The following is a 144,179-nucleotide window of genomic DNA, read 5'->3' as shown; positions in this document are numbered from 1 at the left end:
CAACTACAATACAAGTTTACACAAAATACACAAAGTTAGCCCAACTACAATAACTTGGGTTCTAAAGACTAGCTTGTTGAGGTTCTAATACTCAACATCTCCTATCAATGCTTGACATCATCATGCATTCGATATAAATAGAAGCTTGGTCCATACTGATCACTTCCAAGAAGTCTAAACTTGGTCTACACTAGTGACTCTATGAATACTGGAAACTTGACATATAAATTGAATTACTTGATTCACATTGCATAGCCCAGTTCATGCTATCACAATGAGCTCGGTATAAATTGAATCACTTGGTTCAAACTGAGTGGATCGGTCAACATTGGATTCACATCACTATAACTATGAACTTAATAAGCACTACACAACTTAGTTTACACTGAAGAACTTGACATACATTGAGATGCTCGATTTACACTGCTGATCACCATCTTGATACAAATTTCTTGACACAAACTGAATATTGTTCCTTGAACTTAGTAAAGCATTAAATGCTTGGTTAACATTGTCTACTATGCAATACACTTGGTATATACTATTTATCTAAATAAATGTGTGTCACTAATAACAAACATGACTATAATGTCAACAATCTCCCCCTTTGGCATTAGTGACAAAAACACTTATCAGTTAGAACTAAATTCAAAAAGTGCAAGAACACCTTTTATTCATCATCTTGTGTCTCCAACTCAGTAGGGTACTTTTTTTTTGAGATTTTTCAAAATTTCTTTTACAAGAGATGTATCTCTAAGTATTTGTACATATATGATATGATAATTCTCCCCCATTATGATAATACTCTACATCTTTTCACATTTGATATATACATTTTCTCCCCCTTTATGTATACTACATCTTATATTATATCTTCTCCCCCTTTTTGACTTTAATGCCAAAGATTTATGTTGTATACTATATAATAACACCGAAATGTGACAAGAAATTTGAATGTACATTTAGAATCAGTGCCATTATCTTGTCCCAATTTTCTTGCAACACCTTGCATGTGTGCAATGCAACTTGAACTTCTACTAAAAGTTATATCATGTGATATGCCATTGAGAAGTTGTTATCATGGATGAGGGTTTTAGCATGTGCAATATGTTTTTGCAATCCATCTATGTTTGGGAGAATCATGCCCTATATGTTTTCCAATATAGCTCTTATTCTGACTTCTTCTCTAAGAAATTCTACCTGCATATTAGTTAAAAATCTAATCTTTCTATAGTGGGCAGAGCTATAACTCCGGTCAAGTTGCAACTATTGTGCACTTTCCTTTAGATCTTCAACAATATTTGAAAGTTTATCTTTGATTTCCTTGGTGAAAATTGAAGTATCATAGAGTTTACCAAATAATGAAGTCATATTGTTGCAAGAGGTCTCCAATGATCTTAGAATAGTAGATAGATCTACTCGATGAATTACAATCTTTTGTGCAATTAGCTCCAAAACTTTATTTTCAAATTTCTTCTCTACTCTCTACAACAATTTCTCTTGTTCATTTAAATCTTCATTGAATTTCTAGACTACCTCTTCTAACTGAACCAAAATTGGTTGAGAAGTGTCAACCTCAATGCTGAGTGCCTCTTTTAGAATATTCTTTGCATCTTCAAGAACTTAAAAATCTTTATCACTTTCTTCTCTTAGCCTCAGCTACTTAGCTTTCTTTTGAAGTAGCTCTCCAAATATATGCATTTGATTAGGACTAAGATTGGAGATGTCCCAATTTAGAATAACAATCTCCTCATCAAGATCAATTTCTTCATCTTTCTCTTTACCTTTACTGATTTTTTTTGTACTCGGTTGACGCTTTGTCTCAACTATCTTTGTACTTATTATTTGCATGTTAGGAATGGAAACAATGGTAGAAATAATAGGACTAGTTTAAAAAGTAGATATTGCACTTATTAACAAAATACCTTGTGTAACCAAAATTGATGGAGGAGGAAGTGTTTTTTGCTTTATAGATGAAGTAGTTGTCACTTCTGTTAATGAAGTACTGATTAAAGTAGCTGCAAAAATTGATTGATTGCTTGTACTTTCAATTTTTGACACAATCAATCTTGTAGCTTTCTCTGAGATTTTTTTTTTCAATGCTTCACTCAGAGAATGAGGATGTGAGGCTATAACCACTACTAAAAATTTTTCAGGGTCAGTTTCCTCTATGTTCTAAACTTTAGGTAAATCTTCCTCAGTAGCTTCCTGCCCTTGATCCTATTCCTCATCATCTATGTTATCATTATGTGTTATGTCTTCATCATCATCTTCCTTGTCATTGACATTAACAATCAAATCACTTTTTTTGTGAAGATTGTAAATTTTCTTTCGTGTGTTGGTGGCATTCCTTACCACATGTTCAATGTCATTGATCAAAATTAGACAAGTGTTAAACTTCAAGGTAAGGTTTTCTTCATTCTTCTTTAAGGATTCTTTTACTTCCTTATCACTTAAGCTTGACATGAGTTACCTTAGGGTCTGCTCCTACATCTTGGCTTCACTTTCTCCATTAATTCACTTGGAATCTGCTAAACAAGATCATCTAGAGAATATTTCCATTTGCCCATCTTAGACATAACCATGTCTTCAATTTTCTTCTGCTCCTCTGTAGTTTTGGTTTCATACCTTAATGCTTTGAAGTTTTTTATGTTGACTCCTAAATCTATTTCTTTCAATATTTCATGAAAGGTGGGTGGAGACTTCTTGAAAATTATATCCTTTGCTTCTTCACCCATCTTTTGTTTCTTCCTAGATGTCCTTGTGAACACAAGAGTACATGGTTTGGAAAGTTTGGTTATAATAACCTTACCTCTCTTCTTTATAGGTTCTTCTTCTTCTAAATTTTCTTCATCTTCTACTTCATCATCATCAATGCCACCTCCTTTTCCTTCAGTCAACAAAGGAGTGAACTTGGTTTTCAATTCTACAATTCTCTTCTTTCCTTTGTTGATTGCTTGAGGGAGTTTTATTTCAAGTTCTATTCTTGCCTTTGCTTCATCATAGGTCCCAAAGTATGAGAATTTTGGGTCAATAGGCTCATTTAATAGTGCTTCAATAATGTCCTTGGTTTCATCAATGTTAACCTCATAACCTAGAGGCTCAACCCATACATTTTTCAATCTAATTGCTTGAATATATACTTTATCACAGTCAACCATAAAATAAATATCATCTTTATAATCATCAAAAAAAAAATTGGTATCCTAAATCTATTATTCATCTTGTCCTTAAATGTATCAAAGTACTTATCCATAATACTAGTATATTTTTCTCTCATTTCAGCTATATATTCATTGATTTGATAAAGAGCAAGTACATCCTTCCTCCATACAATGGTACCTTTAGATGGGAAAAAATTTTGCACATAGAAAAATAGACAAATTAAGAGTGAACCAAACTTAAAAGCATTGTTCTTTGAAGTTCTTATACTCCATATTTTTGTTGAATTGATTCAACATCAATTTGGCAAGGTCAAGTGACAAATTTTATTAGACCAATTTGTATGCTAGATACACTACTTCACATGATACATTGTTGAGTCTACTTGAGCTTTGTATTTTGTGTACAATGACATGTATCCTAAACTTTAGTTTCATATCTGTAACACAACTGATCTTCATTCCCCTTGCATCTCACTCGGTAAGGGTTTTGTTTTCTAGCTTGACCCAACTTAGGCTTTTGGTCGTTTTAGCTTTTGCCAACATTAGAAGACCAATGATCCTATGGATCATCTTTTTGGTCATCACAATAGGTTTCTCTAAGTGCAATTGAACATAATGCACATGACTGAGGATAAATCTGTATCCATTTGATCTGAAAATCTCATGGCATATGTAGAAAGTAAGTCAAACCCTTCACTTCAAGGTGTTGATGCTCTAGTTTTAACACACCATTCACACACAATTCTCTCAAGGATTCATTCATTTCTAGAGTTGCAATATCTTGAATATCACACCAAAAATGTGAACGAATATCATTTAGCAACAATACCTTTGATGGAATTAGAGATTGTGCTTCGCTCAAATCTAGGGTTTCTATAATAGCCAGACTTAGCTTGATGTTTGGTGCCTTCCATTCCATGCCTCAAACTAACATTTCTAACCCTTTCTTAGTTTTTCTTCTAGTGGATGTCATTTTTCTCAGTAGGGTTTTCAAAGTTACAAAAATCTTCAATATTAATATGCACAAATCACTCAGATGCTTAGAAATTTCTTTGCACAAATAGCTCTAAGAAATTCATAGTGACAAATGACTTCAATTTTTCCCTTTTTATCAAATTTTGCCTTTCAATTTTCATAAATGCTTGGTATGATTGTTCACTCAAATGACAAACTATATTCCACTTCGCTTGCATTAAGTGCTCAATAGAGTCATCCATGACTCGGTGACCACATAACAATTTTAGTAGCTCCTGCCCTTACTTGGTAGGCTCTACAACTCGGCTTCACTTGGTAATGAATGGCATCTCCTTGAATACTCACTAATCCATTTTCATCTTGAATGCTAATATGGATCTTTCATTCTACTAACTAGAACAAATGTGATATGTCTTCTTTAGAATCCTAATTCTAGTTTTGCTTGTGAGAGATCAAGTAGAAATGCTTGAGTCACCCAATTCTTGAGTGACATGTTCATCATTTCTCGGACTTGCATTCTTAGAAGATTTTGGAATCCAATTCTGTCTCATCTGCTTTCTAATGTTATCAGCCTTGGCTTTCTTTTCATCTTCAATTCTTCCAGTATTCATATACGTCTTGGCAAGATGTCCAAGTCTTGTACAAATGAAACATCTTCTCGTAGTGTCTCTTGTCCTCGTGTGATATTTTACACAATTCATTCCAATGTGTCCAAATTCTCCACAATAATGACATCTACACCAAGTTTTATAGTCCTAACCAAATATAGCTTTTATAATTTGTTTTAATCGATTCAATATCTTAGTTTTGCATTCTAAAGATTTGTGCCCATGCTTCTTACATTTGTGACATTTGCCTTCAAATTTAGGTTTCTCTTTGCATTCATTAGCTCTATGACCATCTTGATTACAATTGTAACATTTTCCATTGAATTTAGCTTTCCTATTGCTCCAACATTTATTTGATGTATGGCCTCTCTTACCACAATGAATGCAAGTAGGTCTTTGATTCTTTTGAGCTCCTTGCTTGGATGATTCACCTTCTTCTATATATCCAATTCTTGCTTTTCCTATTTTTCTATACAGGGTTTTCTCATTCAATTGATCCATGTTTGCTTGAGATTTCATTATCCTCTCATTGGTTTACTTTTTAGTGTTTAGGTCATTCAAAAATCTTTCATTATTTCATCTTAGATTCATGATTTCTTCATTTGCATTGCTAAGATGATTAATGAAATATTCCTACTAAAGGGATAGGTGCTAAATTTCATTGTTCTTTCCTTCTATCTCTTCTTTTTTCTTTTTTTTCTCTTCCATGACTTCACACAATCTTACTAACTAAATTTCTTGCTCTCTTCTTACTTTTCTTACTTCTTGAAGATTTTTATTTTCCTCTAATAGTTCTTTGATTGCTTCATTGGTTTCATTTGAATCACTTGAATGGATGTCTTCAATTCTTTCTTCAATGTAGAGTTTGTCATTCATCTGGATTGCAAGATTTTTTCTCCTTTTCAAGGATTGAGAGAGTTGTTTCTTTGCTTTCTTGAGTTGTCCAATAGCTAATTCCAAATCTAGCTTCTCATTGTCAACAGCCTTATCAAGTCTGAATACCTCCATAGCCTTTGATCTTTGATCTTTGCTCAAGTTGTTAAACTTCTTTCTTGAGAACCACAATGCTCTGATACCAATTGTTGGAAATATATGTGATAGGCTAAGTTACTGAGAGGGGTAGGGATTAATCAGTAACCTATAAAACTTAATCCTTTATTAGAAATTAATCCTTCTTGTATATTCTGATCTAATTGCATGCATTAAAAATTGAAAGCATCAAAACATTCATAACACTTTTGACACACAATATGGCGACCCAGAAACCTTACAAATAGAAAGTAAAACTGGGGTAGGGATGATACCCACAAGCTTTAGTAATGTAGTATAAAGTTGGCCTATTAAGGCTTAGAATGATCACTTTTGATGATCTACCCCATTAGGAGCAATAAGGATTGCTAGGTCCACCTTGTAAAAGGATTTACAAACATACAATGAAGTATGCACTTAGTAAAGAGATTTATAAAATATTGTCAAGTCTACCTTGTGAGATTTATAAAAGACTGTCACGTCTACCTTGTGAAAGGATTTTACTGATCCACTTGTTAGGATAAAATAGTGGCTGATCTCTTATCTACAACTTGGTTTGCTGAGTGAGATTATTTTGAGTGTAATGATCACCTTGCTATGATAGATGAGTCTTTGCTGCTCCTTATACTATTGTAACCTTTTTACTTCATATTTTTGTTCTTCTTTGCTTGTTACATTACTTCCATAGTATATAGTGGATGTGATACAATACATTACATATATACCAATCCAAATTACAATTCAACAAAGTCGGCTACAATACAAGTTTACAAAAAATACAAAAAGTTGACCCAATTGCGAGAACTCAAGTTCTAAAGACTATCTTGTTGTGGTTCTGATACTCAACATCTACTATCAATGCTCGAAATCATCGTTCATTTGGTAGTCATAGAAGCTTGGTCCATACTGATCACTTCCAAGTAGTCTGAACTTGGTCTGCACTGGTGACTCGGTGAATACTGTGAAACTCGGCATATAAACTAAATCACTTGATTCACACCACATAGCTTGGTCAATGCTATCACAACAAGCTCGATATAAACTAGATCACTTGGTTCACACTAAGTGGCTTGGTCAACACTGGATTCACATCACTGTAACTATGAACTTGGTAAGCACAACACAACTTCAACTTCAGGGTCAGTGTTGATATTATGTACTACGAAAAGTTGTATGGAAGTTTCAATTCTTGGAATCAAATCAAAGTGGGTCCCAGTGCAGTATTTCCTAGACACGTGAAGTTATGAGTAAAAGGATTTAAGGTAGTAATTGTTTGGCTATGGAAAAATTTGATTGAGGGATAAAAGTGTCATGTCATGATCACCTAGTATAGTAGTACACATGCAGATTTGATGTAGTATTTAATACAAAGCATGCGTGGCATCTCTTCAAATCCATGCCACATGAGTGGGTAGTTATTTCACTTACTTGCCAAATATGTCCCTACAATTTTCCACACAAATCATTCCTTAAATGTATTTATTTTAGCCCTTTTTCCCACTCTTTCCATTTTCTCCATAGAAATTTCAGCGTTAACTGGTAGGAAGGGCGAACTGGAGGCTTTGCCTCTATCAAACTGTAAGTGCATTTTTCATTCCCTTTTGTATTTCAAGTTGTGTTTGCTTTGTTTTGGGATATCTCAAGCCTTATTATTTTTGATAATAATGATGCTTTTCTACACAAAATTGCCCAAATTAGAAAAACCACCTTTGCTCAGTTCACTTCCTGAAATTCGCGACACTTTCATGGTAAATAGAAATCTATCTAAAGTAATAGAATGAGCTAAGAACAACCCATCAAGTCCTATTTACCAAAGATTAGTGGATAGTGGGTTAATAGAAACTGTTGCTTTTCCTGATGCCATCACATACCCTGAGTGTGTCCTTGAGTGTGCAAATCATTTTGACCCTATTTCTAGGTGTATTAAGAAAACCTCTGGGGAAGTAATTGTCAGAATCAACAGTACCAGTGTCAATTCCACCCTGAAGATCCCTCATAAAGAACCCTATGAGCCATAGATGTTTGAAGAAGTTGAATGCCTGTACGTTGCAAAAAAAAGTAGCTACGACACCAAGATTGCTCAATCCTAGCTTTTGAAGCCTGCAGATGGCGGTTCTAGGCTGCCTAAACCCCTGACTATTGAGCACTTTATCAAAGAAATTGTAGACATTGTCCTCCCACTGAATAGAGTTAAGGTAAATGAACATGCTTTCCACTGGAAGTCTTGGATGTACTTTTTCATGCACAAGATAGTTGAGGGAGCCAAATTCATCGATTGGTCAGACCTCATAGTATAAAACTTACATAAGGGTTTGATAAATGTTAACAACTGTGGTTCATTTTTCTTGTCTTCTTATCTGACTTACATCCTAGCAGCATCTAAAGATTGAGACTATCTTCCTCATACACCTTGGATTCATGATATGCCTATCTATCAATACTACAGAGATCTCCAAGAAGACATAGTATGCAAATAGTTTAAGAAAGTCAATGATGTCTTTTTAGGGAAATTGGTATTTGAACTACAAGGTCAAGAGAATGATAGGATGTCTGAAGAAGCTATGTAAGTTGTGAAAATTTATGGTTGCTATTATATTCAATTTCCTAGATTTACATATATCAGAGTGGGCAATTTTCTTGGCGAACCTTTGAAATTTCCGTGCTATTGTTCAAACTCTATAGTGTTATCTGAGATGTGTAGGCAATTTGTCTCTCTTGTTGAGTCCTTTCAAATTTCCAAGAAATCTTCTTCAGTATTCTTCTCGATTGAAATCGAACATTATAGATGCCCTAGTCTAAAAGAAGCCATATTGTTAGTCAAATCATTAACTCGCTTATGTTTTAAGCCTTTCTCCTCTCGATTAGATTTTGACTACACTGGCTTTATTAGAAATAATGTCAAAAATGCAGTCTCTCTGTTTCATTCCCCACAATCAGAGGATTTTTGGGAAAATTGCCATTATGAATTTGAAGTGAGAAAGAGGTTGTGGTCATGTTTGACCATTAAACAGATCATTACATTTAATGTGGAGTTAGATACTTATGGGCTAAAAGATGATGGTTCTGAGGAGGTACTTGATCAATTTTACATGGATCAGATCGAATACATGCCTATCCCTGAGATTGACTAGGAGAAAAGGGAAGAAAATGATGTATATGCTCATACCAAGGATGTAATAGCTAGAACTACCAAATGGATAAAATCAAAGGTAGCAACTACTCCAAGCTTTTCTGAGAAGTCTTCAAGAAACAAAGATAGAAGGACTGTCCAAAAGAAAACTAATCGAAGTGTCCCTGATTTTGTTGTAGGTCCACTTGAAGTTGAACTTGAAGTAGTTCTAGAAAAACTTCAACTTTAGGTTCAAGAGGAGACTCCGAAAAGAAAAAGGATAACCCACTCAAGCACAAAAAAGGCATTGATCACTAGAAGCAAGAACACCATAACTGTTGACCTGGAGGTAGTGGAAGATCCACCTATGGCAAACAATTTACCAAAATCTTAGAACTTGTCAGCAACTGCCAAGAATCAGCAAAGTAATCTCATTCTAGTCAAACGTTCCTCCACTACAGAAAAAGATCAGGCAACCCCTAAGTGGCTAGAGACATCGATGGAGAAGAAAAGGAGCATAGTTCCAATATCCATGCCAATTGATGATCTGGTTAGCAAGTGTCTTGGTAAAATGCCTAAAGTAAAGAAAGCGAGAATAGAGGCGAGGATCAATTTTGATAAATCTTCAGGACAATGGGTAGTGGTGATAGCTACACCACCAAACAGAAGCTCTCACGATTCTGTAGCTACTTAAGACTATCAGATAACCAAGGTTGACCTAGGAAAATGGAATCATGAAATAGACTTGGAGTTATTTGAGGTGTCCAATCAAAATATCGTGCAAAGAGTATGGAAAGACAGGCAAGATAAGCAGGAAATGAAAGAAATGATTAAAAATATGACTCAGTATATTAACACTATCCTTCACCCTAAAGCTAAGCTAATTAGTGAAATTTCAACAATTTTTGATGTGTCCTCTATGACCTATCAGTGATCGCTGAAAATTTTGCACAAGTGTAAAGAGATGGAAAAAATAACAAGCGAATGGGTTCTGGATGTTCTACACAACACTGTAAAACACATAGCTCACTTAGACCAAGCTTCAAAATAAATATCGAACATTTCCAAAAAAGTGAAAACAAGAAATGAGGGATATGAAAAGGAAAGGAACAACTGGGCCAAGGTAGCTATGTGGTTGGAAGACGTACAGGAGCTCAGCTCGCAAAATTTTTAGGTTGAATGCCCCATGGCCGATCTTGATGAAAAGGTCATGTATGTCATCAAAGATTGTATTGAATGGAGAAATGAAGTATTGACATAGGGAATATCCAAAATAAAAGAGGCTCTACAGGAACTCAAATTCATTCATCAGATCATTCAGAATGATCTCAAATGGTTTGCCAAGAAGTTCATGGAAAAGGATGATGACTCTGTTGCCCAATTGGATGAAATAATCAAAGAAGTCCAAAGAAATTTCAAGAATGGCAAGAGAAAAAGTCACCAACAAGGTAGGACTTCTCCAATGTAGCACATATGGAAGCTATACTAATCATCAACTTAAAGCACCTGAAGATGCATGAAGAAAAGGTCGTTGAGCTGAAGAAGATAAAGGATATCTGGAAGCAAAGATTTTCCTATATTGGCTTGTTGCACCAGTCGGTTATCTCAACCTTTTCAACTACCTATGAGATGTGGAAAATGATGAAAGGTGTGGCTAGTGGAGATAGCGCTACATGACCAACACAAGTGGTTATGCTTGAAAGTGTTTAGTTATATTTTCTTGACCATTTTCTTTCAGTTACTTTTTTAAGAATAGCAATTTCTTTGCAAAAGGACAATTAACTCCTGGCAGGGTAATTTTGGCTAAGGTCCAGCCCATGCCTATATAAATTTAATAATTAGTATTGTTATGGGGTTAGAATTTCTCTAGCAGACCAATAGACAAAACTACTTTTTTATGGTTTTCTATTTCCAATTTAGAAGTAGCAATTCAAAATTTCTGCAAACATATTGAAACTCTACAGTTTGAATTTTGGTTGAAGGCTTTGTAAGTAGATACTATTATCTGGCTATTTAAGTTAGTATTTCTATAAATACTATTTAAGCTTTTGACTGCATCTGTCATTGATTTTGAGGTTACAAATTCTGTGTTTGGAAATACTATGAGAAACTAGTTTTTATATTGCCTGCTCGATGATTCAACAATGTGGATCATTTTGATAGTTAAAATCGAGTGGTTCTTGTGCATTAAAGTTTGTTTCACATTGATGAGATGAAATAAGTTGTTTCAACACTTTCAACAGATTATTTTTCTTGTTAAGATCTTTCTGTTGAGTTCTTTAGACCGAAAACTTTCATTGCAATAAAGATAGTTGTGCCTGTTTTCATTCAAGAAATTTTAAGCAGAGAATCCCTAAGCCTCTTGGATAGGAATTCATTTGTTAGTTTACATGCTTTTTCTCTATTTTTACATATGAATATATGTGGGAAAAACTATTCACTAACAAAACCTAAATGCTTGGTTAACATAGTTTATTGTGCAATATGCTTGGTAGATACTATCTATCTAAATAAGTGTATGTTAATAATAACAAACATAATGTAATATCAATAGATGATTCAAAGCTTAGTAACTTTGTGATCTCTATTCTTCTCTTGGTTATTCAATCTAAACATGAATCCCCTTATCTATCTCAAATAAATTTCCATGTTTTGTAATCTAATTCTTAAATTTTCACTTTCAACAATCTTTTTAATCTTAGATCACAACATATGTAAGCTTTACTTTTAGTAAAATAAATAATAAATATACCTTCATCACTTCTAGGATCAAACTTTCCCATTTCACCATCTCTTTTGATATAGCATTTGCTTCCAAAGATTCCAAATTACTTTATTTATAGATACATGACCAAACCAAAGTTCATAAGATTTTTTACCCACTCCTTGCCTTATTTTAACTATGTTCAAGGTCTATAATAACATAATTAATGATTATATCCAATGTGCATGTGCTACATTACCTTCAAGGAATATCACTGTTTTTGTGTCACAAATAGTTATGATTATTCTCTCTACTACCCTATTTTATTATAGTGTCTTAGGAGCTAAAGTTTTTCTATGAATACCACACCTCACAATATGAATTGGATTTATTAGATGTAAACTCTCCTCCTCTATTATAGTTTAAACATTCTATCTTAATTCCAAATTTATTTTCAACTTTATCTTTAGAGATCTTGAACTCATCAAATGCCTCAAATTTATCTCTTAAAAAAAAAATGCACATCATTCTAGTGCAATCATCAGAAAAAGGAATTGAATACTTCTCACCATAGAATGTTCTTGTCTTAGTAGGACAACATATATCTGTGTGCGCCAATTCCAACTTCCTTGTAGTAGTAAATTATTTTCTCTGAAATGCATTCCTCAATTATTTTTCCATTAGACATTCCTTAAACATCATGTTAGTTGGATTCATAACCTTAGGTAGATCTCTGAATGCATTACAATTACTGGTCTTCAATATATTATCAAATTTTATATGATAAAACCTTCTATGTCATAACCAATTATCAACTTTTAGAAAAAAACAACTTACTTCAAAAATATTTAACTAAATTACATTACCTTTGGTCTTAGCACCAGTTGCAATCTCATTCCTTGATTTATCTTCGACTAAACATTTTCTATTTTTCAATTGTAAATGGTAACCCTTCTCTACACACTATCTAAAACTTAGCAATTTTTGTTTGAAGCCATCAAAAAATAAGATATCATTTGTGCTAGTCTTACCATCAAGTGTGATAGAAAATTTTCCTTTTATCAAGTAAGGTGTATTGTTACAAAATTTGACACCTTTGCCATACATTTTTAGCTCAATAAACCTCTCTTTTTCACCTATCATATGGTGTGAACATCCATAGTCTATAATCCAATTTGATTTCTTCTCTATGTGTGAAACTAATGCTTTTTCTTCCTTAACATGATTCTCATCTCTAACTGCAACAAATCCTATTTCATATTCATTATCAATTTCCTCAAAGTTGATTCCCTTAATTTCAATATTATCATCACTAACATTAAGACATTCCTTAGGAAATTATGACTTGTAGGGACTATGTTTAACCTTATTTTCTCTAGTAAGACATCTTGATGCAAAATGACCAAGGGTAAAAGTACAAATGCATGTCACGGTGAAGGACATCTAAAGTTGTTTTGGTCAAATTCATTTCTCCATAAAAAAATCAACTTTCATCAAAAATAAAATAAAATACCCTTTTATAGATCTTGAAGTTAAGATCATCATCATATAAATTTCATAGTTTTTTGATTAGTTATGTTATAATTTCAAAGTATTGCAAGTAGAAATTTTTGCATTTGGGAAGATGCTACTTAAAATATAGAAAAAAGTAAGTTATGTCAAAAGAATTAAAATCTATATTTAGCACACGAGGAGAGAGTCATCTTCATGAATGTGTTATTTTCACATAAAAGGTGTAGATTTGATAGACAAATTTTGATGGGGAAAAGAACTACTGATTTATGATAAGTTCGACTTTGAGTATTTATAGTGGAAAAGTACACATAAAAATTTATTATTTTTCAATATCTATACAAGTCATCTATAAAATATTTTAAATTAGTGTAAAAAATAATATTTTCATATACTTGTTTGATAGGAACTACATCCCATATTTTCAACAATTAAAGAAAGAACTTCAAAAATTAAAAAAAATGCAAAATTTATTGCTCATTATTTTTCAAAATTTATAGGCATAAAATTCATTCAATTCTATGTATTTCATCAGTCTACATCATCTTAAAAATTTAAATTAAAATACTAATTTTATGTCATTTAAGTTAAACAATTTGCATGTTGTCATCCTTTTCTTTTATAAAAGTGTGACACGAGTTTGTACTTTTACCCCCAATTTTATTGCTTGAATTTTAGATTAAAATGAATATTCCTTTAATTATCCTCTTACCTCTTTGCTACTATCTTTAAATGAAGTTTCATCTTTAGGTAAAGAATATTTAAATTGAGTAATTTCAAAATCTTGTGACTTACCAATTAGCATCTCCATTTTGAATCCATTGGTTTGAGAAACTACTTAATAACAATGACTGTATTCTCATTAGATGGTGTCAAATTTCTAAGAGTTTTCTACACTACCTCATCCTTAAGTATTATTCATCAAGTGCTCTTTACCCCTATTACAATCTTTGTGATCATTTGTACATAATATTTGACGATGTCATCTTCTTGCATGTTGTATTAAAATTCCTTCTTTTCCTTATATGTGAATGAAGATAGCTCACTCTCATATTTGATATCAATCTCATACATAATGAGTGTTCAAAAATGAACTCCATGTGAATCAAATGTGTTACCATCTTATTCTTCTAGTTGTCATAATCATCTCCATCAAATTTAAGACTCATTCTTGTAAGTCATTGCAAATCTCCTCAAGATTCTAAGCTTCTATGATTAATTACAAACTTATGAAACTAATCGCCAAGAATTTAAAAAATTGTATAACACTAAGAGACCATACTCCATAACACATTGATTTTTGTTCTCAAAGAAAAACCTTGATCAAAGGGAAAGCCCTGATGAGGATGATGCCCATGAAATAGTTTACTAACATGTAAGTTCCTTGTAAAAAGATGTGACCTAGTTAGGAGTCAAATATGGTACATTTAGTACAACATATCTTATTAAAGTAAATATCCCTTTTAGGAGACTTTGAGCCCTTTTTAAAAGGTTCTAACTATATTAGGAGTTGATGACAATAAAAGGCACACTGTTTGATCTCACAGCTAAAAGGATGAAGGGTTAAACCACCTTTACAAAAGGATAAAAAATCCAACAATGTGAACTGATTGATATGCAACTTACTTACCAAAATATCTCCTTTGAAGTCCACTAGGATGATAGATCCCACTCATAAATATTCTCAAATCACCCAACAACTTATCATCTCTTCTTTGACAATCCAACATCAAGGCTCACATCTATACTTATCATTCCATACATCTCATTCCTCATAATAACTTTTATATATATACCAATCATAATTAATTAATTAAGTCAGCCTATTAGGGCTTCCCTGATGTACAAATAACTACATATAACCATTATAAGGTATACATGCATTATCAAGAAATTATACAATCATTACATGAATTATTCTACATGATACAATAAGAATTTAACATTTTCCAATACCATTTCACATGCTACAATGATCTAGTCAATTGCCAGTAAAATACATTGCATATTACACATATGTATTCTTTCCAGAGTACAATATATGCACACAAAAAAATCTTTAATCACCTTCCATGCTCTTCAACATTGGTTCCTACTCACCATCAAGATATAACAAAAATATTGCATCCGCATCTGGCATATTGTACTTCTCACTAGTTTGCTACTAGTTTACACAATACAGATTGTAACTCATCTATAATATTAAATAAAATACAATGAACATTGACATGATGTATATAATCCTTCTACAGAAATGTAAGTTCATGTGTCCAAATCTATTGACTATTGCTTACACTAAACTTATGTTGGTATCAACGATAAAACCAATTATTAATACAAAACTTCTACAAAAATCAAAGTGCCAATAATCTCTACTATTTCAAAAAAATTAATCATTTTACCTTGAAATCACAAGTCCTAGAACTAGATCTTCATCAAAGGACATGATGAAAGAACGTAATTAAAGAATTTTCTATTGGAAATATGAGGTAGGCAAGGTTACTAAGAAGGGAAGGGTGAATCAAGAACCAATAAAAAGTTATCTTACTTAACTAATTAATCTTTCATATAATATTCTAATCTAATTGTATGCATGAAACAATGAAATGAAATAAAAATTTATAACACTTTGACATAAGAAATGTTGACCCAGAAACCTTTCAATTAGAAAGTAAAACTGGGGTGGGGATGATACCCATAAGCTTTAGTACTGTAGTGTAAAGTTAACTTGTTAAGGCTTACAATTGACCATTTCTAGTGATATGCCCTATTAGGAGCAATAAGGACTATGAGGTCCACCTTGTCAAAAGATTTACAAACATACAATGATGTATGCACTCGACTAGGAGGAGATTTAGTAAAGACTGTTAAGTCTACCCTATTAAAGGATTTGGTTGATGCACTTATTAGGATGAAATAGTGGCTGATCTTTGATTTGCAACTCAAATTTGTTGGTTGAGATTCCTTGTATTATAATAATCACTTGGATGTGATAGATAAATCTTTATTATCCCTTATACTACTTGTAGCCTTCTTCAATTTGCACTTTTTCTCATCATACACTCTTTAGTTCTCTTCTTTGGATATGATAAAAGAATGTATTACATATATACCAATCTAATTTATAACTTATTGGAGTCAGCTACAATACCAATTTCATCATAATTCACTGGGTCAGCCCAACTACTATAGTTTGGTTTTTGAAGACAAACTTAGTGATGTTCGGATACATGGAAAACACTGTCAACACTCGATAATCTTTGGCACTCAGTTGAACTTTGAAGCTCAATTCATACTAATCACTTCCAAGTAGCTTTAACTCAATCAATTCTATGTGACTCAATGAACTCTAAGAAACATGATAGCAACTAGATCACTTGGTTGACACTACATGACTCGGTCAACACTAAATCTACTTTGTTAACCCTGTGAGCTTGGTAGAAAATCTTGGACTTGGTTAGCACTATAGAGCTCAGTTTACACTATGATCTTCTTCACTTCCACTAACTGGCCTGGTAGCCTCTGTTATTCTTGGTTTGCACTGAACCTTGTCTCTAAAGCTTGGTAAACACTATGTAGCTCGACAAACACTACAAACTGACTTAGGTGCTTGGTAGATACTGTATTCTAACTACTTAGCTCAGGAGCAACTAAATCACTTGGTTAATACTACAAACTAAATGATAAGCTTGGTAGCAACTATAGAGCTTAGTAGCAATATAATCAATTGTCTAAGTGTTGAGACACTAATAGACAAATTAACCTTTATGTCAACAATCTCCCCCTTTGGCATTAGTGACAAAAACACTAATAGACAAATTAACCTAGGGTTTTAGTTGTCTTTTCATTGTTAAGCATTAGGAGTCTGGTGATTTTATGAATCATTTTCCTGGTTATTTGAATATGTTGCTCCAACCATAACTGCCCATTATGTACATGGTTAAAAATATATCTCATCTATTTGACCTAGAAGCCTCTTGGCATATGAGAGATATGAGTCAAGCCCTTGGTTTCCAAATGTTGATGTTTGGGTTTCAATGCATCATCCACACATAATTCACTGAATGCTTCATTCATTTACAGGGATTCAAGTTTTTGGATTGACAATGATAAAAAGAATAGATGTATGCACAAGTAATACCTTAGGCAAAATTTGTCATTGTACACCAACTGGGTCAAGCACCTCTCTAATCATTGGACTCAACTTGAAGTTTGGTTTTTTGCAATCAACTCCATGAACCAACATTTCAAACCCTTTCTTCTCTTTTCTTCTTGAAGATGCCATGCTCGGTATGGTTTTTGAAAACTTCAAAAATCTTTTAACAAATTTCCACCTTTCAATCACCATTAATGTTTTGTACTTCATACTCACTTCGTGACAGACTATTCTCCATTCGATTTAGTGTTTAATACTCAGGAGATATCTATAACTTGGTAGAGTCACCATCACTTGGTATGGACTATCAACTAGAGTCTACAACAATATGTAACCCGACCTTTCTTGGTAAGGTCTTATGACCCAACCTTTCTTAGTAAGGTCTTCTACTTTTCATCATGCTTGACGATCCCTATACATCTCAAATGTTGATTGGATCAGCCTTTCTACTAGCTAGAACTGATGTTAGATTACTTCCTTTGAATCATAGTACCCATTGCTTCCTCATTTTCTTTCTTATATCATTAGCTTTGGCTTTCATTTCATCTTCAATTCTACCTGTGTTCATATAGTTCTTGGAAAGATGTCCAAGTTCTGTATAGATAAAACATCTCTTGGTAGTGTCACTTTTTCTCATATGATGTTTGACAAAATTTGCTCCAATGTGCCCAAATTCACCATAGTAGTGACATCTGCACCATGTATTGTAATCTCATCCAAATATTGCTTTCACAATTTGTTTAATTGGGTTCCACTACTTGGTTTTACATTCTAAAGATTTGTGTCCTTGTTTCTTTCAATTATGACATTTACCTTCAAACTTAGGTTTTTCTTTACATTCACTTGCTCTATGACTGTGCTTATTACCTATAACACTTTCCATTAAATTTTGCTTTACCATTATTCCAACATTTATTTGATGTATGACCTATCTTACCACAATGATTGGAAGTAGGTATTTGATTCTTTTGAGCTCCTTTCTTAGATGATTCACCTTCTTCTATGTATCCTATTCCAACTTTTTCTTTGTGTCTATATTGACTTTATTCATTCAATTGATTCATGCTTTCTTGAGATTTCATTATTCTTTCATAGGTTTTGTTTTTAGTGTTGAGATCATTCTATAATCTTTCATTTTTTGACCTTAGATTCATAAGTTCTTCATTTGCATTAGTGAGTTGATCAATGAAGTCTTCTTGCTGAAGGGATAGATGTTGAATTTCATTGTTCTTTCCCTCTATCTCTTCTTTAGTTTTGTCATTTTCTTTCATGTCTTCACATAATCTCACTAATTTGATTTCTTGTACTCTTTCCATCTTTCTAACTTCTTCTTGAAGATTGGAATTCTTTTCTAATAGATCTTTGATTGCTTCATTAGCTTCATCTAAATTTATTTCTGGATATATATCTTCAATTATTTCTTCAACATAGACATTTTCATTCTTTTGTACTACAAGATCTTTCCTTCTTTCCAATCATTCAGAGAGTTGCTCCTTTTTTTTCTTTAGTTTCCTAATGGCCAATTCAAGATCCAAATTTTTATTGTCAATAGCCTTATCTAGCCTGTATACCTCCATTGCCTCTAATCTTTTCTCAATTTGTTAAACTTTTTATGCGAGAACTTGACTAGCTTTGATACCAATTGTTAAAAATATAAATTATGTAAGGTTACTAAGAGGGGAGGGGTGAATCAAGAACCAATAAAAATTTATCTCACTTCACCAAATAATCCTTCATATAATATTTTCATCTAATTGTATGCATGAAAGAATGAAAGTAAATAAACATTCATAACACTTTGACACAAGATATCGTGACCCAGAAACTTTTCAATCAAAAAGTAAAACAGGGGTGAGGATGATACCCACAAGCTTTAGTTTTGTAGTATAAAGTTAACCTATTAAGGCTTACAATTGACCTCTTCTAGTGATCTACCCTATTAGGAGCCATAAGGACTATGAGATCCACCTTGTCAAAGTATTTACAAACATACAATGAAGTATGGACTCGGTTAGGAGATTTAGCAAAGACTGTTAAGTCTACCCTATTAAAGGATTTGGTTGATGCACCTATTAGGATGAACCAGTGGTTGATCTCTAAAATGTAACTCTAATTTGTTGGTTGAGATTCCTTGTATTATAATAATCACCTGACTATGATAGATAAAAAAAATTTGTCCCTTATACTTCTTGTAGCCTTCTTCAATTCGCACTTTTGCTCATCGTACACTCTTCACTTCTCTTCTTTAGATATGATACAATGTATCACATATATACCAGTCCAATTTATAACTTACTAGAGACAACTACAATACTAATTTCATCATAATTCACAAGGTTAGCCCAAGTATTAAAACTCGAGTTCTAAAGACAAACTCGGTGTTGTTTTGATACACGACAAACATTGTTAATGGTCGACAATCATTGGCATTCAGTTGAACTTTAAATCTTGGTCCATACTAATCACTTCTAGGTAGCTTGAACTCAGTCAACCCTATGTAACTTGATAAACTCTAAAAAACTCAGTAGCAACTAGATCACTTGGTTGACACTACATGACTCAGTCAACACTAGATCTACTTTGTTAACGATATGATCTCAGTGGACACTATTGTACTTGGTTAACACTATAGAGCTTAGTTAATGCTATGATCTTCTTCACTTCCATTGACTGGCTTAGTAGTCTCTACTACACTCAATTTTCCCTAAACTTTGTCTCTGAAGCTCAATAAACACTATGTAGCTTGACAAACATTGCAAACTAACTCACGTGCTTAGTAAACACTGTATTCCAACTACATAGCAAGAATATTCCTTTCTAATTTATTTTTTTGGTAGCAAGAATATGTATGTTAGATGAAAATGTGACATATTTCTCCTCTAGGCCTTACCTTCTTTTACTATCCTTATTTCTAAAAAAGGGTAATCAAGGTCAAGAGATAAGGACCAAGATCTTTTCAATAGAACTTTATTTTTGAGTTTGTTAGTCCAACAAAATTTTATGGAGTTCTAAGAAATTTTGTAAACATTCAATGGAGAAAACAAAAGTATTTAGTGTTATTATGTTGAAAGTTTTGATTGAGTCTGATTATGTCTCTCATTATATATCAAGAGTAACATTAAACATAATGAGATTACATATTTCTGGCTTATTTATCTCAAGGGTGTGAATCTTATGCATTTTTCTCTAATTTGATCAAGCATCTTATTAAATCAATACATAATTATGATATATTTGTTTGTATTCATGATTTAATTCAAGGAACTAATTATAGTGATAAGATACTAATGATAGATTGATTGGGTTTACTCAAGGACTTTGATAAGTAGTCTTAGTCATATATATACTTGTAAGGTAGTGTTATCTTAGACCCAAAAGATAGTCTAGAAACTTCTTATTATAAGGTGTAGATATATTTAAATTTATAATGAACCAAATAAATAGGCACTTTCATATTATTTCGCACAAAAAATTGAAGAAATAATGAGGTTCATTTTTTAATTTGTATATTGAATAAGTTTGTAATACCTTATGTCATGCTTCATTTTAAGTAGTACAGATCAATGAATAACTAGCCATTGTTTAGTATCTCCTTAATTATGTTCATTCTAGTACTAGATTTATCTAATTACTTGATTTCATCTATAAGTTTGGGGTAGAGATTATACAAGATTATCAAATGAATACATGACTAGGTGTTGTGGAGCCTAAAGTGTAGAAGGGGTTGAGTCTTCCTTGTTAGTTGGTCCAAGTCTAATTATCTAGTGATAATAATAATTGGTGTCTCTTTAAGTAGATGAATGGGTCACTTAATTTCATTTATGATTAAATCCTATTCTAGGAACCAACAATTAAAAGATTGACATTTGTAGAATTAATATTCAAAGCAAATGTAGCCCTGAGAGGTGGTATATAGGTGGAAACACTAGATAATGAAGTAGGAATCATATAAGTCTCAAAACTACTAGTAGATTGGGTTAAACCAAGATAATGAGGATAATCCTTAATGTGTGTACCATTTTGATCAGTGATATGTGAAATAGTATGCAAGAAATCAACACAATGGTCATCATTCTAAAGTATCTTCCTCATCATTTCTACTAAAGTGATGACATTTGAATTATAATGTTCTTAACCTTCTTTGGAAATATTTTTCTCTTGGGTATGAGACACTCTTAAGGTTTCATCATCATCGCGAGAAGAGTGGGGAGATGGATTCTCAATAATAGTGGTAATGTCATTAGAATTCATGTGTGGTCCATTAAGATTCCTAAGAAATAAAGAGGGCTCAAGATCAATGGGGCCATAATTATATAAATTATCCTAACCAAAATGATATAGGTATGATTCAATTGTATAAAAATAATGTAGAAGGAAATATGGAAATGGTATATCTATTAAATGGAAGAATGAAATTTTAAGGGTAGACAAACACTCAACACTAATTAGATTTATCCACCATAAATGGATTCAAAATACATAATTACACATGAGATTGAAGATAATGAATAGAACATATAACCATGAAGTGATAAATGAATTGAAATGAAATATATCAAAATAAGTAGGATTGACCAAAATACATAGTTAAAAAGTGACACACGTGAAGTAGAAGCCGTATTGTCTACCCCTTTCCTAATGTATAATCAAAAAAGAAAATGACCCATTAGGCTAAAGTGGGACTTAAGCACTTAGCGAGTGTAGTAATATTTTATGATTATGATTAAGATGAGTTGGATTTGAGAGAATATGGCTGAGTAATGTACTTGATAAAAGAATAATTAAGGACAATATGAAATATTCAACAAAAACAAACAAATATAAGTTAGCTAGTAACTTGTGGTGCCTTGAATCACCAATTAGAATGTAGATTGAATGTGTGCTTTTAGTTTCAAGTAGATTAGAAGCATATAGAATTCCTTTTCCATTGTATGCTTAGGTACAAAATATACCTACCCACTGTATATCTTGCACTTTTGTTTATATTTGTTAGGTGAAATCCATTGGATCACATACTTTTCATATTTTTAACAACTTCATTGCATGTTCCTATCCACATAAAAATAGGGATGGTTTAGTTGTAAAGGATTTGCCTTGCTCAAGCACATATTTAGGAATCAACCTTGAAATTAAAATGAAATTGCATAAAGGAAAGCATGTAAATATAAAGGTTTTATGGTTCCTAATATTAGTTGTTGAATCATGGAATGGAATCCAAGATGAATTTCCACAAATGGATGGATCTATGAACACCATTCCAATATCTTTAATGTTGTTATGCTTCATGCATTCTTTCCTTAAAGAATGAATGAATACATGCATGTAGGTGACAAAAAAGATCTTCTTTCTTGATTGAGAACTCTTGTTGGGCATCATGAGAGATAATCTTTCTATATTAGAGAAGACTTTTGATAAAATACCTTAGGATTCTTATAGAATGATTGAGACATGAATGCTTGAAAACTCTAGAAAATTTTCCTATAGATAGAAACAAGAAGCGAGGTTCAAACTAGGCATATTATAAAAATAATTTAAAATGCAAGATCATTATAGGGGATCCTACCATATTCAACATAATTGTATCATTTAGGATAATTACCGTGCCATTTGAGAGCTTTAAAACTTTGAGTAACTAACCTTGTTGAATATTCATATAAAATATCAACCTCAATGATAAAAGATATATATTTTACTTTAACAAAAATATTTTAGATTATGTTTAGAAGTAGTAGGAAGGTGAAAGATTTTTGGGGAATTCATAGGTTCATTTGAGTTAGATGGAGTGAGAGGAGAATGTGAAATAATTGAAAGATGATGATTAGAATTTTATTTGGCATGATTTTGAGGATTATATCTTTCAAGGATTTAGATTTGTCACTTGTTGTGCAAAATGAACCATTATAGTCTCTAAAACAAGGGCATCTTATTCCTATTTTCTCTTTACTAAATATGTTTACTATTTTGGAGATGCTACTTGTCCTAGTATTGTTTTGAGTGAGCAGCTCCTCTTGATTTTGGGTGCAAATAATATAGTGAATAAATATTTGTCTTCCTATACCTTCTAAGAACTTTTCATCTCAACTTTACCAATGTTAGAGTCGTTGCTAGGGCCTAGTGTTGAATAGTGCAAGGAATCATCAAAAGTCCAAACCACACATTGTAGTCCTTATATTATTGTTGTAGAGTGTAGTTATTAGGTGTAAAAGGTACTTGATTTCCTTGTGAAAAAAGTTTCATCCAATCTTAAAAACTAGTAGGGAAATTGTGTAGAGTCTAGACTCAATATTGATGTTTTTAGAGCTTGGTCTAAGAGAAAATATACATAGATTCATTGAGACCTTGGTACTTGTGAATGATTTATTTCTCTATGTTATCCCTCCAAGAATATTATATATGTACTCTCTTATTTGGTATTGGTTTTTTCATAGATTTATCAAGACCTTAGTAGTTGTGACTAATTATTTCGCTATGTTATCCCTCTAAGAATATTATATATGTATTCTCTTATTTAGTATTGGTTTTTTTTGTAATCCTAGCATTTTCCTTAAGAAGTATCATACAATCTTGGATTTAGAGAAATAATAGAGTCCTACACAAGTTAAGATTTCCTAGTTTATAGATCAAAATGTGGGGCAAAAAGATTTGGATATGAATTTCTTGTATTGTTGGCCAAATTGTTAATGATACATAATGTAGATAATAATGATTTTTTATGATTCTATATTGATGTGTATATGAAGCAGGTGCTTGTTTATATAATTACGTTATCATCTAAGTTGGGGAATATGATGCAATAGATCAAACATATGAGCTCTTTAGGTTTTGAAATAAATGTGTCATGGCTTGTTATGTTTCTGATAGGTGTAGGACATGAAATCAAGTTTATTCGAACAAAAAAGATTTGGCAATTCTTTTAAAGGTTGGATTCACATCCTTCTATGGGAGGGAGAGTTCTCTCTTCTAAACAAGACGTTTTGAGCACATCATTCTTGGTTTTGATGACCCTATGAAAAAATATTTAGAGGAGTTGGATAAAGGACCATTTTGTGAAAGGGTATTCCTCAACAAGGCCAACCCAATGTAGAAATGTCAAGACAATGGAGAGCTAAACCTCTACTACATAGTTTCTTAGTTGGTTTTCATCATCAGACTCCTATTATAGTCAAGTCCACAAGGAATAGAAAATGGTTAGATTAAGTTATTCCTAAGAAACCAAAATGTTTGAAGAAGTTACATCAAGAAAATAGAGGGGTGAACCTCTAGTGGCATTATTGCTTACCTGGTCCTCGTCATCAAATTCCTATTTAAAGTCCACAAAGGTTAACAAAGAGACAGACAAAGTTAGTCTAAATTGTAAAAAAACATGTTAGTTGTAATATTAGCATAACTTATTTCAAAATTCTTGCTTATCTAATAAAAAAAATTAACATAGTTCAATATCAATCTGACATACCTCTGATAAACACATTTGAAAACCTTTCTTTTTTGGAACCCAACATAAATATGGTAAATCCAATCAAATTCTTCCATCCCTTTTGGGACTATTGGAATACTTTCAGTCTTATTAGTGACATCAGATGATGCTCCACCGAGCCCAAAGTAGATGTTACAATGACTGATGGCCAAGGCAGGTCTTGCAAGATTTGATGGAGAATGGTCATTTGAACTTGATATTGGCATTGTGTTTTCTATGCAATAAATGAGAAGCAATTATTACAAAACAAATAAAATACACTGTTCAATGCAAAAATTTCTTGCTTGTTAAAGAGACCTTTAGTTGTTGTTACCTCTGGTTTTACTGCCAAGGATTTAAATTTGAAAGCGTGGCTTGTGTAATGGTTAGTCTTGAATTAGTATTTTAATGTTATGACCTGCAAGTTTCTGGCCGTCAGATCTAAGCGGTACCGATGGTTGGCACCATCGCACTATAAAGGAAATGCACGATATTTATTATAGCGCAATGATGCCCTAACGACACGTTGCAGGTTTCAAAACCTAGGAGAGGAAGGACTAGAACTTCATTATCACTAGTTAGGGGTAGAATAACAGTTGATATACATATAAGATCTGTCTCTACTCCCCCTACTATTCGAACTCAACCTAGATTGCCATCAACACTCATCAATAGAACACTTGTTTATATGGCACAACCAAGAGTTCATGCTTTTGCCACCTTTAATGGTGGAAGTCCTCTACTGTTAGCCCAAAGACATGATATCCTAGTATCTACACTAAAAAGTATACCTGATTTTACTGGTGAAACTTCTATTTCCCCTTTAGAGCATATCCAAGAGGTAGCAAATGACTGCAATATTCATGGTATTACAGAAGATGATGTTGCTGTCACACTTCTAGCCTCATCTTTAAAAGGAAAAGCATTACAGTGGCATAAAGGCTTAGCTCATGGTTCCATAACTGATTGGGATGGACTAGGAGCAGGATTATGCAAACATTTTGAGGATAAGAGTGACCATTTGTCACTACTAGAGTAGCTGACAACAATAAAAAGAGCCCCCCCATGAATGTATGACTGATTTTAATTACAGATTCCAAAATACATGGGATAGAATACCTACTATAGGGAAACCTACCCCTGGTAATGCCTTCTTGCATTACCTTAGAGCTTTCAACAGTGACATCGCCAGTACAATCTAAACTATGGGGGGAGATACATTACCGAATGCTTATGAGACAGCTATAAAAGCTGAGAACATCCTAATACAAGGAGGAAAGTTGGCTCCAAGGCCTCCTATGCCTTTCTTTCCTGATGTTCCCAACCACCAACCAGCAATGGCCCCCCTTCCTACAATTTCTACATCACAAGCCCTTACTCCAGTTCCCCAAGCTTCCACATCTTCAAACAGAATAGATGAACTCAAGGAAATGCTCCAAAGTCTAGTGCTGAATACGGATAAAAGAGAAAGGACTCTGGATAAAAAATTGCAAGAGCAGGGGAAGGAGTTGAAGGACCAAGGGAAGAGATTAGAGGATAGTTTTTCTTTAATACAAAAAATGAGTAACAAGGTGGTGGCCTTAGAAAGGCAGCAAGCCCAAAGTGGCAAGCCTCCCTAATTACAAAATCAAGCTCCAAGTGGTGGTAGGCCTCCTAATCATTGGAATAGCTCTTTTGATCAGAATAGGAAAAATAGTCATGCTGCTGCTTCAAGCTCAAATTAGAGTAGAGCTTTACTTCCTCAAAATAACTTAGCCCAAGATCAAAACTTTTGTCCTTCATGTAACTATTCTTATGCCTACTGCCTATGTAAGAAGGTAGAATCTTATTTGGCCCTAACTACCTCGGAGTCCACAATAAAGCAATCATACAAGGAAGATCATCCCAAGGAGGCCTCATATATTCAGAGGGAGGGTGATTTCTCTTTCATGAATCACCAGATAGAGGAGCATTGTAATGTAAACCAGGATTTTGTTGCTCATAACACAAGAAGCAAGAAGAGAGCTATGGAACATACTGCCCCCCTTTCTCCTAAGCAGGCCTCAACTTCGAGTGTTATACCTCATACACAAATAACAAATGAGTAGACAAACACTTCACAATAGCAAAGGCAAGGTCCAAGAAAGGAGGATGCAAGTGATCCCTATGTTGCTCCATCTCAGCCTCTCATGGGTATAGCTCCCAAAGTTTTTGCCAAAATTCCTAATGCACCCTTGAGTGTGGTAGAGCAAATGAAGAAAACCAATGTAAGAATTTCCATGTGGGATGCAGTTGCCACCATACCAATTCAGAAAAGGATGCTGCAGCAAGAATTGGAAAAGATTGAACCTAAAGATCGGTCATCTACCATGGAGAGTGACACTAGTTTAGTACAACTAGCAGGTGATGTGGAGACAAATAAAAAGGTTAGACCTCCTCCATTCTATGTTTCTCTGATTATAGGGGGCAAATTAGTCCATAATTGCATGATAGATTCGGGGGCTAGTAGCTCAGTAATGCCTAGGTGTGTTGCTGATGCTTTAGGAATGAAATATGAGCCCATTATTAGGGATGTGTTACAACTAGATGGGAGTACTATCAAAATTGTAGGCATCCTTAAGAATGTGGAAATGGCCCTACATGCATGCCCTGGTTGTACTGTGATTCAAGACATATCTATCGCTGAAGTCAAGCCCTATTTTGCCATCTATCTTTCAAGAGACTTCACTACCCAAATAGGTGGATTCATATATGCTGATTGGTCTTATATGTCATTTAAGACCAGATATGGAGCCAATGCTTCAATTAGAGCAGAACCTCAAGCCCTTCATCACACTGAACCCTACACCCCCAACTTCATTAATATGAATTGCCCTATTCTAGAGATGGATGAAAATGACATAGTAAATGAGCCTGCCACCTCCATAGCAGAGATTCCTGATTTCTTCTTAGATGAGTGGGAAAATACATGTCAGTTTGAGCCTATGTCGAAAAATCTTGAGACAGGCCTTAGTACATATTGCATAATAGAGAAGGAAGCTCAAGTTCCTGATCTTGTTGGAGCTAATGATGGAGTATGTACTTTGATGGCTCAAGGAATTGAAATGGATCAGGGGCTGGTGTTATGTTGATCTCTCCTGCACAAATAAAATACTACTTCTCTTTTAGGCTCCAATTTAGTTGTACCAATAATGTGGCCGAGTATGAATCTTTGATCCAAGGTCTCCTACTTGCCCAAAAGAGGGGAATTCAAGCCTTGAAAGTATATGGAGATAGTGAGTTGGTAGTGAACCAAGTGAGAAATCAGAATATCACCAAAAATGGCCTGCTCAAGTCCTACAAACAAAAAGTCTGGGATTTTCTTGAGGGTTTCCAAGCATTTAATATCCAGAGCATTCCTAGGAAAGAAAAAAAATATGCTGATAGACTTGCAGCAGTGGGTGCATCTTATGATATGCCAGGGAATCTTGAGGAAGGGAAGAAGCAACAAATAAAGGTGGTAGTAAGGCATGTTGTTCCTGATAATAATACTCATTGGCAAGTATTTGAGTCTGATGAGAAGATTGTGAGTTTCTTGCAGAATGAAGCATAATTCTCAGAAAGAAATCAGTCAAGACTACAAGATCAGTATGGTGATCAGATCATTCACCTCAGTTCCAACAAGTTGCCCAAGGGTCTCATTACCTTGGAGAGTGTCTTTAATCCTGATGATCAGTCAAGAGGCAAAGGAATGAATCTAGCTATAGAAAAAGATGATCATGCCCCAGTTACAATTCTTGATGGAAAATCTCTTAACATGGGGAAGGTATGTTCTGAGGCTGAGCAAGAAAATTTCATTCATCTATGTCAAGAATTTAATGATGTGTTTGCTTGGACATATGATGACTTAAAGGGGTTTGACCCTAGTTTTTTTCAGCATACCATAGATTTAGTTGATAGGGTCAAACCAGTAAGGCAAAAATAGCGGCCAGTGAATCCCAAGATTGAACCCTTAATGAGGAAGGAACTATCCAAGTTGATTAAAGCTAACATATTTTTTCCTATCAAACACTCATCATGGGTGGCTAACCTTGTCCCTGTAAGGAAGAAAAATGGAGAAATCAGATTGTGTGTGGACTTTAGGGATCTTAATCAGGCTTCCCTTAAGGATCACCATCCTCTCCCTTCTATGGAGAAAATTCTGTCTAGGGTCAGTGGGTCAAGGAGGTTCTCTTTCCTTGATGGATTTTCTGGTTATAGCCAAGTGTTGGCTAAAGAATCTGATAGATATAAGACAGCGTTTACTACCAAATGGGGCACCTACACTTATTGCAAGATGCCATTTGGATTAACAAATGCAGGTGCCACATTCCAAAAGGCAATGGAGGTGGCTTTCAAAAGATTAATTGACAAGTTTGTCTTAGTATACCTTGATGATATAACTGTATATTCCAAGAATGTAGAAGATCATCTTGACCACTTGAGACAAGTATTTCTAAGATGTAGAGAGTTTGGCGTTTCCCTCAACCCAGCCAAGTGTGTCTTTGCTACAAGCTAAGGAAAATTACTAGGACACATTGTATCTAAGGATGGATTGACCATTGATCCAGAAAGAACAAAACCAATACTTGCCCTTCCTCTTCCTAAACACAAGAAGGGGCTGCAAAGTTTCCTAGGTAGGATAAATTTTGTAAGAAGGTTTATTCCTAATCTTGCCATCACGGTGAAACCCCTCACACCCATGCTTAAAAAAGATATGGTCTTCTCATGGACCAAGGAGGGTAAGGAAAGTTTTGAAGAAATCAAGGAAGCCATAGCCTCAGCCCCCACTCTCATGAACCCAAATTTTGAGAAAGATTTCATCCTCTACACTTTGGGTGGTGAGTCAAGTGTTTCTGCTCTCTTGACTCAGACAAATGACAAGAATGAGGAGCAGCCCATAGCCTTCTTTAGTGAAGGACTCAAGGAATATGAAGATAAGTATAGCTTTGTTGAGAAGCAAGCCCTTGTAGTCATTAGATCCTTGAAGAAATTTAGACACCTCTTATCCCACAATAGGATCCATTTGTTGATGCCCCATGCGAGTGTAAAAGACTTCTTGTTAAGCAAGGACATCAGTGAAAAGAGAGTTGGATGGATCACTAGTGTAATGGAATATGATGTTGATATTCAGATTACCAAATTGGTAAGAGGGAGAGGATTATGCAAAGAAATGTTATCAGGTCAGGATTCAGATGAAGGGACTGCTATGGTAATGGCAGAGCAGCAGGAGGAAAGAAATGTTAATGCCCCAAGGAGCTAGATGGATGACATGATGAAATTTTTATCAGGGAATGGATACCCTCAGGGATTGGACAGAGCTAAAAGAAGATAATATGGACTGCAGTCCATTCCCTATGTTGTGATTGATGATATCCTATTCAGGAGGGATTTTAATGGGACCCTGTTGAGATGTATTGAAGAGGATCAGGTTGAGAGGATGATTAAAAAACTTCATGATGGCCCTGATGGTGGCCACTTCTTTGCAAGAACAACTGCCATGAAGATCATGAAGGCTGGATATTATTGGCCATCTTTGTTCCATGACTTTTATTGGTATGTGAGAAAATGTGAGAAATGTGTTTTTTTCTCAGGCAAACAGAGACTTGCAGCTCTTCCTCTTCATCCTATTCAGGTGGATCAGCCCTTCACCCAGTGGGGGTTGGATTTTATAGGCCCCATTAATCCTCCATCTAGTGCAGGTCATAAATGGATCTTGCTTGCTACCGATTATTTCACTAGGTGGATAGAGGCAGTTGCCTTAAAGGATGCTACAGAGCCATTAGTTGTTGAATTCCTTGATGGAATTGTATCTAGGTTTGGAGCCCCTTCTACTATCATCTCAGATAATGCCAAATCTTTTGTTGGAACCCAAATTTGTGCATGGGAAATGAGTCACAATATCTATCTAAGCACATCATCAAATTACTACCCCCAGGGTAATGGTTTAGCTGAATCTTCCAAAAAAAATCTGATCAGAATCATAAGGAGAATGATAGAAGACAATCAGAGGGTCTGGCATAAAAAATTAAGGACTGCTCTATGGGCTGATAGGATAACACCCAAGAGATCTATTGGGAATTCACCTTTTGTGCTGGTATATGGTAGGGAGGCCAGACTTCCAATCTTGTTGGAATCCCCATCCTTGGAGTTGGCTCATCAGCTAGAATTGGTTGAAAATAGTTCCATGTCAGTGAGAATGGCAGAATTGATTGAACTAGAAGAAAAGAGAAACAAAGCTATGAAAACCTTGGAAATACACTAGCAGCAGATGAAGAAGAGTTTTGATAAGAAGGCAAGGGCCAGAATCTTTAGACAGGGAGATTTAGTTCTCAAGTGGGACTCAGACAGAGCAAAACCAGGAAGGCACTCCAAATTTGATCCACTATGGAGTGGCCCTTATCTGATTTCCAGCTACAACCAAGCCAATGCGTTCTAGCTAAGCAGGCCAAATGGTGAAATTCTGCCCATTCCAGTCAATAGTATCCATCTGAAGCCCTATTTCTGAAAAAGTTTTGAATCCATCTACATAGTTAGTTTAGTTGCTTCTTGTTTGTTCCTATTTTGCAATAAGTGCGCATGCATATGGCTCACTTCTTGAGTCGCCAGTTCCTGAAGTTTTGACAAGTCTTAGGTTGCTGAGGAGGTCTTATTTTTGTTTCTAAGTCGCAGAGACAGAGCCAGAGTTCAAGGGTTTTTAATGTTTTGATTTCCTCATTAAGGGTTAGGGTTTCTTGCAACTCTCAGTTTCATACTTTCTAGGCCCTCTTTTCTGACTCCATGGCCCAATGGATCATTCTCAGGCACTGGTCATGCATTGAGCAAGCTCATGCCCCCTGTGAGTCACCAGAAGTGTTACCTCTAGTTTTACTGCCAAGCATTTAAATTTTAAAGCATGGCTCATGCAACGGTTAGTCTCGAATTAGTATTTTAATGTTACGACCTGCAAGTTTCTGGCCGTCAGATCTAAGCGGTACCGACAGTTGGCGCCATTGCGCTATAAAGGAAATGCACGATATTTATTATGGCGTGATGATGCCCTAATGACACGTTGCAGGGGTGGGTCCAGCATTTCGCATGTCGGAGAAGGTTCTTGACGCCCTTGGCGCTATGTCGCTATCGCATATCGATTGGAAAATCTCCATGGTGACATAGCGCCCAACAAAAATATTCATGGTAGCGAGTTTCAACGACCAGTAGAATCAAGTGTTGCGGTGACAAATCAGATGGAACCATGTGTGCCAGGTCAGAGTTCCTGTCAGCACGGCTAACACAGTTGGGGCTTACGATTACCACCGTCAGATCAACTCAGATCAACGGTAAGCGCCATCGTGCTATGGAGGAGTTGCGCGAGGGTTATGACAGTGACATTGCACCCTCGTGATGCATGTCAGGTGGGGTTGTGTCTCAAGGCGATGCCAAGTGTATCGACATGGAGGGCAGAAGCACGAGGTACAACGAGTCCTCACGATTGTTGGATTGGGTCGCATCGACGAATGGCACCATCTCGCTATGGCGAAGATGCACAAATTTTATCATGGTGACATAGCGACCATCCGCTATGTGGATCAAAAGGACCAAGTCTCACCAAGGATTGCTAGGTGTCATCCAGAGTGTAGTGTAGTTACAGACATGGCACCAAGTGCGATGGGTTTGGTCGCAGATCGTAGAGTACGGCAGGTTAGAAGTTTCATGGTGGTGAGCAAACAAGTTTCACGGCCCGGAGGTTTCAAAAAATGGCGAGGCACCATGGTGCCAATGGAAAACCCATGTGTTTCCCGATGGTGACATAGCGCCCAAATGAAAAGTTCACCGTGACAAGGAAAGATCAGACGGATAGGTCCCAGCGGGTACCGTGCAAGCGTAGTCGACATGGAAAATTAGATGGGGACACATGTAAATCTCAGGGCACACTGTCAGTGGGTGTTATGGCACTATGGGAATTTGGTCTCAATTTTCGCATAGCGACATGGCACCTAGCTGACACATGGTTACTCTGCGGATCAAGTCTTGGGTTGCCAGCTAGTGTTTCATCGAACCAAATGGGGAGGGTCTATGTGTATGAGTCAGTGCATAGCGTACAGTAGGCCCATTAGTCTCAGCATGAATGGTGAGTCTTCACAATCATCGGATCCACGGGGATCTACAATTGGCATTGTCTCGCTATCGAGAACTGCCCAGGAGTTAATGTCGGCGACATAGCACCCGTGCGCCACGTGTCCTGGCGGGGCCACATTTCATGCCGCTGGTGCAGTCAGATTTAAGTGACCAATAGACCAACAAGGAGACGCCACGTATCAATGGGCTCAGTGAATCAATAGAGAAGGAGGGTCGCGGGAAGTCAAGTTTTGTGACCGTTAGATCTACGAAGATCAGCAGTGGGTGCTATCTCGCCATGGAGAAGTCATGCGAGTTTTATGATAGCAGGTTAGCGCCCGTGTGTCACGTGACCTTGTGGGCTCGAATTTGGAAGCACAATAAGTAAAACGGCTGGCAATTGGCAGTTGGTGGTCATTGCAATCATCGCAGTCAACGTGGTAGTTAACGTAAGGTTACAGCAAGATGATGAAGGGTGGCACAGTCAGGTTGAAACCCTTAGGCGCTATGGCACTATCGAGATCTTCGAAAACATTTTTGATAGCGACATAATGCCCAGTCACACAGAAAGGGTGGTAAGCACCCGGTCAAACGTAAGAGACTACCAGGGTGGCGAGATCAAAGGTGTGATTGGCCTGCATGGCCCAGTTGGCTCGTCGAGCCTGTTTGACTGATCAATTCTGATGGGCGCACAAATCATGAATGATGAGAAATCTGGGTTTTGCCACAATCTGATAGTGGGATTAATTGCTACCAACTCGAAATGAATGCCAAGCGCAAGAAGACACTCCATCTATTTGATCGATCCATCTACCATGTCAGGGAATGTTGTGGCATCGTTCCTGTCTTCTCCAGGATCTTTCTTAGAGGGATATCAGATTTCTCAGTATGCAGGCCATGTTCAATCAGATCTTTGATTGGATTCTTAGGATGGGAAGTTAATGCCAGTAGGTGAGAAGTGAATGTAATGCAAAAATCTTCTGTTATGCCTAATCTATAAAGGCAATTTGGTGATTTGTTCTTAGAGTCAACTCTTCCTGATTTTCTCTGCTACTACTTGCAGACTTGCAGTGTAAAAATCCCTTTGTCTCTAAGCTAGGTAAGCATCTTGTATCATCTCTTTCAGCCATCAACATGTATGTGCATCACTTTGCCTCTCATTGATGTATCGTTGAGATCAGTGGCCTACATACTGTATCTATCTTTGGCCTATTGAGTAATATACAAGCAAAATCTTCTTTTCTTGGTGTTATTCAGTTGGTTTCTTGATCTGTATGTGGTTGTTGATCGATATAAGTCTGAATGAATGTATGACTTTGGATGTTACCCTAGTTCTTTAGTGCATACATGGGTAGAAATGAGTCTGAACACTTTGTTTTGGTGCATCACCGCCTTAGATTAGACTAGGTAGATTTGCTTTCGTGCTCTCCTTCTCCCTTTTTTCTTCTGAGAATAGATAGGTGCGCCCTGACAGTAAGAGGAAGCCGGCCTTCTATGGAGACTCAACCTCGTAGTTCAAGTCCCACAGCTTGGAGGTTGTTTCCATGTTTCACTAGGTTGTCCTCATGCATAGGCCTTAGACAAGGGTGCAAACCTAAGTGACAACAGTTGTAACATGGAGGTTCTTTTTAGATTTCATTGACAATTGTATCAATCACATTAAGTATTACTGCCAACATGTTATCAGTGTATTTGTTATGACTACTACGATTTTGCTATCTTGTTTGCTTCATCAATCAACGATATTCTTCTCTTTCATGTCATTTTGTTAGTATTTGATGTTGAAGCAATACAATTATCTACAAGGTCTTGAAAGATTGGAGAACAATAGAGTCCACCTTAATAATGTGTCAAGGTATATTTCGGCTATTATATTAATGTACCTAATTTTGAATTTTATTGGAATTGATTTTTTTTGTAGATTGTAGGATTTTGATTGGACTATTAAATAGTTTATAATAGAGTTTTGAATTATGGTAAAAATAGGTTTTGAGGGTATCCAAAAATCCATACAAAAAACCAAAAAAAGAGATCAAAAAAAGAGTCCACTAGGTTTTAGAAGGACGGGGAACCTGCAGTTCTGGCAATTTATAATAGAGTTACAATTGAACAATCACAATATATATTTCAAAACTCTCTCATAAAATTAGATTCAAAAATTGATAGATGCTCATGAATCTTGAGGGAGATGTACCTTTGATTGTCGAAGCCAAATGCTCTAAAGATCCTAGTGAAGTTTGACAATCATCATTTGATTTAGTTGAGCTGAAGATTGTTCAGCGCAATGCTCTAGAATCTTATGAGCCAGCTCTCTGGATTTTTGTGGTACAAGGAGTTCATATGCCAATGAAACACCTCGCTTCTCTGTTTCCATTGGTTTCTTAATAACTGCAATAAAAAAAAAGAAAAAAGATTGAGATTCTTTTATAATCAATAATACCGAGAAATCTGTATATAGATCTATAGATGACTTATAGTAATATCTACTACCCGTAAAATTTCAATTTATGACCTCTCTTTTAAAACTAGAGCTATAGGTTCAAACCTAAGTTTATTAAATATAAATAATTAAGCATTTATTTGATTGAATTGTTAAGAAGCTAATTGAAATGGACTAAAATTACCCAATGGGGAATCAAAGCTTGTCCTTTGTCTGGTCATCCTCAATGGAATATAAGAGCAATTACTCCTTTTTAACAACTGCAGTGCAAATCATATCATGTCAAAAACCAACAATTTATCTCAAAAACCAAAATCTTAGGAGAAAAATGTTGTCAAACAGAGTTTCTCACTTGCCGTCCACCTGTAATTAGAAACTGTATGGGTGACCACTGTGATTTTGGAGAGCTTACTAATGTTCCATCATCCATGTCCTGCAAGCACAATTAAAATATTCATGCAATAATAGAACATAACTAATTCAACTTTCATCAATTTTGAAACTAAACTAGATACTCCTAAGTAGGATTTCTTACATATTTTTAAATCTATGTATCATACATTTAGTGTTCATTCTATTATAAAGATGAACAATGCATTTAGTACGTATTGCATTTAGAAAATGTGAACAAAAAAGAACATCAGATCTTTGCAAGAGATCATTCAATTCAATTTCAACTCAAATACATTTAACCCAAAAATCATCTCTAAAGTTAAACCCTAGCTTACTACCTCATATGAAAGTATTCTGAGTAAGATATATACTACAGTAGTTCACCATTAGATAACGAGCTTGCTTAGGAGAATTTGTGACATATGGGGTATATTCTAGGAATTGAACTCTATTTTGAGCAGAAGCCACTAACCTCTACAGATTGAGATCTGCCATAATCATGTATATCCTCTATTCTTGCCCTTTTCCTCTGTTCTTGCTCTGCATTTTGCATGTTGTTTTCTTCCACTGCCTCAGGGTCCTCCTCAAATTCTTTAAAAGTGTGCTTCTTGCTGATGTAGATGAACCATTTCAATGCACATTCTTTTATAAAACATTTTGCTGGATCCAAAACTCTTTTCATTAAGCCCTTTGTAGTTTGCATTACCTTGTTTGAAAGTTGTTTCCTGATCTTTTCCGTTTTACAATGTGATGCTTTAGCAAAGGTTTGTTCTTTGTTTGAAATCCATGTTTTCTGTAGAATGTATCTCTTATAGTAATTCTATGTTTCCAAGTTTCCCTTTCTCTTTCACAAAGATAGCACATTTTTCACAGCGGGTGGGAAATGTTCTATTGCAAGTTGATTTTTCACAGAAGTGTTGTCAGGAAAAATTAATCAAACACCAGATATTTGCTATTAAATTTCGTGGTTTCTATTTTGAACTATCTTTTCTAATCCGGGTGATATGGCCTTTAGGTATAGATTTTTGTAGCGCCTATCCAGCCAAATCTAAGCATTTCATTCTGTGGCATTTTAAGTTTAATTTTGGACTCCAAATCTATTCATCGATCCTGGATGTAGAAATAATTATTGACAAATAATTGCATTATGATTTGTTTGTGGTTTTCATGCCTATTCAGCAACGAAAGTTTAAAAATCTGTTTGATTTTTCCACTGAAAAATAATCCTTCTTCAGCGATTGGAAGAATTGGGATTCAAAAAGTCCTTAAAATAAAATGCCAACCGAATATTAGTCTTGAAATAATGTAACTCAAAAACAAGTGTTATTAGTTCTAACTAGATTGTAATTTTATTATATATTTATTATATGAATGAAATATATTAATGTTTAGTTTTAGAATATTTTTAAATTATATTCAAATTATATTCTATGTATTTTTCAGGTGAGAAAGTAGTATTCTAGGTCATTGCAACATTTTTAAAATATTTTTTGAAACATGTTTAAGAAGTGTCTATTTGTATAACCCACACATTAACTCATAGAATCACACGTTATAATACATATAATATAAGTGGAATCATTTTTCTTTTATTTTCACAATATCACTAATTAAATAGCACTTAAGTAAGAATTTTAATAAATAACTAGACCAAACATTGTGTGTGTGTGTATGTGTGTATTTCAATGTATTTACTTACAATTAATTAAAACATTTCTAATAGTTCTAGAAAAGTATGAAAGATCAAATTATTCATTGTATTATTATAATGTATAATTTTCTATTCTAAAATCTATGTACAATAATTAAAGTCTTAAAATATAAATTTAAAGCACTTTGAATAAATAGATAACATATGTGCTAAAACATATAGAAACAAATTCAAATATTTTATTAAAAATCATACCATTAACTCACAATTAGATTTCTATTATTTTTGAATACAAAAAGCTTCATTTAAAATCTAAGTTTTCCTTTAGGTTTCAATGTTTATTATTATTATTATTATATTATTTGCAACTAATACCATTGCAATCACTTCTACTTCATCGAAGAGCTTAGAACATTTGTGAGTACCCCATACTAGAGTGTCTCCTAGGTGCCCTAAGCATGTTTGGGTTGTGATCTTTTGACACTTGTATCTCATAATTTTCATATGCTAAAGAACCATGATATCAATGTCCACAATAACCTCTCTTAATTCTGGGACATTCAATTTTTTTTGAAATTGACACATCGATCTTGGTCGATGTCAAACCTCACACTATTCCTTAGTGAATTGGTACACTAGTGCACAAATTTTGAACCATTCATCATGACATCATTTTCTCAACACTGTTAACTTTGGATGGGGAAGTGAACCCCAGTTACACTACTATTTTGACCATGACGAGCCTAGAATGTTCACAAGCACCCCAAGCAAGAGCGTTTCCAAGGTGCCGTAAGCACTTTTAGGATGCAATCTTCTGATACTTGTATCTCATAACTTGTGAGGCTTATTGAAGAATTGTCAGATCCTATAGGACCATGATATCAATATCCACTATAACCTCTCTCATTTTTGCAAGATTCAATTTCGTTGCAATTGGCACAATGATATTGGTCGATGCCAAATCTCATAGTATTTCTCAGTGAATTGGTGCAATGGTACACAACTTTTGACCATTCATTGTGACATCGATTCATCATTAAAAAGTTCACAAACACCACACATTGAACTTCCCACAAGGTGCATTAAGTACATTTGAGCAACAATATTTGAGAGTCATAACACAATGCCCTTATTGTTTTGTTTTTTCATTATGTCTGTGATTAGTTGGATGTTGAAAAATATCAAGGGTTTGTCTTCACTTCTAGCTACTTTTTCTTAAGGAGGGATTTTGGTTTTGTGGTTGCTTAAATCTTTGGAGGAGTTCAATTATTTTCTAGTAGTGTGATATTGATTTCATAAACCACAAACAAGATTTTAATGAAGAAGACTACAATGAATAAGTTTCATAAACCATATACAAGATTCCAATGAATGGGAATTCAATTAACAAGATTCTAATAAACATTATTAAAATAAACAAGATTCCATACACTAAAAATACACCTATGCAACAATTCACAATAATACAATATATCAAAATATATAATCATATATAAATTCGACGCAAATGTATGTCAAAATGTACATTTGTATATAAAATATGACACATGTCATCAAAATATGTCTATGAAATCAAAGTTTATACATAAAATATGGCATATGTCATATGAAAATGTGCCCTAAGGCTTCCCTAAAAAAATACTATATCCTAGACTGTAGGAAGATCATCAAAATGAAGCCTCTTCGATGCACTCTTTAAACTCGCTAGGTCTTGTATGGACAAGGGTGAGTGCACCAAGATGGTGTACAAAAAGGGGGGTATAAGTGGGCAACTTTTTTTGTAAATCAAGTAAACCTAAACTTGGACAAGTCATTTGAGGACTATCCACTAAAAATGACAAGATGCATAAAACATATAAATTGTAGTACTTTGAATCTACTTTCTAAAATACTAGTGTTTTTATGAAATAGACAAGATTAGGTGGATCAAAACTTGTGCACATGAAAAATAGTTCCTAGTTTTTTTAGAAAACATAACATAGTTATTTTTGTGTGCAACACAAAAGACATAATTATATTTAGTATTTTGCATATCCCTTTGGTAGGATGAGCTAATAATCATATCTATAAGTTGTGTTTTTTTTTGTACTTTTATGATGAATGTTTCTTTTGTTATGAATTATTGAATAGACTACATCTTGAAATTTTGGTACATGTTTGTGTGTTGAGCATAACTTGCATCAAAATAAGTTTTGGAAATGGAAACTTTTTTTTAAAAATGTATATAATCAAGTATAAAACAATAACATGTAATTTATTTTAAATTTGGTTACGTATATCAAAATTTATTCAAAAAGGGTAGATCTATGTCTGTGAGGAATGTCAAGGCATTCGTAAAAGTAATTAAAGTTTATAATGTTAATGCTGTCCAAAAAAAGATGGTTAGAAAGTTAAGAAGACATGTAAGATTATGGTGGTGATTTTAGAGATACCCACTTCACCATTAGTGTACCTAATGAAGAAAAAGATGATAATTCCTCTTAGAAGATGAGAAAATGTCTAAAGGAAAAAAATTGGAGGGAAAACAATCTCCCAAGGCTTTGGGTGATTTTCCTAGGTGATGCAGGAGCATCCAGAGGTATAAGGGCAATCCTGTGTAACCCAAAAAAATGTACTTAGACTTAGTTTTTGTTTCATGTGTTTTCATTTGTTGATACCCATTTGGGTCAAATAAAGGTTCCAACTCTCACAGTTCCACTATCAGTGTTCTAGGTTAGAGTATTTGAACACCTTGGGATACATGTATATGCCAAAAAAATAGGAGTATTTATTTGAGCCATCATTTTGGTGAACTAGAAGGTGTAAATTGGTTTGATAATTATAATTTAGAGCATTCCAAAAAAAGAATCAAGTCAAAAGTCTCCACCGTTTGAAAGCTATTACAGTTTTTTGATTTTTGGAGACCTCCTAAGAGTGCTTCAAAGTCAGGTTCAGGGCATTAAATGACATTGTATAGGGCCAAAAATGGGGGATGAGCTAAGTTTTCCATAGGGCTATAGACCGCTTTCAAAGCTTTCCATAAATGTAAAGAGTTCATCAATCGGAGCTACGGTTCAAAAGTTATGCCTTCTGGAAGTTCGGTTACCATTTTTGGATTCTTCTAGTTTTGTGCCAACTTCTAACATGGCTTTTGGAGCCTTCTATTTGGTCGGTGGATGCCAACTAGAACTTTCTAGAATGTATTCCTAATCCTTAACCCTTTGGGGTCTATTTAAGGACATTTCTTGCATTGTAAAAGACAATTCAAAGTGGAGTTTGAGAGAAGGAACTGGGAGAAGAAATTATCTCCTGATTCATACTATTGTAAGCCCATAGGGCATGTTTTGAAGTCCATTTTCTCTGTACTGCATGTAATAGCATATTTACATAGTAAATAAATTTTCCCTTTCCTGTTGTGTCTGTTTCTGTGCTTGGGTCGTGTCGCCATCACTAGGTTATCACTAAGCCATAAACAATCAAGTTTTTTGGATTCAAATAATCCAATTAGGTTATGAAAATAAAAAATGCATTTAGAACCCAATCGAGCTCTACAAAAATCGATTGGGTTTTGTATTACTACTACACAAGGTTAGATTGAGGGAGGGTGGGAGATGGAGAGAGAGAGAGAGATTGGGTTATGTATTATGCTAAAAAAGTCTCTATCATATCCCCCAATTCTTGTTTCCATCCCATCCTCTCTCTCTCTCTCCATCACTCTCTCCCTCTCTTTCTCTCTCATTTTCACTCTTTATCATATCCTCATCTCTCTTTCTCCTATCCCCTTCTCTCTCTCACTCTTTATATCATATCCCCTAACCTCTCTCTTCTATCGCCCTCCCTCTTTCTCCTATCTCCTTCTCTCTGTCACTCTTTCTATCCTTTCCCCAAATATCTCTCCCCCCCCCCCTCTATATTTCTCCTATCCCTTTCTCTCTCTCTCACTATTTCTATCATATCCTATGTCTCTCTCTCTCTCCCCCCTCATACTCTTCTCTCTCTCACCCCCATTTCCTCTCCCTCTTTGTATCCCATTCTCTCTCTTTACCCTATCCTCACCCCCCCCGCCCCCCCCCCCCTCTCTCTCTCTCTCTCTCTCTCTCTCTCTCTCTCTCTCTCCATCACTCCCCCCCTTCTTCAATATACCTTTTTGGAGTATTAATATAGAACCCAATCAGGTTATTTATCTATATGGATAGAAGCCAATAACCTGACTAGGTTATACAAAATCTGATTAGGTTATTAAAAATTGTAAATAAAATAGCATGTCAATGATTATTATGTTGTTTTAGTGTGATCCACCAAATTATACTATTTTTCCACTTGTATTCTTTACCAAGTATGAAAGTGTAAGGTTTTTTGTGCTTGGAAAAGGTAAATTCTATATTTTTCATGCACCAATATCTTTTTTTTGTTAGTATCTTGTAATTGAGCATAAAATAATCATGCAAATTTGTTTAGTTATGTATTTTATTGTTTATTTTATTCATGTTATTGTTTTTAGGGTAATTGGCATCTACAATCATGGGAAAGAACAAGAGAGGAACTATTAGAAAATGAGAGGCAACAAAGGAAAAAAATAAGGAAACATATGAGGAGATTACATGAAGGTACACCATCAAATGCCTTCAATGTAAGTGATGAAAATCTACCTATTGATATTGATGTTGCAAACACACCTAATTTAAAAAACAAAAATGTTCATGAAAAATACACTTACATCACTTGATGCCCCTAATGCAACATTTCAAGTTGAAACGATGAATGCGCATGATGTATGTAATGACAATGTAGAGCATGTGTGTACATCAACATCTCCTATGATAATTTGTAGAAAACCAAAGTTTTCTAATTGACATTGATGAAAATATTTTGAAGTCAATGCATGATAAAATGTCACAAAGAAATTGTAGGATAACTAAAAGATTTGGAATAATTGTTTTGAAAATTTAAATCAAAGTGGAAGATGCCAACTTCTTGTTGAAATGGTTAAAAATCTGAAATTCAAAGAGACAATGAGAATTTTAGGTTTAAGAACATCTGAAAATAGTAGTGAAAGAAGCATTGTTAGAAATATCTTTGATGCATACTAATCTATTGGTTCAAAAGCATGTACTAAAGATGCTAATACAAGTCAATGGGTCCTCACATCAAAAATAATGGGAAAGGAAATGGAAAAAACTCGTATGGTAAGAAAAATAAGTAAATCATTGAGGATAAGTAGAACAATGTTACTCAAAGCCTTAGTGAGGCGAAAGAAAGTTGAGAATTCTAATGAGACCTCTTTTTGGTCATTCCAAGGTAGACTCCCACATAAGGATAAAGTTATTGTTGATGCAATAAGAACATTAATAGAAAAAATTTGGCATGATAATACAAGGGATTCACCAAACCAAAAAGACGTTGTCAAAAGATGAATTAAAAAAATAAACCATGAGCCACATCCAAAACATTCGTTAGATATGACTCAAACACAAATTTATGAAATGTTTCTTCAAAGATTTCCTCAAATTAAAACTAGTTAAAGGATTTTTTAGATAAAAAAACCATTCTATGTTAAGATAAATCATACATGCACTACATGTTGTTGTAGGGTTCATGTTGAGTTTTCTATGCATTTTAATGTTTATCATTATATATGTTGTACTTTGCATACTAACACAATATTGTAGGAATGTGGTCTACAACCTCCTAAGTCACTAAGAAATTTTTTTGCAAGTGTACTAAGTAAACAAAATGATTGGTGCATTTATTATAAGACCATGTGTTTGAAAGGGTTTTTTTCCTCAATGTAGTGATTTGCAAAAGTTGCATAGATGCCTACATCTAGATAGCACTCATGAAATTGGTAAGACACTAGTTTTTCTTGGAAAGTACAAGTTAGTTATATATGGTGTTAAAGATGGAAAAGAATTGAAGAGGTGCAAATTAGTGAAAAGTGATGTATGTGTAACTAATTTTATGAAATTGTTTCAAGATAAAATAGTTTATGACTACATAGGTCATACACATAGAGCTAGATTGTTAGATGAGAAATTCAAGTTGTGTAAGAAATTTTTTCTCTTGGGTATGATTGTTTCAGTTGTTGACTTCACTGAGAACTATACACCAAAACCTCAAAATAAAGTGCAACCAATGTATTACAACTCTATGCAAGTGTCAATTTTTGTACACATAACATTTATTCATGCACATGATAGCACAGAGGAGGAAAAAAAAGTATTAAGAGAGTATCACTTCTATATTACTGATGATCAAATTCATTCATCAAATTTTGTGCAAGGATGTTTTAGATTTTTCTATGACAATTTGAGGGAATGAGATGATAGATGCAATCAACACATTATATGGTCAGACATTTGCACTACACAATTCAAGAATGCAAGGATGTTCTATTGGTTGATTAGGATGCATGTGACAAGAGGAGTGCAACATTTTTGGAATTTCATTGACATGGGACATGGAAAGGGAGAGCATGATGGTGTTGGAGCATGTGTGAAAATAGCCCTTAGTAGAGAGGAATTAAAGTACAAAGGTGGAACAATACTAGAAATGCTGAAGTAATTGTCCAATGGTGCAATTCTAAGATGGGACCAGGTAATACAGGTAAGTCTATGGTTTCTAGATATTTTTGGTTGATACGTGAACCTAACATTAAATTTTTTGCAAGATTTTTTGTACACCTACAGGATCAAGTGAGATGCATTCATTTTGAAGTTCAAAAGCAGCATCCCTAACTATTGATACTAGAAAGATTGCATGCTTTTTCTCTTTGTGTATGCATCACTTATGGGATGAATATGAATTAAAAGAGTGGGTTGGAAAATTATGGCCTTGCAGACCTTTTCATCCAATTGATTCATATCAACTTCCTACAACACTACAACTCAACTAGGTTGAATCATCAACATATTTTGTGTTAGAATTATTTAGAATAACTGAGGGGGGGGGGGGGGGGGGGGGGGGGGGTGAATCAATTAACCATGGTCCAATGATGTCCAATAAAACTAATTCTACATATCCTTAATGGTACATAACTGAAATTATCATGCATGCAATTAAACATTAAACAACCATAAAAAGTAAACATGCATCACACCATAACAGTAAGGATTTGATAACCCAGAAACCCTCCAAGAATAAGAAGGTAAAACTGGAGTGGGGATGATACCCACAAAATAACTGATTTCAACCACTTCTGATGGTCTGCCCTGTTAAAGGCTACAACACATTGTTAAATGTGACCTTGTTAAAGGATTTAAGAACATTCAACTGTTAGGCTCGCCCAAGTCCATGGGATTTTCAGTCACCTACTCAAAAGAATCTTTCATCCCTTTCTAAGGATCTCCTATCCTCATCCTAAGGATCTCTTATCCTTCTCTTAAGGATCTCTTTATCCTTCTCCTGAGGATCTCTTTATCCTTCTCCTGGGGATCTCTTTGTCCTTTTCCTGAGGCTTATCCACCTAGCTGTTAAGCTAACCTAGCAATGTAGGATTTCAATATCTAATTCAATGGTAAGAAAGTATTAGAAAGGTTTTAACTTGAAATAGATTTGAAACCTTAAATGTGCATATTTTAGATCACTCTTCAATTCCTTTCTTTGATAGACTTTTCTTTCTTGCAGTGCTAACAGCTTGTTCACCCTTCAAGATCTGTCTCCTTGAGTTCTTCCACTCGTTATGCCAATGCAATCTCTTGGTCACTTGATCAACTCAGAGTCTTAATGCTCTATTCTTACTCCTCTTTGTCTTTTTTCCATGATCACACTTATGACCAGTTCCCTCTCTTGCACACACTATTGATCTCTGACCTGTAACTCCTTATAAAGAAGTTGTGTCCTTCATTTCCTACTCAAATCTCTCTTTTCAATTTTAGGGTTTCAATGGATTAGGTAAGTTACAATGTATCTATTCCATATCTTGCTCCTATCTAAAAAATTCATGATAAATCCACTATCATTTGCCAAAAATTTTTTACATAGATTTTTGTACCACCAGCTCATCATTTTTATCTTTTATCTAGTTCACAAAATTCTAGATAACTACCATGTCAGCTTAGATCTAGCGAATCTTCAACTTTTCAAAATAATGTAGCAACTCGGCATCATTGATTTACTGATGCTTAGCACCTGAATCAATTCTGTGAAACTTGGCTCTCAAAATTCACTTGGCACTTCAATATCACTTGGCACTTATATCTTGCTTGGCAATTGAAGATTTACTCGGCACTTATTATCTTTTCTGCCACTCAGCACCTGAAGACTACTTGACACTTGATATTCACTCGGCACCTGAAGATCACTCGACATACACTAAGGAGTGAATTAATTTCTATGTTGTTGTATTGAGAAAAAAAAAGAAACTGATAAATACAATCATTGATGGTGAGGATATTGAGCACCCAATAGGATCTATTATTGTGATAGGCACATGGCTTAGAAGGTAGTTTTTTTCCCCCTGCCATGAAGATCTCTTTAAGTTAATTTGTCATGTATAATGTATAAATTTTAACTTTAAGTTGTCTTTACAATTAAATGTAGGTACCATATCAATAATCTCACAAGTAACTTTCTAAGGCAAACTGCTTCTTGAGAAGCCATTGCAACTGGAATGTATTCAGCTTCTGTGGAACTCTATGCTACTGATGCTTACTTTCTACATATCCATAATATCATTGCTGAGCCTAAACTGAAATAGCATCTTGATGTACTTTTCCTATCAGTAACACTTCTAACCCAATTTGAGTTTGTGAACCAATGTAATTCCATGTCAACATTCTCATACTTGGGCCCAAGGTTAAGAGTGCCTTGTAAGTATCTCATAATGTGTTTGATTCAAACTAGGTGAATCTCCTTTGGCTCACACATAAAATGACTTAAGGCATTAACAACATCGCAAATATCAGGTCTTATATTTACCAAGTACATAAGAGACCCAATCATTTCTTTGAAAAAAGTAGAATCTATGGAGGGTGAATCTGCTGCTCCTTCCTTAAGTTTGTGTAGATTAGATACCATTGGAGAAGACACAGGTGTGGAGTTCCACATTCGAAATATCTTCAAGATGTCTAATGTATACTTTTCTTGCTTAATTATGATGTTGTCAAAGTTCTTCCACACTTCCAATCCTAAGTATTAATGAAGGAGTCCTAAATCTTTCATATCAAATTCTTTGATTAGATCTTTCTTGCATTGATCTATAAGATGATCATCACCTGTTATTAGTAAATCATCAACATATAGTATGAAAATTATAATATCATCTTTATCCCTTTTACAATAGATATTTGGATCATCTTCATTCTTAGAGAACCTTAAACTTGTGAGATATGTCTTAATTCTTTCATACCATGCCTTGGCAGCCTGTTTAAGTCCATAGAGAGCTCTCTTGAGTTTGCAAACAAAGATTTTAGGATTATGAGTTTCAAATCCTTTAGGTTGTTCCAAATATACCTCTTCTGTAATCTTTCCATTCAAAAATGTCATTTTCACATCCATTTGATGTACTTTCCATGCCTTCGATGTTGCAATAGCTAGGACTGCTCTTAGTGTATCTGGCAACTGGAGCAAACATTTCTTCATAATCAATTCCATCCTTCTGAGAGAATCCTCTCGCTACAAATTTTTAAGAATATTAACCAGATAACCTACAGGTCTAATAGTACAAACCGTACCTCCTCTTCTTACTATATATATAAACTAGCATTATATTTGATATAACTCTTCCTATAGGAGCTGGCGACTTCTCATGAAGCAACATTATAATGCTAAATTAAATTAACACATAGTTAGTTAAGTGTTATTATATTTGTTTTCCTAGATTGCCAATTTAAGGGGAGTTTAGTTAGTGCTAGTTTAGGAAGGAATATGTCCCTTTAAGGGACATGCCCTTTAGTAAGGATATATAGGAGGGTTATTGGTGCAGTTAGAGAACACACAGAAACAATTAAGTTTGCTCTTCTAAACACCAATACCCTGCAATCAAAGTTTAGAAGATACTCTCAGTCACAAGGTTAATTATTATATTAGCATAAAAGAAGTTCGGTGTTTCCCCATATATTACACCATTAAGGTTATTTTCTTAGCAATATATTAGACTAATCTATTTGCAGATATATAATTCTCATATCAAAATTATAAGTGTAAACTTCATCATATTCAGAATGTAGAAGATCGTTGTTAGCAATCAAAAAAGGAAATAGAAGTCAAATTCAAAGAATTTTCATAATATTTACATGGTATCAGACCTCTCGTAGTCAAACCTAGGCTCTACAAAATTCAATTACCAGACTCTATATATAACTAACAACTATCTTATATCTTCAATGGCATACACAATCAGACCCGAGAATAGGTTTGATGGGAAAGAGCACTTTGAAGCCTGAAAATTCAAAATCATGATGATTCTTCAAGAGAATGATGTAAAACAATTCATTGATAGAGCATCCAAACATCCCTTAGTTGAACCTCACAAATCTATTTGGAGCAGAAGAAATAGAAAAACTATTCAAATCATCTAGGATGGAGTAAAAAATGATTTTGTTCCTATGCTTTCAAAATATCAAAATGCCTTTGATATGATGAATGCATTACGAATTGCATATGAAGTAAATAATGCAACTAGGGTTCTTGCACTAAAAAGGCATCTGAATCACATTCAAATAAAGAAAGGAGAATCAATAAATTCTTACTTCCTAAGAGTTGTTGGCATTAGAGATGAACTATTAAGTATAGGAACCGCCATTAGTGACACATAATTAACACTTATGGCTATAGATGGATTGCTAGATTCGTGGGAGACATTTGCACAAGGAATAAGTGCCAGAGATAATATTTTGGACTTTAATTGTCCTGAAAATTCCAAACAACAAGCAAACTATACAAATGTTATTAGAGAAGAAGATACTTATGATCCTAAAAATCGTGTTTTCTATTCCTCTCTATCAATTGAAATTTCAAATAAAGCATGGGTAATTGATAGTAGATCTTCTAGACATATAATGGGATACAAAGAAAGTCTAGACTCTTTATTAAATAATATTAGCGATGAAGTTACAATTTGTGATAATTCAACACACTCTGTTCAAGGAATTAGAAATTGTACTTTGAAACTAAAATCATGAAATACTCTTCTTCTTAAAGGTGTACTCTTTGAAACTAAAATCATGAAATACTCTTCTTCTTAAAGGTGTACTCTATGTACCAAGAATTAAAAGAAATCTAATCTCAATTACAACACTTGAAGATGATGGGCACAATGTTGCATTTGTGGATGACAAAGTATTAACTTGGGTTAAGAACTCCTCCATCAAGAAAGCAAAGTTAATTGGTCAAAGAAAAGGATATTTGTATGAATTGAATATAGAATTTGGTCAATCTATTCAAGCCCTAATTCATGATGCTACAAATATAAATGAAATATGACACAAAAGACTAGGGCATCTAAACTTCAAAACTTTATCAACTATGGAGAAGATGGTTACTAGATTACGTAAACTAAATAAAGACCACCCAAGTATTTCCAAAGGGTGTGCTTTGGGTAAGAACACCAGAAGTCTGTTTCATGATAGTACTAGGAAAACAAAAAAATGTACTAGAATTAATTCATTCAGATTTATGTGGACCTATGTATGTTCCTTCTCTTGGAGTATTCTAGTATTATATCTTATTCATAGATGACTTCTCTAGGAAAATATGGATTCACTTTTTAAAATGCAAGGAATCAAAAGAAATCCTACAAAGATTTAAAGAATTCAAAGTATTAAGTAAAACTTTTTCAGGACATAAAATTAAAACCCTTAGAACTAATAATGGAGGAGAATATACCTTAGACTTATTTAAATTTTTTTTTTAAAGAATCAAGAATTAAGAAGGAGTACATTCTTCCTTATAATCCAGAACAAAATGGGGTAGAAGAAAAAAAGAACGGGACAATTATAGGGGCTGCTAGAGCTATGATCTGTGACCAAAATCTAGAATATTATATTTGGGTAGAAGCCTCTTTTACTGCTTTATATATTGAAAATAGAAACACTCACTCCTATCTTAAAGATAAAACCCCTGAAGAAGTATTTACTAAAGTAAAACCCAATATAGGTCATCTTAGAATTTTTGGAAGTCCTGTATATATCCATGTTCCAAAAGAAAAGAGAACCAAGTTAGAACTTTCTAGGAGGAAAGGTATTTTTGTAGGGTATAGTGAATCATCTAAGGCATATAGGATTTTCATACCTGGACAGAAAAGCATTGAACTTAGTATGGATGTAATTTTTGAAGAAGATCTTGCATTCAAAAGAGCCATAAGTTCTAGCGAACCTTCTCCTTTGTCTAGTTCTGAAAGAAATAGTGAGTCTAGGTCCCAGAGGGAGAACTTAGAAGAAATTGAAGATGAAATTGAAAATATGAATCTTGAAGAAAATTCAAAGAGAAGACCACTTTGGGCGATTAAAATCGTTGAAGCAGCTCAAGACTTTGCTGCACCTTCTGGAACAATCAAAGAAAGTGAAAGACCTAAAAGATTATCTAGTTATACAAAAAACATGAGTGATTCATCCAAAACAGAACCAACCAATCTTTCTAATGCTATTAAACATACATATTGGAAAGAAGCTATGATAGAAGAATACAAATCTATCATGAAAAATGATGTTTGGGAAATTGTTCCAAGACCTAAACGAAATTTTTTTGTTTCTTTCGAATGGATATTTAAAATAAAGCATGCTACTGATGGTAGTGTTGAGAAGTATAAAGCTAGATTTGTAGCAAGAAGATTTTCTCAAAAAGAAGGGATTGATTATGAAGAAACCTTTGCTCCTGTTGCCAGATATACCTCCATAATAGCAGTCTTAGCAATTGCCGCATCAAAGGGATGGAATATACATCAGATGGATGTAAAAACAACATTCCTAAATGGAAAGATTTTAGAAGTATGTTTGGAGCAACCTAAAGGATTTGAAACTCAAGATCCTAACACTTTTGTTTGCAGGCTCAAGAAAGCTCTCTATGGGCTTAAACAGGCTCCCAGGGCTTGGTGTGAAAGAATTAATAATTATCTAACCATTTAATTCCATTGTCCAAGAAAAAGGTCACTCACAGAGAATATACTTTTGAAATATTTTCCCATCAAAAAAAGCCCCATAGTTTAATATTATTCAAAAGAAAATCCACGAGAAAATAAAAACATATTGTAATTTTAGCATGTTACACTTTTAAAGAAAGTAAATCAAAGAAAATAATATAAAATAAATTTGTGATGAATGTTTGTGTGGAAGGGTGAGACCCCACATGGGCCCCACCTCTCCCACTTCCCAACATTCCTTTTCTTATCTTTCCCTCACACCACCTTTTACAACTTATAGTAAAGTTATATATATATATATATATATATATATATATATATATATGTCATTGGTGTACCCTTGCTTGGGTGGGCCCCCTCCTTATTGTTGTTCCCCCTTTGCTAAATGTAGTCTCCCTCTTAAAGAGCCACCCACTTGGAGAGTACACATGCCAAGGTTGTAGGTGCACCCATTGTTGGTTATAGGCGCAGCAGCTGAGAGAAAATAGATGAAGTCATAAATGTAGGGTTCCCAAGGGCCAAGCAGAATTGCCTACTTGGCCATTCTATTCTGATTGGCCAAACCCGTTAAATGCACCTTGAGTAGCTACCCAAAGGGTGGGGGGAAAAAGGTAGATGGGGGATGGCGAGAGGGGAATATAGTAGGGTAGGTTAGTCGGTTCATAGGGTATATAGGATAGGTAGGGGGAGGGAAAATAAATAAGTAGGGGTTTAGGAATTTTTGTTATTGATAGTTATATATTTTATTTTATATATATATATATATATATGATTTATTATATATGTTGGGTGGATATTTTGAAACCAATAATTTTGTGAAAAATCCAGTTGCAAAATATGATGACCAGCCACTGCATGTGAGACAGACTCTCCTACCTTAAAGGGAAGGCCCCTCCTTCTCACCGTTCCTTGGATCAACTCAAAGTAAGCAAGAAGTTAAGAGATTTGTCAAGGATGTTACTAATACTCTTTCCTCTTAACTTTCAAGAAAGAATCCACTTACTCACAAAATGAGTAATGGGCAAGATAAGATATCTAACTACACTTTTATCTAGTAGTTGGAAATGGTGATACCAATAAACTAACACTAACTTAAAGGCTAGTTGAAAGCATACAGGTTTGGCTCTAAGTCTCATTTTCATCCATTCCATAAGAAAAGCCTCTACCATTGGGGCAAAAAGACTTCCAGAAGTGTATGATCTCTATTCTATAAGAAAAACCTCTACCATTGGGGCACAAAGACTTCCAGAAGTAGGAAAATGATAACTATTTTTCATGAATTTGAGATGGTAATACAAGCTACAACCAAAGCTTCTAATTTATGTATCACCATAATCACTCCCATTCAAAGCTTCAGCTCCTATTGCTTCTTAACTCGCTATGCTCTTATTATTCAACACACGATAATAACATGAGTCAAAGATGATAGGCACAAATTAGAGTCAAAGATTCTAATTTGCTCTATCACAATTGCTTCTAGTCAAAGCTTCGAATCCAATTGCTTCTTTTTATTCACTTTACTCCCAAATTCGTACTACACAATCGAAATTATGTTTGCACAAGTGTAGCAGAGCTTTTTTTTTTTTATACAACAAAAGTTGATTCCTCACAATGACGGGGCACTCTTTTATATAGGCAAAGGAGTTGACAAAAAGTAGGAAAAAGTGAGAGCAACTCAACCAACTTTATCCCGGTCTAATTAACAAGAGAAATTATTGGGTTACATGTCATTACACATGCAAATTGTATTAAATGTAATTACGCAATTTCCTGCAATACATCCTCTCCAACTACAAACATGAACAAAGAAGAAAGAAGATAGAAAAGAAGGAAACAATCCTAGGGATTTTTTTGAAGCACTTGTACTTGGTGATGTTATCCCAGATGATCATAGAATTGGAAGTTCTTATATTTTGTGTCATTGCATTCACCTTGATAACCATGTTGTTGCTTCTTTTGATAGTCTTTGACTCTCTTTGATAAATTATCCATTGTCATTTGAAAACTCGATGTGATCAAGATTTTTCTCATTCGAGTTGTCATCAATTCTCCTTTATCGATTGGCACATTATGGAGTCTCTAACACTTCAAAGACCTTCTGATGATGTCCCGATGTAAACTTGGAACAACTTTCCACCAACACTTTTAACTCCTTCTAAGCAAAGTGCTTAGTGCATTCCTACATGAACTCAGGTTCTCAGACAACCATTGGAAAAATGAAGACCAATGAATTACCACTTCTTTGATTTGAAACACGCCTTCTTTACTAGATGTCTTTAAATTTTTAGAAATTTTGACATATATTGACTTGTTGCAACATGAAAGTTTCAATGGGATTGACTCCATCATTGGAAGATATGGATTCTAACTCCATGATAATATTGGCAAAATGGATCTATGAGGAACAATATATTTTAAGTCAAAGGCATTTACATGCTTTTAGTTCAAAAACTCATTCTCTAAGAGCATTTGCATATTTACATGCAAATGGGTTTGAAGGAAATGTTTGCACAACTTAAGTGATCAATTAAGCACATGTTTATTTATTTTTTGAAGAAATGTCACTTAGTTAAGTCATAAATAATATTTACACTATATATTTTAATATATAATGTGCAAATATTATTCAAAAAGTAATATTTATTAAGATCTTTTGAATTAAAACTCAAAAATTAAATAAAATTATATAATTAATATAGTCACTTAAGTGAAAAACTAAAAAGCAACTCAACTTAAAAATATAACATAAAGTGCACTATAGTTACTTTAATAAAAAATTAAAATGATAAAGTAACTTTAAAACATAACATAAAGTGAATTTATGTTATATTTTTCAAAAAGTTAATGTCAACTTTAAAATATAACATGATATTTTAATTCATGCAGTTACACCTAGAGAGTCCACAATTCGGGCACAAAAATGATCATATCTTTTGATTGCCAACTCTGATTAAGCCCTAAGATATATGAATCGAAGGAAAAATCGAAAGCAATAACTTGAGCAAAACCAAAAGACCAAAAGCCAACAAACGCACACTCGAAAACAAGAAAAAGAATGTTGAAGGCTAAAAAAATCAAGCATAGGCTCGACAAACAAAAAAACAAAAAAGACTTAACAAAAGCCTTCAATAAAAGGATCCATTATATCAATTAGTATTGATTGGTTGATCAATACTAACCAATTAAATAATGAATTAAACTCAGAGAAATGCGAAACTAGTTTGAAAAAGTTTCATACTCTTACTTAAATTTTGTGGTGACAAAATGCAAGACAACAACTGACTCTATCTGGGGAATGTTACTCGTTCATTCTTGGAAACAAAGAGTGACATAGAATCCAATTCTCTAAGTGCCTTCATCCACTCTATTAGGCAATAGAGTCAGGTGACAAAAGAAAAACTAATCTAATGTGACATGTGGAATCTCTAGCTTTCTCTTAAGCCTTCAACCAAGCAAGATTTTGGATTGGGCATCCTCTTGATCAAAAAAATTCTGAATTTTTCATGTCTATTGCAACTTTCCTGACTGGTTCATTAATCACCGACACCTCAAGATGATCAAGAAAACCTTGATCATATGGTTTCAGTAATGACATAATAGTATTGCCTACCTCGACATGCTACTCACAAACTTCTAACTTTGGAAAATATTTATAATTTATGAGAAATTCCTTTTCAAGCTCCGAGATAGAAAATTTATGCAAAGTGTTCCCAAGTTCATGGCCTTGAGACACAAATACATCATTTTTAGCTTGATTAGAACTTTCTTGCATGCCAACTTTTATGACACAGCCATCTTGAACCTTGGAAGAAAAAAATTTCATCATCTTTTCATCACAGACCTTTTGAGACTGCATTCGCCAGATATGAGAGTCGCTAGCTATATCTTCTTCCTTTTCCTGGAAGAGAATAGCAAGATCACTAGTTTCAGATACTGAATGCTTTACTATTACCTTCACTAATGGTGCTTCAATTACAAGCTTCTTAGATGGTGAACCTAACAATTTATTGATTCCCATCAATAGACCTATGAGGAAAATTTGGAAGAGGCCTCCTTTGTATATCTTCATGACAAACAAAGAATATGCCTTGAGCTATTTTCTTTTTGAGGGCAAGTATCTCATTTGCTAATCTCTGCATCGCAGGATCCATCCTTGTGCTGGAGGAAAATGAGTTACAAGAATAATAACTTTCTTCAAACCCACTTGCTACAATTCTTATCTTCCCATCAAGAATAAGATCATCTTCAATTTCAATCCCCAATGTATGTGTAGCTGCAAGAGTATTCAAGGCCTCTCCCCTTAATAGAAAATTGACTTCAAGAATTTGAACATTGACAAATAAACACTTTAGATTAGCAATTGTGATAGAGCACATTAGAAGCTTTCACTGTAATTTGTGCCTATTGTCTTTGATGCATGTAATTTTTGTGTGTTCAATAATAGAGCGTAGCGAGTTAAGAACCAATCAGAGCTGAAGCTTTGACTGGGAGCGATTATAGTAATACATCGACTAGAAGCTTTGACTGTAGCTTGTGTTACCATCTCAAATTCATGAAAACTAGTTAGAATTTCCCTACTTATGATAGCCTTTGCACCCCAATGGTAGTGTTTTTTTCTTCAAAATTAGACAAATAAGACGTGAAGCCAAACCGATATGCTTTCAATCAGCCTTTGAGTTGGTGTTGGTTTATTGGTATCACTGTTTCCAGCTACTAGATAGAAGTGTAGTTAAAGATTTCATCTTGACCATTACTCGCACCATAGGTAAGTGGATTATTTCCTAAAAGTTAATGAGGAAAGAATATTGGTAACACCCCTTACAAAATCTCTCAACTTCTTGCTTACCTTGAGTTGATCCAAAGAACGACGAGAAGGGGGAGCCTTCCCTTTAATGTAGGAGAGACTTTCTCTCACACACTATGGCTGGTCTACCTATTTTGTGAGTGGATTTTCACAAAACTATCAGTTGTAAAATATCCACCCAACAATATATCAAGATATATATATATATATATATATATATATATAACATATGTATTATGTGTTATTTAACATATATACTATTTTGTATCTGTATATTGATTTAAATAATTATTTATATATATAGATATTATATATTAATATATAATATATTACTTATATTATTTTGTATGTGGACTTAATACCTTAGTTATTTACATAATGCATAATGTATGAGTTAATATATATTTAATACTTTATATATTATCTACTTAACTTATAAGATCAATTATATATTAAGTGTCACCTTATATATAGGACTTGTTGGTCTTAGCAACCTAACTTTTCATAATTATCTAATGTGTCAATTGTATCAGCAATACATGTGAACTCAATTATTAATAATGCAAATTGTCACATAGGTCTTCCAAGAGTTTCAAGGTGGTGCCAAATTGATAAATAAATGTGCATTTAAATGAATATTAAAGCAAATGGAAACCTTAGCCTCGTGGTAGCTTCATTAAAGAAATTTCATTATAGGTAATGTTTAATTGGAATTTGATATTATTGAAACTTAAGGTAAATTGGAAAACTTAAAGCATGATGTTTAATTCATGAAACAAAAATGTAAACCTTCAACCATGCCTCAATCCAACCATCAAAATATCAAATATCAACTGAAAACCTAAAACCTAAACACACTATAATGTAGTCGTACAATATGGAAACTTGTAAAACATTCAATTAGTCATAACCTAGTTGCAACTCAATCTAGTATGTGTGTAATTAACTCAATTTTAGCCTTTAAAAAAAAAAATTGGTGTTTTTTTTGCCTTGAATTTTGGGCATGACAAAGAGCATCATAAATCTATGTTGGAGGCTAAAAAGACAGTCCTTGGTTGTGGCATCTCAAGCACATTCCTTTATACGTAGAAATGCATTTCTAAAACCCATATAGGGCTTCCTAGAGAAAAAATGCAAATTGTAATGCATGCATTTGGGTCTTCATGCACATTAATTGGTTGGGTATGCAAAAATGCCTCTATTTTCAATTGCATTCTAGGGCATGTTTTGAGCATTCGAGAACTCATTTTTCTTCTCTAGCAGCAAAAACATGATGATATTACAACTAAAAGAGAATACAAAACACTTTCCTAAGCTTCATGTAATGTCCCCTTTTTCTAGCCATTATTCTCTAATGCGTCATGAGCCCTTTTCACCATGGTTTCCTAGGCTAATTAGGAATTTGTAAGATTAGTGTGCATTTCGACATAGGCATCTTCAATTTCAAATAAATTGGAGTCGAGATACAAGCTATTTTATAGTAAGTCAGCATGGTTTCTAGATACTTACTATTTATTGTAAGTTGGCAGGGATCCATATTTCTGGTATTGCAGTATTGGAACTAAAGCATCTTGTCGAGAGCATTCTGACAAGCTGTTAATAGATGGATCTCTTAGTTCGACATGGCATTTATTTTAAAGGAAAAAGACTTAATAGTATATTTATTATATGAATTTATTATTAAAAGGAAACATTAATTGAAAGTGGAATAAGAAAAAAAAGAAATAAGAAGAGTCAAGCAGAGGAAAATGACGAGACACGAAAAATGGCTACAAGAGGACTTTTAGAGGTTCATTCTCTTCATGCTTGGTTTATGGTTTTCGCTTATCATTTTCTCTGTTGAAGCAATATTTGGGAACCATTTAGCTTTCAACCAGCCTGAGGATGGAAACCCTCAAGCCAGGATACAATGGAGAGAACCCTATTGTTTGTTGGAGACATCACACCAAGTGTCTTGTGCCTTCACTCTATCTTTATTATCTAGTCTGACTATTACTATTGTATTTAAGATGGGAATAAGTTATGTTACTATATTGCTGAATTTATAATGCAATAACAAATGTGAAGTTGTTTAAATATGGGTATTTGTTGGTTAATGAATATTCTAAAGTTTTTGTTGCATAAAACCATCTATTTATAATTTTGAACTATAAAAATTCGGGTGGGATATTACCATTGTAACATGGAGACACATACCCCCCATTTTTCCCCACGTCTTGAAGACGGGGATGGACACGGGACTTTGGGACTCCATCTCCAGTGGCAGCACCAAATTCCACCACCTGTGTCAAGGATGGGGGGATGTCCGGGTGTTGACTATTTGTTGATTCAACTATTTATGTTCAACGTTTGATGTTCCACTTCAATGCAATGTTCAAAAATTTACTCTTTTACATCTTTATATCTTACATTGCAATACATATTTTCATAACTATCATTTTAAGTACCATATGTATAGCATATACAACCTCCTATCCCCTGCCATCCCCAAATTAAGGGCCCTCTATCCCCCTGTCACAAAAACTTGTTACCCCATTTTGTCATTCCCCTATCCTCCAAGGTGGTGTCATTCCCCTATCCTACCAATGTTAATGTTGCAATTAAATGAGGTCAAAATTTTATATTTTGTTCTAGAATATAAAATTGTTGGAGTGTAGTTGGAGATAGAAAATGGTATTTTACTCATGAACACAATTGTGTCTCGTTGTGCATCTTTTAGATTATGCATATATCATGTTCTATGCTGAAGATTTCAAATTTCAATAAACAATAAACCTGCAAACCTGAATATGAAAATAGAAGCAAAGTGTTTCAGTATATTCAGAAATAAGTGCCTTTGAGAAATGAAAAAGGGTTGGAAATTTTGGAAGGAGATCATACAACTTTCTTCATGCATTTAGGAAATAATCAATACCTACTAAGATACTGAATATCATTTCTATTCTAACATTCAATTGCAATGCTAATTCTCTTCAATACTTCATAACCCTATTGCAAAGTGTTCAATTAGATTAAAGCCAATTTTTTCATCTTAAAAAACAAGCAATATATAATAACTTTAAATATTTTCAAAACTAATAAAAAAGGTATCCCACTGATAAAAGCTCAAGTTTAGAGTCTCACAAGTTGAAAACAAAACTACTAGCTTTGGATGCCAATACAAAATTAGGCATCAATATTCCTTAAATATAAGCTTACCACCCAAGATCCCTAGGAACACTATGGTATTTATGAAGAAAATTATGCAGCATATATTGCTTAGTTGTGGATAACATATGCAACATATATTTCTTAGTTGTGGATAACTCAAATCAAGAATGTCAGGAAAATTTGTGGCCATGTACTATCTACTTGTGCACCCAGCAGTGTCAAATCATGTCTGTGCTTACATATATACATGTATATATGTGTATATCCATATCTATATGCATACACACACACGTGTGTGTGTCTGTATATATATATATATATATATATATATATATATATATATATATAGCCCTTAAAAATGTTATAACAATTACCTTCAAGATGGTTGACTTGCTTAGCTTGCCAAGAGGTAGTTTATCAGTAGTATAACTTGAATATATATAAAATTGGACTATTTACTTGGCTTTTATATTTTAACTAGGGAAAAAAAAGTGAGCACATCATTAACGACCCATTGACAAAATTTATTGTGACAATTATCATTTTCAACTAGGAAAAATAGACTAAATATTTTTACAAATCCATTCACATAATTAAATCAATAAATAAGGGTTACCAAATTTGTAATTCTAAATTGAAATCCAGAATCGATTTAGAATCACAAATAATAAAATATTAATTCCCACAATCTGTTAGAGAAAGTTCCACATTCCACTTTTGTAGTTCTCAATTTACAAGCAAATATGCATCTAGCCATCAATGATGTTTTTTTTAAGTTCTTTAAAACCAATAACATTTAATTGTATTTTTGTAAATATTCAATTTATTTAGAATCAGGAAAAATATATCCATGAAGCACGAGAGTAAACGAATTTACCTATTTCCATCATTTTTTGTTTCATCATGCCAACATTACAAATGACAGATATAAACTGTGCAACACGGTAATTTAACTTGCTTTTTCGAGGTTCATATTTGCACAAAGAATCAGTTGCATTCATTTCAACCTGCTGGAGAGTGACAATTCAGAGTTAATACAAAACAATTGAAATCTTTGACATAAGAATTTAACAAATCCAAATAGCATTCTACTAAGCCTGGCAACAAAATCACAATTCTGTAGATCAATCCACCTACATTTTTTGTATCATCTCCTTCATAATCCATTTCCAACTATGTGTACTTTCTTGGGTAAGAAATAAAATTGTGTCGATCAGACCAAGAGTTCTTGGTCTTGTCTACGAATCTCATTTCAAATTCTGAAATTGCATCATTCTGTGAGCCAAATGGACCAAAGAGCTTATCTTGACCTCTAATACCAACTCTGCCCCATCGATTGTATACCATATATTTTCCACCACTGTCATCTTCTGCAAATTGTCAAGTAAAGCAATATTGACTAAATCTATTGAACTTTTCAACCAATAACATCTATTGAACACTTCAACCAATAGCTAAAGACATTAAAAAATGTGACCATCATCTGTTTTCAAGAAAAAATCATAAGCTATGTTCTTTAAAACTTCACAGGTAATACTATATAGTATGCATTTTTATGGTTTTAAGGACTGAATTGTTCCCATGGATGGGGCCTGTGTAACTACTTGTATAAATGCTGCATAGGTTGACTTCATATAAAAAGGTAATGTGTGGGTACATATATCATTTTGTCAAAGCCCTTTCCAAGAATAAACCACTTCAAAAAGTAAAATATCTAGGTTGAAATTGCTAGGATCAAGGGGATATTGTATGGATTACGAGAGTGGTTGGCACTTGGATTGGATGTTTATGTGTTGCACTAATGACTGCTTTGTCATTGATGTCAACATATATGTGTTTGAGTTTATGTCAAACAATGTTTCTGTAAATTGCAGAGGTTGATTTGATGAGCGAGGATAGGATATGGCAGATTAAATATGCTAGCTTTGATTCGTGTTCGGAAATATGTTCAGATGCTATATCTTTTCTTGCATATATTAATATGAAGGATTGGACTAGTTCCAGTTGATTTAGTAAAGATTGGTAGCAGGTCAATGTGCAAGAAACAGGTTGTTGATATTTTAGTTGTATCTGATGAGCGAGATGGAATCAAGGTGAGCAAGCTTAGATCATGGTTGAAGACATGTTCGTGATGCTATATTCATGTTACCAGATTCTAGAGACTTCTCTATGGAGGTCGCCAAAGTGTAACATGTGATATGTTCACTAACAGTCAACTCTTGTATTGGGATTTATTTTGGAAGTTGTGAAGTGCGTTGTAGCATGTGGAACTTTATTGTAATATCTTAATGAGGTCCTACATAATTAATTATACATCTGGGAAGCCCAAAAGGCTGACTAAATTAGTTATAGGAAAAGTTATAAAGGAAATATTGTTTCCTTGGGTTGCATGTATCACATTGTGTTGTATTGATGCAGATGTGGTGTAAGGATGTGAATTTTATTAGAGCAAAGTAGAAGATTATGATGATGCCGATTTGAGAACTGTATTGGTAATTATGTTGCACGATTGGTTAGTGGCTTTGGATATTGGCAATTAATTAGATTTTTTATTCTGAAATCTGTTTTGTAAAATAGTGGTGAATCAATTTGGATAGTGGGTTCAAATGTCTTCCTTATTGCTCCTAATAGGGCTAGAATCTTCTAACAGGAACTATATGTATTGATTGTATTGTATCTGGCTACTAACAAAGTCACATCCTTTCACAAGGAACTTTGCTATCAGTAGATCATATTATGGGTTCCATCCCCACCGAGGTTTTCTATTTGATCAAGAGTTTCCATAGTTGACATATCTTGGCATTGTGCACATTATTGGTTATTGTACTTGGATTTATTAAGTTGGATTTAACTTAGAGTTTGCATACAACTAATTCACCCTCCCTCCCTTTCAATTATATTGATGGACTTTACTTTCAAACAATTGGTATCAAAGCATCAAGTCCTTGATCAAGAAGCTTTGCAGCTTAAGGAGATCCATGGGATTCAGAAAGGAAAGTATGAAGCTTGATGGATGTCGTCTGTAAAATTGTCTATCAGCCAACGGGGCCCTTCGGGAAGGTTCTTTTTGTGTGTGTATCAAACAATAGGTCCCTTCAGGAAAGTTCTCTTTAGGTAGCCGATGGGCCCTTCGGTAATTGTCATGTAGCTGACGGACCCCTTTTGAAAGGTTCTTCCGAAAGCATTTATACACCCTTTTAGGTCATTGTAAATCATCTATATATAATGTCTTTGGCATATGCGAACAATATAAGGATTTCTTCTATTCTTGTCTATTATCTGTATTCGTTGATTTCTTTACCCACTATGGTAAACATTTGGTGTCATTGCCGAATGGACTTGGTACACAGGTAGACGGATGAAGACTAATGCCGAATCAGCTGAACGAGTTGAGAGCGCGGACAACTACACCAAGTACCCATCCTGTTGTTTAGTATTAACATTTTGATGTAATTAGGTTATTTTTTATTTGAGTTTTTTTGTATTATCGTCCGAAGATGACTTTTTTTTTTGGGGGGGATGATGTTGTTGATAAAATTGTCTATCAGCCGACAGGGTTCTTTGGGAAGGTTCTTGTTGTGTGTGTGTCAGCCGATGGGTCCCTTTGGGAAGGTTCTTTTTAGGTAGCCAACGGTCCCTTCAGTAATTGTCATGTAGCCGAAGGACCCCTTCGGGAAGGTTCTTCGAAAAGTATTTATACACCCTTTTGGGTCATTGTAAATCATCTGTATGTGATGTCTTTGCCATATGCAAATAATATGAGGAGTTTTGTTGTTCCTATCTATTATCTGTATGCGTTGATTTCTTTACCTAGTGCGATCAGCCAACGGGTCCCTTCGGGAAGCTTCTTTTTAGGTAGCTGACGGGCTCTTCAATAATTTTCATGTAGCCGATGGACCCCTTTTAAAAGTATTTATACACCCTTTTGGGTCATTGTAAATCATTTCTATGTAATGTTTTTGGCATATGCGAATAGTAGGAGTTCTGTTGTTCTTATCTATTATCTGTATGCATTGATTTCTTTACCCAGTATGGTAAACAATGGAGAGAACTATGAAAACTGGAAGGACAAGATGAGGACTCACTTGCTATGCATGGGGATAGACTATTGGATGGCTATAAAGACTCAAAAGAATGTGGTGGAAGAAAAATATCTAGATTCTTGCACTGCTGAGTAGAAGGAACAAGTAATGTACAATGTGTATGGTAGAGAAGCACTAATCTTTGCACTTCCAAAATACGAATTTGTTGAGGTAAAGGTCTACATCTTGCTTATGATATTTGGACAAGGTTATAAGCACTTATGAAGGAGATGTACATAAAAAGAAGTCTAGGTTACAGAACTGGAAAACAATGCTTGAGAATACAAGAATGCAAGAAAATGAATCAAAATTAGAGTATTTTCTCGAAGGATTACTGAGATTGTTGCAAGCATTAAAGGTTTTGGTGGAACTATAATAGAAGATGAGGTATGTTTTAAGATTTTTAAATTACTTACTCCTGCTTATGAGACCATGGTGTTATATTGAAGAAATTATACCACTTATGCCAAATTTTAATAGGCTTTGATTCGAAAGTTGCAAGCATATCAATCGAGATTGAAGTATAATTAACCTAGATCTGAGACTGCTTTTAGAACTAATGTACATAAGGATAAAAGGGCACTAACCAAAAGTGAAAACACTAGCAGTAATTTTGCTAGATAATGGGCAGATATATGTGAAGAAGAGAAGAAGATTAATGAAATTCTTTCACTGATTATAAAGAAAGAACCTAAAGGTAAGAAAGATTTTGCTTGTTGGTGTTGCAAAGAATTTGATCATTTTTTGTATCAATGTCCTAAAAGAGTAAAGAAGGTGAAACCTAGAAAACTTTACAAGTCAAAAACCCCTAAAGATTGCTTTTATGCTAGTGATGATGAGTTTGATTTCAAAGTGATAAACTTTATAGACAGTAATCATGAAGATAGATTTGTTGCTATTAAGGAAGAAATTCACGTAAAAGAGAAAAAGCACTATTATCACCTATAGAAAATGTTAGGAATAGAGAGACAAATATAACAATTACGAGAAAATATAACCAATATCAGAAAAGAATAAAACACACAAAAGAGAACACAAGACACAATGATTTAACGTGGTTCACCCAATCCCTAGGCTATGCCAACCAAATGACGACTCTAATATTCTTATTATCTAGTGATTTTAACCTAATTACAATCTAAAACCTCTTGCAACTCAATATCACCACAAAAAGCTACTAAATCATCGTCACACATCATAAAATCCCTAACCCTGAGCCATTTTATACAAGCATTTTGTCACTTACAAAATTAGGGCTAGAATGGGTCAATTACAACATGCTAGCCGATAGCCAAAAAAAATCCATGTTTTGATTCATTTTTGTATTCTCATATCTATCAACCATTTATCCTACTAAGCAAACATTTCTTATATCTAACTCATTCAATTAGAAAATTTTGTAGCAATTGCCTTGTGGGAGATTTGTTTTCACAAATTATTAGCAACTTCATCTAACTGACGAGTACTCAAAAGTCTTGCTAGTTATTGGTCATTTAACAAGCCATGGTTTATCAATATATTTTTAGTTCAACAATCACCAATAATCGCTTCTATACGTCTTCAAGCTAGTATTCAACTATTACAGCATTGTTAACAACTAGACTTACAAGAAAAGAAAAAATGAATATAATTATTTGCAGTGTATGCATTGAAATTATATCATTACTAGCCAATAGCCAAAAAAAAATCCATGTTTTGATTCATTTTTTTATTCTCATATCTATCAACCATTTATCCTACTGAGAAAACATTTCTTATATCTAACTCATTCAATTAGCAAATTTTGTAGCAATTGCCTTGTGGGAGATTTATTTTCAAAAATTATTAGCAACTTCATCTAACTGACAAGTACTCAAAAGTCTTGCTAGTTATTGGTCATTTAACAAGCCATGGTTTATCAATATATTTTTAGTTCAACAATCACCAATAATCACTTCTATACGTCTTCAAGCTAGTATTCAACTATTACAGCATTGTTAACAACTAGACTTACAAGGAAAGAAAAAATGATTATAATCATTTGCAATGTATGCATTGAAATTATATCATTACTAGCACAGTCAACATTTGCATCTAGAATACCAGTCATCTATAGTTATGTGCATACATTTGGAATTACCTATAAATTGCATTTCATTGAATCTACGTGTGTACGTGCATTTGTATATTATAATCATTGCATTACTTACTTCTTTATAAGTATAGTTTGTATTAGTAATTCAATTGTTCAAAGTAGAATTATGTTTAATTTAATTATTTGTAGACATAATCAATTATGATTTAGTTTTATACAAACCATTCTCAAAAGGTTTTACTAGCACACACACACGTGTATGCATATATACATACATACATATATGATATATATAGGTATATATGTGTAAATGTGTAAATGTGGGTCTATGTGTGAGAGAGAAAGAGAGATGACTACACAAATTTCAGATAGATATGATAGATAAATTTATTAATGTCCAATAAGAAACCATAAAGGTCTAAGGGACTGGAAAGAGTACAAGACAACAACTAGTAGCAAGAGCACCAAATAGTGTCCGTGGAAAGAACATGCAAGAAAGAAAAAGAACAAAGAACAATGTCATAGTAACTTAAAAGTGATTTCTGAAGCATTGTCTCTCAAGCATAGTTGAAGAACGGAACCCTTTATTAACCCAAGGCTACATTTCCAATCTCATACTAAAATAGGGTTTGAAGAACTTAACCCTCTGGTAAGTAAAGGAAGATTTGATCTCAACCTCAATGCCCTAAAAGTAGAAATGGAGATGTGAGGTCAAGCAATTGAAGACCATCACCTAGGTCTTCTCAACTTCACAACTAGTTATCGCGAATCATAGGAGGCCATCTCATCAAGAATTCGTTGAAGCCCCTCCAAGGAAGAAGCCAAACAAAACACATCCTCGAAAAACAATAAAATAGAGATCAAAATTTGGTGTAATTAGCAACCATCTCTTGGGAGCACAAAATCCTGGAGGAAAGCCTCGAGCTTGTTGGTATAGATACCCAAACGAGTGGGGATGAGAGAGAAGCTCTACTTCACACCAATGGTGACTTGAATAGGATCTAAAAATCCTTGCGAAGTCCTAAATCTACCAGCAACACGCTCAAATAAACCCATAATAGTTTTCAAGAGAGTTTATGAGATTTCAATGCCTCGAAGTCTTTTGAAGAGAATTGTCTAATGAAAAAAGTCAAAAGCCTTCTGAAAGAGCCTATGAAACAATAGCAATTTTTTGTCAAATGATGTCAAGCCACCTCAATTATAGTTCACAGAGTCCGATTGCAGCCCATGGTCTAGAAATTCAGGGTAAAACTGGTCGACCCCATATCCTAGCAATATCATCGATCAAGCTCCCTGGATAGAATATTGTTCAGCATGGTAGCATAGTGTTTGGAAAACATATGCCCAACCATGATGGTAATGTCATTGTCAAAGTCTGAGATTGATCTAGACTTATAGATCGAATAGATAATATGTCGGGACCAAGAGTTGAGAAAGTCAGTTAAAACCACTATGTTAGAGAGCACATGAGGAAGGAGCCCAAAACTGTAATACCAAGCTTGAAATTCTCTACTTGGGACCACTCCTTGTCTATTGTCCTGATACTTTTCATGCATCTTATAGCCTCATTGATGCTAGATAATGTGAAAAGGTGGAAACGAGGTGAGGGTGAGGTGGAGAGTGGATTGGTCAAGGATATCATAGAGAGTAGAGGTGTGGGAAACAAGGGAACTGAGATACAAGGTGGACGGGGAAGGGTGGAAAATAAATAAGGTATGCTAGAAGAGCTTCACAGATGGATCTACACTGCATTAGGAAGAACAACTGCTCTTGTGGCATAAAAAGCAAATGTGGGCAAGCCTTAATTGGATGAATAAGGAAGGAAGGGTGGAGAAGGACAAGCAAATCGAGTGGTGAAAGAACTTGTAGTCCTCCTCAAACCATTTGTGTTTTGGGCAACTACTCTTACTCTTGAAGCTATGGGACAAGGAGGAGGTGCAGTGGGGATTGGAGAGGGCGGACTCCCACAGCATGGTTGCAAGCGAATCAAACATGGACAAAGCATCCCAAGAATTGAAGAAGGATTTTGGGAAAGAAACCACCTGAGGTAGCAAACAAAGAGGTCACATTCACTCTTACTGAAGTGAAAGGAGGTATAAGCGAGAGGGGGAGGGGGGAGGAGGCAAGCTGACGGGGCAGATATTGTTCTCCCTAATGTAAAGAATATTGTACATGCAGATTTTATATGAATGCCAGATTATTATTCTATTTTGTGAGTTGTCCTTATATTTTATAATTTTTGTTGTTTTTTTGTGTAATTACTAATTTGTTTTCAATATCCACAAACTCCACACTAAAAACCCTAACAACAATTGAAGTGCAAATTCTCCAAACTTGCGTATGAAAGTTGCAAAGAATTTTTGTGTCCATTATATGATACATTAATCATCATTTCTGCTAGATATCCAACATTATTCAAATGAAAATCAGAATCACCTTCACTTTTGAATGTATCTTATCTTATCTATCTTATCCATCTAGTATGCATCTAAGACTCTTCAATTAATTTTCAAATTATTCACCTTAATTCCTTTGGGACAACCTTTATGTTTCAATGCAAACAAGCCCAATTGTCGCCACGTCAAAACAATTGATCCAGCATGGTTCATGAGAGGATTTAATTTCTCAGTTATTCATATACAAGGAAATGTTTATTTCAAAAAAATGGAGCACTAGAATGCTTGATTGGAAGAGTGTGTACAGGCAAAGCAGAAATTTTCAACTGTGTAAAGCAGCCATTTGCATGTGAATATCTAATAACTAAAAGATAGATGTGTAGAAAAGGAGTTGGGGAAAATAGAAACCAGTTTCATACATATGAAATCTATAAGATTGTGATCAAAATATTAAATATTAACAAACTAACAAAAAAATCTCTATAAGGACACATGATTCTAGACCTAACATAAACTGCCCAGCACAAATTTGGCTCAAGTGAACCACAAGGAGTGCAATTGAGGCAAGAATTATTGAAAAGTCTATACCAATCTACTCTGGCATATCACTAACTTCCAATAGCTATTAGGTTAAAACTTATAGTGAAAAAGTGACTTTCATTATCGTTTTCAAACTCAAAATGAAGAAAAACTTAAAACTATTTATTGAGGATGGTAGTAAGAAAAACATCACTTATCATTGTCCAATTAAAATAAAAACACCCTGAAATTTCTTTAGGACAAAACAAACTAAGACAGATGTAAAAGTAAAAATTAAAAATTCTTTTGATTTTTTCAAGCATCTTAAAAGGATAAAGAGGGCACCTAAAACTTGAATAACATAAAACTTGTTATTATTTTCAGTAACATTCGTCTGATTCAGCATTGCATCATAAATATTGTCCCCCTGAATATATGAGTACATCAAAGATATGGTTATTATTTCAGATTATGGCAACTAGACATAATGTATCAAAAATAAACCCTTAAATTTCCCATAAAAACACTAATTGACTCGAACACCCAACAAAAGAATTTTAATGATTGTATGAAAGATCTCCAACAGGAATTCTAAGACAAATAGCTAACTGCATTTGGATTTTTAATTTGACCAGTGTATGATGAGAAAATCTAGGTTTCTTGTGGTGTTTGTTATTTATGATTTTTTAATTTTTTTTTCTTGTTTTCTGATTTCTTTGAATTTTTTCTGATCTTCAAATATAATGCTTAAGAAAATAAGAGGAAATGCTTATAACAGATTAACTACAACTAACAACTTACATGGACACCAAAATAATATGATTTGATTATAGTTGAACAATAACTAGCAATCTATACCTAGGTTGTACAACTCAGTATAGGGGAATCAGCAACAATGGAAATACTAAACAGCAGAGATTTGATCTAGAACTCACTGTGAAGCCCAAACCCTTTCTGGGAAATTGATTTTCTTTAAGTTCTAATGACGGTAGAAATTGAATGGGACTAGGAATCGAATTTTAATTATGCATTAAAAGCTACGTTACAAGCTAGGACAATTGGTCATGTTTTCCAAAGTATCATACAGTTTTATGCACACTCATCTAGGCAGCATACTCTTTATGAATATTTGTTTTTATTTTTAATGTGCATACTCTTTTATGAATATTCATTGAATCTTAACCTTTCTACACCAAAAGAGCATACATAATTCTCCTTTGTTCAAAATAAAAAATTACACTCCTTGTGAATATCCCACACCCTACAGCTTCCTTGTGAATATTGCATTTTGCAGGAAATAATCCTCAAGAGGACCAATATTAGATGTTCCATAAGGTCTCTAACAACTTCTTTCCATGTTTAGGCACTACAACATAGTTATGAAAAAAAATATTAAGAGAATTGAAATATCTTCATAGTTATAGCTACCCCTTTCAAAAGTCAGTAGGCAACAACAATAAATAGTCTGAATATTTGTAGATTTCCTTCTTAGATAATGGTAAGAAACATCTATGTAGATGACATCTGTTCCATTGATATTTGCCTATTTTAGTCAGAAATGTCAACAAGAACCTTCATAAACAATTCCAATGAGGAAACTCTTGCAGGGAAAGCTCTATAGTAATTGATGCATTCAGTATATAGCTAACATTACACTTTCAAGGAAAACTACACTACACACACACACACACACACACACACACACACACACACACACACACACACACACACACACACAGAGAGATATATGCAAATCTATACAAATCAGCCTTACAGGACTGGACAAATCTTGTGAGGCAACCTTTCAGAGGCTTGTGGCCTCTTTAGGCAAAAAAGAGTGCAAAAATAATAATTTTTAATTTTTTAATTTTTTTTTTTGGGTATGCATGCTAAGTCTAAGACTTAGAAAGGTCATTTTATCACATGCACACACAAACAAAAGAGAAAAAGGGCATGAGAGAAGACTATTGGGGTTTTACAAAATAGATTAGCAAATCACTTGGCTCTCATATATCAATTGCTGATTGCTTGTGCTAGTTTGTAACTTGCATCTAACCATGGAGAGGACTTACAGAAGCATTTGGAGGAGGCTTCTACAAACATGAGTTGCATTTCCATTTTAAGAGAAAATTTGAAGAAGTTACATTTCTTTGTGTTGTTTTGTAATTTTTTTATATTTATGAATCTTTATTTGTTTACATTTGTTTTAGATTTTAAATTGTTCCATTTTCTGTTGATGAAAAACTTGAAAAGTAAGAAGCCCTAGTATTTTTATATTTGATTTTCTGCATTGTAGATGCTTTTTTTATTACTTATGATATATTCCAGCTACAACAACATCATGCCTCAGCCCGAGAGTAGTGGATCTGGGCCTAAATCTAACCCTGGTGCAAACCCTATTCTAATATCAAGGGATAAGGCTTGGAAACATGTCATCCCTAGCCACAAAAAGGAGTTGTTACATAATGGCACTGTATGTTAACATATTATTGGGGAGGCATTAATAGTTTGAAATATCACCTTCAAAATAAACTAAGGTGTGATGCTAAACAATGCAAAGCAGCACCCCAAGATTGAAATATCTCTTTTAGAGGCATCTCAAGAGAAAAAAGAATTAAGAAAAAAGAAACACGAAGAAATAGCATACTTAGCTAGTCAGGGCTCTTCAACTTATCGTTCTCCTGTTCCATCTACTACTATCGTTGCTACTTCTATGGGTGTGAGGACTGGGCCTCATGTTTGTAAGAAAAAATCCACTAGATTCTATCTTTCTTCTACGCACAACTCTAGGTGCACATCCATTGCTTAAGGCCATGGGTTGAAATAAGGAGAAGCATGAGCAAGGAAAAAAGGAACTTGGAGAATTCTATCTTTACAACCACCTTCCATTTAATGCAGTAAGTTATTATTTTAAATTTTAATTTCCATGTCTTACTTCTCTTGCTATCGAGACTCAAGAATATGCTTATTTTGTTTATTTAATTTGATTTAAAACTTATTAGTAATATAATTGTAACTTAATAAGTATAATTATTTGTTTACTTAATTGTTTTAAGTCTCCTTATTGGCAAATTGTGATAGATGTTATAGTTTGTGGTCCAAGGTCGAAAACCCCTAACAACGAGGAGTTAAAAGGTCATATTTTTAACCCGATAGTTGGCTGATGTAAAAGTTTGAAACTGAGGAGTAGTGTGAGGTGTGGAGGACGAAAGGTTGCATCATCATGACCAATAGTTGGACTAACAGAAGAAATAGAACATTACCAAATCTTCTTGTCTTCTCATCAAGCAATTGTAGATATTCAAACTTGTACTTAGAAAGTTAGAAGTTAGTAGTAGTACTATAGTACTCACTAGATGTCAAGTATTGATTAAGTTTTTAACCCATAAGACTTACATTATGAATCATGATTGATCATTGTAGTAAATTGCTTTATTTTTTTTCAAGTTCCATAGTGTTTTTGAAATCAATTGATGCCTTAGGGACAAAAAAAAGAGTAGAGTATCTTTGTGAGGTAATGAAGTGTCAAAGGAGGTGGATGAGGAGAATGTGGTGCAAATAGTCTCAGACAATGCAGCAAATTATGTTACTGCAGGTAAATTTCTTATGAAGAGGCGTCGCCGCTTGTTTTGGACCCCTTGTGTTGCTCATTGCATTGACCTCGTGTTGGAGGATCTTGATAAATTTCCTTTGATAAAAACATGTGCAGACCAAGGAAGGAATATTTTTAAATTCATATATAATCATACTTGGGTCCTCAACCTTATGACGCAATACACAAAGAAAAAAGAGTTGTCTCATTCAAGGGTCACTAGATTTGCAAAAGAAAATTATCACGTTGCAATCCTTGCTTAAGTTAAAGGTCGGTTTGAAAGGCATGTTTCTATGTAAGGAGTGGATAAGATCATCATATGCAAAGACCAATGCAGGGGTTGAGAGAGTTGATCAGGGTTTTTATGAAAGTGGCTTTTGGCAAGCATCCAAGGAGATTGTGGAGGTAATTTTCCTTCTTGTCCTCATTTCCATTTCATTTCATCATTTTTGTTAAACATTTTCTTATGTTCATTGTTCATTTTTAAAAGAAAAACTTAAAATTTAAAGCTTAATGTTTCACCTATAACAATGATTACAGTTCATAGAGCCTCTTATTTTTCTCCTATGTATTGTTGATGGAGAGAAGCTCTTAATGAAATACATTTATTGAGGTCATAGATAGGGTGAAAGAGATCATTCAAGCTTTTATGTAGGGAATTGAGATAAACATGGTCCCATATGGGTTTTCATTGATAGGCGATGGCACAATCTACCTTATATGTCTATACATGCAGCTATCCACTTCCTTAACCATGCATTCCAATTCAACCCAAGTTTCAAGGTTGATGATGAGGTGTGGAGTGGGCTCTATGATGTTATAGAGAAAATGCCAGCCAATGAAACAGTTATAATCTGTAAGATATAAATGTATACGAAAGTACAAGGAGACTTATTTGCACTAGGGCTATACAAAAAAAATCAAAAGGAACTGATGCCTAGCAAAAATCTATTATTCTAAATTGTAATTTCTAATTTTATTACCACTTTAGATTGATAAATTTAAAGATATAGTATTGATTTAAAATTTTCTTGTTTTAGATGCATGGTGGAAGATGTTTAAACTAAGGTGTCAAATCTACAGAGTATAGTAATTTTTATCTTGAGTCAGCCATCTAGTGCTTCAAGAAGAGAATGCAATTAGAGTTTTTTTGCGCATATACACTCCAAGAAGTGCAACAGATTGGTAGTGAAGAAGTTGAATGATCTTGCGTTTGATCACTACAGCCTTCACCTTCACCAAAAACAAATCTTGGGCACTAACACATCACCTATTATAGTAGAGAAGGTTGGTCCAGAAGTAGGTTGAAACGCTAAGATTTATGATCTTGTCTTCAATGATGAAGACTTGGAGTGAGTAGATCAAATGGATCAAGAGGCAGACACAGTAGGGCTGGTAATGGAGGAGGCTAAAGCATGAGGAAACACGGAGCATGACCTTGAAGTTGAGAGTGATGTATCCAAAATTGATGATGAGGATTATGAGGATGACAATGACAATGAGGAGGATGAGCATGTCATTGAGGTTCAACCTCAAATACAAGGAGAGATGATGGCTTTAGAGTCTTCTATGACCTATCTTATGCGTACTTGTAGGACATAGGTTACTATGAGCCTTTATTTTAATATATGTTTTGAGCTTTAGATTCCATGAATTTCATACTCTATGAATGTTGTAGACATTTGACAGTGACACCATATTTCTATTATGTTATTTAGTTTAACATTAACTAATTTCCTTTAAAAATTTGCAGTTATACTTCTGTGATCTATGCAAAGTTGTGTATGGGTGCAAAATAGCTTCTATTGTGCATTAGATGTTAATTAACTAAATGATACATGAAAAAACTATAAATTGTTAAAAAATTTTGAATTTCTTGGGTTTTTCGATTGGCCAAATTAGAGTCAAAGCTTAATCTTGTCTAGCCGAGTATGAGGCTTGTAACGTTGATCCAAACATTACAAATACAGTTATAGATATTTAATATGCAATTATGAGGAAATGTATTGTGACTGTGATTTTGTGAATAATGCATTTGGAGAAAAAGGGTATTGTTCACTTACTATCTATAAAACATGATATTGTGACTTTATATCCTCTGGAAGCCACCTATCCAAAACAGCCCTCCCTTTCTTAGTCGCTACAACCAAATTTTCCTTTAAACTTTCTTGAACTCCTCCACCTACAAGCATGTATCAAAGGGCAAGTTAGAAAACTAGAATACACAAGTATTACTGCCATCGTTCACAATAATTTGTCAAAAAAATATTGCAATATTTCCCTTTGTTATTAGTTCCCTATAAGATAATATCAACTCAAACTAGGAGGATTATGTCATAAATGTAAGTGGTATTTCCAAGGAAAGGATAATGATTAGTGAAAATACTCATTCAAATAAAAACTATTAAGAACGAAAAAATATATAATGATATGCTCTAAACACATAACAGTTCATACCAACCTAGCTAACAAAGCATTTAACAAAGGAAACCAAAGAGATTTTACTTTAAGCTCAATATGACAACTAGGGAAGTATATAGTTGCAACAAAAGCTAATCTAATGAAAAAGTAAGATTATTGTTAACCAAAATTAAAATCAGTGACTTGCATGGCATCATTTATAGAGAAATTATTATAGTGATAATATAATTATGCCCAAACTGTAAATGTTGAAAAATGGATCCATATACCTAATAAATTGTTTGATTTATATGAATGAAGCTCATCGCTATCTACTTATTCATATATGTGTGACAAGTTTATTGATGATCAAATTAAAGATTATTTAAATTTAATTATAAATTTGGGTGCACCTTCATCATTCATCAACATCCACAAAGGCCATAAAAGCACTATGTGTTGTTTTGTGATAATCACCCACCCCTAAACCATGTGAATTTCAACATGTAAACAATGTAACAATAGTCCATTGAAAAGTTAAAAATAGACATTTAAATTTTGTTCAAGTCACTAAATGAATCATGTATATTATATATTAAATATTCAACAATTTAACAAGCATGTTGACAAAAATCTAAAGTTCAAATCCTATGTCATACGGTTCCAATTCGAGTTCAAGTTCAACGATGATTGAGTTCGAATCAATTTTGACAAGGGGGAAATTTTGAAAAAAATGTCATCATCAAAATTGCCTTATATTATTTTGTTTTTTATATTATACAAAATAAATTATAATTATTAAAAATAAAATAATGTTATTGTAAACTTAAGCTATTTAATTAAGTTATAATAAATTATATATTTGAATTTATTAAATTTTAGATATTAATAATAGATTAAATATTTTGTTTCCAAATATTGTGTTCCATGTTTTGTAATAATTCTGTATAAGCATGAAGCCTAATGAAGGAGGATTGGATAAATCCAAAATCCCTCTCAAAACCCTTACAACACTTCTCAAAGAAATTCAAAACAACTTGAAAATACACACAACTTCCCACATCAACAACTGAATCTGAAATACACTTTTAAATTAGCCTCAAAGGACTGAGTACAGCGTGAAATCCTCTTTTAGAATCTGAAGTTTACATCCATTATGCATTCATACATTCAAGATTCCAACGTGCTCATAGGCAGTACCAAATTGCAAGCAAAAACTACTGAAATAAGTTGTAACCTAAAGAAAAATACACAAACAAAGTCTCAAACTATTTGCTGCTCCAGACATGCAAAAATTGAGAAAAATACCTTGTATCCAACCTCAAGAAACCAATTCCCAACTCGGTTCAATCTCTCCTTTCTCTTCTCCACAAATTGCCAAACTAGCCAAGCTAGAAAGTCAATGAAAAGCAATCTTCCCCGGCTCCCCAATGGCAAAAGATTTCACTTTTTTATATCTCACAAGATAGAATGACCATCTACTGTAGATTCCCTCTAAAAAATTAATAAAAATCAAAATATTTATTTCTTTTTGCCTTGTGCATTATTCCATTTTGTGTCCTCAACCCAAAAGTTACAAATCTTCACCAAAATAGAAAAATCAACTCTAAAAAGTTACAAGAATATTTTTTAAATGCATTACTTATACAAGTTTCCTATGTTCATATGCTTTTTTCAACCACCATCCATTTTACAGCTCACTTCTTAAAAATGGCAAACTTTAACAATTTTCCACTCTGTTAAATTGGCCACATTTTGACCAAAAACACCCAAAAAATTGCATTTCCAACCCATGTGTTTGCATTTGGAGAAGGCGTTTTGGAGTTTGAATGTATGTAAATATATTCGGAAACCACATTTTTTGCCAAAGAAAGAAAAAATGCCTCCATTTAGTGCATTTCTAGGGCACATTTTTGCATCCAAATGCTCAAATACATATATTTTGCAAAGACGTTTTGCATGTATGTAAGTTTGGAGACCACATTTTGGAGATTGCAAGTCAAAATGCACATGTTATTAGGATTCCCAAATCCGATTTCCACCAAAAACATGGGAAGAAAGAAGATTGGAACAAACATTTTGATCTTGTATTGAAAGTTTGAACTTTTCAAAGGTTGTTAGTTGTTGCATGCATTTGCACTTAGAGAACTAGATTTTGGAGAAGACTTGTTCATTTCAACTTCTCTTTCCTCGATGTTTGGCTCATTGAGCTCCAAGTAAGTAGAAGATTTCAAATTTGCTTATATTTCTTGCTTGTTTTGCTCTTATGTTGCATTTTTTGGCTTATTTTTGTCCATTTGTTCAAAAGCATGTCATATATGTTGCAATTTTTCTTTAAATAAATTAAAATTTTCTTATTGCAATTGCTTTAAAATCCTCCCACACTCCAAAAAAATGACATTACATGTAAAGAAACATTAGAAGTTTGTCAAAGTTTGAGCCAAAGAAAGGTTTGCTTTTGTTTTGCTTGCTTGTTTTGGTTTCCTTTTTTTTAAGAGAGTTGAAGAATCCTACTCAAGAATACAAGTGCATCCACATCCTTTCACCTTTCATCTATTCATGTTATTACACATCACATCCATCTTCCTACATATGCAATTACATCCTCTGAACTCGATTACGTGTACCTCAGGTAATTACTACATATAATTACCACATATAATTATGTCTAGAGAACCCGATTTTGGTAAAAGGTCACACTTTTAAACATCAAAGTCGTCATTTGAACACATCCATATGCATCCCAACTTGCATTCTTGTCTATGCCCACAAAAATCCATCTTCGTCCACATGCAATCCATCCTCTAGAATCTGATTTTGGCCCTTTTCGCTCAAATACATATGCTTTCCAATTCATTTTCAGACATCATATGTGTTACATGAGTATCTAATCAATACTCAAAACACCTTTTTCATTCATAGACCCGTCATCCACACTCAAAATCTCAAATCTTTAATAGATTCAATCTCATTGAAACAATCATGTTGCAGCAAGTCAAGATATGCCAGAATTACTACAAAGAATAAAGGTATCTAGTAAAGAAGGCGGGCTTTAAATCAAAAGAAGTAGTAATTCATTTGGTCTCCATTCTTCTCACCTAGTTTTACTGGGTCAAAGTGGTTGAGTTGCTGGCACTTTTTCCTCCTTTCTCTCACTTCTTTTACTATTAGAGAAGTGTCTCTCTCATTGTAAAAATTATCTTTTGTTGTATGCAACAAAGCTTTGATGAACTTGTGCAAACATAACTTTGATTGTGGAATTCCAACTTAGAAGAAAAGTGAATAAAAGAAGCAATTAGATTTGAAGCTTTGACTGGAAGCAATTGTGATAGAGAAAATTAAAAGTTTTGACTATAATGTGTGTTTATTATCTTTGATTTATGTTATTATGTGTGTTCAACAATAGAGCATAGTAGTTAAGAAGTAATCAGAGCCAAAGCTTTAAATGGGAGTGATTGTGGTGATACATAGACTAGAAGCTTCAACTGTAGCTTGTATTACCATCTTAAATTCCTGAAAAATAGATAGAATTCACTTAGATCTGGAAGTCTTTACACCCCAATGGTAGAGGTTTTTCTTATAGAATAGATTAAAACTATAAATAAGTTATGCAATAGAAATCATCTACTTCTAGAAGTCTTTGTGCCTCGATGGTAGTGATTTTTTTAATACATTAGACAAACAGGACTTAGAGCCAAACCAGTAAACTTTTAATTAGCCTTTGAGTTGGTGTTGGTTTATTGGTATCACCATTTTTAGCTATTAGATAGAAGTGTAGTTTAAAGATCTAATCTTGCTCATTACTCACTCTACGGATAAGGGGATTCTTTCTTGAAGGTTAAGAGGAAAGAATATTAGTAAAATCTCTTACAAAAATCTCTCAACTTCTTGCTTCCCTTGAATTTATCCAAGTAAGGGTGAGAAGGGAGAGCCTTCCCTTTAAGGTAGGAGAGACTTTGTCTCATATGTTTTGGCTGGTCTACCTATTTTGCGATTGAATTTAAACAAACTTTCGGTTGCAAAATATCCACCCAACAGTACTTTAAGGTCTTTCTTGGCACTCTATAGTTGATAGTATTGATACATAAGATTTCCACCATGTATGGGTACTAACAAATTAAACTCTAATTAGCTAATCAAAGTGCGTAAGTGTAGATTCATCAACTAATTAGCCGATACAATATTATATGGGAGACTTTGGACGATGGCATGATATCTCATACTAGAACAAAATATGCTGGAAAATTTATGGCGCTAAAAAACAAATAAATTGGGGAAGAGTCTAATTGTTTGTCAAGCAATCTTGGATACTATGAGGATTTGCAATACAAGACAAACACTAGCACAAAGAATCTAGTTGAGAACGTCGTTGATTTGGAGAAGAGTAATGACTAAAGTTTGGTAGAGGGAAAATAGTTTGGATTGCATGAGCATGGCTATCGAAAAACACATTGCACAAACTTCATTGATAGCATCCACAGGACAGTAGTGGGAATTCCAATTACTAAACATTACGGTTGATCATGGTCATCGTGATCGTGGGCTAACTTCTCAAAGAATGTCTGCAGGAAATCCACCATGTTGCCTCTTCCTTTATTCATTTGTTTGAGAATACAGCAAAGCTTTGACAAATTTTTCTAGAGTTATCACTTTCAGAAACCAATTGTCACGATATTTGACATATTGTCAAACGCTAGAAACAAATTGATTGTGTATCGGATAAACTCAATATTTAGCAGACTTTTGTCGAGAATGTGATGAAAAGAATCCAATGGAAAAATGGTATCATAAAAGTAATGTCTAGGACTTTGGTATCTAATGGAGATCGCGGGATATTACTGATTTGCAAGTGCCTCCCGCTAATTGGATAGTAAATAAGCCGACTTATGTTCAAGATTACCAAAAATTATTTAGGCGGAGTTTAAACGTTTTTGGGTCATTCGGTCTCAGTGTGACACTAAGGAAAATTATAGAGTATATTACTTTTCTTACCTCTACAGAGGGATGCATTCAATTACCAAACTAGTTGGGTTAGGCACTTTCCCTTGATTCAACTAAATAGAACAAATTCTTCTGGGCTGGTAACACGTCGATCTATCTCTCTATCTAGGATGAGGCATTTTGAAGCGGCACAATCTTGCTATTAAAATGCTTTCAATGAATCGAAGTCTATGTAAAAAATTAGTAAGCGAGAACTTTGAATACAAGGTAAAAATGAATCACTTGGAAGAAGCAGCAAAACCTCAAGCTGCACAACAAAAGGAAGACCTTTAGGAAGGGATTTGTTCCAACATAAATGCTCTTTGATTTTTTATTCAAATGGCTATTCCTTCATGGCACTCTTTAACAAGAAATGAACAATCCAAAAATAGAAAATTAAATAGATCAACCTGGAATCTGAAAGGTCATTTGACAATCATTTTTGCATCTTTTAAAAGGTGTCAGGGTAAACTTTAACAAACTCCATTCCAAAAAAAAGATATAAATTATTGGAGAATCTTTCATTATTTTGAAAAACCAGATTATTTTTATCGATGAATCTGTCAATTTTTTTAATTTTAAATATTATTTACAGTGGCGATTATTTTGGAATCATAATTTTTGAGTAGAAAATATTAGTGAATCTCAATAATAATAGGAAGTTCACTAATCATCATGGAATGTTACAAATCAAAATTGAACATGTTTTAACTCATGGAAATTATGAGGATAATTAAATTATAATTTAAATCAATAGTGAAAACTAAAAATAGGTAATATATCCCTAAAGTAACTAATAATTATGATAATTATTGGTGAATTAATTCTAATTTCTTTGATAATATATAATATTTAGGTGAATCAAATCTAATCATGTATCGAATATTGTGGTAAATCTTTGAGTTTAAATTTTTTTAATAAAATAAATTATTCAGCGATTTTAAATATTTTAAAACTAAACTTAATAAAAATGTAGCGATTTATGTTGCATTATATCTTAAATTATTAGCCAAATTACTAGCAATTTTTTTTTGAAATTCACAAAATTACAAATATTCACCACTAAAAAACACCCTAAAAGGAATGCAATCACCGAGAAGAGTTGTTTTGCCACAAAATTTCTCTGATTTTTACATCTAGATGGCCATTCTTGCATACTTTATAGCTATTTTTTCTAGGAAATGAAGAGTCGCAAATGAAAAATTAAAATAATTCATGGACTTTAAATATATCTTCATAGGCAATCCCCAAGAAGGTTGCGGGAATCTTTCATGACAACAATATTTAAGTTTTCCAAAAAATTTACAATCTTCAAATGTCAATCCATTCAACAAAGTTTTTTAGGGTAAGGCCTTATCCAAAAAATTTCCATGTCCTTCCAGCGTATTGTACACATCCTAAACTTTTATACATTTTCTAAGAGAGTCATTTCAAGCTACAATCTTGACAATATGCCCCCCAAAATTTGACCTAATGATCATTAGGTATTCTATACCAACATCATCCTAAATTCTAACTAGATCGTCAGCTTCATCCACCTCTTTATCATCTCATTCCAAATTCTACTTTCTACTACATACCCCTACCTTGTGTCAAAACCTTAAAGCACCACAAATAAGATTTCTCAAAACAAAAGTATTCTTCAGATAGGATCATTTTCCATGTATTAACTCCTTCAAACCATTGGATGGCTTAAACATCACAAACATACTATAGCTTAGCTTAATTCCTAAGCTAAAAATGTTGTGTTGTAGGTTGTTGCCTAACATTTATTTGCAATGTTATGAAGACAATGGGTTACCAAAAAAATTGACAAAAAGTGAATAATAAAGATTGAACCATCTTAAAATGTCAAACTTTCATATTCTATTTACAATTCTTAAACAACTTGCTTTCCAATTGTACACATCCTCTCAAAACAAAATGCATAAGCATCTTTTGTTACACATTTTTTTTAGTTCCAATTCTTTCATTAGAGGCATATTGATATGTTTTGGACAATGGAATCTCATATTAACAAGTTGATTATGAAGGGTATTGCAAAATCAAACATTATTATTATTAAAATCCATATAATTTTTTAAAAGATTCTATGTCAAATATGCAAACTCTAATTTAAAAAAAAAATTAATCACAAATGTTTTGAATACAAAATTCAAAGAAAAAATGCACAATTAAGTACAATAATCATAGTTCACATGAACAAAGATGAAATTTGATAATGATTGAGTATAATTGAATATTATTAGGTAGAAAATATTAGTTTCTAATAAAGAGGCATCCAACTCATCTATCACAGAGAAAGCGCTAAATATAATCTTGATGAACCATTTCTCTAAATGAAAAGGTCATCTACAATTTAATCACTTATTGCGTCTCAAAAAATTGTCACTAATACCATCTAATATATCATTTAAATTACATATTACTATTGACTTAACTATTTCACATCCTTTTGGTGCAAGTGCTAGTAGATATTAATATAGATATAGTCATGTGAGATTATTTAGTATAAATATATATATTATGTCCATTGGGGGTTTGATGTTGTAATACCCCGCCTGCAGATCCTTGGAACAAGGATTCAATACAAGTCAAGATTTTAAATTTTTTTTATATAAGTATGGATGTACAAAACACTCAACATACAAGGATCACAAAGATTGCAATAGAAGACTTAACCACAATCCTGCCCACTAGCAAATCTCCAAATGCTACTACCAACCTAACACACTCAAACAAAGAAAAGAATACCAAAGATGACAACAAAAAAAAACATCTTAGATATGTCGAAGCATGGGAAATTAAGTAAACCCAAAGGGTACTTAAAACACCAAATTGCTTTCTCTGAAAACCAGTGGAGGTGCCCCTTGTCTTTTGCATGAGGAAACATAGCTGACAAATTTCTGCATGAGAAAGTGCTCCTTTGTGGGAGGATGTACAACAAGCCATGCAAGGATCTTCTCTTTCACATGAGGACTTGCTTGGCCCAACAACCAAAACACCCCAAACTAGTGTTGGGTTTCATGTGAGGATGCACTATAAGCCACACAAGGAAACCCAACACAACATGCGACCTTTTGCATTCTCGCACGACAAAATGCAATTTTGCAAGAGGATACAAAATAGCAAGCCAAAAAAACATGAAATAAAAAGTTAGAAAGAAGATTTCCTCCATACTAGGGAGTACTGAATCCATGTAGATCGAGGAATGAACACTCGAGTGCATAAACAACAAGATGCCATAAAACAAGAAAGAGGAACATCTATCCATCTAAACCATAACAACATATAAAAGAACATGCAGAAAGAAACATCGCAATTAACATACATTATTCATAAACCTATTGTGAGGTTTTCACACCATCGCCCCAAAATTTTGGGGATCCCCCCCTTTTTTTTAATTGCCTCGGCAAATTTTGGATTGCCCAAAATTTTTGAGTTTTGAAAATTTCATGCCTTGGCACCTTCAGGAAAAATGTGTTGAGGCTTAGCTTATTTTCACCCGACTTTGCTTGATTTTCCAAAGGAACTAATTTCATCTTTAGACCGAACAAAATTTTAAAGAGCAATATTTGGCACGATAAAATTGCAAATTTGTACTTAGATGTTTTCTTTTGAAAATTTGGATATAAATGCATAAATTTAAAAAATCTTTCAAAAGAAAAAATTTTGCTAGACTTAAGTTTTGGAAAATCTCAAATTTTTCTTTGGTGAAAATTTTAATTTTGTTGAAATGGGGCTAAATTGAAAAAAATCAATTTTTGGTTCTAGATGCAATTTTATTTTATTTTTATTGGCATAGCAAAATCGATTTAGAGAGAAATTGCAAAAAATTGGCTTTAATAGATTAAAATTGCCTTGAAAGCTTTTTGCCTTTAACGAAATTGGTAATTTAATGTTGGAAAAAATGGCTTTTCGTTAGCTAAAATCCAAATTTAATGACGTATTAATTACTAAACCCTCATTAAATGGAAATATTTAACACCCTCAAGGCATTATTTAATTTATTTTTGCAATTTGGAGCTAAATGGCAATTTAAAAGTGCAATTTTCCTTTTGGAAAAATTAAATTTTGAGCTAGGTATTTAATTACGAGCCATGACTTTGATTTAATTTTTTTTTTTTTTTTTTTGGTCTCCTCCAGAACCAAGTCGGCTAGCTTAGAGGAAGTAAGAAATTGGGTATAAGAGGAGGCATCTCTCCCATTTCTTCCTCACACTTCATTTCTCCTCTCCATGCTTTGGCAAATTTCTCCTAAGGAGCAAATTTTTGGTGTTTGAAGATTAAGTTTCAAGGCAGATTTTCTCATTGCTTTGGAGAATTTCTCTTGGGAGCAGATTTTTTGGTACTTGGTGATTTTGTGGAAGGCAGTTTTCTTGCATTTGTTGGGCGATTTTGCTTGCTTTTAGCCATTTTTGGTGCTTGGCGATTTCTCAAGAGGGCAGTTTTTTGCAGTATTTGGTGATTTTTTCTCCTTTAGTGGGTTGCAATTTGTGCCCTAGGTGATATTTGTGGGCAAATTGGTGACTTCCCATGCTTGGACAAAGTGATTTGAGGGTAGAACTTTCCACTCTTAGCATTTTTTTAAGGCAGATTTGATTTATGTGACATGGGCGATTTATGAGAAGGTCTAATTTTTTTCTCCATTTGGGACTTCATTCTTTATATCAGACTTAAGTGATTTTGTTGGGTGAAGGGATGCATATGGAAGTTTGATTTTTTCTTTGTGGGTAAGTGTTGGATAGCTTTAAAGGTTTAAATTTTTGATTTGCAAAGGGATTTGAAGTTCTCGAGGTCTTGTCCTAGGTGTTAAAAAGTCACTGTAAGATTATTGGTTAAGGAGAATTTTCATCATCTAGAGTTGCAAGGGGTCCTTAAGCGGACATCCTTCTTTCATTCTAGTTTAAGGATTTCTCCTCTTGGTTCTACTTGCCCAAAACATGAAGAAAGACAAAGAGGATATGATGCCCAAAACTCCCTTCTTTTCGAAAATGAAGAGTATAACCAACACCACTATCAGTACAGTGGACATGATATGGATGAGGGATAGACTAAAGGAAGGACAATCTCCCTTAGAAAAGAGGATGTCAACGAGATAGATTTTGGATTGAGGTTGGATGAGTTGGGAAAGGTTGCCATCAGGAAGAAGCATTTGGGCATCCTTTCCTCTCTGAGTGGTTTTATTGGATTTGCAAAGGAATATGAGAAGGATCACGAAAGGATACTACAAGCAGCAAGCAGCATGGCGAAGCAATGGAAACTCAAGGCGAAGCACACACCTTGTCCTCCTATGGAAGAAGTTAATGAGAGGCTAGCTAAGTTCATTGCCTTAGCTAAGAAAATGAAAGAAAAGGGAAGACTTATATTAGAAGATCATTTGATGTAAGCCTGAGTCGCAATTTCCCTTTCTTCTAGAATAGGACAAGTGTCTATTTCTGATTGGCCACCATTTTGGTGCTTTCTCATTGGTTGCCACTTTTTGCTACTTTTTTCATTGGTCCATTGATGAGGTGGCACCTTCTCATTGGCTGATGGGGTGGCAACCCTAATTAGGGTTTTGAGGATCCCATCTGGACCATTCATCTTGTTTTAATCTCCACCATCCGTTGCATTTTTGGCCCTTATATAAGGCTATTTACTCTCATTTGTAAATTTTTGGAGAAATTGTTGCAAAGATAATACCGAAATTGCTCTCTTTTTCATTGTTGTCATTTGCATGTTGATTAAGAACATTGGGTGTTATTGCATGTTTTCTACTTCCACTTAGTTAGATTTCCTTTCAAGTTGTTAAAGTTGGTTTCATTTCAAGTTGCTAAGTAGGAGTGAAGTAGATGGATAGTTGTATGGTAGCATTGGTAAATGTTTGATAGGGATCAATACTAGGCCACTAGCATCCTAGCGGCTGGTTGGGAAGTTTTGTGTGGTAAGCTAGTTTATTATTCCTTCAAATCATTGCATCTGTGGAAGTGAGGCCGCTAGTCAGCTCTCATTAGGTTCAATCCCCGTCCATTTACTAACCTTCCATTCATAGGAGTGGGAGTAGAATAGTGAGTAGCTGGGTAGTCAAAGTTTAGGGAAAGAAGTTAGAGTAGGTCGAGTATTAGAACACATCCATTCACCTTCCAACACCATCACTTTCCCATCAACATCACCATTGGTAGACACATCCTCCATCATCATTACCATCAACATTATCTACCACTCACACATTTCACAAACTAAGCCACCATCACCTTCATCCCACCAAAGTCAAAGTCATCTTTGAAAGAATAGCGTAAGGCCACCTACGTGATTATCAGCAAATCACATCGATAAAACTAAGCGAGTATCCACAAGAGTAAGGAACATTGGAGTTATTCTCATATCCCATGAGCAATAACTTTTCAAGAAAGGAATTGTATGTTTGATACTCCGTATCAAATGTTCAATTGCTAATATGTTATGTAATCATGGAACAACATCATGATACCACATTGATCCTGGTTATTACTGGCGCAAACCTCAGTGAACCATCTAACACATCAATCTCATAATCAACCATAAGCATAATCAAAGCAACTGATATAGAAACATAAATCCAATCACCTCAAGGGTGTAGACCACTCATGGTCCCAATCACAATCCCTCACTAAGCAAGATCATCAAGATCGCATCCATCAGGATGACTTACAGAAATCAAATGGGAGAGGCACTACAGATGTGATCTCTGATAGAGATTCCAAATATTGTATAAGAGGTTTATATGATGGTATGTATTCTAATAGGTTGAATTCTTGAATTGTTAGAAGAACTATGGAATTCTTCTGCTCGATGCATATAATATAAAATTGTTCCCTCCCCTATTCCAAATGGTGTGTTTAATAATGGTATCTTGTACAGAACATTGATTGCAACACTTGTTTGATGATCTCTATATTACCCCAAGGCAAAAAGGCTACCGCCCAATCTACATGTATTCCTTTGTGTTTATTTGTCTATGTATATATGTTGTGATGTCCACAAAAGATATCCACATTTATCAACTCAATATGAATCTTATTGTGTAAGCTTGAGATTTGTATATAAAAGAATGAATGTGACGGATGATCTCTCATAATTCATTTTACCCTAATTCTATTCTTTCCAAGTCAATGAATTATAAACATCAATCCAATTATGTGCTTAAAGGTGATTGTTGGTAGTTACAGCCGAGTTGAAGACACCACCAATGGTACACGTGTCTTGGGTAAGGTTATTATGGATTGAAGGTCTAATCTATGTGCAAAGGAAAAATGTTGAAGTTAAAAGAGTTAATAATTTGCATAAAAATCTCTAGCCTCCAAGCATATGTTCCCTTAATTATTTCGTGTTTGATAATTATATGATTTCTTCGCCCATGTCCTTTCATTCACAGTCTTTAATTGTATTATATATTATTATGTGGTTAATTTAGTTATTATTATTATTATTATTATTATTATGTTATTCTTGAAATATTATTATTCCTTATATTATTATTATTATTTTTTTAATATTATTATCAATCATTACTAAACCTCCTTCTATAAAGTTTGAGATTGATTTAAAATGATATATATTGAAGTCTATAAATTTAATCTATCGTTGTAATTATTATTATTATATTTTCTTATTTTATTTATTTTTTTATTTAATCTTATATTTAAACTCTATTATCAATTAAATCCATTTCAGGAAAGGGGATAATCTTCTCTTCAAATCAGCCTTCTCTCACAATCAATAATTAAAATGATATATTTTAAAGTCTATAATATTATTTTATTGTTGTATTTATTATTATTATTTTTATATTTTATCATTTTACTTATTTGTTTGTTTAATCTTATATTTAAACTCTATTATCAATAAAATCCATTTCAAAAAATGGGAAATCACAACCTTCTCTTCGAATCAACCTTCTCTTTGTAAGAAATGTTCATTTTGCTGATGTGTTTTCTTACCAACTCATGCAAGCCCTTCATATGTTCAGCAAAGTCCTTAGCATTTGCTTTCTTCTTCACACTTTTGTCAATCTGTTTTGAATCTGAAATACCCACAGCATTGCTGCCATAAACAATCTGAAATGGAGATTTATCTATACTCCTATTGACTGAGTTGTTGTAAGAAAACTCAACTTGTGGTAGTACAAAATCCCACATCTTTGGCTTGTCAGCAACCAAGCACCTCACCAAATTTCTCAAGTTTCCACTTCCCACATATGTTTGGTCATTTGTTTGAGGTTGGCGAGCTGAGAAAAACTTCAAATCAGGGTCGAGCTTCTTCCATAAGGTCCTCCAGAAGTAGTCCACAAAATTGGTATCTTTATCAAAAAATCATTTTTTAGAAGTCCATTAAATCTCACTTCCATAAAGAATAAATATGTGCCAATCACCCCATCATTAGTTTTATTACAAGGAAAAAAATGTGCCATTTTTTAGAAACTTTCAACCACAACAAATATTGAGTCATGTCTTATTTGTATTCTAGGCAAACCAAGTACAAAATCCATGCTCATGTGTTTCCATGGTCTTCTTGGTATTGGAAGTGGCTAATATAAATAGGTGTTTTGACTTACACCCTTTGCAACTTGGCACAAGCTACAACTCTGAACATATATTCTCACCTCTTGCTGCATTTGTGGCCAATAATAATTCTCACATACTAAAGACAATGTTTTATCCATGCCAAAATAGGCTTCCAAGCCATTGGTAGCACCTTGTAACTTTAAATGATGTCTAATAATATTGAAACTAACTTAGATAGTTCATTTAATTTTTTAACTAAAATACTTATTTTGTCTTTTCATTTTCTATGTGGAGGTTAGAAATTAACCATTGATTCAACATGGTAGATTCAAATAATGAGGGGCCACTAGAACCATGCCCTTCTGGATTTATAGGCACCCATCCTAAAGGTGCTAAACATAAGACATGGAGGTATGCCTATGAATGAGTAGAGCTTGGGAAGGTGATTTGCTAATGTCTAAGAAAGTAATTTCTGGGAACATTATCTGCCTCAAAAACCACCTTGCAAGCATTAACATGATACTATGAAATATGATAAAACCACAAAAGAGATAAGAAGATTTGTTAATGCCATAATTACATAAGGGTAGAGAAAAGATTGCAAAGGGGGAGAGAAAATTTAGCTATGAGGGCATCCATAGCTAAATCTCAAGGTGTTTCAATTGACGTTGAAGAAGAAGAAGAGGCAGTTCAAAGCATAGTGGCCTCTTGTCATGTTAATATACTTATGGTCCAAGATTACTGAGAGGAGGGGTGAATCAATAATCTATCAAATTCAAACTTTAACAAATCTTATCAACAAAGATCAACCAAAACCAGATCTAAACTCTTAAGCGTTGATCTCATGCATCTAATGTAAACTTGTAAAACTAAAGTAAGATAGCTTATAACATTCACACAAGTAACACAAAGACACCAATATTTTTCACATGGAAACCCTTGGTCAAAGGGAAAAAAAAATAATGAGAATTAGTACCCATAAATATTTGCACTCATCTGAAATGAGCCTTGTTAAAACATCGCCCTACTAGGAGCTTACAAAAATGGTAGACCCTATTAAGAGTCATCTGATTGAGGTATTTTCCTATAGCTTTATTAGACACTTTACCCTGTTAGGAGTAACCTCATAGGAGGATTTCTAACTCAAGCTAATGAGCAACCCGATTAATGGAATTAATCTTTAGACCTATTAGGATCCTACTCACCTTGTTAAGAGTGACCCAGTTAAGGGATTTAGACTTGAGAATCTGTTAGGATTCAACAAGGAAACTGATCTGGGGATAAATTTTCTCAATTTCTTATGCAAATCCAATTCAACTCAACATCTACTTTTGTTTGGAGGAATTCAACTACTAGCTTGACCACACACACCATCCACAAAAATCACACTTGCAACTACAAGATTATGTCATATAAATACACATTTAAATTTGTAGGTCAGCGGCCACCTTGACAAAAATGTTTTACACTTGAATTTCACCTGAGTCCAACCAAAACATATCACCAAGCCCTAATCCATCATTTACTAGATGCTCTCGATCACCAATTGGAGCAGCACGTTGATTCAACAAAAAAAAATTGTCCTTCTTCACTTTTCCCAATGAACATGCATGACTTCAAGAAATTCAATCACAAAAACCAATTTATAACCAACTCAACATAACCCATTAGTGTCATTGATAAGTCCTAATATTTGCACCCAACCAAACTCAGTGAAAGGAACTGGAAATTTCAAGTAACATTGAACCACTCATAGGCAGTAGGATTTTCCTATGAAACTGAGTGGATCTCTGAGTTATAGGCCGGCTCCTTGGGATAATCACCTAAGCTCATGCAACTAAAATGAATTAAAAACTTGGTAGGAAAAGGGAGAAATATGTAGAAATAAACCTAAAACTGAACTTTATATAATAGGTGATGCACCAAAAGCTTACGAATACTAAGGACATAATTGTTAACAACACAGTCAAAACTTTCCCTATTGATCAACACTTAAATCCTATACTAACTTGCATTAATATTTCATAACAAGGTCTTGATAATGAGAGTTAAGGAACATGAAAAATTTCACAAAATAGTCACAAAATAGAAGACATAAAGTACAACTTGCAAGTAAAAGCACAAACTGCAACTAGGTGATAATCGAGACAGAGTGATAAGGAATCCTGAAAACTCACTTAACACTTAATCAATCAAATAGTACTCACACAGTAACAGAAAGGATTAAGGCTAGATTAGAAAAATATCACTAAAATACTCAATACAAGTATCAAATATCCTCTAAAAACCAATTACGAAAAATACAGAAAAATGCTTTAAGACACAAAACTGTCAACAAAATCCCTCTACATAATCAGATCTCCCCTTACAATAACAGTCCAAGAGATTAAGTAACAATCCTCTTGGGTTGAATCCATGAAACAAGGCTCCAAAAAAGGAGTCAAATCTTATCAAAAATGATGACTTACTACCCCATAACCTCACTAAGTCATAAGGGAACCTATGACTCATTCCTAACTGCCCTTAATGTTCTCCAACAAATCATAAAGACCCTCAAGATGCCTAGTCAAAGTCAAAATTTGACCCTACACTTAGCTCCTACAATCCCTCCTCATGATTTAAAATGATTTGGAATACAAAGTCTTCACCTCATATTTCTCCTCCTTTCCCTATTTAAACACCTATCAATTTTATCATAAGTACTAATCCCAATTAAAAGAATAAGTCATAAGAAAGAATTAACACATATAATAAAAATATAAAATAGCTTATAAAAGCACTATTGTATATTTTTATTTCACATATGATATGCCTTCATGACAAGTGTTAATAACACTTAAGTCAAATCCCATAACCCCTGACCATATAGAAGGAAAATATATTGGGAAATAGAATCCCATCAAATGCATTGAATCTCAAATTTTATACAATATGATGAAGGGCATTATCTCTTCATCTGATTACCCTAAGATCATTCATTTCATCCTTCATTTACCGTGAACATTCTAGAGAGAAGACAATGAGAAAAATGTAGGGTTTCAACTCCATTTGAAGCCACAATGAGGTCTATTTGATCCATTTCATGCTATCATTTTCTGTGTTGGAAGCTTCTATAGCTTAGGGCCGTCATGACAGGAAATTTGGATTTGTCAATCCTCATGTGCTGGCATGTTTTCTTGCTATGACTAGAGTTGTAGTCACCATATTTTTTTTGTTGCTGTTTGAAGATGAAGGTATTGTTGTTATTCATCTACCATGATGGAATGGAGGCTTTTAACACTCAACTTCTTTACTTATGCTGACTATTTGGAAACTTTTGATATCAAAGCCATCATTTTTTGTCTCCTAGCACGATTTCTTGTAAGTATATAGCATACCATAGTTGTATCTATTTAAAATGAAGATGAAGCCCTTTCTTGTTGTTGTATCTTCATGGGATTTCATTTCCTTCAATTGCATCTTCTTGTGGGTTTTTTGTGTTAGTGAAAACATGAATATCAAAACTTTTCCTGGGTTTTTTTAATTTTTTGCAATTTGTTGTTGGCATCATCTGGAAGGATTCGAATTTTTGCAGTTTTCTTGCAATTACTCCAAATTGTATAAGTAAGAAAAATGCTTCTTTTATGTTTGCTGGACATTCCATGTTATTCTTCATTAGGAGGCTTTGATGTGAGTTGTGATTCTGGGCACATTTTTTGTTTGATTTGAGCCCATCATTGAAAGTTTTACTCCACCTTCTTGCTTTTTTAGATATGGAGTTGGCTTCACACCTGGAGGTAGTCTTAAAAACATTTTTATTTGCAAAGGTTTTTTAAAACATATTACTGTAAAGATCCTTGCTAAAATACTGCTAAACTTACCAAGGCTGCAGTAAGGAATTTTTGTCAAGCACTTAGCATGCAATCTTTACTGTACTGCTGTAGAACAAAACTGAATATGTTCTATGAAAATTTCATCAAACACTTGGCATGTAATCAACTAAACTACTGATAGTAAATAACTGATTGAAAATTTCTTAATGTCGAACCCACACAAAACAATGATGTTGAACAATACCAATGGATATGCATTCAATATAGATGTCACTTACCTCAAAGAATTTGCAATTAATTTGACACTTGAAACTATTACAAATATGCAACACTAAGAGTCCTTATTGAATGGACTGATTATGATTTCACAGTAGACTTTGACTGAATACAAATGACTGAATTATTGCAAAATCATTACACAGTGACTGAACTTTTAAACCCTTATATCTGAATATAAAATTTGCAATTTTTTTAACCAAATGCAATTAAAATGGAACTTGATTACTACCAAAAATGCTATGGTCGAATACTGAAACTAGAACAACAATGCTGCGCCCAAAAAACTGATCCAGATTAGACCCTATACAACCAGCAGGTACAGTCGTACCTATGCAGACTGTATGGCCCTTGGAAAAAATAATTGCTAGAGTGTTAGATGTCAAAAATGCCAAGTAAAAGGGCACCTAGGGTGGTAGAATGACCTCCCAAAATTGTAAAATCAGACTCCTATCCGGTTGGAAGTTATGAGCAAAAATGTCTTCCGTTGTTGCATAATAGGACCTGTCAAAAACGCCTCAGAAATGCCCTGATTTATATCAAAGAACTGATCCTCTTGATGTATTAATAAGCACTAGTCTTCTTGCAAAAAAAACCTTCAAACCCTCAATCAAATCTCTGTTCAAACTAAATATACCAATGAAGATCAACATGAAATGGCTAAGTACCACTTCCAATGTGCAACCCTTCAGAAGGTCTTTCACTTCCTCAGTTATGCAATCTCTTGAGAGGTATCATTCTCAAGGATTATGCCAAATATTTGTAGACTATCAAGCTCCGCAAATGCTCAAAGAAGATGTAGTTGAGTTATCAAATCTCGCATATGCAAATGAGACGCCAAGCCCTCTATTTATTCACTTTTCTAAGAAGTTACTAAGAACTTCTAGAAGCATTCATTATAAAATCTCATTATAATGCACTTTTATAATTAAATAACTTTATAAAATAAAAAGTGCAACTTAACTTAGAATTATAACATGTAGGCCCCATATAAATAAAATAATATCTCCAAGAGCATTATAAGCCATCCAATCACCAAATAAATGCCAAAATGACTCTCTCATCAATCCCATCTGCCTACGAGAGTTTGTAATAGGAAAATCCACAAACAATGCTATTTCATACTAAAGAGGGGACATTACAATTACTTTAACTCCTGCTATTCATAAAATCTTCCATCCTTTGCTTGATAGCATGACATTTATTTGCCTTTTCTGCTTCTAAGAATCATGATTCCTCATTCTAGGGTTGACATATTGTAATATGACATGATTTTATCTTTTAATCTTACTACCATAGCTACACATTTGTTGGGTATCTATGTTATCTATCTCTGAACTTTCACTCCAGCTGTAACTGTCACTTACTACTGTTGGAATTTGTTACAATTTCTGACCATTTTTTGGATTTTAAAGCCTCCATTACTAATCTTTTCTATGAATGCCATTGATATTATACCGTCTATTTTTACTTTGTATTTTTGTTTGGCACTTGACACCCGCACCATATTTGTTAACTTATATCATGGCTAATGAAATGCTAGCTGGAAATCACAAGCTATAAGTTGTTTTATTCATACATTCCATGGTATTTGATAGAAAAACCATCGTGCTTAAATGAATTCACCCTTTGTTTTCTATATTGGATAAGTATTTTGCACATTTCTTGTTGGATATTCTAGCCATGAGTTGTAAAACACCATGTATGAAAGAAAGCTTGCTGATTTCCTTTTATAGGGTTAAACACTTGATTGTTGTAGATGAGTTTTCCATGTGATTTTTATGCATACAGGTTATTACACATTCTATAAAATATTTCCTCTTTGACTTTTGTTGTCATTTTGCAATGTGATAATAAAAGGTTTCATGCATGATGTGACGTAGTACAAGGCAGGAGAATCCCCAAAGGAGATGTCCTAGCCCCCAGATATATAACCACACAACAAAAACACAACAGAAAAAAAAAACAATAATGCAAGATCTGATGCCAAATTACAACAATTCATTCATAAATTATAACTGATTACATGCAGTATGCCCAGCTGTAAGGCCTTCCGGGTTAGGGCCAAATACATACAGCAATTACAAAATCAGTTCTATAGATCCAACATACAGCCAATCTCAACTAGTCCAAATACACAATTGGATAAGAACACCAAGAAGAATCCACACTTGTACCCTCAAGTCCACCAAGAGATCTCTAGTTCCTAAGCCGCAGCTCTAGCTCTTCCCCAAATTCACATCTATCCTACATTCCATCCCAACTCCCCCCCCCATCACTAAAATACTCCACAAGACCCCTACTTATACCAATCTAAGCCAAAAATTGTATTATAACACAAATTAAATACACATACATAAATTAAATACCACAAGTCAGCCTGCAACAGCAATTAAGTGTCCAAAAATAGATATCCGAGAAAAATTGCAATATCTCCTAGCTATGATTGAACTAGAACTTGTGCTTGGAACCATAGGTATTATTTTAGGTCCTCTACAACCCCTTAAATTTGAAAAAGCTGATTCCCCAAGGAAAATTGTGCATCCACTCCAAAAGTCAAGCATAGAAGGCTATCGCATAGAACTACCAGACAGTGATAGTCTGCGAGAATTGCCATATCTGCCAACTTATGAGGAATTAAAATTTGTGCAATGAATACAACAAATTAATCTAGGTCATATTCAATCCTTGAAGTTTTTAGCCTCTAAATAATTATGGAAAATTAGTTATATAGCTCGCAACAGACACCCAGAAACCTAAAAAACACAATTCCAACAGCAAGGTAAAAACAGCTCAAACTTCAACTCAATACATCCAATCTCTATGCAATAATGAGGAAAGGTTACCAAATGTATCTCCAACACATCCCTAACCATGAAAACATAACTCTACCAAAATCCAAGCTCAAATCTCCTCAATACTTAACCAAATCCCTCAAGACATGCAGGATTGCAAGCAAACATAGGATGCACCTACATTAGACATGTCGGGTTCAAAAATATGTTCTAGTAACTGGAAGAACATCTTTTGGGATTTCGCACATAAATCCCAAATTGGTTCTTCACATACATGTCCTCCAAGTCTTCCACTTGCACACTCTTACCCTTGTTTTTCTTCTTCTTCTTCAAATCCACCATGGGTGTTCAATAGGTCTACTTTTCATGCTGATCTCCAACCTTCTCAAAATCTGTCAACTCAACTTGGCTGGCAAGACTTAGGTTCCTCCTACTAGGTTCTTCATTCTACAAAGGAATCAGGGAAAACTTCTTGCCACCTTTCTCAATAGTAAACATGTTCTTGACATAATCACGCACAACCCTACAATCATACTGCCAAGGTCAGCCAAGTAACACATGACAACTATTCATATCCACTATATCACACAACACTTGATCCTTATACTACCCAATCTAGAAATCAACAAGGCATTGCTCCCTCACTTCCAAAGCATACTCACCTTGCAACTAGCCAGGATAAGGATGTCTCACTCTCTTCAAACCAAGTTTATGAACCATCTCTTCAGTAACAATTTTATCAATACTACCACCATCCACAATCACCTTTCAAATTTTGTCACCAGACTTACAACAAGTCTTGAACAAGAATTTGATGTCCTCTCACCAACCAGTACTCGTCAAGCCAGTAAACTCTCTCCTTGCTCAGGTTGACTAACCTAGACTACAACCTCATTCACAACAGCAATTGTCCTACCAACTGGGCATTCAAAAGATCTATGCCATTCTTGACCACACTTGAAACAATGACCTCTAAATCCATCTCCACCTATCCTTCTTTTATGTTCAATAGGTTTTGGTTCACCTTCTACTTAAATATCCTGCTTCTTCCCTTGGGAACTACCTTGATTCTTCCTCTTTAGCTTCTCCTCTGCTCTCAAAGCATATTGATAAGCATCCTCAACTGATGAAATATTCAACATACCAACCTCATTCTGAATATTAAATCTCAAACCATTAATGTACTACACTACCTTCTCCTTTGACAATTCTTTATGCCCAAACCGAATAGTCAACTTGTAGAACTCCTTTGTATAATCTTTCATAGTTATATCCTTTTGTTTTAGATTTTGTAACATTTTAAACAACTCATGTTCATAATTAGTAGAAATGAACTTAGCCTTCAACTTATTCACCATCAACCTCCATCTAGTGATCTTCATTTCACCTTCCATTTCTCTATCTCTTTGTAATTCTTTCCATCAAAGAGAAGCATGTCCCTTCAGTTTAGTTTGTACCAACCTTACTCTGAGTGGATCCTCAATATCTTCAAGCTCAAAGTAGTCTTCCAATTCACCGATCCAATCAATCAGGTCTTCAAGATTCAAAGTACCAGAGAAATTAGAAACCTCCATCTTATACTTTAGCTTCAACTGGGATCCAAGTTGAGCAAACTGACCAGCCCTAATTCTAATAGTTCTCTCCACACGATCAATTTTGTCCTCACTACTCGATCCAACAACTTCTTCATAACTACCTTCAACACTCAGGAACAACCTTCACTCTAATACCATCTAACACAGTGCAAGGCAAGAGTATCCCCAAAGGAGATGTCCTAGCCCCAAGCTATATAACCACATAGCAAAAACACAACAAAAAAATAAACAATAATGCAAGATCTAATACCAAATTACAACAATTCGTTCATAAAATATAGCTGATTACATGCAATATGCTCAGTTGTAAGGCCTTCTGAGTTAGAGCCAAATACATACAGAAATTACAAAATCAGTTCTATAGATCCAACAAGATCCAACTTACAACCAATCTCAGCTAATCCAGATACACAACTGGATAAGAACACCAAGAAGAATCCACACTTGTACCCTCAGGTCCACCAAGAGATCCTCTAGTTCCTAAGCCACAGCTCTAGTTCTTCCTCAAATTCGCATCTATCCTACATTCCATCCCAACTCCCCCCCCCCCCCCCCCATCACTAAAATACTCCACAAGACCCCTACTTATACCAATCTTAACCACAAGTCAACCTAGAACACAAATTAAATACCGATACATAAATTAAATGCCACAAGTCGGCCTACAACAGCAATTAAGTGTCCAAAAATTGATATCTGAGAAAAATCATGATATCTCCTAGCTCCAATTGAATTAGAACTTGTTCTTCCACCCGTAGGTAGTACTTTAGGTCCTCTAAAATTGCTTAAATGCACAAATGCTGATTCCCCAAGGAAAAGTGTGCATCCACTCTGAAAGTCAAGCACAGAAAACTATCACACAGAATTGCCAAAAGTCAATACTCTGGGAGAATTTCCATATCTCTGAACTTATGAGGAATTAGAACTTTTGCACTGAACATAAGGAAATAATCTATGTCCTCTTCAATCACTAAAGTGCACAGCCTCTAACTCGTTATGGAAAATTAGTTACATGGCTTGCAACAAGCACCTAGAAACTAGAAAAACATAGTTCCAGCAGCAAGGTAAAAACATCTCAAACTTCAACTCAATCCATCCAATCTCTACACAATCATGAGAAAAGTTTACCAAATGTATCTCCAACACATCCCTAACCATGAAAACATAACTCCACCAAAATCAAAGCTCGAAGCTCCTCAATACTTAACCAAATCCCTCCAAACATGCAGGATTGCAAGCAAGCCTAGGATGCTCCTGCATCATGATGAATACATGTCCCTTTAATATTATGCTTCCTTGTCTTATTTGTCTTGATCAGTTTCATGGGTTCTATTTCTAATGGATACGCCAAGCTCAATAACCCTCATGTGAGCCTACTATTATATCCACGTACCCATTAGAAATAGAATGCTGCACACAAAACAAAGACGTTAGTAGTAAAGCATTTCAGTCAAATAGTTTTCCTTCCTTGCTGATATATATTTTATTTTATGAAAATGAATTTCACATTAGGGAAATGAATGAGATGAATGAGATGCTTGCATTTCTTAGATCCATTGGATCTAACAAATTTCCTTATGAATGTAGGACTTGGATGTGTGGATGGAGCATGACTCACTGCAAAGATGGATGGAAGACACCCAATCATTACAGGAAATGACTGGTGCCCATAACTTTCTCCTCTTTTGCTTTCTTTTTTGTCATTTACTTTTGAAGAGTAAAATTTATATCAGTAAATAGGGGACTATTCTCATGGTCACTTGTGTGAGAGAATTTTATTTTCAGCATTATCAGCATTCTTTGATTATTATAGTTCTTTTGTAAATATCAATTGTATATTGAAAATGAATAATACAAGAACATTGGTCATTCCTTTGGAACATAATGGACATGATCTCAATTTGCATGAACCAAATAAAAAATGTAAACTGTCTATGAATTTGTATGAAACCTTTGAAATCAGAGCTAAATTATAGCATGTGTAGAAATTTAATAACATTCACATCATTACTTAACTTTACAACACGAAAGATCTACTGAAGTAGGCGAAGCCACTTCCTGTTAAGGATCAAATTTGAACTATTCTAAATGTTCTTGCACTTTATACTGAACATACTTCAATCAATCCAAAACATGTCTTTCTATAAATCAAATCATGCATGATTGGAACATTGGTCTCATAACTGCGCATAGACCATATATCTTGAATTATATTATCTAGATCATCATAGATTTAACAGACCAATCAAATCCTTCACTGTTTGTCACTAATTATTCAACCCAATTACACTATCACACTTCAATCCAACATAGTTTTCTCCGTACATGTGCGCAGTACATGAAATCGTCCATACATATTCTTGAGAATCGTTGAACCTCTCATACCAACCACACACTCCACTTCAACACAGAGCAATCACACACTAGATTTCTACTATACAAATACTAGAACAATGCTCCCAATAAACTATCTATAAAAAAACTTCAAGTTGACATCAAAGATAACCAATATAACACCAATGTTAGGGTATGTCGGTATGTTGGGACAAGTTTTTTAGATAGGGGGATAATGGGCCTCATTTTTGGGATAGTAAGGGATCGGTCAAGGGATGGCGACAAGGGGAGGATGGGGCAAGGAGTGGTGTTGTATAGTATACACATAGAACTTGAAATGCTAGTTATAAAATGATGTACCAATATAACATACCAAATTATAATAATTAAACATAGCAAAATTGGAACATTAACTAGAACCACTGAACATTCAACATAGTAAAATATTACATACCCAATAATAACATTCAAAAATCAAAGTTCAAATAGAAATTCAAGAACTCATCCCAATGGCAGCATGGTTGCAGTGATAGAGGTGGGGTTACTTGGGTACTTTAGTACCCGGTGTGGTGACATCTCACGGACGGGTACTTTGAGGTTTGGGAGGGGGGTGCGAGTCTATGTGTTTCATTGATGACAACATAATAACTGATCAATTAACCATCAAACATGCACTATATCATCTCTCAACACAATTTGCATCAGTTATGTCAACAAGTCATGTCCCACCTATCCACAAAATGAGCATCGTCTCTTTTGCCACTTTCACTTCCTCTAGTAGAGAGTAAACTACTACATCATCATTAAGGACACAACCTATAGGGAGTTATTTTGTGTCTAGGAACACACCTGGAGCACAACTATCATTAGAGACTCCTAGATGGGATAAGGAGGTACATGAGAAGATAGACATTGTTGATGTTGATTTTTGGTATTTGAACATTTCATTGAATGTGGTAGAAATCCTCATTGGCTTAATTTGGTGACCATAATGATAGTTTCAGGAAAAGGGTACAAGGCCCCTTCTCGCAAAGATTTGGGTAGGAGATTAGTAAATAGTCCAATTGATTTCTTTCTTTTTTTGTTTTTCTCATTAATTAAATTAAATTTGTATACTAATACTTGTTTTCACTTTTTTTTGTAGGTTGCTAACAAATGCAGTTGATAGGGAAAAAGAAGTGGTTGAGGAGCAAAAAAGAGTGGAATAAATTTGGCTGCACCATTCTTTATATCGAGTCGACATATGGTAAAAATTGAACCATTATTAAGTTTTTGGTTTCTTGGAAGGACATTGTAATGTTTTTGAAATCAATCGATGCCCCCAATAAGGTAAAAAGTACACAAAATTGGCATTAATGTTTGAGACCTTTGTCATAAAGGTGGAAAAAGAGAATTTGGAGCAAATCATTACAAATAATGCAATGGCACATGTGGCAGGAGGTAGAATCCTCCAAAAAGGGCTCCTCACTCTTTTTTGGACACTTTGTGCAGCACATGTCCTTGACCTTCTTTTTGACAACATAGGTAAACTTGCTTAGATGACTCCAGTTTTGGAAGTTGGAAGACTCCAATTGTGGAAGAGGCAAGTTGGATCACAAAATATACCTACAATCACCCTTGGGTTCTACATTTGACGAGAGAGCATCCTCATGGATGAAATTTGGCGAGATCCAATGTCACAAGGTTTTTAACGATTTTCTTGACATTGCAAATGATGCATTGACTTCTTTGAAATGAATATTTGTGAATTAACCATGGTGAGACTCGCCCTATTCAAAGAAGGTTCAAACAAGGTTGAAGGAGAGGTTGTCGCGACCACAGTCTTCGACAAATCATTTTGCACAAAATGCCATAGAGATTGTGAAGCTACCTTCAAAACTTGAATTTTTAATTATTCTTGGTTCAAGTCTCTCATTATTGATTTGTAGCTTACTAACTTCATTAAATAATGTTTTTGTAATTTTCATTTTTCAATTGTAGGTGTTTGAGCCCTTGATAAAAGTTCTGAGCTTGGGAGAGGGCAATCAAACCCCAATGGGGTATCTTTATGAGGCCATGGTAGGACCAAGGAATCTATAAAAAATTGCTACAAGGGTGATAGACTCAGATTTGATCCTATATGAAAAATTATTGATGGGAGGTGGAACGATCAACTCCACCAACCCATTCATGCAACAAGATGCTTCCTCAATTCCTAATTCAAGTTTCATGATTCTTATTCAGATCCTAATGGAGAGGTCATGAAGGGCCTCTTTTTATGCATTCAAAGGATGATATTTGATGATGCAGAGACCCCAGATTGTGGCCAAAACAAACTATGTGGAAGCAAGGGATAAATTGTTCTCATCAAAGTTGGCAAAGAGATCAAGAGGTAGAAAAAACCCAGGTCAAACATTTGCCATTTGGATTTTGAAGTCTCAAGCTATGTTACCAAATTCTTCCTTGGCAACTGTTGTGAAGTTTTCACATCATTGCCCCAAAATTTTTGGTGACCCACTTTTTCTTGGTCACCTTGGCAAAAAATTTCAAAGTTGTCCCAAAAAAATTAGATTTAGAAAATTTTATATCTTGGACGCCTTCAAGGACATGGCAAGATTTATTTGTTTTCACCCAATATTTACTTGATTTTTCATGGCATGTAATTTTATCCTTAGGCCAAACAAATTTCAAAGACGAGATTTTTCGATAGTTAGAACAATACTTGGCAGGATAAAATTTACAAATTTTTGGACTTAGATTATGAAAATTGGATGTAATTGTATAATCTTGACCATTTTCAAAATAAAGTTTTTTAGATTTAATTGTTTCGGAAAAATTTTAATTTTTTTTTGTAAAAAAAGATAATTTTGTGATAGTGAAATTAAATTTAAAAAATCGATTTTGAAAGCTAGAAAAATGGTTTATTTTGAAAAAGAAAATTAAAATTGCATTGCAAAATCAAAAATGGATTAAATTAACATTTTATTTTTTAAATACATTAATAAAACATTCTGCCTTTTCAAAGATGCCGAACTTCCAAAAACCAGCAAAGAATCGTGGGAAGAAATTTTTGCAAAAATAATTGAAAACAAGTATATTTCTTCAGGGGAAGCAATGGCAAGGGCCGCACCCAGCTGAAGGCCAAAATTGGCATCAAAAAACACCTCAAAACAACCATGCCAAGAAATTCAAAATCAAAATAGGAAACAGTTTTGAGGTCCTAAATAAATACAAAGAAGAGCCTCCCAGCCAAACAGATAATAAAGGGAAGCAGATTAATCAATGCACAGATTCATGTCTGATAGTCTCCTTTGAAAACCCAGAGGTACTTTACTCCAATAACCGGCACTTGTTTTTCATGCTTGAGCATCTAGATAACCAATTTCGGATCTTTAATTTAACAAAATATGCACTCATGGAGCCTTCCACTAAACCATTTAGTCAGCAATATCCAGCAACACCCCAGATTAAAAGAATGTCCACCAAAACTGATTCGCCTCTATCCTACATCCCTCCACACCGGCGAATTCATAACCAAAAAGTGGCATCAAACCCTAAAGTGACCATTGGATTGTGTAAAAACTTGGAAGATCTAACAAGGATATCAATAAAAGAAATTGATAATACGTGGGAAAAATGTCTCAAGGGAGGAGTATTCACAATTTGGAATGGTCCACAACATGATCTCCCTCTTTTATTTGACTGGCTGGAGGAAATCTGGGAGGAGCAAGTAAGTATATCACATTTTTTGGATAAGGTGCTATATGTTCAATGTTTAGATGAATCTATAAAAAAGGAGTTTATTTTAGTTTCTAAATGCTTTTTCAATGGTTATTGTGTTAAATTCATAGAATGGTCTAGGAATTTTAGTGAAGCAAAGATAGATTGTAAGATGCCTTCATGGTTTATTCTGCTCTCTCTTCCTCCAGAACTGTGTCAAGAGGATATTATTAAAGCCATAAGATCTATAGTTTGAGAGGTGGAGGGTATTGACACATCCTTTTATTGTTGTAACAGTTTCAAGATACTAATTAATGTTAAGTTTAATCACCCATTTGAATTTAAAAAGGAATTCATAACTAGTAAGGCTAAGTATGATATCCTTTTTCAGATGTATAAAGGGAGATTAGTTGACATTTTAAAATTCTCTGAAGCTCATCAGATCATGCCCAAGATACTTCCCCTGACCTCGGATGTTAGAAGAAAGTTCCCCTAGCTAAGAATCATGAAAAACAAAAGACTTCAAGAACAAAACTCGCTTACAAAGCAGTAAGATGCACAAATAGATCAGAAGGAAGGTAGGGAACTCAAAGATATAAATGAAAGTTCCCCAGAAAGAAGAAGGCTTAAATCTATCATAGTACTTAAGCCTATGGAACAGTCAGAGAGGGAGGCTAATGAGATACTCATAAAAAGATAGAAAAGAAAAAAGGGAAAGGAAATGGATAAGAAAAAAAGGGATGCAGGTAAAACTAAGAATGGCAAAGATGGCAACTTACAAATACAGCATAATTCTGGAAATATGGCAGACATTGGTTCAAATAGAAATGTGACTCCTATCACAGATATCATAAAAAAGGGTACAACGCAAGAAGAAACTTTAAACACAACTCAACCAAATCTTAAAGATGGTTACAAAATGAGGAATCAGTTAGAGGGTACACAATCGCACAAGAAGATGCTAGGATCTGAAGGGGAGGAAAAAGATAACTGCTCTCTGATCCCAGAACAAATAGGGGAAGAAAACCAAATCAAGGAAACTTAAAGTCAAAAAGGAGAGATTAAGTTTTAAGATAAGGAACTTAGTGATACTCAAGCCAAAGTCTCAGAAATAATTGAGAATTCTGATATAGGTGAAATAGAAACTGATCTTCTCTTTTCATCTTTGACAGACAGATTGAAAGAAGGCACTATGCGAAATGATAATCAAGTTGCTCTACAGTAAACAACAAATAATAATATCGAGTCAGATCCATCAACTCCTAGCAATAAGAGATCCGAAGGAGCCTCCAAATTTTGACAAACACCCAGTCATCTTTCCACTTCACCCTTTACTCCAGAGGAAAACAAGACAGAGATGCAAGGGAAGGACATAAACTTAGATAGCTTACTTTTGGAAGAGGTTCAGAACTTCTTAAACAAGGACTCAAAATCCCCTCTAGAAGCAGAAGTGCCAGAGAATGTTTATAAGCAGCTCGAGCAGCTATCTAAAGAACCAGTTCAGGTCTTCAATTATGATAATATAAACAATAGTACTGCACACTAGAAAGAGGAACTGATCCAAAAAATCATCAAAATGGGGGGGAAAGATTATACAGCTAATGATCTTCGAAGAGATTTACTACAAATTTAGATGGAGGACAATTTTATGGAACCGAATAAGCTAAGCGAAAATAAATCAGAAATCATTAAAGGGAAGTATAGGACATCAGAAGGAAATGTGGTAGAACATAAGCTAGAGGCATTGGATGAAGAAAATATTGGAACTGAGATATGAAAAGAAATAGAGAAAGAGGAGTTTGAAACAATAGGAGACACTGTAACCACATTAGTGCATGATTTGGATGATAATCTGCAAGAGCTGTTTTTATATATGAATCAGGCAGGACTGAGCTCTCCTAATTTTGGCAAGATGAAAGGAAAAAGAGGAAGGAAAAATCTGAAGGAATTATGAGAGACTGAAGGACTAAGAAGGGATTAGAAGAAAATTGATGAGCTTCCAAATATGGGGAAGGGGAAGTGCCTTCCCAGGGCATCATGAGGATCACAACATGGAACGCTAGGGGTCTAAATGCCCCTAGCAAAAAAAGACTAATCAAACAATACCTAAATAATTTTAACTCAGAAATAATTTTAATACAAGAAACTAAATTAAACAAGTTAGAAGGTTCCAAATTTAAAAGGAACCTAGGTGTTTGGGATTCAATATTTGTAGAGGCAATGGGTGCATCGGGTGGTCTAGGTATCATATGGAACCACAAAAAAATAGAATTGAAGTATTTAGTTAGTGGCTTTAACTGGATGTGTGTCAGCATACAGAGTTTAAAATCTGATATAAAATTTATCTTAATTAATGTATATGTACCTACCTGTCCAATAAAGAAAAAAAAGGTGTGGAACGAATTAGGTATGATGTTGCATAATTACCAAAATAGCCATGTCATAATGGGTGGTGATTTCAGCACCATTATCAGCCTAAATGAAAAAATAGGAGGAATATAGCATCTCACATCTACTTCATTGAAATTTAAATCTTGGATAGACAAAAAAAGTTTGGGAGAAATTCCATTAAGTAATGGTACATTTACTTGGAATAATAGAAGGAAGGACCATGCTTTCATTACAGAAAAGCTAGATAGGTTTTTTATAGTAGGGAAAATTACGGATTATAATAAAAATCTCGTACCATCCATCCTGCCATTTGCAGGCTCAAACCATTTTCCAGTATGTATAGAAATATCGGAACCATCTAAACCACCCAGAAACCCATTCAACTGTGAAAAAATGTGGTTTTAAGATCCATTTTTTTTTTAACAAATTAGGATACGGTGGGCACAAGAAAACTTTGAGGGTTCCAAAATGTTCATTTTTGTCTCTAAGCTCAAAATGTTAAAAGAAAACATTTTAAGATGGAATAGAGAACATTTTAATAATATCTTCAAAGAAAATTTGAAGGTGGAAGGAAAATTTAAAAATTTAAACCAGGAAATCATTAGATCTGGTATGGATTATGACAAATACCATTTAGAAAAAGAACTTTTGACAAAACAAGAAGACATACTTTCAAAAGAGGAAACCTTTTGGAGACAAAAATCTAGGGAGAAATGGTTGGACGAGGGAGATCATAACACAAAAAAAATTCATAACTCAACCATTTACAATAGAGCCTGATCTAGAATCACCAGTATCACTAACATGTCAAGTTTGTGTACAGAAAATCCACAAAAGATAGCAGATATGTTAGTCTCCCATTTTAAGAATTTACTCAACAATTATGAAGGATTGATTAGGAAAGCCCAGTCCAATACACTCAAATTCATTTCAAAACTCATAACCCCTGAAGATAATAAAAATCTCAACTGACCAATCACCCTTGAAGAAGTTCAACTTGCAGTCTTTAATATGAACCCTGACAAATCGCCAAGGCCTGATGGTTTTCAGGGCTTTTTTTTCAAAAATGTTGGGATATTTTTGGAACAGGCCTATGGAAAGCGATTGAAGCATCACGAAATGGTGGATCTTTGTTGGTAGAAATTAATTTTTCTTTTATTACATTGATTCCTAAAAATGTTGGGCCGGAACATCCCATTGACTTTCGCCCTATAGCTCTATGTAATACAATTTACAAAATCTTCTCGAAAATTATAGCTACCAGACTCAAGGAATACTTGCCAAAACTAATCTCGGAAGAACAAACAAGTTTTTTCCCAGGGAGATCTATTTTGGATGGCATTCTTATTATTTAGGAAACTATTCATTCAGCAACCAGAGACAAGGATCCATGTATGCTAATGAAACTAGATATACAGAAGGCTTATGATATGGTTGACTAGCACTTCCTCTGTAAAGTGTTAGAAGCATTCGGCTTCTCTCATCAATGGATTAACCTAATCTTTAAGTTTATCTCTATGCCTAAAATATCTATTCTCATCAATGGGACCCCGTAAGGCTTTTTCAAGATATCTAGGGGTATTAGATAAGGAGACCCTCTCTCTCCTTCACTATTGATCATTATGGCTGAAGTTTTTGGAAGGGCTATTTCAAATGCATATTTAAAATGAAGGATTTTAGGTATCATTGTAACTAGAAATCAATGGCAAGCATATTGAAAACAAGTATATTTCTTCAGGGGAAGCAATGGCAAGGGTCGCACCCAACTGAAGGCCAAAATTGGCATCAAAAAACACCTCAAAACAACCATGCCAAAAAATTCAAAATCAAAATAGGAAACAGTTTTGAGGTCCTAAATAAATACGAAGAAGAGCCTCCCAGCCAAACAGATAATAGAGGGAAGCAGATTAATCAATGCACAGATTCATGTCTGATAGTCTCCTTTGAAAACCTAGAGGTACTTTACTCCAATAACCGGCACTTGTTTTTCATGCTTGAGCATCTGGATAACCAATTTCGGATCTTTAATTTAACAAAATACGAACTCATGGAGCCTTCCACTAAACCATTTAGTCATCAATATCCAGAAATAGCCCAGATTGAAAGAATGTCCACCAAAACTGATTCGCCTCTATCCTACATCCCTCCACACCGGCATATTCATAACCAAAAAGTGGCATCAAACCCTAAAGTGACCATTGGATTGTGTAAAAACTTGGAAGATCTAACAAGGATATCGATAAAAGAAATTGATAATACGTGGGAAAAATGTCTCAAGGGAGGAGTATTCACAATTTGGAATGGTCCACAGCATGATCTCCCTCTTTTATCTGACTGGCTGGAGGAAATCTGGGAGGAGCAAGCAAGTATATCACATTTTTTGGATAAGGTGCTATATGTTCAATGTTTAGATGAATCTATAAAAAAGGATTTTATTTTAGTTTCTAAATGCTTTTTCAATGGTTATTGTGTTAAATTCATAGAATGGTCTCAGAATTTTAGTGAAGCAAAGATAGATTGTAAGATGCCTTCATGGTTTATTCTGCTCTCTCTTCCTCCAGAACTGTGTCAAGAGGATATTATTAAAGCCATAAGATCTATAGTTGGAGAGGTGGAGGGTATTGATACATCCTTTTATTGTTGTAACAATTTCAAGATACTAATTAATGTTAAGTTTAATCACCCATTTGAATTTAAAAAGGAATTCATAACTAGTAAGGCTAAGTATGATATCCTTTTTCAGATGTATAAAGGGAGATTAGTTGACATTTTAAAATTCTCTGAAGCTCATAAGATCATGCCCAAGATACTTCCCCTGACCTCGAATGTTAGAAGAAAGTTCCCCTGGCTAAGAATCATGAAAAACAAAAGACTTCAAGAACAAAACTCGCTTACAAAGTAGTAAGATGCACAAATAGATCAGAAGGAAGGGAGGGAACTCAAAGATATAAAAGAAAGTTCCCCAGAAAGAAGAAGGCTTAAATCTATCATAGTACTTAAGCCTATGGAATAGTCAGAGAAGGAGGCTAATGAGATACTAATAAAAAGACAGAAAAGAAAAAAGGGAAAGGAAATGGATAAGAAAAAAAGGGATGTAGGTAAAACTAAGAATGGCAAAGATGACAACTTACAAATACAGCATAATTGTGGAAATATGGCAGACATTGGTTCAAATAGAAATGTGACTCCTATCATAGATATCATAAAAAGGGGTACAACGCAAGAAGAAACTTTAAATACAACTGAACCAAATCTTAAAGATGGTTACAAAATAAGGAATCAGTTAGAGGATACGCAATCGCAGAAGAAGATGCTAGGATCTGAAGGGGAGGAAAAAGATAACTACTCTCTGATCCCAGAACAAATAGGGGAAGAAAACCAAATCAAGGAAACTTCAAGTCAAAAAGGAGAGATTAAGTTTAAAGATAAGGAACTTAGTGATACTCAAGCCAAAGTCTCAGAAATAATTGAGAATTCTGATATAGGTGAAATAGAAACTGATCTTCTCTTTTCATCTCTGACAGACAGATTGAAAGAAGGCACTATGCGAAATGATAATCAAGTTGCTCTGCAGTAAACAACAAATAATAATATCGAGTCAGATCCATCAACTCCTAGCAATAAGAGATCCGAAGGAGCCTCCAAATTTTGACAAACACCCAGTCATCTGTCCACTTCACCCTTTACTCCAGAGGAAAACAAGACAGAGATGCAAGGGAAGGACATAAACTCAGATAGCTTACTTTTGGAAGAGGTTCAGAACTTCTTAAACAAGGACTCAAAATCCCCTCTAGAAGCAGAAGTGCCAGAGAATGTTTATAAGCAGCTCGAGCAGCTATCTAAAGAACTGGTTCAGGTCTTCAATTATGATAATATAAACAATAGTACTGCACACTAGAAAGAGGAACTAATCCAAAAAATCATCAAAATGGGGGGGAAAGATTATACAGCTAATGATCTTCGAAGAGATTTACTACAAATTTAGATGGAGGACAATTTTATGGAACCGAATAAGCTAAGCGAAAATAAATCAGAAATCATTAAAGGGAAGTATAGGACATCAGAAGGAAATGTGGTAGAACATAAGCTAGAGGCATTGGATGAAGAAAATATTGGAACTGAGATATGAAAAGAAATAGAGAAAGAGGATTTCGAAACACTAGGAGACACTGTAACCACATCAGTGCATGATTTGGATGATAATCTGCAAGAGCTGTTTTTATATATGAATCAGGCAGGACTGAGCTCTCCTAATTTTGGCAAGATGAAAGGAAAAAGAGGAAGGAAAAATCTGAAGGAATTATGAGAGACTGAAGGACTAAGCAGGGATTAGAAGAAAATTGATGAGCTTCCAAATATGGGGAAGGGGAAGTGCCTTCCCAGGGCATCATGAGGATCACAACATGGAACGCTAGGGGTCTAAATGCCCCTAGCAAAAAAAGACTAATCAAACAATACCTAAACAATTTTAACTCAGAAATAATTTTAATACAAGAAACTAAATTAAACAAGTTAGAAGGTTCCAAATTTAAAAGGAACCTACGTGTCTGGGATTCAATATTTGTAGAGGCAATGGGTGCATCGGGTGGTCTAGGTATCATATGGAACCCCAAAAAAATAGAATAGAATTATTTAGTTAGTGGCTTTAACTGGATGTGTGTCAGCATACAGAGTTTAAAATCTGATATAAAATTTATCTTAATTAATGTATATGTACCTACCTGTCCAATAAAGAAAAAAAAGGTGTGGAACGAATTAGGTATGATGTTGCATAATCACCAAAATAGCCATGTCATAATGGGTGGTGATTTCAGCACCATTATCAGCCTAAATGAAAAAATAGGAGGAATATAGCATCTCACATCTACTTCATTGAAATTTAAATCTTGGATAGATAAAAAAAGTTTCGGAGAAATTCCATTAAGTAATGGTACATTTACTTGGAATAATAGAAGGAAGGACCATGCTTTCATTGCAGAAAAGCTAGATAGGTTTTTTATAGTAGAGAAAATTATGGATTATAATAAAAATCTCGTACCATCCATCCTGCCATTTGCAGGCTCAAACCATTTTCTAGTATGTATGGAAATATCGAAACCATCTAAACCACCCAGAAACCCATTCAACTGTGAAAAAAGTGGTTTTAAGATCCAATTTTTTTTTAACAAATTAGGATACGGTGGGCACAAGAAAACTTTGAGGGTTCCAAAATGTTCATTTTTGTCTCTAAGCTCAAAATGTTAAAAGAAAACATTTTAAGATGGAATAGAGAACATTTTAATAATATCTTCAAAGAAAAATTGAAGGTGGAAGGAAAATTAAAAAATTTAAACCAAGAAATCATTAGATCTGGTATGGATTATGACAAATACCATTTAGAAAAAGAACCTTTGACAAAACAAGAAGACATACTTTCAAAAGAGGAAACCTTTTGGAGACAAAAATCTAGGGAGAAATGGTTGGACGAGGGAGATCAGAACACAAAAAAAATTCATAACTCAACCATTTACAATAGAGCCTGATCTAGAATCACCAGTATCACTAACATGTCAAGTTTGTGTACAGAAAATTCACAAAAGATAGCAGATATGTTAGTCTCCCATTTTAAGAATTTACTCAACAATTATGAAGGATTGAATAGGAAAGCCCAGTCCAATACACTCAAATTCATTTCAAAACTCATAACCCCTGAAGATAATAAAAATCTCAACTACCCAATCACCCTTGAAGAAGTTCAACTTGCAGTCTTTAATATGAACCCTAACAAATTGCCAAGGCCTGATGGTTTTCAGGGCTTTTTTTTTCAAAAATGTTGGGATATTTTTGGAACAGGCCTATGGAAAGCGATTGAAGCATCACGAAATGGTGGATCTCTATTGGTAGAAATTAACTTTTCTTTTATTACATTGATTCCTAAAAAGGATGGGCCGGAACATCCCGGTGACTTTCGCCCTATAGCTCTATGTAATACAATTTACAAAATCTTCTCGAAAATTATAGCTACCAGACTCAAGGAATACTTGCCAAAACTAATCTCGGAAGAACAAACAAGTTTTGTCCTAGGGAGATCTATTTTGGATGGCATTCTTATTATTTAGGAAACTATTCATTCAGCAACCAGAGACAAGGATCCATGTATGCTAATGAAACTAGATATACAGAAGGCTTATGATATGGTTGACTAGCACTTCCTCTGTAAAGTGTTAGAAGCATTCGGCTTCTCTCATCAATGGATTAACCTAATCTTTAAGTTTATCTCTATGCCTAAAATATCTATTCTCATCAATGGGACCCCGTAAGGCTTTTTCAAGATATCTAGGGGTATTAGATAAGGAGACCCTCTCTCTCCTTCACTATTGATCATTATGGCTGAAGTTTTTGGAAGGGCTATTTCGAATGCATATTTAAAATGAAGGATTTTAGGTATCATTGTAACTAGAAATGTTCCTAACATTACTCATCAACAGTACGCAGATGACACCATCCTACTAGGTAAAAGCTCAGTTCAAGAGGCTTTGGGCTATAAAAATATTTTGCAAACCTATATGGATGCCTCAGGACAAAAATTGAACAAAGAGAAATCTGAGATTTTCTTTTTGAATACCAGTCTAGAGAAGGAGAATTTGATTTGTAGGATCATGGGATTTAAAAAGGGTCTATTTCCTTGCAAATATCTAGGAATCTCTCTAGAGAAAGGCTCGAAAAACTGCAAAGTTTGGAAGGACACAATTGAAAAGGTAGATAAACGAATTGGAAGTTGGAAAAACAAATGGCTATCGAAGTCTAGTAAAATTACAAAGATCAGGTCAATCCTCTCAGCCATCCCAATCTTCCCTATGGCTTGTTTACCTCTTTCTAATTGGATGTCTTTGTCATTCAAGTCCAAACTTAGGAACTTTTTATGGAAAGATAAAGATGAAGATAAGAAACGGGCCCTTATAAAATGGGATAATATATGCAAGTCGAAAGAGTATGGGGGCTTGGGTATTAAAAAGCCCCAATGGAAAAATGATGCCTTGGGAGAAAAATTAATTTGGAGATTATATAAGGAATCTAATCAAAACTGGGCTAAAATCTTATTTAACAAATATCTCAACCCGTCAGAACCGGAATCCTTGTTTAGAATGGACAGACTCCCTAAAGGATTGGAATGTTGGAACTTTATGACTAAATGTCAGAGTCTTATAAGTAAATTTCTAACTTGGGATGTAGGATCAGGTGATAAGGCATTGTTTTGGGAAGATTCATGGGATAGACTTACTTCGATTGAATCCTCCCCCACTAATGATATTCTTAAGCAAAGGTTGACCTCTCTATGGAGCGGTAAAGTTAAGGACTATAAAATTAAAGAAGTTTCGAACAGGGTCCTGAAATGGAAGTGGCACTCATTGGAAAATTTAGAATTTGACCCAAACCTAATAAAGGCTTATGAGAAGATCATTTCCAGCAGAAATATCAAACAAGCCACAAAGTCGGACAATCTTATTTGGGCTGGATCTAAGGATGACTCATATAGTGTGAAACAAGGATATAAGGTGATCATTCAATCTAAAAAATGGTCTAAGATTGAAATTTTGCTTAATCTATGTTGGGATGCAACATGTCTTCCTAAGGCTGGCTTCTTTTTATGGCTTGTCCTACAAAAGAGGGTCTTGACTGCGGATAGGTTATTAAGATTCGGTATATATGCCCTCATTGTTGTATTTTATGTAAGCAAAGCAATGAAAATGTAGACCACCTATTCCTCAATTGTCCTTATGTGCTCAATTGCTAGGAATGGCTTAGGGCTCATCTCAGTTGGGCTACCCCTTTGCAAAACTCCGTCAAAGGGTTGCTCAGCTCATGGCCCATGAATTTGATAGGTGGGGTTTATAACAAGCTCTAGAATATTTGCCCCTTGATTGTGGTTTGGGAATTATGGAAGGAGAGAAATTGCCACATATTTCAAGAAAAAGCATTGAACACCAAAAGGTTTATATTAAAATTAGAAGCTTCTATAGTGGAAGTACTTAATGCTCATCTTAGGAAATCATGTAAAGAAGAAGGCTCATTCTGAATGTGGGATGGGTTCATGAAGAAAAATTGGCCCACCATTAACAACCCTCCACTGGTTCACTCTTCTCACAATAAGGAGGCAAGAGCAAACTGCAAGTGGGTTCCCCCCCCCCCCCTCTAGGGTGGCATAAATTGAATTTTGATGGTGCAGCCCAGGGCAATCCAGGGATAGCCGAAATTGGTTGCATTATCAACGATGAGCATAGAAAATGGTTAGCAAAGTTGGCTTCGCCATTGCCTCCGTCTTCTAAGAATATAGCTGAATTAGAAGCTCTAGAGAAAGGATTACAACTTTGTCAGAAAATAGGCTTGTCCAAGATCATAATTGAAGACGATTCTCAAATTGTTCTTAATGCAGTTAGAAAGAAAAAGACTCCAAATTGTGTGCTAAATTCAAAGCTCCAAGAAGTCCTCATGTTATTAGATAAATTCAAGGAAATTCATATTACTCACATTTTTAGAGAAGGGAATTTTAAAGCTAACAGGTTAGCTAATAAGTGTGCAGATGGGGTCTCAATTTTAACATACAATTTGTAATATATAGATTAGAACTTCTCCCACAATACTTAGCCATCCTAGTAGCTGGAGACCATCCAGGTTTAATTACAATTAGAAATGGTTATAATAAAATAGAGATATAAGGAGTTTAATTAATTTGGTATCTCGTGTGCATAAGGTATTGAATTAATTAGGTATCTCATGCGTATTTATTTGCAGTCTTATCCTAATGGATCTTTTCTTACTGCAGCTTTTGTACAAAGTGCATCATTAGAAGGCACTTGAAGGATCCCACTACTAGTAACGATTTCCATAACATAAAGGATCTCATGCTAATTGAGTACGATGAGGTAAGGGATTCTACATGTGAGGTTTATTAAGAAGTGATATGTGTTAATCCATTATGACGATAGTATTTATCGACTACTTTGTTAGAGGACAAATAATGAGGACATTAGATGCAGAGACAAAGTAGGATTTATACTAGGGTAGTTGTTGGTGAAGTCATTTCAACAGAAGCTCTTAAATTGATATCCCTGAACACCCTATTCTCAACTTGGATGGAGACAAATATCCATGTTTTTCACTCAACTGAAAATAGGATAATGGACTTTTTGGGGAAGGTCAAACCCGAGAAATGGAATCATCTCCTAAGGGCGGTAGATGATATGACTCGCTTCGTAGTGATCAAAGCTATAGGAGAAGGTGTTTTTGACTACAACATGACCTGGAGAACCAACAACTCCATAATTGGCTCCTTCATAGGGGTAATCATAAGGAAAAAAATTTGAAAAGAAGATATACTGAGACTCTGTTTTGATCTCTTTAACCCGGTATGGAGGAAAGGAGTTGAGAAGGTGGTACATAGCATTCATGATAAATTTAGAATCCCATTACTTGAAAGGTATATGGGGTTACCTCTGGGCTCTCTAGAGTTGGAGACGGCCCTCGTCGACAATCACTCATAGTCAGTGAAAGCTTGGCCTTCTATAGGGAATGGCCATGAATGGAGGCTAGTGTTAATTTTCTTCTACGATGGAGAAGGATAGGTGTAGAGGAAAATAACAAGTGAGTCTTAGATTACGTTAAACTATTCAATGTTTATGTACAGCCGGGAGTGAAATTTGATGACCTCAGTGAGCTAGAATTCTGTACCGTTAACGCTAAAAAGATGAGCAAAAATAAGGTCTCATTCGAACTGCCTTCCTATATGGCTTGGATGAATTTGATGATGTTACAGAGGTGATCATGGTTTCATGGAGGAAATAGGAAAGGAATAGGGATGAAGAGAACTAAATGTTGAATTAGGGTTTGAATTTTTTTTCATAAGAATACAGTATGTAAGCTCTTGGGTTTGTATTCTAAGCCCAATTTTGCTATATTAGATAGGAAAGGTATCAAGTACTCTAAAACTCTAATCTCATATAGATACATTAAGGATAAATTAAGTATTGACTGTTTCGACCCACTAGGGGTTTTCTTGCTAGTAGCATCAGACGTATTAAGAGAATGCTTAAATGTAGTTAAAGGTAACAGAACTTGGTGTTTATATATATATGGAATGGTGGGTTTTGTCGTATATGCAAATGCTTTTATGGATAATTTCCTGAAACTTCCTTTTGTTTGGTCAAAGATTGTTTTGGGACATGCGGTATTAATTTTGAAGCCTAGAATTTTTAATGTCTGGTATGATGAAGTAGGATTTATGCTTATTCAAGAGTTAGAAGGTTTGTAGCTAGAGGAAGATACATTGAAGTATGGTATTCGGATTTGAATACAAAGTTGAATCCTTATAGCATTGAATGGGGTATGTTTGCTTCAAGTCTTGTATTTTGATTCTGTAGTTCTATTCTAGGATCCAGACTATAGATTGGTATGTATCCTCACAAAGGCAATATAGATGTCTGTCATTATTTGATATTTCTTTGGCAAATGGATAATTGTCACTGTCTCGGCTATGGTTATGTTTATATTTTTGCTCATTTGCGTCGACCATCATAAGTCTATTTAATGTTCATGTTTAACTTAAAATTTATTCAAAATTATTAAATCAGATATTTGACCCAAGATCTATTAAAGAATGGATCTCATTTGTCTGGTAAAGGATTTGTAAGCTTTGACAATACTCTTTTCAGAATGTTTACGAGGAATCCTTTCAAAGCATTACAAAGATGGACATTTTCTTGATGACTAGTTCATTACTTTATGATTTCAGGCTGGCCTTTTATTGTAGCTTCTAGAGTCATTACCAAGTTGTAGGTCCCTGAATTCTGAGTGGGATTCTGACATCATTTTTACTATCTTGGATGACAGGTAGTTTTGTGAGTTGGTTTCTTTGGTTAGAATCTCTGTAATTTTAAATGGAAGGTGTAGTAAGGAGCGGTTTGAAGGGTTAGCTGGATCATTTCCATCTAGTTCATTTGTTTTAACATATCTCTGTCCTGTCTGGGTTTGATTATGTAAGTTCTTATCTATGGTAATGGTTTAAAGACATAGAGGAGGGTTATGTTGGAAGAATAATTATGTGCTTAATTTAGGTGGTATAGGAGATTATGGTTATATTGGAATCATCTATGGGTATGACATTGAAATTCTATGTTACTTATTTTCTAACATAGGTTTTATTTAGCCAAAATTTTGGTCTGTATTTTGTCTTTGATAGGTGGAATATGGCTAGAATAGTTTGTTTTTTCTCAAATAACATTCCAAAATCTAATAGAATTCTGGTCCCACTGTAATTACTGGCTGTGTCAATTTGAGATCCGATTCAGCAATTATTTGTTAGGAATATATTTAGAACTTTCTTTTGTATTCTAACTTCCTGTGGTGTTTAGCTAGTTGGATAGATTATTTTGGTAGAGATGTAATGTTGCAGGGTGCGGTCAAGGTTGATCCACTTGAAGATAGAAGTAACTCTATGGAAATTGGACGTAACAAATTCGGTCCTCTTTTATGTAGCAGCAACTTTATGGAGAATGGATGAAATAAATTGTCAAAGGTGTATCCATACATTGATCTTAATGTAATTATAATAAAATAGTATGTAGGTCACTGGGGTATGCCCCTTTCATGAGATGTAATAATATAGGACTTCGATCCTAGGCTAGACTGGAGGTTTTCTTCTGTGTTCTTTCCTACCAGTGCCCATTTGAATGGAGAAAGTTGTTGTTACTTTTTGCTATTAATAAAATTTATCATGGCCTTGGCTGTTTACCGATCAAAAAAAAAAAAAAAAAAAGGATTAAATTGCAAAATTTTGCATTAAATTAGAAAAAATTGCCTTGAAGATTTTAAAAACATTAAAAATGATTGGTAAATTAAAATTGAAAAATCGATGTTAGCTTGCCAAATCCAATTTTAAATGATATTTTAATTACCTAAAACATTATTAAATGAAAAGTTTTAACATCTCCAAGGCTTTCTTAATTTTATTTTGCAATTTTTGGTTCTAACCGGCAATTAAATGTGCAAATTTCACTATAGGCAAAATTAATTTTGGCTTGGCATTTCAATTTGGACCACCAATAATGATCTAATTTAATTTTTTGTGTCCTCCAGGGCTAGTCGGCCAGGTTGAGGGAGTAAAGGAAGTGTGGTATAAGAGGGCTCCCCCTCTTTCATTTCTCATTCCATCTCAGCTTTCATGTGTTTGGCGATTTTCCCTTGGAAGAGCAGCTCTCTCACTATGCAATTTTTGTCTTGGAGGACAATTTCAGACTTGGCAAATTTTTTTTTCCTTGGAGCAAATTTGTCATTGTTTGGCATCAATTTCCTACTTGCATAAAGGGCTGCAATTTCTGCCCTAGGTAGCTTGTGGTAGATCTAAAACTTCTTCATGTGTGTGGCAATTTTTCAAGGACTAATTTTCTTGCAAAGGGCTGGGATTTTTTTTGCACCAGATCTGAGTGATTTTACTTGGAGGAGGAAACACATGATCAAAAGTCTAATTTTTGGCAAAGTGTGCGTAGTTTCAATAAGATCAAAATTCTATTTTTTTGCAAGGAGGTTTGATTTCCTAAAGTTTGATCCAAACTTCAAAGAAGGCCCAGGTATTGGTAAAGGTAAAATTCAATTCATTTTAGACCTAAAGATTGGTCTAAACTGGATTTTACTCCTTGTTCTTGCTTGGTTTCATTTCCCTTATATTCTTCTTGCATTCATCATCCACCACTTCATCATCCCATCTATAGGTTGTAGTTTGGAGAGATAAGTGTAGATTCCATGATAGGACATTGGGCAAAGCAAAAATAAGCTAGACCACCCTAGGAATGAAGTTGGGAGATATAAGTGTAGTCCATCCTAAGGTAATGAAGAGGAAAAAATAAGTTAGAATCCATTGATAGATAGAAGGTAGGAGATCGATAAAGGTAGTCCATATCACATAGAATGAAGGGGTAGAAATAAGTGTTTAGGATGGTAGATGTTAGTGCGAGCAAAAACCCTTAGGGAATGAATACCAAAAGAGACAAGGAAGACATGATACTTAAGACCACCTTCTTCTCGAAAGTGAGGTGAATAAGTGATACCAATATCGGCACAATAAACATGATACAGCTAAAGGACAAATTAAAGGAAGGATAATCCCCCATGGCAAAGAATATTTACAAAAGTGGAATTGTACACGTGGCATCCTTCCCTCCTACCTTGCCTTGTCCAAAGTTGGTCATGGAATGTGCATCCAAGTTTGATTTAGTTAGTAAATCCATCATTTTTGATGAAGGGAAGAGAGTGTTGGCCAACATCGGCAGACAAGTGATCGAAGAAGCATTTAACATCCCTCAGTACAAAAGTATGACAGTAGTAATGATGGATCAGGCAACCAAGTCATTTTAGGATAACCAAGAGGCTTATTTCATTCATCTAAAGCAAGATTGGCTACATGAGGGCAAGAAAGGAGTTACCAGATCATCAAGGCTCACCGTGTCAGATTTCATATAAGAATATGGTGATCTCATTGTGCTTCTCAACCGGATCATGGGCCTAGCTCAAGGTATGCAATTCAAAAATTGGATGTACTTCTTTATTGATGAAATTAAAAAAAGAAAAAGAAGATTTGATTGGGCTAGGATCATAAGAAAGAATCTAGAATTGCAACTTAGGACCATGCAAAATCAAAAGCAATTCTATATGGCGGTCCTATCTGTTATATCTGATTGTGAGATTATATGAAAATCTTGGGATTAAGGCCTTAGGAGTAATTGGTGATGGGCCGAGGCAATGTGTGCTGCATGAATGCTATCCACAGCTTCATTTGCAAAACAACAAAGACTATAAAATGTTTTGTGATGCCTTTTCCATGAAGATAGTAAGGATATTACAAAGGATACCTGCTAAGAGGCTCTCATTAGAAGCAAAAGCAAAGATTAAGAAATATGGGAGTTGGTTCATCCATTTTTCACAACTCACATACATTAGAGTAGTAGGAAGCACAATTTGTTCCATGAGACTTCCAAGGTACCCACCCGACAAAGTAGTTTTGATGGAATTGGCTAGACAACTTGAGCATTATGACAGAATAATGAAACTTAAGGGTGAGACAGGGATTACCTTCTCATTCAAAATTAGCAATGATAGTTGCCCCAATCTTGTCGCCTTTGTAGTTGCGGAGAAAGAATTGGAATGGTATCATCTAGGATAGTACAAAGCAAGGCAAGAATTTGATCCTAACGGTCTTATCAAGGTATCTCACAGAAATGCATTTAAACATGTTCCTAATATAAAAGATTTTCGAGCTAATGCCCAGGATGACTTTCATGTGAGAAAGTGATGGGGACAGGACCCAGCAAGAGAATAGACACAATAGAAAGGGGGAATTATATTAACTGATAAAATAAGCTAGTACAAACAGTGCAGAGAAAATAAACTTCAAAACATGCCCTACGGGCTTACAATAGCAAAAATCTGGAGAATATTTCTCCTTTTAGCACCTCCTCTCAAGCTCCAATCTGAACTGCCTTTTACAATGCCAAAAATCTCCTTAAATAGACCCCGGAGGGTTAAGGACTAGGAGTACATTCTAGAAAGTGCTAGTAGGCATCCACCGACAAAATAGAAGGTTCCAGAAGCTGCGTTAGAAGTCGGTGCAAATCTAGAAGAATCCAGAAACGGTAGCCGAACTTCCGGGAGGCATAACTTTTGAACCGTAGCTCCGATTGACGAACCGTTTACATTTTCAGAAAGCTCTCGAAGCGCTCTATAGTCTTATGGACAAGCTTCACTCATCCCCCATTTTTTGACCCTTTTCAAGGTCATTTAATGCCCCAAACCTGACTTTGAAGCATTCTTAGGAGGTCTCCAAAACCCGAAAAACTGCAATAACTTTCAAACCATGGGGCCTTTTGACCTGATTCTTTTTTTGGAATGCTCTAAATCTCAATTACATTCATCTGGCCAAGTCACACCTTCTAGGTCACCAAAATGATGGTCAAATTGCATGCTCCTATTTTTTCGGGATTTTCACATGCACTGATAGTTAAACTATGAGAGTTGGAACCTTTATTTGAGCCAAATGGGTATCCAAAAATGTAAAGACATAAAACAGAAACTAAGTCTAAGTACATTTTTTTGGGTGACACAGGATTGCCCTTATACCTCTGGATGCTCCTGCATCAGAAAGATAGCTTTCTCAAGATTGTCAGTGAACATGATGAAATATATTAGATGGAGAGGCCTTGATATTCCCGATCAACTAGAGGATGATGGAAATGTGCTAAGAGAAGAATATGATATAGTGGAGGGAATGAAGTTAAATCTAGTGGATTGGAACAATCATCAAGATCCTTCCTTGGAGGTAGTTACAAGGATAGTTGATCTACACACTGAGTCATGGTACAATGGAAAGTTAAGAAAATTACAAAGTCAGAGAATACACCTTACTTATGAGAAGATAAAGCCAAAGGGAGGTCCAGTGGAGTGAGTCGAACAGAAGGGTGAAGTAGCCGACAACAAAAAATAGTTAGAAGCAAGAAGAGAGCCTTGGAGGTTAAGAAAAGTAAGGAACAACAGGAACCTCCAACAAAGAGACAAAATGCAACACCGTCAAGGGAAAGCATAATTGAGGCTAGAGGCCAAGAAGATAACACAAGTGAAAAAGGGGCCATGGTAGAGGTGAGCTCTGATTCAGAATCAAGTGGTTATAGTGATAGCACCAAGTACTCTCCTCTCTTAGAGAACGAACGTGGGGACAACATGGCAGTTACTAGTGGAGAAGAAGATGGACCGATTGATATTGAGGAAATAAGTTAGGCACCCGAGGCCATTGGTGATGCTTTTCTAGTTGAACCAAATCCAAATTTAGGGAGATGCACTGCACCACTATGGTTAAGGCAAATACTTATGCCAATAGGCGAGGTAGTAAATGCCTGAACCATTGAGGACATCCAAGGATTAATGGAAAAGGGTGATAGCGAGAACTAAAAAAAAATGACAAAAACAATGGCAAAGGTGATTAGGAGCAACAATGATGGTCACCAAAATTTTCAAATTGATATACTAATGATTAGCAAGGCATTGGATGAGATTGCAACTCAGGAATATCGAATAGTAGAGCATAACTTGAGAAGAAACACAAATGACATGGAATGTGAGGAGATCCAGGAGGGCATAGTTTCAATTAGAGAAAATATGAGAAAGGCAAATGAAAGGATCATAAAGTTGGAAGCTGAGAACAAATATTGGAGAGATTGCCAGCCTATCCAACAGTTGCACCAGGCAGCCCTTTCTTAAGACAATGGGAGCAACATAGAAGAGATATCGGCTCGGCTGCATGAACTCAAGGATTGGATCCATGATACAATCCAAGACAGGCAAAATTTATTGCCTTCTTTTATCTCAACATTCAAGTCATTAGTGGCTACAAGAGATAAATTTAGATTGTTTGAAGAGGAGCGGAAGGATTTCCTTCCAGTCAAGTATTTAGCTATTCCAAGTTACAGGCATTCATTGAGCTACCAGAGAAATATTTGGAAAGAGCCAAGTTGGTTAATGAAGGATTTTTGAGTACAATAGAGTCTTGGTTTGTTGCCTTGACTACTAGATTGAGAATATTTGAGGAAATATAGAATGCGATTGCACAACATAGCCCAAGCGTGGACACTTCCATTTCAACCATGATGAGCGATGTTGGGGTAGCACTTGATTTTGAAGATATCAAAGAGGAGAGAATCAATGAGATAGAGTTGGGATCAAGGTTGGATGAGTTGAGGAAGGTTGCCATCAAAAGGAAACATTTGGGCACCCTTGCCTCCCTCAATGCCTTTATCAAATATGCAAGAGAGTATGAGGAGGACCATGAGAAGACACTACAAGCAACAAGCAGCATAATGAATTCAACTAAGCTCAAGATGAAACATACACATTGTCCTCCCATGAAGGAAGTCAACAAAAGGCTAGCCAAGTTCATTGCCTTGGCTAAAAAGATGAAAGAAAAGGGTAGATTTATATTAGAAGACCATTTGATGTATGCCCAAGTGGCAATTTCTCTTTCTTCTTGGATAGGACAAGTGTCTTATTCTGATTGGCAACCATTTTGGTGCCTTCTCATTGGTTGCCATTTTCCCTTTTTTCATTGGTCCCTTGATGAGGTGGCATCTTCTCATTGGCTGATGGGGTGGCAACCCTAATTAGAGTCTCTAGGATCCAATCTGGATTATTGATTTTGCCTCTTTATCTCTACCATCAATTGTAAATTTTGGCCTCTACATAAGGCCATTTGCTCTCATTTGTAAAGGGTCGGAGAAAATTGTTTCTAAGATAATGCCAAATTTTTTTTTCTTTATCATTGGTGTGACTTGCATCATGATTAAGAAGTTTTGGTGTTGTTGCATGGTTTCTACTTTCAATAGTTAGAACTAGATTTCATTTCAAAGTTGTTAAAGTTTCTTTCAAGAAATTGCCAAGTAAGATTAAGAGTAGATGAATAGTTGCATGGTAGTATTAGTGGATGTTTGATAGGGATCTATAAGTAGGCCACTAGCATCCTAGCAACTTGTTAGGAAGCCTTGTGTGGTGAACTAGTCCTTTTCGCTTGAATCAATGCATCTATGGAGGTAGAGCCACTGGTTAACTTTCATTAGATTCAATCCCCATCCATTTGCTAATCTTTCCATTCATAGGAGTGGAAGTAGAATAGCAAAAAGTTTAGTGATTGGACCTTTGAAGAAGGAAGTAAAGAAAAACATCATTGGTATACACACCTCCCATTACCATCATCGTCTCCATCAACATCATTTGGAACTCATATCAAACCATCATCATCACCACCATCTCATCAAAAGTCCAAGCTATCCATAAAGAAATAGCGTAAGGCCGCCTACGTGATTACCAACAAATCACATTGATATACTTTGTTAGTATCCACAAGTGTGAGGAACATTGGAGTTTTTTCTTATGTCTTCGTAAGTATTATCTTTTCAAGAGAGGAATTGAGGACTCGATATTCCATATCCAGTGTTTAATTGCTATAGGTTAAGTAGTGGTACAAAACTAACATCAACATCAACCTCAAAGTTTAATCCAATCCTTGCAAAAGTTTGTCAAATACTTTCAAAGTCTGTCCAAATTATATCAAATAAATTTGGCACAACTCTTTCCATTTTTACCATGAATATACAAATCTGCAACAAGAACCAGGCTGAATTTGGCCGAAAATGGATTTTTTTACATTTTTAAAAATTTGTGGGGTCTATTTTAGTCAATCCAACCATCCAACCCTAAAAAAGACCACTTAAAAGGCCAAAAAGGTAAAACATATGTTATTTGGAGTAGAACATTAATATATATGGTGGTGTGTTTTGCTATGTTGCTTTACTATTAGCATAGTGGTATATGCACTTATTTGCTACTGCATGTATATACATCTATATCATAAACATATACATATACATACACAAAAAATGCATATATATATATATATATATATATATATATATATATATATATAAACTTTTTTTGTACGAACGAACCCTAAACAAAATTGAACCCATCGCAAAAAAATTGAACAAATTTAGAACTTGAATCTCAAATCCACATCCAAGCTCAAATCCAAACAGACAACTTAGATCTGAAGTAATTGATAAATTATAGTTTTGTTTTTCTCTTTGTTTTCTAACTTCTCAATATTTTATTTTCCAAATGCTAGTGGCAACATCAGGGTTGAAATACCCCTCCCCCGTCCATCTCAAAATATTTGCCCTCATAAGCTAATGCCAACCTTGTAGCTTATCCCATTGTGCACACAATTGGAGCTTATGTGTAAAAAAGAAAAAAAAAAAGTAACCCAAAATGTCTTAATGACCTTGTATTTGTGCAATATAATCTTCGGTTGTGCATAAGAAAGGCCCAAGGAGCAGTAGCAAGTCTAATCGATTTGGACGATATAAACCCTTACAATGAGAGTAGCCACCATTGTTTACAGAGAATGACATCACCAATTTGGAGAGGTGGGTTATGGAGGAGGGCCGTGGATTTGGTTTCACATGGGATGACATTGAGGAAAATGAGGAGGATGAGTGATCACCAATTCTAGGAGGAGCTAAATCCAAGATGGAGAACAAACTGCATACATCACTAGAGATACCGAGTGAGGAGGAATAGTCACGCCCATAGTAAGCTTCTAGGACTAGACCCTCTCCATTATTTGTTACTAGAGTTGGGAAGAGGAAGATATAACTATAATGATGTATTTACTTTTAATTATATAGAAACTATTTACTACTTTGTTTCCACGCCTCTTGTTGTCAGCATTCCTCATGAGAATGTGATTTGTACCCACTTTGCATTAATATATCTAAACTCAACTTATTTCTTTTATTTCTCATTAATTTATAGTTACTAATTCATTGGATGCATCTTATGATTAAATTTTGCAAAGAAAATGTATTTCTAATCAAATTAATGCAATTTCTTTTAGATCCAAAGTTTTTTACCAAGCTTTTCACAAAAATTGGTCAAGTTTTTCCCGATTGTTTTCAAGCATTGGCGAGTTCTTGCCTTTTGTGAGTTTTCCAACTATATAAAAATTGTCTCAAACATCAAAACTGTGGTCTCTCAATATAAATATCCAAATCAATACATCTCAAACATGTATCCAAAAGTCTCAAAGATCAAAATATATCAATCTACAAGTAGAACCTACGAAACTAAGCCTCATTCTAGCTATCAAATATCCAAAGTCTTAGAATCATGTTTCGCTATCTCCCTCTCTCAGAAATGGATCCTCCAATGAATGTTTAAATTTTAAATTTAGTGGCCTTAAAAGTATATATATATATACATGTTATATTATATATTTAAATTTAAACATTATTTCTTGACTCCTTTTTGTTTCAATAGTTAAATATTTGAAAACTACCATATTAAATTTATAATTATAATATTTTTTATTTAATAATAAAAACTTAAGATATGTTTAAAATAATTAATAGTCAAAAACTTAAATTAAATATGAGATTATTAGATAAGTAGGAGATAATTTCCATAGCAAGTCAAATTGTGATATTGCTATTGATTTAACTATGTGATTTTTTAGTCAAACTCATGAGAGATCGATTCATGTTGAATCACTACTCATGAAATATGGGTCAATGAGTTTGACTCAAAAATCTAACAGTTAAATCTTGATAGCAATATCACAATGAGATTATTGGTCTTACTCAAATTCATCATCAATTGTTGTAAATCGCAGAAAGAAGCGAGGCCATCAAGGACTCTTTGTGAGCCTTACGAAGAGGCCATTAGGACCACATCATCTAGGAAGAGCAAGATAGAAATAAAAACCTGGTATAAGAAACAATCATCCCAAGGGAGGGAGTGCACCTGAAGGAACTGCTCTAGCCCATCAATGTAGAATCCAAACAAAGTAGGAGACAAAGGGCAGCCCTACTTCACCCCAACTATACTATGAATGAAATCTAAAATCCCTTGAGAGATCTTGATGCAACCAACCACTATCTTTTAAAGTCTTATGATGGCAATCAAGAGAGTCTCTGAAATTACAAATGTCGCGCAGCAATATAATCAATACTAAGAAAGAATCAATATATAATCTTTGCATGTGTACAGGAGATATAGCCAATTTACTTTTACAAGTAAAAGAAAAATGAGATGGAAAGATCACTGACCCATGCACAATACATTACCCTTAGGTATTGGAACTCCCTAGAATACAATAACAAATCAAATGCAACAAACAAAAAACCTAGTGAGACCATGAAATGGGCAGCTTTACAATATATATTCCAATAATTAATCATGTCCTCAGCATATCTCTACCAAAGGTCATTTTGTATTTGCTACTTATTTGAAGAGCTTATGAATAGATTAAAATCAAGCCTATCTTCTTCTTTACATAGATATGTCATCTTAGCACTCTATATATCTTGCATTACAGTCTCATATTTTCTAAGCTAATTTTGGACAAATCAGCACTTACAAGAACACACAATGAATATTCAGGAACACTACTAACCATACGCTAAGTTTGTCTGACCACAATTGAGATTTTTGTGCCACTCATCCACAAAAACATCCAACCATTACTATGTTTCCATAGATAACAATGCTTAAAATAGGGGCACATCAATCCTTCATTTATATATGGAAGTATGTGATGGTTGAAACTTTAATGCTGCCCTTCTTGATTTAGAGTTCTGAGGTCTATACTCAATTAAAAATAATTCAATTTTGCAGTAGCAATAATGACAAGTCTCTGTCTAATTTCTTTACTACTCCATTACAGATAGCAAAAACACTTCAAAGATCATATAAATATCCAACATGCAACTCTTACCTGACCAACAGAAATTTGATGTCATCATCAAAACAAAAATCCTTGAAACAATAATCATACGTAAAAAATAGCAAATAAGAACATTATAGAGATTTAAAACTTGTTTTTGAACTAAATTCATTAATTCAGCTTTTGAAAATTTGCCCTTACTTTTCACATCTTGTGAAGTGCTTGAATCATCTATTGTGGTTATAAATGGCATTTTGTCCATAGCTTTACCAAGTCTTCCAACAAGAACCTTTTTAGTTCCAGAAGTTGATAATCCATGCATAGAAAGCTCCTGTCGAAGCTCGTCAACAGTCATCTCATTGATATCTCTGTTTTCTTTGTGCTTGGAAGAATCTAGTTCATCTTTGTTACATTCCAATTTTTGCCCTAATTTCTCTTTAGTTAAAAATAGCCATTGAACCAGAATAAATTTTCATGTTCATGTGAAGTTAGTTGTTGTTCCATCATGGTAGTTATAGTCGTTGTGTTCATGTGAGATGAATATAGTTTATAGCCATTGTGTTCATATGAAATGAATATAGTTTATAGCCATTGTGTTCATGTGAAATGAATATAGTTTATAGTCGTTGTGTTCATATGAAATATATATAGTTTATAGTTGTTATGCTCATATGAAACGAATATAGTTTTTAACCGTTGTTCAATCAGTTATTATTTATGATGAAATTCCTAACGATATTATTTAAGCAAATTATGAATTATGAAATTGATGTTTTTTGGCGAGAATGATTGTTTTGAAGGTTGCAGGATAAAGACTCGAGAAGGAGGGTAAGCATTACAAAATGAGGTCAGCCAGAATGAGATTATCATGTGACCTAGTTATCAGGAATATCAGGTTTGATCAAAAAGACGCCATGGCAAGGTTGTTAAGCTTGAAAATTAAAGTTCAAAGTGGAAAGTTACATGAGCTAAAATAATACAAAATTATTGATTTAAATAAAAAGAATTCTTACCTTTATTTATTAAATAAGTAATATCATTTAATATTATATCATTATTTTGATTAGAATCACAATTGAATTATTGCAAAGTGGCACTATTATATTGGGATCTATAATACAATAATGTCACTTTGAATATATCTAACTATAATCTAACCAAAATAATAATATAACATTAAATTATATTAATAAAAAATTTCACCCTTTATCCCAACGTTTCATATTTCCAATCAATGGGAATCTCAATCATTTTTCAATCTTGTAACGGCAGGAGATGAAAGGTCGACCAATATCTTTTATATACTGCCTTTGTCATTTTCAAAGGACAGTAAAAAATGTTCTCGCCTGTTCGTGCTCTCACCATGGTCTCAGCTATTGTCTATCAATAATCTGAGTTGGTGATAAGTGAAAGTCTCTCTCTCTGCCATTTAGATCCCTTAATCTTCCTGCCAAACATTCACCACCTGCAACCTCATTTTGATTAACCACGAAATCATTTATTTGAGCAGACATGAAGCCAATCTTACACATTTTTTGAGAGTCGAGATTCAGCTTACATTGAAGACTTCACAAGCAGGGTGCTCAGTAAACTGAAGACAAGTAACGGTGTATTAAAAATGTTAATATTTTCCTTTGCTCATGATTTTCTATCTTTTTATGTCTTCTTTCCTTCTGAGTCAGGCTGAAATAGAGTGAAGGAGTTATGTGTAAAGATGGAGTCATAATATTACACTTGTTCTCATCATAATTGTAGAAAAACCAACAGAGTTTGTAAATATTTGTTTAACAATGATAGTATTAAGCCTTCTGATCTCATTTTTGTCTGATATTACCACTTCAATCAACAATACTTTGAATATAGAACTATACCATTATCATCCCGTGTCATGAATCTGTAGAATTGTGTCATGAACTGTTCTGCCTCAATCAACCAAAATCAGTAATAATGATCAACTTTGAAAACAAGGAAAGTCTGAGAATGCAAAATCATAAACTTATGAATAAGATATAACGAGTTTAGGCACCTAGGAATCACATATCTAAAGATCTGTTGATGGTGTGAGGTGTAGATGAACCTGACACAAGAAAAACAAGAAAGATATCAATAATTAATTTTAATCAAAATAATTTGATTAGCTCGTGTAAATCTACTTTGATAATTAATTGTCAAGCTGAGCGGTGGAGATCGGGTTATAAAAACCCAGCTCTGGAATCCCTGGCCAGGGCGATAAAAGGGCATTCATGCCACAACAAAATGATCACGTTGTTGTCCTGATACTTCAGCTATTCAATCGAATAGCTGTTGGGACCTCAACCCACCTGAGTACTCCGATGACTGGATCAATGAACGTCGCAAGCCTGACCTCAGGGTAGGGAGGGCCATTCTATTTAATTAGAACTTGTGGGGATAAGTAAAAAGGTCCGTGGTTGGGAAGTTAAGCCTATGTTAATGCTTCTCCCCTCACCAAAGTCAGAGCTTGGTCAATTAATTGGAAGAGTCTCTCAAGAAAATCAGCACGTATCTTTGTTTATTTAAGTTTCTTTATATATGTATATAACTGAAAGATTCTTTCCATGTATTTAGATGTAACATAAATTGATTAGATGGAGTATTTCTTACAATAATTTAGATTAGGGTTAAAATTCAGTATTCTCAAATATTAGAATAAATTTGATATTTAGTAATTAAAATGGATTCAAAACTTTAGATTTACTTCAATATTAGTTTAGATATATCTCATCTAATAATTAGAAGATTAAATTCAGTTGATTTTTACTTGTAGAATAACCTGATGTTACAATCTTCATCTTTCAATGTGGAAGTCAATTTTTTTCTAGTTATCCCCTGTAATCTCTTGTTGTCAGCACCTTCATTTGTCTTGCCCCCAACATCTTCAAGTTTATGTTTTTTAGGAATAGCTCCATCTGTGTTCTCTTTATCTAGGGAGCAAATACTTGAGTCCCTTTTAGCTGTAGCCCTTGTACCAACTTTGTTATATATATCTTCGTATTGTTTGTATGGGTCTGTGTCATTTGCTTTTGTAACAATAGCAATATTAATATTGGAACTGGACATGTTGTCATCCTTTAAGTCATTTCGAATAGCTTCATTAAGTTCGATTACCTGCAAATTGATTAGGTGATTTTTAATGTCAAAATAAATTCTGTCTAAATGTGTCTTCACTTTCTAGAGTTTTTGATCCAAGTCTAGATTAATTTGTATAATATATTGTGAAAAACAAAATGACCTATAGCTTGGGTGACTATATCTTACAACCAAGTAGATAGATGACCTAATAACTGCATCAGCTCCACCTACTTGTAATTACAGTTGATGAAAATACTTACCAAATCAAGCTTATATCTGGAAGTATCAAGACCACATTTAGCCAGCTCATGACGAAGGTCTTGCACTTTAAGCTTTTGCGTCAACATATGGTCCATCTAGAAAAGAATTAAAAAGGAGTATGAGAAACAGTCTACGGGCATTCACTTCCTCCAAATACATACACAGAGATTCTACAATTGGAATATCAACATAGACATTGTCCATAGCGGCTAAATTTAAAAAGTTAACAAATATGTTATGATATGAACAAAATGGAAGAAATGCTCCAATTGTCTTTCTAAAACCAATGAAATCATAAACTCTTTATAGTTGTATGTAAATGTAAAGTTTTGCAGATGAAATGACTTAGAGGAATTAACACATGAAGACTAATAATTAATAAGTTCCATTGTAACATAACATAACCAGATCAACCTCGATTTTGTCTAGATATGAAAACTTTGACTCTAGTGCAAGAAAACTTTTTTGTAAAAGAGAAATAGGAACTGATTTTGTCTGTAAAAACAATTGAATAAATTTTCAAAACTTGTTTGTAGTATACTTGCACAGGGTCCAACACTGAACTATAGGCTTCCTTAGATGTTGAATGAAACCATGGATCACCTTACTATGGCTAAACCCAAGACTATGAAAACACATGGAAAAGGATGGAGTTGAATCCATATCACATGTTTCTAAAATACTCCATCTTCAATACTCCCCAACACCACTATGTCCTTGGCATTAATTTCACCAACTCTATGTCATGCATTATGGGTTACAGATCACCTTAGCACAATTAGGGGTTTTGTAACATCCACTTTTCTCGGTTCTTAACTAACAACTAACATATCGAAGAAATATTGTTATTACTTCATTTTCATAGGAAGATAGTTATATCAGTTATGTTCATGTGAATGAGATTAGCAGTTATAAATACTTAAATGGAAAACTCATAACCAACATCTGAAAATACCATCAATAAATTTACTATTTAAATTAAAATCTACAGACAATGGAATTTGAACCAAAAAATCAATGTAGGGGTACTTTTGCAATCACCCAAATTAGTCCACAAATATCACTTAGGATAAATTGACAATTACCATCAAATACCACTATATCAAAATCAAATCACAATTACCATCAAATACCACTATATCATTTAGGGCATCACATACCACTATATCAATTAAGGCATCAATTACCAGTAGATCATTTAGGGCATCAAATACCATTGTATCATTTGAGGTGTCAATACTACTGTATCATTTAGGGCTTCAAATACCACTCTTTCATTTAGGGCATCAATTACCATTGGATCATTCTTTTTCTTCCTGTTGCTAACTGTGGCAATAACATAAGATTAGAAGATATGTTCATATTCACTATTCATATAAAAGAAAGACTGAAATAACAATCCTATAGATATATTCTATATTCAATTGGAAATTCATCCAAACTATTGGTCACCAATTACATTGATGAGAAAGGTTGCTTACATCAGAAGAAATAATTGAATTCGACAATATAACTTAATCCATCATACCTTCTATTTGTATAAATATCATAAAAGTAAAAATACTAGTTACCAATAAATGTTTGAATGCTCAACTTATCATTATCAAATGCATGTCCTGACATCTTGTGGAGAGGGGAAACATTGTCAGGGGCTTAACCACCCAACCTTGGACCAAAACTTATCCCCACACAATCTCTAACGAGAAAGGCCCTCCCTACTCAAAATAGACATGGAACACCTTACCGGCCACTAAGCATCCTAGTATCTAATCACACCACTCAACTTGACAACAGAAGAATACAATAAACATAATCATGCATGAGCTTTTAAATGATTCTTTTTAAAAACAAACATTATTATATCACGTCTAATTTTGTTTCATGTTATGCAGATTCCTTTCTCTCACCTCTTCACCCTTTTCCTTGGCTATATAGTCGAGTGAGTCCTATGTGTTCAAATCTCAAAGCAATCGACTCTGTCCACTGATCCTCAACTGATTTATGAATATTATATGGTTCCAGCTTATCAAAATCTGTGATTTGAATAATGTGTTCTTGCAAAAAAATATCTTTTAAATTTTAATCTCCGATGGCATAACAAATCAAGATTTCATAACATGGTTACTTGGCATTTACTTGCCATAAAGAACTCTAATTAGAGAAGGTCAATCATATGATGTTAAGTAAAATGATTTGCATCATGTTGTAAATTATAGCTTACTATTGTATAATTAGAATGCAATAACAACTAATAAAGGAAAACATATTACATTACTTGGGTTCCAGTTATCCACATAACCTGATATAATATGGAAGAAAGCTGATGTCTTGCTAGACACTTACTCATTCTGCCTCACTCCTTGTAGGAGAGATCCTGAACACAAATACTAGTATAAAGATTGCTCACGTTTAATTACAAAACATCAGTATAACTAATAAATCATGTAAAGGAACACTACATATCGGTGCTAAGATAAATGTGATTGGATTTATGGAAGAAGACGGGTAATAAAATGGGAGTCGAGTGCTTGAAATATATGAATGTCTTCCACCTCCCTTGAATTCATTATATATAATGAGATAATAAGTCTCTTTGGCTTCTAAGAAGCCCTAACATAAAAGAAATGTCTTGGCTCTTGGATGCCAAATAAATGTCCCAAGTGTTTAATCGGTAAACAAGAAAAGAATAAAAAGGATGGAAAAAGATTTGAAGGTTATAATTCAAAAATAATTATGGTTTATATCTATCTACATACATGTAGATATATTGGCAAGGTCGCATCATTATATTATAAACAAAATAATATTATGGTGTCACTTTATATTTATATCTATGTGTATGTACATAGGTATATATTGTTATCAGTGAACATATATTAAAATAATATGGTGAAAGATCATTCAAAACCTTTAAGGTACTTATAATTTTTTAATTAAAATAATTAATATTTTAAATAATTATTTAATAGCTCATCTGATTCCATTGATTGTATCTTGATGTTCAAGTCACTAGGTCCTCAACTATGGTGATTCACAATTCATACCAATTTGCCTAGTGATGGCGATGCTCCTGTGCCCAATTCTTTTTTGACAATGCTTTCACCCCTTTAAAGTGCTTCCTATAAGGAAATTCTCCACAGTTAAATCATATTACCATAACAAGTTATTTAATCATAAATAATCATAATAGTTAACCACCTTTTCAACTCGATGAATTTGTGATAAATTATCAACTAGCATGTTATCCTCATATGAAATTATAACGACTAACCATCTTACCATTTCACAAGGTTATAACAAATTTATCTGTCAACTAACTTCATGTGAACCTCAACGGCTATATGAACATTTTAAATTAGGTCAAAAATTGGGATGTAATAGGTTTGAACCTAAATCGCCCATTGCACATCCTCCTCATCGATGAAATTTAAAGATTGAAGTTTCACTTCATATAGTATAGAATTGAGCCTATGCCACATGCATACCCAAGGTAACCCATCTCTAACATTACAAAGTACCCTTCGTTACTACCCAACTCCACTATCCTTGGCCTCAATTTCATCAACTATGTGGCATCTTTTCTAAGTTGTGCACTACCCTATTGGCAGGATTTGAAGCTAGTATTATTGGCGATGGGCCCACATCCCTCACAAAGTTTGCGGCATGGCATTACCACCTCCTGTGGCTCTAGAAAACTATTGGTTGTATCAGACATTGACAATTCAATAATTTGGTGTAATAGCAACCCTAGCTATTAACAAGTGGTATCAAAGCTTGCTCGCTTGTTTGATTCCATTCAAGATGTAGTCAGTGATGCTCAGAGGAGGATTGTTGGCAGTGGGCCAACATTCTTCACAAGATTCAAAACATGGCTTAGCCACCTCCTATGGTTCTATAAGACTATTGATTGTCTTGGGCATTAACAAGTCAATCTTTTGGTGCAACAGCAACCCTAGCTTGTAAGTTTGTAACACATACATCATCCTCTCAATGAATTTCTAGATTGAAGGCAATAACAATAATTATTGAAAACATGGGTAGAAGTTAATCCTCAAAACTTTGAATCTTAGAATAGCTTGCTATGCTTTACCTCCAACCGTGAGTTTGACGAGTCACATATTTCATTAGAGCTTCGTTACTAGAAATAGAATCTGTGTACCCTCAATTTGCATAGCTGAAACAGAGCTCAAGAAGCCAAGCAAGATTTCAAACTTACGTCAACCAGAATGTCACCGAGCTTTCTACGACCAATTTCCAATATTTTTGTACCACACATCATGATTATAGCATTGAAACCCACAGTAGCTGAATAACCTATATCATTATAAAGAACATTTCCTAACTCGGTTTGTCTGAAATCGTATCACAAAAGAAATAAGTGTTTTCGTCAGCTATTTGTTAAGGTTTTTCATTCCCAATCTCAGTTGTCGGCTTCCCATGGAAAAGTACAGAGCCATGTGTCGAAACACTACAATTGAAATTATTTGATCCTGTCGTAGACGATCAAAATGAAACACCAAATTTTCTACATAAACTATAGTATCATTTGGATATTTAATATTTAATAAACTGGACTCACCGATTTTGTCGAAGCTGCAGAAGCTCCAAGTGCTAAGTCTGGAGAATGAATCGAGTGGAGCGCCGAATTATCATAAAACAATATGTACTCGCCAGATAAGAGACAGCCACTCTGTTTCGTAGAGCTGAGTTCAAGGTCAGATCAATTTGGCGGGAGCAACAAATACAAAACGTCGGCTCCCCCTCGAAGCCATAGCTTAGGCTTAGAGTGTGATGACTATATTGGCCGTTTATCTCTTTTCAATTATATAGACTTCTTTAAATATAATATAATACTCTTTTTTCTATTTTTACTTTTTTAAAGAGGATTCCCAAGCAACATAGTGAAGACACTTGGCCTCCCAGTACCAACCTAAAACTCCTTTAGCTTAAGCTAAGAGTCTGTTTGGCAATGGGAATTAGATCGAATAGGCATTTGTAAATATCTAACAAATTTAATCCTTTGTTTAGGTGCGTAAAATAGGAATTGAAAATAGGGATATGTATTCCAATTTTAACTTCAAAATGAGCAATTTCTATTCCACCTAAATATGTAGAATAGGTGGAATAGCAAATGCCCATTCCTATTCCCATTTTCTTTTTGCCAATTTGATAAAAAAATTCAAAGCCATTATTATGACAGAGATCATAGGTTGCATAAGCCTGCAATTTCATATGAACTCCATTCATTTTCGATTGCAAAAATAGTTGAGGCACGAATTTTCACAAAAGTTGTGTGGTCACAAATTTCGAATGAACATAATTCTTAGCGATGAAGATAATAGAGTTAAAAAGTGTTTGTGGTCAAAAAAATGAGAAGCAATCGAATCTAACCTCTTGCTTGTGAATGATTATGATTACAGTTCCCTTGAAATATAGCAGAACGACGATTATTTTTGCAAATTTGGTTTCAATATAGTGAGAGTGTGGAGCAAGAAGGAAATAGTCTCTTCACTATTGAGTATGGATAAAAATTACTAGAAATTTTTTTTTATAGCATTCCAGATTTGTACATGAATGGAAATTGTGTGAAAATCAAATTGTCAATTGCAAAAAAATCGATTACAAACAACTAGGAACTCTATTATCAACAACATGACAATCCAAGGAAACTAACATTGCAAAAATAGCCATGGAAGATGAAGGGGCCATCTGCCAAAGCAATATGTTACATAATCTTCCGCCAAAGCAAAATGGATCAAAATCTATGGAAACAAAAATTAGACAAATACAAGGGTCACCTAATATTCACTGTCATTGTCATACAAATAAATAAAGAGAAGGGAGCTAATGACATTTAAATGGTTAATTTAGATCAATTAAAAAAATGCATTCTCATTTTCCTTGGACCCAACATTATTAACATTTTCAAGCTTGATTAGATCAGGTAGATCTATGCCCAGATCTTAAAAAAACAAAAACAAAAAAAACCTACAATTCTAATTTTAGTTTGGTCCAACTAAACAGATTGAGAATAACAAATTCAAAATAAGAAAACCTCAAGTCAATTTGCACCTTAAAAGATTACACGTCTTGACTTAATATTGTGGGGTTGTCATATGAGGATGCCCTCATTTCCAATTTTATTTGTATTTTATAAAGTATGCAATTTTATTTCCTAACTTTTGCTTTTAGAAGTTAGATTATATACATGACTTATTACAATTCTAGAACCCTTACCATTTTGCCAAGAGAATACAATTACAATGATGATTACAATATTGATCACAATCTTTAATGTTTTTGGATGAACCTTCAAAATATATTTGTATAATCCATTACCAAATTAACCCATCATTGATGTTTTGGCTTCAAAGCTTTGCTCATTCCCTATTTTCATACCTGCAATGTAATAACTAACATACGTCTTTTCATTCCCTCATTATTTTATCACTTCTTCACCTTTAGTTGTCAGCATAAATCAGGTCTTCCATCTTTAAACAACAGTGATTATTTATTCATTCTAAATCATAGTAATTACCTTCTAATTAATGATTAGAGGCCGAGTGTAACTAACTCTAGTATTAGTTAATTATTCAGTTTCACCACGTTATATGAGTTGTCATTTATCCAGTCTTGCAATATTAAACCATAATAGTTATATCAAATCATAGTCATGCCTAGCTGACAAATATATAGAAAGACAAAAAGCATAGGCTTTGTCATAAGTTTAGGCAAAAGTCTAACAAGATATATTTCCATTCTGCCTTATTAGCTTATAAAAATCTAGCCATTTTTTAATCAAACCTACTTGCCCAAGCATTATGTATCTATATCTAGAGTCAAGATCACTCCTAATTATAAATTAGAAATAATGGATAATTATCCATGTAAAGCTTGATTATTAAAGTGATACATTACATCACATTTCAATCATTGTTAATTATAACATCTCAAGAGAATATTTTTGAAAATATAAAACCATAATAGTCCAGTATAACTTGAGAAAACATCTATTTGTCAAAATTATAAGAAAACAACAAAGAAAGGACCTCAAAGGATATCAATAAATATGGTTGCAAAGCATTGTGTGTGTGTGTGTGTGTGTGTGTGTGTGTGTGTGTGTGTGTGTGTGTGTGTGTGTGTGTGTGTGTGTGTGTGTTGGACTAACCACTAAAGTACCCCTTCAATATTTGTGACATTGTCAAAATGCCTCATATGTTCTATAAGTCTAGTGATTGTATTAGGCATTGACAGATCGATCTTTCAGTGCAACGACAACGACAATATTTTTATTTTCTGAAAAAAAGTCCCTGATGACATCATCATTTATTAATTAATTAATTATTTTATTTATTTATTTATTTTTATGCCATTAAATCCCTTTATCTTAATTAAAAATATTTAATTAAAGAATCCCTCCCAAAAATGTTTAAATCTTATTTAAACATTATTTCCTTATTTATTAATTATTTAATTAATAAATTGACCAAGAAACTCAAAAAAAATAAAATAAAAAAATTTTGCCCAAAACTTGGCCAATTTTCTTAAGACCACTAACCTCTTCCAAAATATTCTAATCCTTCTTTAATTTTGATTAAAGGCTAATCCCATCATTTCCTACCCCTAAAAATCTAATTTATCCTCATCCTAGGAAGTTCTAGACTATTCTAGAAAGTCTTTATCCTCATCCAAAGTCTAGACTCTTCTAGAAGATGTCTTTAAACCTAATCCTAATCCCCTCCTAACCTTGTCACATTCTCTAAACATGGGTTAAGACTTACTAACCCAAGCCAAAGTTAACAAATATCTCCTCCTTCACCCACCCTCATTAAATGACATCCACTTGCCTATCCCTAAGCTAATCCTAAACCATCCTAATCCATCCTCTAATCATTTGCACAAGCCTAAGCAAGCTTAAAACCTTCCTAATCAAGCCCAAGTCGAAATTCCTCTCATCTTCCTCAAAATATCCCAACCATAAAACTTTATGAAGCCCACTAGGCCATAAATGACTCTTCCAAGCCCTTTTATTGCTCTTACAAGCCATTATGAGGGTCTTTATGAAGATTTTATCCCTTGAGCCTCCTTTTTTGACTCATCATTCCCCTTTCCTCCATCCTCTCACCCTGTGACATGTGTCACTCCCTGATTGGCTGTAAGGAAGCACAATCCATGTGCTCTCCTCTCATGCAATCTGAGCCCTCCATGAGCTTTTCCCCATCCTTTCATATCAGCCCTCAATCTCTCAAGCCTCTTGCCTATAAATTGGATCCTTCTCCTTTGCAAAACAACACAATCCATGAAGTAAAGTCATAATGCCATTTTAAGAAGCCATTTTACATCAAAACCATACACTCACACCCAAATTCCAACTCCATTTGAACCCCTTTTTGAAGCATAAGCTTGAGCATACATCCTATCTATTTAGAAAAAGCCACTCAACAAGAGAGCTTCTTATTGAGAGAGTCCATTTATGACTCATATTCTCAATTGAGAGCTCATCTTAGTCTATCTTGAAGTTTATGAATTTTGTTTAGTTTGTAGAAGCTTTATTTAAATTTGGTTTCTATTAGCATACTAACATTGCTCATATACATTTTGGCACGCCCAGTGGGACCCCGCATGGGTCATCTTCATTAGCTTTTTTAGTCAAGTTTTGTATGTCATTTGCTAATTTTGGCTAATTTTGCTTGTTTTTGTGATTGGTAGGATTGTATAAATTGGTTTTGTAGGTCCACATGCGCATGAAGAAGACAAAGGAACTCATAGTCTATCTCATAGTGTTTGCAGATTTTTCAAGCTTATAGGTGGACAAAGCACTTGGAATTCTTCTTCCTCTTCTTGTCTATATTATTCTTATTCCACCTACTTCTTCTTCTTCTTCTTGTGGGAGATCTTGGCCATTTTTTTTTTGGAAGCAAAATCATACACACTTCTTTTTAGTGCTTAAAATGAACTCCCAAATCATACTTAAATCTATTAAAAAATTAAAAATTTGCAGAAAAGAAAAAATCTTTTAACAAGTGAAACTAAACCAATCCAATCATTTGCATCCTTGCAACATCAAGGTTTTAGATGCATTCATGCAAAGTTAGGAACACTTCATTTTTTGGGAATTTAAAAAGAACTTCAAGTTTCCATTTCAAAAGGTTCAAAATCAACACTAAGTGCACACTAAAATCTAAATCAAACTCAAAGTATCAATCAAGGATAAAATGAACCTCATTTGCAAATATTTTAAAGTTCTTTTAAAAATCTCATGAAAACTAAGAGTCCTAAATGGTTTCCAAAAATTGTCCTAAAAGCTTTGTTATTTCTTCCAAACAAATGTCTTGTTGCAAAATCTTGAATATATCTTAGATTTTTCATGCATCAAAACAATCTAGGAATATCATTTTTGAGCTTAAAACATGCAAACTAGAACACAAAATCTTGAATAAAAAGCAAAGTCCAAAGAGTCATTTTCACTTTTGAGTCCAAAACAATCTTGAATGATCTAAGGTTAAAACAAAGCACTTCAAAGTTCTTAAAACAACACACAAAATCTCAATCTTGAATGCTCAAAGGAAAAAACTTGAATGTTTAATCACTTGTCTTTAAATGCATGTTGCTAAAATCACTCTTGAGTGCCCTGGATTAAAATCAAGTTTGTTTTTTTAATGAATGCATGATTAAAACAACAAATCCAATCTTGAATGCAAAAGGTCAATTAATCATTACAATATCTCACACTTCATCTTTTGGGGCATAAAAAGAATCTACATTCTAGGAACTTCCTAAATTATAAAAACCAAATAAAGATGCTTTAAGTGAGTTTGTAGTTGGACTCACCCTCTTTAATCACCCATCAATTTAACCATTGGTTTCAATCTCAACGCCATCTATGGGGATGGGTCTACCTAAGAGGGTGTTAAGTGCTCCACAAAGATCAAACTCCACTCACTTGGGTCTTTAGTGGTTTTTCTAAGTTAGAAAATTCTTTGAATGCGCATTAATCTCGCTCACAATTCATTTGGGCATAAAAATTGGACAAATCTTGATGTGGAGGGCCTCCGGGAGTGTGCTTGGCAATCTAGTTTCACATATCTTTGTTTTGGGCTTAAAACAAACTCACACTCAATCTTGAATGCCTAACAATCAATGAACATTGCATGGTTTGGACGCAGTTTCAATGACGCTCGCATTTCTTATGTTGACGATCTCTCGACTTTCATTATGCTAACGATGCTGTCAAATTGGAATGAACATTGTATGCCATAATTACAAGTTTCTTCAATCATAGCTTACAAAATCTAAATCATCAATTGAAATAAACGCGTGTCTTTTAAAGCCCAAGATCATGTATGTGGTCTTGTTTTACACTTTTTAGGAGGCTTGCTTGGGAATTTCATCACCCCTTGGGATGACCTCAACTCCAGCGTTTCGACGAAGTATAAAAATTGGGAGGTGAATCCAAAGAAACCTCTCTTGGAATCAATATTTTGTCACTCAGGCTAAGCCTCAAGGAAATTTATACCCTTGAGAAGTGAAAGAGAAGTGGGTTACCACTCCTCTTGGCTGTGTGACATCTTTTTGGTTTCATCTATAGATTTGGGCCTCACGTACCTTGTGTATATCAAGGACTCCCTAGCTATAACAAATTTCATCCTTGTAGAAAGCTTCCTAGGATGTTGGTGTGTTTGACGTGCTTGCTACAAAATTTTGTCTTCTTGTTTGTTCATAGCTTTTGAATGAATGTTTGCCAAATTTGGTCAAAATCCCAAAAAAGAAAAAATCTCCTAGCTCAAGGCATACTTAGCATAGTCACTGCCTCATCAGAAAATCATCCAAGCTCCCCCGCCACAAATGAATCTATCTAGTTCTTTGCATTAGAAAAATCCCAAATCCAAAGTCTCTCCAAATCATCCCCCCTAGCCAGCTAGCAACCCAATCCAAAATCACACCCAAGCCTTTAGAGAGTTGTTGACATTCTACTAGAATTTGCTATCCAATCAATCCAACCAATCCACCATCCTCACCAGGGTTATCCCTTTGACAGAGCTTTGTCTAGGGTAATCTAGCTTTGTTACTTGTTATCCCTCATCACCTTGAGCTAAAGGTTGGGATCCACAAGTGGTCAATCTCGTGTCATGCCCATAGGATCATTAGTCTATCCTAAAGTTGACACAATCTCCACCAATCCAGCACATAGGAAAGGAAAACTCTCACTTTTTGACAGCATGCCCTTGAATTTTTCCATCCACTAGAAAGCCAAAAAGCTCTAGCCAATCCTCCTTAGGTCTGTCATACAGCTTTGAATCTCCCTAGGAAATCCTTCATCAGCCAATCCAAAATTTGCGGTTAATCCAAATCCAACCATGAGCTTTCATGTTCATCCATATGCAAGACCCCATCCCCGTCTAACTCATCATCAAAACATGAAATCCCAAACCTATCATGATGTTCGGTCATATTGTCCTTGCTCTCACCACCTCCTATTCCAATGATGATGAAAATCTTGTTGACTATGATGGGTATATTGAAACCTTAGAAACATTCCCCCAAGCATCTCACAAAATCCATGCATTCTTCCAAACTATCTAGTAATGCCATCTAATATCCCAGCTTCTCCTCCATCACCCAATCAACCAAGCTTCCAATCTTCCACCCCCATCACACTAGCTATTCCTGTCAATCCACCTCCACCTCCGACACACGAGTCTCCAAGGAATCTCCTAGAGGAAATACAAGAAAAGTCGCCTCCAGTAGTCGATAAGTCATGTCATCTAATCCAACCATGTGAAGTAGTCAGTAATGAAGCTTCAATATCACCTCCATCTCTCATAGCTATCATCCCCATACCATCCATCAAATTGCTTAAAATCCTTCCACTTCCCGCAAGCATCAAAATCCCACCATCTGTCAAAACCCTCCAAATCCTATCCACATCACCTCAAAGCATTTCCCAAATCTCCCATAATGACCCTTATGCATCCATCTTCTACTCACCCATCTCCACTATAGAATCTCCCATCTATCCATCCACTGCCTTTGAAGAATCCATCCCTTCACCTCCTATCGCACCATCCACTCCAATCCAATCCCATCTGCTAAATCAAGATCCTATCCTACCATCTCCTCTACTCCATGCTTTCATCTTACCACCTATCCAAGCTATTCCACCATCTATAATCTACCCTCTTGGTTCACTTACATTCATTCATGGTGGCCCCCTCTCCGCAAAAGAATTAAGAACAATATCTCCCCATTGCAGTACATCTGATAAAGCACTTCCACCATTTTCTTCAAGCAAAAAGTATCCTCAGCTAGTTCAAATGCTCAATCGATGGAATTATCAAGGTCAAGGTTTAGGACCACAAGAGCAAGGAATCAGAAAGCCTATTATTGCACAAAAAAATCTAGGATTTCATGTTTTTGGATATGTATCCAAAGGCTCACCATCTAAACGTGTTGGTACACCACACCCCCAAACCAAGCCTATCTCCAAACCCCCCATAGCAGCCTCCGATCACTCCTTCAAGAAATCTTATGTCATCCCCCCTCCACCATCTGTGAAAACTAAAACAACCTACCATATCCCCCCTTCATCCGCTAAATCCATTTTGGGTCCCTATGTCCCAAAATATACCATCCTCCATCCTCCTATCAGCCATCATTCAAATCCTATTCCCTCCATTCCTATGCAAGATCACCAAAGGTACATATCGAGGCACATCATCCATCATCATCCCCCTACACGCTCTCCCATATCCTCTCCATCTCACAGAGCTTCTCCTAACCATCTTCCCAAAGCTTACCACAATAATGTAAATGCCAACTTCAAAATGCATAAAGCTAAAAATCCACATCCTAGGCAATCATATGTCTATTCTAAAAGACATACTCCAAAAAGGAAAAATCCAATCAAAGAATGCAAAATAATGCAAACGCCTATGAAAAGAAAAACCAAAACCATGTGGATCCCAAAGAAAAAAGTTGTAACCCAATGCATAATGGCATCCACCATTGCTAATCTCCTATCTAATGACTCATGTCCCCCATCTCCTAACTCCATCTTGGGTGCCTATATCCCCAAGCACGCTTCCAAAAATCCTCCATCATGCTCGCATCTACCATCTATCCCCCATATGGTCTTTTCACACCCGTCCCAACATGTGCCAATGTTGCTCTTGCAAGCATCCCCATCTCATGCTCCTTTCCAATCTTTTCATCCCTCCATCTCCTACCATCAATCCCATCTAATCCAATCTATTGCATAAATCACACATCCAGTGTACCAATAGATAGCAACAAAATTGAACATTCCAATAGCCAATGAAAAATCTCTAAAAAGCCAAAATAGCTAAAGAAAGCCAAAATCATTCTAGCTAAGTCCAAAGTCAAAAAGTCAAAAAAAATATAAGAAAAATAAAGCATCCACTGGTGAAAACTTGGCAATTCAAGCGCCTTGGACAAGTGCCATGATGAAAACTCGGCAAACAAGCGTCATGCGTAATCCCTCTATCCCCAGCTTAGCCTATCACCCTCATGCTTTTGGTCATCTCTTGACATCCAACTCCATCTTCCAATCTATCCACCTATCCTCCACCCTCCATCTTCCATCTCACACCATCCACTTATCTCCTGCAACTTCAGCCAACCATCCCAGCTATCATCCATCTCCCTAGCCCCTTCAGCATTTTCCATCCTAGCTTCAATCCTATCACATCCATCATAAGACCTCCTTCTACATGTTATCTTCTGATTGGGGGCACTATATTCCTTGGAGATCTTATCTTGTCCATCCTTCCTTGTCATTGGTATCTAGCTCTAGGATATCCTCATGCAAACCCAATGTCATCTCTTTATATCCATCATAATCTTAGCTATCTACCATCCTATCCAGCCATCTCATCCTGCTCCTCTAGCTATCCTTGGTCACAAAATCTCTCATCATCATTGGATGCATCCTGCCAAATCCATATCTTTCGCTATCACCCCACCCTTATCTTTCGCATCTTGCACAACATCAAACCATCCTGCTATCCTATCATCTTGAGCTTTTGCCTTCTTGTAACTATCTTGGTAAGCTTCAACATGTAAATATCTTGGTCTGTCAGCTTGCACATCCTCTTTAGCTTAGTACCATTGTATCTATCCAGCTTTTGTGTCAGTTCCTCCTTGATCAGCATCTTGCACACATCACACAACCCTTGGTTAGCTATTCCAATGCATCCTTTAACTAGATCTCTTGTCACCAAAGTGTTATCCTTCTTAGTTCATCTTGCTAGACGCATCACTGACCCAGATCCATCGGCTTAGGTGCTCTCCAATAGATCCTTGTAGGATATAGCTTTCCTCATGTTTGATCTTGGTCTGTTAGTACCTCATCCTACCCATCTCGTTGGCAAATGGTTCTCTTTTGGATTTTCACTTTCTTTTGATTTGGAATCTTCCCTTTTGGGTCTTGAAGTATCTTTTCCAAGCAATCTTTTTGTTCCCTCGTCAAGGTTGCCACGATCTTCCATATCATGGTATACTACGAATGGGGCACTCTAAGCGTACAGTTTTGATCAAGTCTTTCGTTTGTTTCTTTTTTGCTTATGGGTTACCCAGTGTCGGTTCCACACTGTTTCTTCTAGGTTTCATGTGTGATGCTAGGGCAATCCTTGTGTGTTTGTTTTGAGTTAGTCTGTCAGTCCTTTGGATGGTTGGTGACACATCCTTGATGTTCTTGGTAACCTTGGCAATTAACCAACAATCCTATAGCAAATCTAGTGCTCAACTACGTGGTGGTACTTCTCTTTGAAGTATACCCCTCGCTCAAAAAGCTTCAATGGAATCTCTTCATCTCCATTATCCCCCATCCATATCCAACATCTGTCTCTCCTACCCCACCTTGTGCAACTGTATCTCTCAAAATCAATCATCACTCTTAGCTTTAGGGATCTAGAATCCTAGTCTTAGGGATCCACCAATCCAAATCAATCCACCAAGCCTCATCTTTTGAAATCCACAATCCTACTCCTAGGGATCTCCAAAACCCATCTTCTGCCAATCTGACTCTTTGAAATCCTATTGCATCAGCTTTATAATCCCCTCATCCATCTCCCTATCCTGGATTCCTTTTTATAGCGCTCTGCTCCTTCATCCTCCACCTTCCCTAAAGTCTTAAGCTTGCTTCCTCTTGTGCATCTGATTCTCCCTTTATCATTCTCCCATAGTGAGAGTTTGAGCTGATTCAGCACCTTCTCTTTAGCCACTCTTCATCATCCCACCCACTGAGATTCTTGTACTTGTAAAGAAGCCATCAAGCCTCCCTTTCTCCCTCTGCCGCCTTCTTGAGGGGGCATCTAAGTCTAGTCTCTCCTCTTCTTATCCGAGACTAGGACAACTTTGTTGCTAAAACATCTTCCTCGTGTCGTTCATATTCAAACTTCTTTGAAATAGTGTTGCCTCAACACTATGTCAAAGAGGGGCAAAATGTAGACACCTAAAAATCCTTTAGAAAATAATATTTTTATTTTCTGAAAAAAAGTCCCTGATGACATCATCATTTATTAATTAATTAATTATTTAATTAATTTATTTATTTTTATGCCATTAAATCCCTTTATCTTAATTAAAAATATTTAATTAAGGAATCCCTCCCAAAAATGTTTTAATTTTATTTAAACATTATTTCCTTATTTATTAATTATTTAATTAATAAATTGACCAAAAAACCCAAAATAAATAAATAAATTAAATTTTGCCCAAAACTTGGCCAATTTCCTTAAGACCACTAACCTCTTC

General features: G+C 34.5%; 1 pseudogene; it reads right to left on the bottom strand.

Moving 5' to 3' along the window:
- Positions 1–35,031: 35,031 nt before the first annotated feature.
- On the bottom strand, positions 35,032–128,500 carry LOC149570983 (uncharacterized; annotated as a pseudogene).
- Between the last annotated feature and the right edge of the window lie 15,679 nt (positions 128,501–144,179).

The sequence above is a fragment of the Cupressus sempervirens genome, chromosome 2, assembly GCF_028749045.1.
Source record: "Cupressus sempervirens isolate cs-2001-9-10 chromosome 2, ASM2874904v1, whole genome shotgun sequence".
Taxonomy (NCBI): Eukaryota; Viridiplantae; Streptophyta; class Pinopsida; order Cupressales; family Cupressaceae; genus Cupressus; species Cupressus sempervirens.
This window is presented reverse-complemented; position numbering and strand designations above follow the sequence as displayed.